The sequence below is a fragment of the Manis pentadactyla genome, chromosome 15 (genome assembly GCF_030020395.1).
Source record: "Manis pentadactyla isolate mManPen7 chromosome 15, mManPen7.hap1, whole genome shotgun sequence".
NCBI lineage: Eukaryota > Metazoa > Chordata > Mammalia > Pholidota > Manidae > Manis > Manis pentadactyla.
The window spans coordinates 29142911-29283884 of NC_080033.1; positions in this window are offsets into that span (position 1 = coordinate 29142911).

The window sequence follows — 140974 nt, forward strand, 5'->3', positions numbered from 1 at the left end:
TGTGAGGGGAGAACGATAATGCTGAGGGTGAGAGTGGAGTAGGTCTCTGGCCAACTGTTCCCATACCAATATTCAAGAGGGTAATGCCGCACTCAGACTGCTGCCATTTGGCATTTTTCGCAGGACCCGAGTTTTCCTAGGATTGTGGCTACAGTAGAGTTCATGAGCATGAGCCGGACGCACCTTCTTCAGAAGGATCTGAACGGCTCTCTCCATCAGCCACGTGGGTCAGGGCAATGTCGCAGAAAAACACACATTGCCTTGGCTCTGGGTGACCTGAACCTTAATGCTGCCAAGGTGGTCAGCTGCCACCTCACCAAAGTCACTCCCAAGGCAGAGGCCTCAAGCCCGGAGCTAGGAAACTGCTCCCCTCATCGAGCACATTCTGTCTCGAGGAAACGGTCGCTGCTGTGATGCCACAGAACCTGCAGGCAACACTGCTGCAGTTGCAGTGTCCTCCACTAGAGGGCCTGAATTGCCCCAGCCTGGAAAGGTCCATCATCTTAGACAGCAAACATTAATTCTTCAGGCACATATACATACATATATGAGGGCGCATATTTATGTGTATAAGAAGAGCTATGGCATGCCAGTTCCAAATGTGAGAAATACCAGTACCGTGTCCACCACACCGGCTGCATTTATTCTACTTCACAGGCCTCTGATGGCCTTAGACATCATAAGGTTTCAAGGCGATATTCCAAGGGGTAGCCCCCAGTGCTGTGTTTGCTCCTAGGTTAATATTATGCATTTGGTCATGTATTTGTGTTGGGGTTCATGTGTGAAGTCCATGCTTGGGTTGCGAGCTGTGGATGGTTATCATCGCAGGGGTTACTATGTTTTGCTTTTCCCACCAAGGCACTGAGTTGCTGTAAGCCACTTTCAGGCTGAGCGAGAGTGTGTTGGCTTAAGGATCACAGTGTACATGGAAAGCAGACCTCTCATATTCAACATAGCTTTGAAAGTTAGGGACAGTGTTACGCATTTGAATTAGCATATAAAGTTGAGGTTCTGTGTGGGTTGATCGTTTCCTTTTACGCTTATGTGTTATGCGTTGTGGCTGTGTTTGGTGTGCAGTGTGCGGTGTGTTGAGTGTGTGTGTTGTGCTGTGTTGTCTATTAAGTTGTGTGGTTGTGTGTTTTGTGTGTGTGGTTTGTGTGGTGTGAATACTCTGCATTGTGCGTTGCGTGGTATTGTGTGTGCTTGTTGCCTGTGTTGTGATGTGCGTGTAATAGGTTGTGTGTAATGTGTGTGCTGTGTTGGGCGAGATGTGTGTCTTGTAAGTGTGTGGTTTTCCTTGGTTGTGTGCGTTGATTGTGTCATTCTGTCTTTAGTTTTGAATGTATTGTGTCTGTTGTGTTGAGTGTGTTGTGTTACTGTGTAGTGTGTTTATGGTGGGTGTATTGTGTTTACCGACTGTTGGGTGCAATTTATATGTGTTCTGTGTGTGCTTGTCATTTGTGTGTTCTGTGTTGTTGTACGCTGTGCTTGTGTTCTCTACATTGATTGCTCTCAGCTGTTCTGAGCGTGTTGTGTAGTATTCTGTGTGTTCTTCTGTGTGTGTTGCATCCTGTGTCCGTGTTCGGGTGGTTTGTGTATTGTGTGTGCGTGTGTGTGTTTGTGTGTGATTGTGTGTGTCTTTCCCTGTGCCATGTGCAGTGTGTGATCTGTGTGTCCACTGTGTTTCGTATTGTTTGATGTACTGTGATCTGTGTTGTGTGTATGGATTTTTGTATGTTTAGTGTGGTGTGTGTTTAGTGTTCGGTGTGTGTTGCGTGCTGTTGTGTTCACTGTGCGTGCTGTGACTGTTATTTTGTGTGTTTTTGTGCTGTATGTCTTTGTGTTGCTTATTTCAAAGTTTGCAGGCTGGCGGTGTGCATATTGTGTGTTGAATGTGCGCTTCTGTGGGTTGGTTAGGAATGTGAAGTGTGTGTTGCAAGTGTCCTGTGTTCTTCGTGTTGTGGGTTATGTACGGCATTTCATGTCCTGTGCTGTGGGTTGTGTGTGCTTTGAAATTGCGATTATCTTTTCTGCATGGTGTTGTTTGAGTGGGTGTGTGTGGGCTTGGATGTGTGAAATCTGTGTGTATGAGACGTGTTGTCTGTGTGATTTTTTGTGTGTGATTCCCTGTGTGTGATATGTGAGGCTGTGATTCATCTGGGTTCGGGTTGCATGTTGTGTGTGGACCGTGTGTGTTGATTCTTGTGTTTCGCTGCCATGGTTGTGCTGTGCGTAAGCTCGTTGATGTGTTGCGTGCGTTGTAGTTTCCCTGTTCCGTTATGTGTGTTTGTTGTGTGGTTTAGTGTGTTTCCTGTGATCCTTGTTTGTGTGCTGTGTTGAGATTTTCTGTGTGTCATGTGCTGGGTCATCAATGAGGTGTGGGTGAGGCATGGAGTGTGAGGGGAGAACGATAATGCTGAGGGTGAGAGTGGAGTAGGTCTCTGGCCAACTGTTCCCATACCAATATTCAAGAGGGTAATGCCGCACTCAGACTGCTGCCATTTGGCATTTTTCGCAGGACCCGAGTTTTCCTAGGATTGTGGCTACAGTAGAGTTCATGAGCATGAGCCGGACGCACCTTCTTCAGAAGGATCTGAACGGCTCTCTCCATCAGCCACGTGGGTCAGGGCAATGTCGCAGAAAAACACACATTGCCTTGGCTCTGGGTGACCTGAACCTTAATGCTGCCAAGGTGGTCAGCTGCCACCTCACCAAAGTCACTCCCAAGGCAGAGGCCTCAAGCCCGGAGCTAGGAAACTGCTCCCCTCATCGAGCACATTCTGTCTCGAGGAAACGGTCGCTGCTGTGATGCCACAGAACCTGCAGGCAACACTGCTGCAGTTGCAGTGTCCTCCACTAGAGGGCCTGAATTGCCCCAGCCTGGAAAGGTCCATCATCTTAGACAGCAAACATTAATTCTTCAGGCACATATACATACATATATGAGGGCGCATATTTATGTGTATAAGAAGAGCTATGGCATGCCAGTTCCAAATGTGAGAAATACCAGTACCGTGTCCACCACACCGGCTGCATTTATTCTACTTCACAGGCCTCTGATGGCCTTAGACATCATAAGGTTTCAAGGCGATATTCCAAGGGGTAGCCCCCAGTGCTGTGTTTGCTCCTAGGTTAATATTATGCATTTGGTCATGTATTTGTGTTGGGGTTCATGTGTGAAGTCCATGCTTGGGTTGCGAGCTGTGGATGGTTATCATCGCAGGGGTTACTATGTTTTGCTTTTCCCACCAAGGCACTGAGTTGCTGTAAGCCACTTTCAGGCTGAGCGAGAGTGTGTTGGCTTAAGGATCACAGTGTACATGGAAAGCAGACCTCTCATATTCAACATAGCTTTGAAAGTTAGGGACAGTGTTACGCATTTGAATTAGCATATAAAGTTGAGGTTCTGTGTGGGTTGATCGTTTCCTTTTACGCTTATGTGTTATGCGTTGTGGCTGTGTTTGGTGTGCAGTGTGCGGTGTGTTGAGTGTGTGTGTTGTGCTGTGTTGTCTATTAAGTTGTGTGGTTGTGTGTTTTGTGTGTGTGGTTTGTGTGGTGTGAATACTCTGCATTGTGCGTTGCGTGGTATTGTGTGTGCTTGTTGCCTGTGTTGTGATGTGCGTGTAATAGGTTGTGTGTAATGTGTGTGCTGTGTTGGGCGAGATGTGTGTCTTGTAAGTGTGTGGTTTTCCTTGGTTGTGTGCGTTGATTGTGTCATTCTGTCTTTAGTTTTGAATGTATTGTGTCTGTTGTGTTGAGTGTGTTGTGTTACTGTGTAGTGTGTTTATGGTGGGTGTATTGTGTTTACCGACTGTTGGGTGCAATTTATATGTGTTCTGTGTGTGCTTGTCATTTGTGTGTTCTGTGTTGTTGTACGCTGTGCTTGTGTTCTCTACATTGATTGCTCTCAGCTGTTCTGAGCGTGTTGTGTAGTATTCTGTGTGTTCTTCTGTGTGTGTTGCATCCTGTGTCCGTGTTCGGGTGGTTTGTGTATTGTGTGTGCGTGTGTGTGTTTGTGTGTGATTGTGTGTGTCTTTCCCTGTGCCATGTGCAGTGTGTGATCTGTGTGTCCACTGTGTTTCGTATTGTTTGATGTACTGTGATCTGTGCTATGTGTATGGATTTTTGTATGTTTAGTGTGGTGTGTGTTTAGTGTTCGGTGTGTGTTGCGTGCTGTTGTGTTCACTGTGCGTGCTGTGACTGTTATTTTGTGTGTTTTTGTGCTGTATGTCTTTGTGTTGCTTATTTCAAAGTTTGCAGGCTGGCGGTGTGCATATTGTGTGTTGAATGTGCGCTTCTGTGGGTTGGTTAGGAATGTGAAGTGTGTGTTGCAAGTGTCCTGTGTTCTTCGTGTTGTGGGTTATGTACGGCATTTCATGTCCTGTGCTGTGGGTTGTGTGTGCTTTGAAATTGCGATTATCTTTTCTGCATGGTGTTGTTTGAGTGGGTGTGTGTGGGCTTGGATGTGTGAAATCTGTGTGTATGAGACGTGTTGTCTGTGTGATTTTTTGTGTGTGATTCCCTGTGTGTGATATGTGAGGCTGTGATTCATCTGGGTTCGGGTTGCATGTTGTGTGTGGACCGTGTGTGTTGATTCTTGTGTTTCGCTGCCATGGTTGTGCTGTGCGTAAGCTCGTTGATGTGTTGCGTGCGTTGTAGTTTCCCTGTTCCGTTATGTGTGTTTGTTGTGTGGTTTAGTGTGTTTCCTGTGATCCTTGTTTGTGTGCTGTGTTGAGATTTTCTGTGTGTCATGTGCTGGGTCATCAATGAGGTGTGGGTGAGGCATGGAGTGTGAGGGGAGAACGATAATGCTGAGGGTGAGAGTGGAGTAGGTCTCTGGCCAACTGTTCCCATACCAATATTCAAGAGGGTAATGCCGCACTCAGACTGCTGCCATTTGGCATTTTTCGCAGGACCCGAGTTTTCCTAGGATTGTGGCTACAGTAGAGTTCATGAGCATGAGCCGGACGCACCTTCTTCAGAAGGATCTGAACGGCTCTCTCCATCAGCCACGTGGGTCAGGGCAATGTCGCAGAAAAACACACATTGCCTTGGCTCTGGGTGACCTGAACCTTAATGCTGCCAAGGTGGTCAGCTGCCACCTCACCAAAGTCACTCCCAAGGCAGAGGCCTCAAGCCCGGAGCTAGGAAACTGCTCCCCTCATCGAGCACATTCTGTCTCGAGGAAACGGTCGCTGCTGTGATGCCACAGAACCTGCAGGCAACACTGCTGCAGTTGCAGTGTCCTCCACTAGAGGGCCTGAATTGCCCCAGCCTGGAAAGGTCCATCATCTTAGACAGCAAACATTAATTCTTCAGGCACATATACATACATATATGAGGGCGCATATTTATGTGTATAAGAAGAGCTATGGCATGCCAGTTCCAAATGTGAGAAATACCAGTACCGTGTCCACCACACCGGCTGCATTTATTCTACTTCACAGGCCTCTGATGGCCTTAGACATCATAAGGTTTCAAGGCGATATTCCAAGGGGTAGCCCCCAGTGCTGTGTTTGCTCCTAGGTTAATATTATGCATTTGGTCATGTATTTGTGTTGGGGTTCATGTGTGAAGTCCATGCTTGGGTTGCGAGCTGTGGATGGTTATCATCGCAGGGGTTACTATGTTTTGCTTTTCCCACCAAGGCACTGAGTTGCTGTAAGCCACTTTCAGGCTGAGCGAGAGTGTGTTGGCTTAAGGATCACAGTGTACATGGAAAGCAGACCTCTCATATTCAACATAGCTTTGAAAGTTAGGGACAGTGTTACGCATTTGAATTAGCATATAAAGTTGAGGTTCTGTGTGGGTTGATCGTTTCCTTTTACGCTTATGTGTTATGCGTTGTGGCTGTGTTTGGTGTGCAGTGTGCGGTGTGTTGAGTGTGTGTGTTGTGCTGTGTTGTCTATTAAGTTGTGTGGTTGTGTGTTTTGTGTGTGTGGTTTGTGTGGTGTGAATACTCTGCATTGTGCGTTGCGTGGTATTGTGTGTGCTTGTTGCCTGTGTTGTGATGTGCGTGTATTAGGTTGTGTGTAATGTGTGTGCTGTGTTGGGCGAGATGTGTGTCTTGTAAGTGTGTGGTTTTCCTTGGTTGTGTGCGTTGATTGTGTCATTCTGTCTTTAGTTTTGAATGTACTGTGTCTGTTGTGTTGAGTGTGTTGTGTTACTGTGTAGTGTGTTTATGGTGGGTGTATTGTGTTTACCGACTGTTGGGTGCAATTTATATGTGTTCTGTGTGTGCTTGTCATTTGTGTGTTCTGTGTTGTTGTACGCTGTGCTTGTGTTCTCTACATTGATTGCTCTCAGCTGTTCTGAGCGTGTTGTGTAGTATTCTGTGTGTTCTTCTGTGTGTGTTGCATCCTGTGTCCGTGTTCGGGTGGTTTGTGTATTGTGTGTGCGTGTGTGTGTTTGTGTGTGATTGTGTGTGTCTTTCCCTGTGCCATGTGCAGTGTGTGATCTGTGTGTCCACTGTGTTTCGTATTGTTTGATGTACTGTGATCTGTGCTATGTGTATGGATTTTTGTATGTTTAGTGTGGTGTGTGTTTAGTGTTCGGTGTGTGTTGCGTGCTGTTGTGTTCACTGTGCGTGCTGTGACTGTTATTTTGTGTGTTTTTGTGCTGTATGTCTTTGTGTTGCTTATTTCAAAGTTTGCAGGCTGGCGGTGTGCATATTGTGTGTTGAATGTGCGCTTCTGTGGGTTGGTTAGGAATGTGAAGTGTGTGTTGCAAGTGTCCTGTGTTCTTCGTGTTGTGGGTTATGTACGGCATTTCATGTCCTGTGCTGTGGGTTGTGTGTGCTTTGAAATTGCGATTATCTTTTCTGCATGGTGTTGTTTGAGTGGGTGTGTGTGGGCTTGGATGTGTGAAATCTGTGTGTATGAGACGTGTTGTCTGTGTGATTTTTTGTGTGTGATTCCCTGTGTGTGATATGTGAGGCTGTGATTCATCTGGGTTCGGGTTGCATGTTGTGTGTGGACCGTGTGTGTTGATTCTTGTGTTTCGCTGCCATGGTTGTGCTGTGCGTAAGCTCGTTGATGTGTTGCGTGCGTTGTAGTTTCCCTGTTCCGTTATGTGTGTTTGTTGTGTGGTTTAGTGTGTTTCCTGTGATCCTTGTTTGTGTGCTGTGTTGAGATTTTCTGTGTGTCATGTGCTGGGTCATCAATGAGGTGTGGGTGAGGCATGGAGTGTGAGGGGAGAACGATAATGCTGAGGGTGAGAGTGGAGTAGGTCTCTGGCCAACTGTTCCCATACCAATATTCAAGAGGGTAATGCCGCACTCAGACTGCTGCCATTTGGCATTTTTCGCAGGACCCGAGTTTTCCTAGGATTGTGGCTACAGTAGAGTTCATGAGCATGAGCCGGACGCACCTTCTTCAGAAGGATCTGAACGGCTCTCTCCATCAGCCACGTGGGTCAGGGCAATGTCGCAGAAAAACACACATTGCCTTGGCTCTGGGTGACCTGAACCTTAATGCTGCCAAGGTGGTCAGCTGCCACCTCACCAAAGTCACTCCCAAGGCAGAGGCCTCAAGCCCGGAGCTAGGAAACTGCTCCCCTCATCGAGCACATTCTGTCTCGAGGAAACGGTCGCTGCTGTGATGCCACAGAACCTGCAGGCAACACTGCTGCAGTTGCAGTGTCCTCCACTAGAGGGCCTGAATTGCCCCAGCCTGGAAAGGTCCATCATCTTAGACAGCAAACATTAATTCTTCAGGCACATATACATACATATATGAGGGCGCATATTTATGTGTATAAGAAGAGCTATGGCATGCCAGTTCCAAATGTGAGAAATACCAGTACCGTGTCCACCACACCGGCTGCATTTATTCTACTTCACAGGCCTCTGATGGCCTTAGACATCATAAGGTTTCAAGGCGATATTCCAAGGGGTAGCCCCCAGTGCTGTGTTTGCTCCTAGGTTAATATTATGCATTTGGTCATGTATTTGTGTTGGGGTTCATGTGTGAAGTCCATGCTTGGGTTGCGAGCTGTGGATGGTTATCATCGCAGGGGTTACTATGTTTTGCTTTTCCCACCAAGGCACTGAGTTGCTGTAAGCCACTTTCAGGCTGAGCGAGAGTGTGTTGGCTTAAGGATCACAGTGTACATGGAAAGCAGACCTCTCATATTCAACATAGCTTTGAAAGTTAGGGACAGTGTTACGCATTTGAATTAGCATATAAAGTTGAGGTTCTGTGTGGGTTGATCGTTTCCTTTTACGCTTATGTGTTATGCGTTGTGGCTGTGTTTGGTGTGCAGTGTGCGGTGTGTTGAGTGTGTGTGTTGTGCTGTGTTGTCTATTAAGTTGTGTGGTTGTGTGTTTTGTGTGTGTGGTTTGTGTGGTGTGAATACTCTGCATTGTGCGTTGCGTGGTATTGTGTGTGCTTGTTGCCTGTGTTGTGATGTGCGTGTATTAGGTTGTGTGTAATGTGTGTGCTGTGTTGGGCGAGATGTGTGTCTTGTAAGTGTGTGGTTTTCCTTGGTTGTGTGCGTTGATTGTGTCATTCTGTCTTTAGTTTTGAATGTATTGTGTCTGTTGTGTTGAGTGTGTTGTGTTACTGTGTAGTGTGTTTATGGTGGGTGTATTGTGTTTACCGACTGTTGGGTGCAATTTATATGTGTTCTGTGTGTGCTTGTCATTTGTGTGTTCTGTGTTGTTGTACGCTGTGCTTGTGTTCTCTACATTGATTGCTCTCAGCTGTTCTGAGCGTGTTGTGTAGTATTCTGTGTGTTCTTCTGTGTGTGTTGCATCCTGTGTCCGTGTTCGGGTGGTTTGTGTATTGTGTGTGCGTGTGTGTGTTTGTGTGTGATTGTGTGTGTCTTTCCCTGTGCCATGTGCAGTGTGTGATCTGTGTGTCCACTGTGTTTCGTATTGTGTGATGTACTGTGATCTGTGTTGTGTGTATGGATTTTTGTATGTTTAGTGTGGTGTGTGTTTAGTGTTCGGTGTGTGTTGCGTGCTGTTGTGTTCACTGTGCGTGCTGTGACTGTTATTTTGTGTGTTTTTGTGCTGTATGTCTTTGTGTTGCTTATTTCAAAGTTTGCAGGCTGGCGGTGTGCATATTGTGTGTTGAATGTGCGCTTCTGTGGGTTGGTTAGGAATGTGAAGTGTGTGTTGCAAGTGTCCTGTGTTCTTCGTGTTGTGGGTTATGTACGGCATTTCATGTCCTGTGCTGTGGGTTGTGTGTGCTTTGAAATTGCGATTATCTTTTCTGCATGGTGTTGTTTGAGTGGGTGTGTGTGGGCTTGGATGTGTGAAATCTGTGTGTATGAGACGTGTTGTCTGTGTGATTTTTTGTGTGTGATTCCCTGTGTGTGATATGTGAGGCTGTGATTCATCTGGGTTCGGGTTGCAAGTTGTGTGTGGACCGTGTGTGTTGATTCTTGTGTTTCGCTGCCATGGTTGTGCTGTGCGTAAGCTCGTTGATGTGTTGCGTGCGTTGTAGTTTCCCTGTTCCGTTATGTGTGTTTGTTGTGTGGTTTAGTGTGTTTCCTGTGATCCTTGTTTGTGTGCTGTGTTGAGATTTTCTGTGTGTCATGTGCTGGGTCATCAATGAGGTGTGGGTGAGGCATGGAGTGTGAGGGGAGAACGATAATGCTGAGGGTGAGAGTGGAGTAGGTCTCTGGCCAACTGTTCCCATACCAATATTCAAGAGGGTAATGCCGCACTCAGACTGCTGCCATTTGGCATTTTTCGCAGGACCCGAGTTTTCCTAGGATTGTGGCTACAGTAGAGTTCATGAGCATGAGCCGGACGCACCTTCTTCAGAAGGATCTGAACGGCTCTCTCCATCAGCCACGTGGGTCAGGGCAATGTCGCAGAAAAACACACATTGCCTTGGCTCTGGGTGACCTGAACCTTAATGCTGCCAAGGTGGTCAGCTGCCACCTCACCAAAGTCACTCCCAAGGCAGAGGCCTCAAGCCCGGAGCTAGGAAACTGCTCCCCTCATCGAGCACATTCTGTCTCGAGGAAACGGTCGCTGCTGTGATGCCACAGAACCTGCAGGCAACACTGCTGCAGTTGCAGTGTCCTCCACTAGAGGGCCTGAATTGCCCCAGCCTGGAAAGGTCCATCATCTTAGACAGCAAACATTAATTCTTCAGGCACATATACATACATATATGAGGGCGCATATTTATGTGTATAAGAAGAGCTATGGCATGCCAGTTCCAAATGTGAGAAATACCAGTACCGTGTCCACCACACCGGCTGCATTTATTCTACTTCACAGGCCTCTGATGGCCTTAGACATCATAAGGTTTCAAGGCGATATTCCAAGGGGTAGCCCCCAGTGCTGTGTTTGCTCCTAGGTTAATATTATGCATTTGGTCATGTATTTGTGTTGGGGTTCATGTGTGAAGTCCATGCTTGGGTTGCGAGCTGTGGATGGTTATCATCGCAGGGGTTACTATGTTTTGCTTTTCCCACCAAGGCACTGAGTTGCTGTAAGCCACTTTCAGGCTGAGCGAGAGTGTGTTGGCTTAAGGATCACAGTGTACATGGAAAGCAGACCTCTCATATTCAACATAGCTTTGAAAGTTAGGGACAGTGTTACGCATTTGAATTAGCATATAAAGTTGAGGTTCTGTGTGGGTTGATCGTTTCCTTTTACGCTTATGTGTTATGCGTTGTGGCTGTGTTTGGTGTGCAGTGTGCGGTGTGTTGAGTGTGTGTGTTGTGCTGTGTTGTCTATTAAGTTGTGTGGTTGTGTGTTTTGTGTGTGTGGTTTGTGTGGTGTGAATACTCTGCATTGTGCGTTGCGTGGTATTGTGTGTGCTTGTTGCCTGTGTTGTGATGTGCGTGTATTAGGTTGTGTGTAATGTGTGTGCTGTGTTGGGCGAGATGTGTGCCTTGTAAGTGTGTGGTTTTCCTTGGTTGTGTGCGTTGATTGTGTCATTCTGTCTTTAGTTTTGAATGTATTGTGTCTGTTGTGTTGAGTGTGTTGTGTTACTGTGTAGTGTGTTTATGGTGGGTGTATTGTGTTTACCGACTGTTGGGTGCAATTTATATGTGTTCTGTGTGTGCTTGTCATTTGTGTGTTCTGTGTTGTTGTACGCTGTGCTTGTGTTCTCTACATTGATTGCTCTCAGCTGTTCTGAGCGTGTTGTGTAGTATTCTGTGTGTTCTTCTGTGTGTGTTGCATCCTGTGTCCGTGTTCGGGTGGTTTGTGTATTGTGTGTGCGTGTGTGTGTTTGTGTGTGATTGTGTGTGTCTTTCCCTGTGCCATGTGCAGTGTGTGATCTGTGTGTCCACTGTGTTTCGTATTGTGTGATGTACTGTGATCTGTGTTGTGTGTATGGATTTTTGTATGTTTAGTGTGGTGTGTGTTTAGTGTTCGGTGTGTGTTGCGTGCTGTTGTGTTCACTGTGCGTGCTGTGACTGTTATTTTGTGTGTTTTTGTGCTGTATGTCTTTGTGTTGCTTATTTCAAAGTTTGCAGGCTGGCGGTGTGCATATTGTGTGTTGAATGTGCGCTTCTGTGGGTTGGTTAGGAATGTGAAGTGTGTGTTGCAAGTGTCCTGTGTTCTTCGTGTTGTGGGTTATGTACGGCATTTCATGTCCTGTGCTGTGGGTTGTGTGTGCTTTGAAATTGCGATTATCTTTTCTGCATGGTGTTGTTTGAGTGGGTGTGTGTGGGCTTGGATGTGTGAAATCTGTGTGTATGAGACGTGTTGTCTGTGTGATTTTTTGTGTGTGATTCCCTGTGTGTGATATGTGAGGCTGTGATTCATCTGGGTTCGGGTTGCATGTTGTGTGTGGACCGTGTGTGTTGATTCTTGTGTTTCGCTGCCATGGTTGTGCTGTGCGTAAGCTCGTTGATGTGTTGCGTGCGTTGTAGTTTCCCTGTTCCGTTATGTGTGTTTGTTGTGTGGTTTAGTGTGTTTCCTGTGATCCTTGTTTGTGTGCTGTGTTGAGATTTTCTGTGTGTCATGTGCTGGGTCATCAATGAGGTGTGGGTGAGGCATGGAGTGTGAGGGGAGAACGATAATGCTGAGGGTGAGAGTGGAGTAGGTCTCTGGCCAACTGTTCCCATACCAATATTCAAGAGGGTAATGCCGCACTCAGACTGCTGCCATTTGGCATTTTTCGCAGGACCCGAGTTTTCCTAGGATTGTGGCTACAGTAGAGTTCATGAGCATGAGCCGGACGCACCTTCTTCAGAAGGATCTGAACGGCTCTCTCCATCAGCCACGTGGGTCAGGGCAATGTCGCAGAAAAACACACATTGCCTTGGCTCTGGGTGACCTGAACCTTAATGCTGCCAAGGTGGTCAGCTGCCACCTCACCAAAGTCACTCCCAAGGCAGAGGCCTCAAGCCCGGAGCTAGGAAACTGCTCCCCTCATCGAGCACATTCTGTCTCGAGGAAACGGTCGCTGCTGTGATGCCACAGAACCTGCAGGCAACACTGCTGCAGTTGCAGTGTCCTCCACTAGAGGGCCTGAATTGCCCCAGCCTGGAAAGGTCCATCATCTTAGACAGCAAACATTAATTCTTCAGGCACATATACATACATATATGAGGGCGCATATTTATGTGTATAAGAAGAGCTATGGCATGCCAGTTCCAAATGTGAGAAATACCAGTACCGTGTCCACCACACCGGCTGCATTTATTCTACTTCACAGGCCTCTGATGGCCTTAGACATCATAAGGTTTCAAGGCGATATTCCAAGGGGTAGCCCCCAGTGCTGTGTTTGCTCCTAGGTTAATATTATGCATTTGGTCATGTATTTGTGTTGGGGTTCATGTGTGAAGTCCATGCTTGGGTTGCGAGCTGTGGATGGTTATCATCGCAGGGGTTACTATGTTTTGCTTTTCCCACCAAGGCACTGAGTTGCTGTAAGCCACTTTCAGGCTGAGCGAGAGTGTGTTGGCTTAAGGATCACAGTGTACATGGAAAGCAGACCTCTCATATTCAACATAGCTTTGAAAGTTAGGGACAGTGTTACGCATTTGAATTAGCATATAAAGTTGAGGTTCTGTGTGGGTTGATCGTTTCCTTTTACGCTTATGTGTTATGCGTTGTGGCTGTGTTTGGTGTGCAGTGTGCGGTGTGTTGAGTGTGTGTGTTGTGCTGTGTTGTCTATTAAGTTGTGTGGTTGTGTGTTTTGTGTGTGTGGTTTGTGTGGTGTGAATACTCTGCATTGTGCGTTGCGTGGTATTGTGTGTGCTTGTTGCCTGTGTTGTGATGTGCGTGTATTAGGTTGTGTGTAATGTGTGTGCTGTGTTGGGCGAGATGTGTGTCTTGTAAGTGTGTGGTTTTCCTTGGTTGTGTGCGTTGATTGTGTCATTCTGTCTTTAGTTTTGAATGTATTGTGTCTGTTGTGTTGAGTGTGTTGTGTTACTGTGTAGTGTGTTTATGGTGGGTGTATTGTGTTTACCGACTGTTGGGTGCAATTTATATGTGTTCTGTGTGTGCTTGTCATTTGTGTGTTCTGTGTTGTTGTACGCTGTGCTTGTGTTCTCTACATTGATTGCTCTCAGCTGTTCTGAGCGTGTTGTGTAGTATTCTGTGTGTTCTTCTGTGTGTGTTGCATCCTGTGTCCGTGTTCGGGTGGTTTGTGTATTGTGTGTGCGTGTGTGTGTTTGTGTGTGATTGTGTGTGTCTTTCCCTGTGCCATGTGCAGTGTGTGATCTGTGTGTCCACTGTGTTTCGTATTGTGTGATGTACTGTGATCTGTGTTGTGTGTATGGATTTTTGTATGTTTAGTGTGGTGTGTGTTTAGTGTTCGGTGTGTGTTGCGTGCTGTTGTGTTCACTGTGCGTGCTGTGACTGTTATTTTGTGTGTTTTTGTGCTGTATGTCTTTGTGTTGCTTATTTCAAAGTTTGCAGGCTGGCGGTGTGCATATTGTGTGTTGAATGTGCGCTTCTGTGGGTTGGTTAGGAATGTGAAGTGTGTGTTGCAAGTGTCCTGTGTTCTTCGTGTTGTGGGTTATGTACGGCATTTCATGTCCTGTGCTGTGGGTTGTGTGTGCTTTGAAATTGCGATTATCTTTTCTGCATGGTGTTGTTTGAGTGGGTGTGTGTGGGCTTGGATGTGTGAAATCTGTGTGTATGAGACGTGTTGTCTGTGTGATTTTTTGTGTGTGATTCCCTGTGTGTGATATGTGAGGCTGTGATTCATCTGGGTTCGGGTTGCAAGTTGTGTGTGGACCGTGTGTGTTGATTCTTGTGTTTCGCTGCCATGGTTGTGCTGTGCGTAAGCTCGTTGATGTGTTGCGTGCGTTGTAGTTTCCCTGTTCCGTTATGTGTGTTTGTTGTGTGGTTTAGTGTGTTTCCTGTGATCCTTGTTTGTGTGCTGTGTTGAGATTTTCTGTGTGTCATGTGCTGGGTCATCAATGAGGTGTGGGTGAGGCATGGAGTGTGAGGGGAGAACGATAATGCTGAGGGTGAGAGTGGAGTAGGTCTCTGGCCAACTGTTCCCATACCAATATTCAAGAGGGTAATGCCGCACTCAGACTGCTGCCATTTGGCATTTTTCGCAGGACCCGAGTTTTCCTAGGATTGTGGCTACAGTAGAGTTCATGAGCATGAGCCGGACGCACCTTCTTCAGAAGGATCTGAACGGCTCTCTCCATCAGCCACGTGGGTCAGGGCAATGTCGCAGAAAAACACACATTGCCTTGGCTCTGGGTGACCTGAACCTTAATGCTGCCAAGGTGGTCAGCTGCCACCTCACCAAAGTCACTCCCAAGGCAGAGGCCTCAAGCCCGGAGCTAGGAAACTGCTCCCCTCATCGAGCACATTCTGTCTCGAGGAAACGGTCGCTGCTGTGATGCCACAGAACCTGCAGGCAACACTGCTGCAGTTGCAGTGTCCTCCACTAGAGGGCCTGAATTGCCCCAGCCTGGAAAGGTCCATCATCTTAGACAGCAAACATTAATTCTTCAGGCACATATACATACATATATGAGGGCGCATATTTATGTGTATAAGAAGAGCTATGGCATGCCAGTTCCAAATGTGAGAAATACCAGTACCGTGTCCACCACACCGGCTGCATTTATTCTACTTCACAGGCCTCTGATGGCCTTAGACATCATAAGGTTTCAAGGCGATATTCCAAGGGGTAGCCCCCAGTGCTGTGTTTGCTCCTAGGTTAATATTATGCATTTGGTCATGTATTTGTGTTGGGGTTCATGTGTGAAGTCCATGCTTGGGTTGCGAGCTGTGGATGGTTATCATCGCAGGGGTTACTATGTTTTGCTTTTCCCACCAAGGCACTGAGTTGCTGTAAGCCACTTTCAGGCTGAGCGAGAGTGTGTTGGCTTAAGGATCACAGTGTACATGGAAAGCAGACCTCTCATATTCAACATAGCTTTGAAAGTTAGGGACAGTGTTACGCATTTGAATTAGCATATAAAGTTGAGGTTCTGTGTGGGTTGATCGTTTCCTTTTACGCTTATGTGTTATGCGTTGTGGCTGTGTTTGGTGTGCAGTGTGCGGTGTGTTGAGTGTGTGTGTTGTGCTGTGTTGTCTATTAAGTTGTGTGGTTGTGTGTTTTGTGTGTGTGGTTTGTGTGGTGTGAATACTCTGCATTGTGCGTTGCGTGGTATTGTGTGTGCTTGTTGCCTGTGTTGTGATGTGCGTGTATTAGGTTGTGTGTAATGTGTGTGCTGTGTTGGGCGAGATGTGTGTCTTGTAAGTGTGTGGTTTTCCTTGGTTGTGTGCGTTGATTGTGTCATTCTGTCTTTAGTTTTGAATGTATTGTGTCTGTTGTGTTGAGTGTGTTGTGTTACTGTGTAGTGTGTTTATGGTGGGTGTATTGTGTTTACCGACTGTTGGGTGCAATTTATATGTGTTCTGTGTGTGCTTGTCATTTGTGTGTTCTGTGTTGTTGTACGCTGTGCTTGTGTTCTCTACATTGATTGCTCTCAGCTGTTCTGAGCGTGTTGTGTAGTATTCTGTGTGTTCTTCTGTGTGTGTTGCATCCTGTGTCCGTGTTCGGGTGGTTTGTGTATTGTGTGTGCGTGTGTGTGTTTGTGTGTGATTGTGTGTGTCTTTCCCTGTGCCATGTGCAGTGTGTGATCTGTGTGTCCACTGTGTTTCGTATTGTGTGATGTACTGTGATCTGTGTTGTGTGTATGGATTTTTGTATGTTTAGTGTGGTGTGTGTTTAGTGTTCGGTGTGTGTTGCGTGCTGTTGTGTTCACTGTGCGTGCTGTGACTGTTATTTTGTGTGTTTTTGTGCTGTATGTCTTTGTGTTGCTTATTTCAAAGTTTGCAGGCTGGCGGTGTGCATATTGTGTGTTGAATGTGCGCTTCTGTGGGTTGGTTAGGAATGTGAAGTGTGTGTTGCAAGTGTCCTGTGTTCTTCGTGTTGTGGGTTATGTACGGCATTTCATGTCCTGTGCTGTGGGTTGTGTGTGCTTTGAAATTGCGATTATCTTTTCTGCATGGTGTTGTTTGAGTGGGTGTGTGTGGGCTTGGATGTGTGAAATCTGTGTGTATGAGACGTGTTGTCTGTGTGATTTTTTGTGTGTGATTCCCTGTGTGTGATATGTGAGGCTGTGATTCATCTGGGTTCGGGTTGCATGTTGTGTGTGGACCGTGTGTGTTGATTCTTGTGTTTCGCTGCCATGGTTGTGCTGTGCGTAAGCTCGTTGATGTGTTGCGTGCGTTGTAGTTTCCCTGTTCCGTTATGTGTGTTTGTTGTGTGGTTTAGTGTGTTTCCTGTGATCCTTGTTTGTGTGCTGTGTTGAGATTTTCTGTGTGTCATGTGCTGGGTCATCAATGAGGTGTGGGTGAGGCATGGAGTGTGAGGGGAGAACGATAATGCTGAGGGTGAGAGTGGAGTAGGTCTCTGGCCAACTGTTCCCATACCAATATTCAAGAGGGTAATGCCGCACTCAGACTGCTGCCATTTGGCATTTTTCGCAGGACCCGAGTTTTCCTAGGATTGTGGCTACAGTAGAGTTCATGAGCATGAGCCGGACGCACCTTCTTCAGAAGGATCTGAACGGCTCTCTCCATCAGCCACGTGGGTCAGGGCAATGTCGCAGAAAAACACACATTGCCTTGGCTCTGGGTGACCTGAACCTTAATGCTGCCAAGGTGGTCAGCTGCCACCTCACCAAAGTCACTCCCAAGGCAGAGGCCTCAAGCCCGGAGCTAGGAAACTGCTCCCCTCATCGAGCACATTCTGTCTCGAGGAAACGGTCGCTGCTGTGATGCCACAGAACCTGCAGGCAACACTGCTGCAGTTGCAGTGTCCTCCACTAGAGGGCCTGAATTGCCCCAGCCTGGAAAGGTCCATCATCTTAGACAGCAAACATTAATTCTTCAGGCACATATACATACATATATGAGGGCGCATATTTATGTGTATAAGAAGAGCTATGGCATGCCAGTTCCAAATGTGAGAAATACCAGTACCGTGTCCACCACACCGGCTGCATTTATTCTACTTCACAGGCCTCTGATGGCCTTAGACATCATAAGGTTTCAAGGCGATATTCCAAGGGGTAGCCCCCAGTGCTGTGTTTGCTCCTAGGTTAATATTATGCATTTGGTCATGTATTTGTGTTGGGGTTCATGTGTGAAGTCCATGCTTGGGTTGCGAGCTGTGGATGGTTATCATCGCAGGGGTTACTATGTTTTGCTTTTCCCACCAAGGCACTGAGTTGCTGTAAGCCACTTTCAGGCTGAGCGAGAGTGTGTTGGCTTAAGGATCACAGTGTACATGGAAAGCAGACCTCTCATATTCAACATAGCTTTGAAAGTTAGGGACAGTGTTACGCATTTGAATTAGCATATAAAGTTGAGGTTCTGTGTGGGTTGATCGTTTCCTTTTACGCTTATGTGTTATGCGTTGTGGCTGTGTTTGGTGTGCAGTGTGCGGTGTGTTGAGTGTGTGTGTTGTGCTGTGTTGTCTATTAAGTTGTGTGGTTGTGTGTTTTGTGTGTGTGGTTTGTGTGGTGTGAATACTCTGCATTGTGCGTTGCGTGGTATTGTGTGTGCTTGTTGCCTGTGTTGTGATGTGCGTGTATTAGGTTGTGTGTAATGTGTGTGCTGTGTTGGGCGAGATGTGTGTCTTGTAAGTGTGTGGTTTTCCTTGGTTGTGTGCGTTGATTGTGTCATTCTGTCTTTAGTTTTGAATGTATTGTGTCTGTTGTGTTGAGTGTGTTGTGTTACTGTGTAGTGTGTTTATGGTGGGTGTATTGTGTTTACCGACTGTTGGGTGCAATTTATATGTGTTCTGTGTGTGCTTGTCATTTGTGTGTTCTGTGTTGTTGTACGCTGTGCTTGTGTTCTCTACATTGATTGCTCTCAGCTGTTCTGAGCGTGTTGTGTAGTATTCTGTGTGTTCTTCTGTGTGTGTTGCATCCTGTGTCCGTGTTCGGGTGGTTTGTGTATTGTGTGTGCGTGTGTGTGTTTGTGTGTGATTGTGTGTGTCTTTCCCTGTGCCATGTGCAGTGTGTGATCTGTGTGTCCACTGTGTTTCGTATTGTGTGATGTACTGTGATCTGTGTTGTGTGTATGGATTTTTGTATGTTTAGTGTGGTGTGTGTTTAGTGTTCGGTGTGTGTTGCGTGCTGTTGTGTTCACTGTGCGTGCTGTGACTGTTATTTTGTGTGTTTTTGTGCTGTATGTCTTTGTGTTGCTTATTTCAAAGTTTGCAGGCTGGCGGTGTGCATATTGTGTGTTGAATGTGCGCTTCTGTGGGTTGGTTAGGAATGTGAAGTGTGTGTTGCAAGTGTCCTGTGTTCTTCGTGTTGTGGGTTATGTACGGCATTTCATGTCCTGTGCTGTGGGTTGTGTGTGCTTTGAAATTGCGATTATCTTTTCTGCATGGTGTTGTTTGAGTGGGTGTGTGTGGGCTTGGATGTGTGAAATCTGTGTGTATGAGACGTGTTGTCTGTGTGATTTTTTGTGTGTGATTCCCTGTGTGTGATATGTGAGGCTGTGATTCATCTGGGTTCGGGTTGCATGTTGTGTGTGGACCGTGTGTGTTGATTCTTGTGTTTCGCTGCCATGGTTGTGCTGTGCGTAAGCTCGTTGATGTGTTGCGTGCGTTGTAGTTTCCCTGTTCCGTTATGTGTGTTTGTTGTGTGGTTTAGTGTGTTTCCTGTGATCCTTGTTTGTGTGCTGTGTTGAGATTTTCTGTGTGTCATGTGCTGGGTCATCAATGAGGTGTGGGTGAGGCATGGAGTGTGAGGGGAGAACGATAATGCTGAGGGTGAGAGTGGAGTAGGTCTCTGGCCAACTGTTCCCATACCAATATTCAAGAGGGTAATGCCGCACTCAGACTGCTGCCATTTGGCATTTTTCGCAGGACCCGAGTTTTCCTAGGATTGTGGCTACAGTAGAGTTCATGAGCATGAGCCGGACGCACCTTCTTCAGAAGGATCTGAACGGCTCTCTCCATCAGCCACGTGGGTCAGGGCAATGTCGCAGAAAAACACACATTGCCTTGGCTCTGGGTGACCTGAACCTTAATGCTGCCAAGGTGGTCAGCTGCCACCTCACCAAAGTCACTCCCAAGGCAGAGGCCTCAAGCCCGGAGCTAGGAAACTGCTCCCCTCATCGAGCACATTCTGTCTCGAGGAAACGGTCGCTGCTGTGATGCCACAGAACCTGCAGGCAACACTGCTGCAGTTGCAGTGTCCTCCACTAGAGGGCCTGAATTGCCCCAGCCTGGAAAGGTCCATCATCTTAGACAGCAAACATTAATTCTTCAGGCACATATACATACATATATGAGGGCGCATATTTATGTGTATAAGAAGAGCTATGGCATGCCAGTTCCAAATGTGAGAAATACCAGTACCGTGTCCACCACACCGGCTGCATTTATTCTACTTCACAGGCCTCTGATGGCCTTAGACATCATAAGGTTTCAAGGCGATATTCCAAGGGGTAGCCCCCAGTGCTGTGTTTGCTCCTAGGTTAATATTATGCATTTGGTCATGTATTTGTGTTGGGGTTCATGTGTGAAGTCCATGCTTGGGTTGCGAGCTGTGGATGGTTATCATCGCAGGGGTTACTATGTTTTGCTTTTCCCACCAAGGCACTGAGTTGCTGTAAGCCACTTTCAGGCTGAGCGAGAGTGTGTTGGCTTAAGGATCACAGTGTACATGGAAAGCAGACCTCTCATATTCAACATAGCTTTGAAAGTTAGGGACAGTGTTACGCATTTGAATTAGCATATAAAGTTGAGGTTCTGTGTGGGTTGATCGTTTCCTTTTACGCTTATGTGTTATGCGTTGTGGCTGTGTTTGGTGTGCAGTGTGCGGTGTGTTGAGTGTGTGTGTTGTGCTGTGTTGTCTATTAAGTTGTGTGGTTGTGTGTTTTGTGTGTGTGGTTTGTGTGGTGTGAATACTCTGCATTGTGCGTTGCGTGGTATTGTGTGTGCTTGTTGCCTGTGTTGTGATGTGCGTGTATTAGGTTGTGTGTAATGTGTGTGCTGTGTTGGGCGAGATGTGTGTCTTGTAAGTGTGTGGTTTTCCTTGGTTGTGTGCGTTGATTGTGTCATTCTGTCTTTAGTTTTGAATGTATTGTGTCTGTTGTGTTGAGTGTGTTGTGTTACTGTGTAGTGTGTTTATGGTGGGTGTATTGTGTTTACCGACTGTTGGGTGCAATTTATATGTGTTCTGTGTGTGCTTGTCATTTGTGTGTTCTGTGTTGTTGTACGCTGTGCTTGTGTTCTCTACATTGATTGCTCTCAGCTGTTCTGAGCGTGTTGTGTAGTATTCTGTGTGTTCTTCTGTGTGTGTTGCATCCTGTGTCCGTGTTCGGGTGGTTTGTGTATTGTGTGTGCGTGTGTGTGTTTGTGTGTGATTGTGTGTGTCTTTCCCTGTGCCATGTGCAGTGTGTGATCTGTGTGTCCACTGTGTTTCGTATTGTGTGATGTACTGTGATCTGTGTTGTGTGTATGGATTTTTGTATGTTTAGTGTGGTGTGTGTTTAGTGTTCGGTGTGTGTTGCGTGCTGTTGTGTTCACTGTGCGTGCTGTGACTGTTATTTTGTGTGTTTTTGTGCTGTATGTCTTTGTGTTGCTTATTTCAAAGTTTGCAGGCTGGCGGTGTGCATATTGTGTGTTGAATGTGCGCTTCTGTGGGTTGGTTAGGAATGTGAAGTGTGTGTTGCAAGTGTCCTGTGTTCTTCGTGTTGTGGGTTATGTACGGCATTTCATGTCCTGTGCTGTGGGTTGTGTGTGCTTTGAAATTGCGATTATCTTTTCTGCATGGTGTTGTTTGAGTGGGTGTGTGTGGGCTTGGATGTGTGAAATCTGTGTGTATGAGACGTGTTGTCTGTGTGATTTTTTGTGTGTGATTCCCTGTGTGTGATATGTGAGGCTGTGATTCATCTGGGTTCGGGTTGCATGTTGTGTGTGGACCGTGTGTGTTGATTCTTGTGTTTCGCTGCCATGGTTGTGCTGTGCGTAAGCTCGTTGATGTGTTGCGTGCGTTGTAGTTTCCCTGTTCCGTTATGTGTGTTTGTTGTGTGGTTTAGTGTGTTTCCTGTGATCCTTGTTTGTGTGCTGTGTTGAGATTTTCTGTGTGTCATGTGCTGGGTCATCAATGAGGTGTGGGTGAGGCATGGAGTGTGAGGGGAGAACGATAATGCTGAGGGTGAGAGTGGAGTAGGTCTCTGGCCAACTGTTCCCATACCAATATTCAAGAGGGTAATGCCGCACTCAGACTGCTGCCATTTGGCATTTTTCGCAGGACCCGAGTTTTCCTAGGATTGTGGCTACAGTAGAGTTCATGAGCATGAGCCGGACGCACCTTCTTCAGAAGGATCTGAACGGCTCTCTCCATCAGCCACGTGGGTCAGGGCAATGTCGCAGAAAAACACACATTGCCTTGGCTCTGGGTGACCTGAACCTTAATGCTGCCAAGGTGGTCAGCTGCCACCTCACCAAAGTCACTCCCAAGGCAGAGGCCTCAAGCCCGGAGCTAGGAAACTGCTCCCCTCATCGAGCACATTCTGTCTCGAGGAAACGGTCGCTGCTGTGATGCCACAGAACCTGCAGGCAACACTGCTGCAGTTGCAGTGTCCTCCACTAGAGGGCCTGAATTGCCCCAGCCTGGAAAGGTCCATCATCTTAGACAGCAAACATTAATTCTTCAGGCACATATACATACATATATGAGGGCGCATATTTATGTGTATAAGAAGAGCTATGGCATGCCAGTTCCAAATGTGAGAAATACCAGTACCGTGTCCACCACACCGGCTGCATTTATTCTACTTCACAGGCCTCTGATGGCCTTAGACATCATAAGGTTTCAAGGCGATATTCCAAGGGGTAGCCCCCAGTGCTGTGTTTGCTCCTAGGTTAATATTATGCATTTGGTCATGTATTTGTGTTGGGGTTCATGTGTGAAGTCCATGCTTGGGTTGCGAGCTGTGGATGGTTATCATCGCAGGGGTTACTATGTTTTGCTTTTCCCACCAAGGCACTGAGTTGCTGTAAGCCACTTTCAGGCTGAGCGAGAGTGTGTTGGCTTAAGGATCACAGTGTACATGGAAAGCAGACCTCTCATATTCAACATAGCTTTGAAAGTTAGGGACAGTGTTACGCATTTGAATTAGCATATAAAGTTGAGGTTCTGTGTGGGTTGATCGTTTCCTTTTACGCTTATGTGTTATGCGTTGTGGCTGTGTTTGGTGTGCAGTGTGCGGTGTGTTGAGTGTGTGTGTTGTGCTGTGTTGTCTATTAAGTTGTGTGGTTGTGTGTTTTGTGTGTGTGGTTTGTGTGGTGTGAATACTCTGCATTGTGCGTTGCGTGGTATTGTGTGTGCTTGTTGCCTGTGTTGTGATGTGCGTGTATTAGGTTGTGTGTAATGTGTGTGCTGTGTTGGGCGAGATGTGTGTCTTGTAAGTGTGTGGTTTTCCTTGGTTGTGTGCGTTGATTGTGTCATTCTGTCTTTAGTTTTGAATGTATTGTGTCTGTTGTGTTGAGTGTGTTGTGTTACTGTGTAGTGTGTTTATGGTGGGTGTATTGTGTTTACCGACTGTTGGGTGCAATTTATATGTGTTCTGTGTGTGCTTGTCATTTGTGTGTTCTGTGTTGTTGTACGCTGTGCTTGTGTTCTCTACATTGATTGCTCTCAGCTGTTCTGAGCGTGTTGTGTAGTATTCTGTGTGTTCTTCTGTGTGTGTTGCATCCTGTGTCCGTGTTCGGGTGGTTTGTGTATTGTGTGTGCGTGTGTGTGTTTGTGTGTGATTGTGTGTGTCTTTCCCTGTGCCATGTGCAGTGTGTGATCTGTGTGTCCACTGTGTTTCGTATTGTGTGATGTACTGTGATCTGTGTTGTGTGTATGGATTTTTGTATGTTTAGTGTGGTGTGTGTTTAGTGTTCGGTGTGTGTTGCGTGCTGTTGTGTTCACTGTGCGTGCTGTGACTGTTATTTTGTGTGTTTTTGTGCTGTATGTCTTTGTGTTGCTTATTTCAAAGTTTGCAGGCTGGCGGTGTGCATATTGTGTGTTGAATGTGCGCTTCTGTGGGTTGGTTAGGAATGTGAAGTGTGTGTTGCAAGTGTCCTGTGTTCTTCGTGTTGTGGGTTATGTACGGCATTTCATGTCCTGTGCTGTGGGTTGTGTGTGCTTTGAAATTGCGATTATCTTTTCTGCATGGTGTTGTTTGAGTGGGTGTGTGTGGGCTTGGATGTGTGAAATCTGTGTGTATGAGACGTGTTGTCTGTGTGATTTTTTGTGTGTGATTCCCTGTGTGTGATATGTGAGGCTGTGATTCATCTGGGTTCGGGTTGCATGTTGTGTGTGGACCGTGTGTGTTGATTCTTGTGTTTCGCTGCCATGGTTGTGCTGTGCGTAAGCTCGTTGATGTGTTGCGTGCGTTGTAGTTTCCCTGTTCCGTTATGTGTGTTTGTTGTGTGGTTTAGTGTGTTTCCTGTGATCCTTGTTTGTGTGCTGTGTTGAGATTTTCTGTGTGTCATGTGCTGGGTCATCAATGAGGTGTGGGTGAGGCATGGAGTGTGAGGGGAGAACGATAATGCTGAGGGTGAGAGTGGAGTAGGTCTCTGGCCAACTGTTCCCATACCAATATTCAAGAGGGTAATGCCGCACTCAGACTGCTGCCATTTGGCATTTTTCGCAGGACCCGAGTTTTCCTAGGATTGTGGCTACAGTAGAGTTCATGAGCATGAGCCGGACGCACCTTCTTCAGAAGGATCTGAACGGCTCTCTCCATCAGCCACGTGGGTCAGGGCAATGTCGCAGAAAAACACACATTGCCTTGGCTCTGGGTGACCTGAACCTTAATGCTGCCAAGGTGGTCAGCTGCCACCTCACCAAAGTCACTCCCAAGGCAGAGGCCTCAAGCCCGGAGCTAGGAAACTGCTCCCCTCATCGAGCACATTCTGTCTCGAGGAAACGGTCGCTGCTGTGATGCCACAGAACCTGCAGGCAACACTGCTGCAGTTGCAGTGTCCTCCACTAGAGGGCCTGAATTGCCCCAGCCTGGAAAGGTCCATCATCTTAGACAGCAAACATTAATTCTTCAGGCACATATACATACATATATGAGGGCGCATATTTATGTGTATAAGAAGAGCTATGGCATGCCAGTTCCAAATGTGAGAAATACCAGTACCGTGTCCACCACACCGGCTGCATTTATTCTACTTCACAGGCCTCTGATGGCCTTAGACATCATAAGGTTTCAAGGCGATATTCCAAGGGGTAGCCCCCAGTGCTGTGTTTGCTCCTAGGTTAATATTATGCATTTGGTCATGTATTTGTGTTGGGGTTCATGTGTGAAGTCCATGCTTGGGTTGCGAGCTGTGGATGGTTATCATCGCAGGGGTTACTATGTTTTGCTTTTCCCACCAAGGCACTGAGTTGCTGTAAGCCACTTTCAGGCTGAGCGAGAGTGTGTTGGCTTAAGGATCACAGTGTACATGGAAAGCAGACCTCTCATATTCAACATAGCTTTGAAAGTTAGGGACAGTGTTACGCATTTGAATTAGCATATAAAGTTGAGGTTCTGTGTGGGTTGATCGTTTCCTTTTACGCTTATGTGTTATGCGTTGTGGCTGTGTTTGGTGTGCAGTGTGCGGTGTGTTGAGTGTGTGTGTTGTGCTGTGTTGTCTATTAAGTTGTGTGGTTGTGTGTTTTGTGTGTGTGGTTTGTGTGGTGTGAATACTCTGCATTGTGCGTTGCGTGGTATTGTGTGTGCTTGTTGCCTGTGTTGTGATGTGCGTGTATTAGGTTGTGTGTAATGTGTGTGCTGTGTTGGGCGAGATGTGTGTCTTGTAAGTGTGTGGTTTTCCTTGGTTGTGTGCGTTGATTGTGTCATTCTGTCTTTAGTTTTGAATGTATTGTGTCTGTTGTGTTGAGTGTGTTGTGTTACTGTGTAGTGTGTTTATGGTGGGTGTATTGTGTTTACCGACTGTTGGGTGCAATTTATATGTGTTCTGTGTGTGCTTGTCATTTGTGTGTTCTGTGTTGTTGTACGCTGTGCTTGTGTTCTCTACATTGATTGCTCTCAGCTGTTCTGAGCGTGTTGTGTAGTATTCTGTGTGTTCTTCTGTGTGTGTTGCATCCTGTGTCCGTGTTCGGGTGGTTTGTGTATTGTGTGTGCGTGTGTGTGTTTGTGTGTGATTGTGTGTGTCTTTCCCTGTGCCATGTGCAGTGTGTGATCTGTGTGTCCACTGTGTTTCGTATTGTGTGATGTACTGTGATCTGTGTTGTGTGTATGGATTTTTGTATGTTTAGTGTGGTGTGTGTTTAGTGTTCGGTGTGTGTTGCGTGCTGTTGTGTTCACTGTGCGTGCTGTGACTGTTATTTTGTGTGTTTTTGTGCTGTATGTCTTTGTGTTGCTTATTTCAAAGTTTGCAGGCTGGCGGTGTGCATATTGTGTGTTGAATGTGCGCTTCTGTGGGTTGGTTAGGAATGTGAAGTGTGTGTTGCAAGTGTCCTGTGTTCTTCGTGTTGTGGGTTATGTACGGCATTTCATGTCCTGTGCTGTGGGTTGTGTGTGCTTTGAAATTGCGATTATCTTTTCTGCATGGTGTTGTTTGAGTGGGTGTGTGTGGGCTTGGATGTGTGAAATCTGTGTGTATGAGACGTGTTGTCTGTGTGATTTTTTGTGTGTGATTCCCTGTGTGTGATATGTGAGGCTGTGATTCATCTGGGTTCGGGTTGCATGTTGTGTGTGGACCGTGTGTGTTGATTCTTGTGTTTCGCTGCCATGGTTGTGCTGTGCGTAAGCTCGTTGATGTGTTGCGTGCGTTGTAGTTTCCCTGTTCCGTTATGTGTGTTTGTTGTGTGGTTTAGTGTGTTTCCTGTGATCCTTGTTTGTGTGCTGTGTTGAGATTTTCTGTGTGTCATGTGCTGGGTCATCAATGAGGTGTGGGTGAGGCATGGAGTGTGAGGGGAGAACGATAATGCTGAGGGTGAGAGTGGAGTAGGTCTCTGGCCAACTGTTCCCATACCAATATTCAAGAGGGTAATGCCGCACTCAGACTGCTGCCATTTGGCATTTTTCGCAGGACCCGAGTTTTCCTAGGATTGTGGCTACAGTAGAGTTCATGAGCATGAGCCGGACGCACCTTCTTCAGAAGGATCTGAACGGCTCTCTCCATCAGCCACGTGGGTCAGGGCAATGTCGCAGAAAAACACACATTGCCTTGGCTCTGGGTGACCTGAACCTTAATGCTGCCAAGGTGGTCAGCTGCCACCTCACCAAAGTCACTCCCAAGGCAGAGGCCTCAAGCCCGGAGCTAGGAAACTGCTCCCCTCATCGAGCACATTCTGTCTCGAGGAAACGGTCGCTGCTGTGATGCCACAGAACCTGCAGGCAACACTGCTGCAGTTGCAGTGTCCTCCACTAGAGGGCCTGAATTGCCCCAGCCTGGAAAGGTCCATCATCTTAGACAGCAAACATTAATTCTTCAGGCACATATACATACATATATGAGGGCGCATATTTATGTGTATAAGAAGAGCTATGGCATGCCAGTTCCAAATGTGAGAAATACCAGTACCGTGTCCACCACACCGGCTGCATTTATTCTACTTCACAGGCCTCTGATGGCCTTAGACATCATAAGGTTTCAAGGCGATATTCCAAGGGGTAGCCCCCAGTGCTGTGTTTGCTCCTAGGTTAATATTATGCATTTGGTCATGTATTTGTGTTGGGGTTCATGTGTGAAGTCCATGCTTGGGTTGCGAGCTGTGGATGGTTATCATCGCAGGGGTTACTATGTTTTGCTTTTCCCACCAAGGCACTGAGTTGCTGTAAGCCACTTTCAGGCTGAGCGAGAGTGTGTTGGCTTAAGGATCACAGTGTACATGGAAAGCAGACCTCTCATATTCAACATAGCTTTGAAAGTTAGGGACAGTGTTACGCATTTGAATTAGCATATAAAGTTGAGGTTCTGTGTGGGTTGATCGTTTCCTTTTACGCTTATGTGTTATGCGTTGTGGCTGTGTTTGGTGTGCAGTGTGCGGTGTGTTGAGTGTGTGTGTTGTGCTGTGTTGTCTATTAAGTTGTGTGGTTGTGTGTTTTGTGTGTGTGGTTTGTGTGGTGTGAATACTCTGCATTGTGCGTTGCGTGGTATTGTGTGTGCTTGTTGCCTGTGTTGTGATGTGCGTGTATTAGGTTGTGTGTAATGTGTGTGCTGTGTTGGGCGAGATGTGTGTCTTGTAAGTGTGTGGTTTTCCTTGGTTGTGTGCGTTGATTGTGTCATTCTGTCTTTAGTTTTGAATGTATTGTGTCTGTTGTGTTGAGTGTGTTGTGTTACTGTGTAGTGTGTTTATGGTGGGTGTATTGTGTTTACCGACTGTTGGGTGCAATTTATATGTGTTCTGTGTGTGCTTGTCATTTGTGTGTTCTGTGTTGTTGTACGCTGTGCTTGTGTTCTCTACATTGATTGCTCTCAGCTGTTCTGAGCGTGTTGTGTAGTATTCTGTGTGTTCTTCTGTGTGTGTTGCATCCTGTGTCCGTGTTCGGGTGGTTTGTGTATTGTGTGTGCGTGTGTGTGTTTGTGTGTGATTGTGTGTGTCTTTCCCTGTGCCATGTGCAGTGTGTGATCTGTGTGTCCACTGTGTTTCGTATTGTGTGATGTACTGTGATCTGTGTTGTGTGTATGGATTTTTGTATGTTTAGTGTGGTGTGTGTTTAGTGTTCGGTGTGTGTTGCGTGCTGTTGTGTTCACTGTGCGTGCTGTGACTGTTATTTTGTGTGTTTTTGTGCTGTATGTCTTTGTGTTGCTTATTTCAAAGTTTGCAGGCTGGCGGTGTGCATATTGTGTGTTGAATGTGCGCTTCTGTGGGTTGGTTAGGAATGTGAAGTGTGTGTTGCAAGTGTCCTGTGTTCTTCGTGTTGTGGGTTATGTACGGCATTTCATGTCCTGTGCTGTGGGTTGTGTGTGCTTTGAAATTGCGATTATCTTTTCTGCATGGTGTTGTTTGAGTGGGTGTGTGTGGGCTTGGATGTGTGAAATCTGTGTGTATGAGACGTGTTGTCTGTGTGATTTTTTGTGTGTGATTCCCTGTGTGTGATATGTGAGGCTGTGATTCATCTGGGTTCGGGTTGCATGTTGTGTGTGGACCGTGTGTGTTGATTCTTGTGTTTCGCTGCCATGGTTGTGCTGTGCGTAAGCTCGTTGATGTGTTGCGTGCGTTGTAGTTTCCCTGTTCCGTTATGTGTGTTTGTTGTGTGGTTTAGTGTGTTTCCTGTGATCCTTGTTTGTGTGCTGTGTTGAGATTTTCTGTGTGTCATGTGCTGGGTCATCAATGAGGTGTGGGTGAGGCATGGAGTGTGAGGGGAGAACGATAATGCTGAGGGTGAGAGTGGAGTAGGTCTCTGGCCAACTGTTCCCATACCAATATTCAAGAGGGTAATGCCGCACTCAGACTGCTGCCATTTGGCATTTTTCGCAGGACCCGAGTTTTCCTAGGATTGTGGCTACAGTAGAGTTCATGAGCATGAGCCGGACGCACCTTCTTCAGAAGGATCTGAACGGCTCTCTCCATCAGCCACGTGGGTCAGGGCAATGTCGCAGAAAAACACACATTGCCTTGGCTCTGGGTGACCTGAACCTTAATGCTGCCAAGGTGGTCAGCTGCCACCTCACCAAAGTCACTCCCAAGGCAGAGGCCTCAAGCCCGGAGCTAGGAAACTGCTCCCCTCATCGAGCACATTCTGTCTCGAGGAAACGGTCGCTGCTGTGATGCCACAGAACCTGCAGGCAACACTGCTGCAGTTGCAGTGTCCTCCACTAGAGGGCCTGAATTGCCCCAGCCTGGAAAGGTCCATCATCTTAGACAGCAAACATTAATTCTTCAGGCACATATACATACATATATGAGGGCGCATATTTATGTGTATAAGAAGAGCTATGGCATGCCAGTTCCAAATGTGAGAAATACCAGTACCGTGTCCACCACACCGGCTGCATTTATTCTACTTCACAGGCCTCTGATGGCCTTAGACATCATAAGGTTTCAAGGCGATATTCCAAGGGGTAGCCCCCAGTGCTGTGTTTGCTCCTAGGTTAATATTATGCATTTGGTCATGTATTTGTGTTGGGGTTCATGTGTGAAGTCCATGCTTGGGTTGCGAGCTGTGGATGGTTATCATCGCAGGGGTTACTATGTTTTGCTTTTCCCACCAAGGCACTGAGTTGCTGTAAGCCACTTTCAGGCTGAGCGAGAGTGTGTTGGCTTAAGGATCACAGTGTACATGGAAAGCAGACCTCTCATATTCAACATAGCTTTGAAAGTTAGGGACAGTGTTACGCATTTGAATTAGCATATAAAGTTGAGGTTCTGTGTGGGTTGATCGTTTCCTTTTACGCTTATGTGTTATGCGTTGTGGCTGTGTTTGGTGTGCAGTGTGCGGTGTGTTGAGTGTGTGTGTTGTGCTGTGTTGTCTATTAAGTTGTGTGGTTGTGTGTTTTGTGTGTGTGGTTTGTGTGGTGTGAATACTCTGCATTGTGCGTTGCGTGGTATTGTGTGTGCTTGTTGCCTGTGTTGTGATGTGCGTGTATTAGGTTGTGTGTAATGTGTGTGCTGTGTTGGGCGAGATGTGTGTCTTGTAAGTGTGTGGTTTTCCTTGGTTGTGTGCGTTGATTGTGTCATTCTGTCTTTAGTTTTGAATGTATTGTGTCTGTTGTGTTGAGTGTGTTGTGTTACTGTGTAGTGTGTTTATGGTGGGTGTATTGTGTTTACCGACTGTTGGGTGCAATTTATATGTGTTCTGTGTGTGCTTGTCATTTGTGTGTTCTGTGTTGTTGTACGCTGTGCTTGTGTTCTCTACATTGATTGCTCTCAGCTGTTCTGAGCGTGTTGTGTAGTATTCTGTGTGTTCTTCTGTGTGTGTTGCATCCTGTGTCCGTGTTCGGGTGGTTTGTGTATTGTGTGTGCGTGTGTGTGTTTGTGTGTGATTGTGTGTGTCTTTCCCTGTGCCATGTGCAGTGTGTGATCTGTGTGTCCACTGTGTTTCGTATTGTGTGATGTACTGTGATCTGTGTTGTGTGTATGGATTTTTGTATGTTTAGTGTGGTGTGTGTTTAGTGTTCGGTGTGTGTTGCGTGCTGTTGTGTTCACTGTGCGTGCTGTGACTGTTATTTTGTGTGTTTTTGTGCTGTATGTCTTTGTGTTGCTTATTTCAAAGTTTGCAGGCTGGCGGTGTGCATATTGTGTGTTGAATGTGCGCTTCTGTGGGTTGGTTAGGAATGTGAAGTGTGTGTTGCAAGTGTCCTGTGTTCTTCGTGTTGTGGGTTATGTACGGCATTTCATGTCCTGTGCTGTGGGTTGTGTGTGCTTTGAAATTGCGATTATCTTTTCTGCATGGTGTTGTTTGAGTGGGTGTGTGTGGGCTTGGATGTGTGAAATCTGTGTGTATGAGACGTGTTGTCTGTGTGATTTTTTGTGTGTGATTCCCTGTGTGTGATATGTGAGGCTGTGATTCATCTGGGTTCGGGTTGCATGTTGTGTGTGGACCGTGTGTGTTGATTCTTGTGTTTCGCTGCCATGGTTGTGCTGTGCGTAAGCTCGTTGATGTGTTGCGTGCGTTGTAGTTTCCCTGTTCCGTTATGTGTGTTTGTTGTGTGGTTTAGTGTGTTTCCTGTGATCCTTGTTTGTGTGCTGTGTTGAGATTTTCTGTGTGTCATGTGCTGGGTCATCAATGAGGTGTGGGTGAGGCATGGAGTGTGAGGGGAGAACGATAATGCTGAGGGTGAGAGTGGAGTAGGTCTCTGGCCAACTGTTCCCATACCAATATTCAAGAGGGTAATGCCGCACTCAGACTGCTGCCATTTGGCATTTTTCGCAGGACCCGAGTTTTCCTAGGATTGTGGCTACAGTAGAGTTCATGAGCATGAGCCGGACGCACCTTCTTCAGAAGGATCTGAACGGCTCTCTCCATCAGCCACGTGGGTCAGGGCAATGTCGCAGAAAAACACACATTGCCTTGGCTCTGGGTGACCTGAACCTTAATGCTGCCAAGGTGGTCAGCTGCCACCTCACCAAAGTCACTCCCAAGGCAGAGGCCTCAAGCCCGGAGCTAGGAAACTGCTCCCCTCATCGAGCACATTCTGTCTCGAGGAAACGGTCGCTGCTGTGATGCCACAGAACCTGCAGGCAACACTGCTGCAGTTGCAGTGTCCTCCACTAGAGGGCCTGAATTGCCCCAGCCTGGAAAGGTCCATCATCTTAGACAGCAAACATTAATTCTTCAGGCACATATACATACATATATGAGGGCGCATATTTATGTGTATAAGAAGAGCTATGGCATGCCAGTTCCAAATGTGAGAAATACCAGTACCGTGTCCACCACACCGGCTGCATTTATTCTACTTCACAGGCCTCTGATGGCCTTAGACATCATAAGGTTTCAAGGCGATATTCCAAGGGGTAGCCCCCAGTGCTGTGTTTGCTCCTAGGTTAATATTATGCATTTGGTCATGTATTTGTGTTGGGGTTCATGTGTGAAGTCCATGCTTGGGTTGCGAGCTGTGGATGGTTATCATCGCAGGGGTTACTATGTTTTGCTTTTCCCACCAAGGCACTGAGTTGCTGTAAGCCACTTTCAGGCTGAGCGAGAGTGTGTTGGCTTAAGGATCACAGTGTACATGGAAAGCAGACCTCTCATATTCAACATAGCTTTGAAAGTTAGGGACAGTGTTACGCATTTGAATTAGCATATAAAGTTGAGGTTCTGTGTGGGTTGATCGTTTCCTTTTACGCTTATGTGTTATGCGTTGTGGCTGTGTTTGGTGTGCAGTGTGCGGTGTGTTGAGTGTGTGTGTTGTGCTGTGTTGTCTATTAAGTTGTGTGGTTGTGTGTTTTGTGTGTGTGGTTTGTGTGGTGTGAATACTCTGCATTGTGCGTTGCGTGGTATTGTGTGTGCTTGTTGCCTGTGTTGTGATGTGCGTGTATTAGGTTGTGTGTAATGTGTGTGCTGTGTTGGGCGAGATGTGTGTCTTGTAAGTGTGTGGTTTTCCTTGGTTGTGTGCGTTGATTGTGTCATTCTGTCTTTAGTTTTGAATGTACTGTGTCTGTTGTGTTGAGTGTGTTGTGTTACTGTGTAGTGGGTTTATGGTGGGTGTATTGTGTTTACCGACTGTTGGGTGCAATTTATATGTGTTCTGTGTGTGCTTGTCATTTGTGTGTTCTGTGTTGTTGTACGCTGTGCTTGTGTTCTCTACATTGATTGCTCTCAGCTGTTCTGAGCGTGTTGTGTAGTATTCTGTGTGTTCTTCTGTGTGTGTTGCATCCTGTGTCCGTGTTCGGGTGGTTTGTGTATTGTGTGTGCGTGTGTGTGTTTGTGTGTGATTGTGTGTGTCTTTCCCTGTGCCATGTGCAGTGTGTGATCTGTGTGTCCACTGTGTTTCGTATTGTGTGATGTACTGTGATCTGTGTTGTGTGTATGGATTTTTGTATGTTTAGTGTGGTGTGTGTTTAGTGTTCGGTGTGTGTTGCGTGCTGTTGTGTTCACTGTGCGTGCTGTGACTGTTATTTTGTGTGTTTTTGTGCTGTATGTCTTTGTGTTGCTTATTTCAAAGTTTGCAGGCTGGCGGTGTGCATATTGTGTGTTGAATGTGCGCTTCTGTGGGTTGGTTAGGAATGTGAAGTGTGTGTTGCAAGTGTCCTGTGTTCTTCGTGTTGTGGGTTATGTACGGCATTTCATGTCCTGTGCTGTGGGTTGTGTGTGCTTTGAAATTGCGATTATCTTTTCTGCATGGTGTTGTTTGAGTGGGTGTGTGTGGGCTTGGATGTGTGAAATCTGTGTGTATGAGACGTGTTGTCTGTGTGATTTTTTGTGTGTGATTCCCTGTGTGTGATATGTGAGGCTGTGATTCATCTGGGTTCGGGTTGCATGTTGTGTGTGGACCGTGTGTGTTGATTCTTGTGTTTCGCTGCCATGGTTGTGCTGTGCGTAAGCTCGTTGATGTGTTGCGTGCGTTGTAGTTTCCCTGTTCCGTTATGTGTGTTTGTTGTGTGGTTTAGTGTGTTTCCTGTGATCCTTGTTTGTGTGCTGTGTTGAGATTTTCTGTGTGTCATGTGCTGGGTCATCAATGAGGTGTGGGTGAGGCATGGAGTGTGAGGGGAGAACGATAATGCTGAGGGTGAGAGTGGAGTAGGTCTCTGGCCAACTGTTCCCATACCAATATTCAAGAGGGTAATGCCGCACTCAGACTGCTGCCATTTGGCATTTTTCGCAGGACCCGAGTTTTCCTAGGATTGTGGCTACAGTAGAGTTCATGAGCATGAGCCGGACGCACCTTCTTCAGAAGGATCTGAACGGCTCTCTCCATCAGCCACGTGGGTCAGGGCAATGTCGCAGAAAAACACACATTGCCTTGGCTCTGGGTGACCTGAACCTTAATGCTGCCAAGGTGGTCAGCTGCCACCTCACCAAAGTCACTCCCAAGGCAGAGGCCTCAAGCCCGGAGCTAGGAAACTGCTCCCCTCATCGAGCACATTCTGTCTCGAGGAAACGGTCGCTGCTGTGATGCCACAGAACCTGCAGGCAACACTGCTGCAGTTGCAGTGTCCTCCACTAGAGGGCCTGAATTGCCCCAGCCTGGAAAGGTCCATCATCTTAGACAGCAAACATTAATTCTTCAGGCACATATACATACATATATGAGGGCGCATATTTATTTGTATAAGAAGAGCTATGGCATGCCAGTTCCAAATGTGAGAAATACCAGTACCGTGTCCACCACACCGGCTGCATTTATTCTACTTCACAGGCCTCTGATGGCCTTAGACATCATAAGGTTTCAAGGCGATATTCCAAGGGGTAGCCCCCAGTGCTGTGTTTGCTCCTAGGTTAATATTATGCATTTGGTCATGTATTTGTGTTGGGGTTCATGTGTGAAGTCCATGCTTGGGTTGCGAGCTGTGGATGGTTATCATCGCAGGGGTTACTATGTTTTGCTTTTCCCACCAAGGCACTGAGTTGCTGTAAGCCACTTTCAGGCTGAGCGAGAGTGTGTTGGCTTAAGGATCACAGTGTACATGGAAAGCAGACCTCTCATATTCAACATAGCTTTGAAAGTTAGGGACAGTGTTACGCATTTGAATTAGCATATAAAGTTGAGGTTCTGTGTGGGTTGATCGTTTCCTTTTACGCTTATGTGTTATGCGTTGTGGCTGTGTTTGGTGTGCAGTGTGCGGTGTGTTGAGTGTGTGTGTTGTGCTGTGTTGTCTATTAAGTTGTGTGGTTGTGTGTTTTGTGGGTGTGGTTTGTGTGGTGTGAATACTCTGCATTGTGCGTTGCGTGGTATTGTGTGTGCTTGTTGCCTGTGTTGTGATGTGCGTGTATTAGGTTGTGTGTAATGTGTGTGCTGTGTTGGGCGAGATGTGTGTCTTGTAAGTGTGTGGTTTTCCTTGGTTGTGTGCGTTGATTGTGTCATTCTGTCTTTAGTTTTGAATGTACTGTGTCTGTTGTGTTGAGTGTGTTGTGTTACTGTGTAGTGTGTTTATGGTGGGTGTATTGTGTTTACCGACTGTTGGGTGCAATTTATATGTGTTCTGTGTGTGCTTGTCATTTGTGTGTTCTGTGTTGTTGTACGCTGTGCTTGTGTTCTCTACATTGATTGCTCTCAGCTGTTCTGAGCGTGTTGTGTAGTATTCTGTGTGTTCTTCTGTGTGTGTTGCATCCTGTGTCCGTGTTCGGGTGGTTTGTGTATTGTGTGTGCGTGTGTGTGTTTGTGTGTGATTGTGTGTGTCTTTCCCTGTGCCATGTGCAGTGTGTGATCTGTGTGTCCACTGTGTTTCGTATTGTGTGATGTACTGTGATCTGTGTTGTGTGTATGGATTTTTGTATGTTTAGTGTGGTGTGTGTTTAGTGTTCGGTGTGTGTTGCGTGCTGTTGTGTTCACTGTGCGTGCTGTGACTGTTATTTTGTGTGTTTTTGTGCTGTATGTCTTTGTGTTGCTTATTTCAAAGTTTGCAGGCTGGCGGTGTGCATATTGTGTGTTGAATGTGCGCTTCTGTGGGTTGGTTAGGAATGTGAAGTGTGTGTTGCAAGTGTCCTGTGTTCTTCGTGTTGTGGGTTATGTACGGCATTTCATGTCCTGTGCTGTGGGTTGTGTGTGCTTTGAAATTGCGATTATCTTTTCTGCATGGTGTTGTTTGAGTGGGTGTGTGTGGGCTTGGATGTGTGAAATCTGTGTGTATGAGACGTGTTGTCTGTGTGATTTTTTGTGTGTGATTCCCTGTGTGTGATATGTGAGGCTGTGATTCATCTGGGTTCGGGTTGCATGTTGTGTGTGGACCGTGTGTGTTGATTCTTGTGTTTCGCTGCCATGGTTGTGCTGTGCGTAAGCTCGTTGATGTGTTGCGTGCGTTGTAGTTTCCCTGTTCCGTTATGTGTGTTTGTTGTGTGGTTTAGTGTGTTTCCTGTGATCCTTGTTTGTGTGCTGTGTTGAGATTTTCTGTGTGTCATGTGCTGGGTCATCAATGAGGTGTGGGTGAGGCATGGAGTGTGAGGGGAGAACGATAATGCTGAGGGTGAGAGTGGAGTAGGTCTCTGGCCAACTGTTCCCATACCAATATTCAAGAGGGTAATGCCGCACTCAGACTGCTGCCATTTGGCATTTTTCGCAGGACCCGAGTTTTCCTAGGATTGTGGCTACAGTAGAGTTCATGAGCATGAGCCGGACGCACCTTCTTCAGAAGGATCTGAACGGCTCTCTCCATCAGCCACGTGGGTCAGGGCAATGTCGCAGAAAAACACACATTGCCTTGGCTCTGGGTGACCTGAACCTTAATGCTGCCAAGGTGGTCAGCTGCCACCTCACCAAAGTCACTCCCAAGGCAGAGGCCTCAAGCCCGGAGCTAGGAAACTGCTCCCCTCATCGAGCACATTCTGTCTCGAGGAAACGGTCGCTGCTGTGATGCCACAGAACCTGCAGGCAACACTGCTGCAGTTGCAGTGTCCTCCACTAGAGGGCCTGAATTGCCCCAGCCTGGAAAGGTCCATCATCTTAGACAGCAAACATTAATTCTTCAGGCACATATACATACATATATGAGGGCGCATATTTATGTGTATAAGAAGAGCTATGGCATGCCAGTTCCAAATGTGAGAAATACCAGTACCGTGTCCACCACACCGGCTGCATTTATTCTACTTCACAGGCCTCTGATGGCCTTAGACATCATAAGGTTTCAAGGCGATATTCCAAGGGGTAGCCCCCAGTGCTGTGTTTGCTCCTAGGTTAATATTATGCATTTGGTCATGTATTTGTGTTGGGGTTCATGTGTGAAGTCCATGCTTGGGTTGCGAGCTGTGGATGGTTATCATCGCAGGGGTTACTATGTTTTGCTTTTCCCACCAAGGCACTGAGTTGCTGTAAGCCACTTTCAGGCTGAGCGAGAGTGTGTTGGCTTAAGGATCACAGTGTACATGGAAAGCAGACCTCTCATATTCAACATAGCTTTGAAAGTTAGGGACAGTGTTACGCATTTGAATTAGCATATAAAGTTGAGGTTCTGTGTGGGTTGATCGTTTCCTTTTACGCTTATGTGTTATGCGTTGTGGCTGTGTTTGGTGTGCAGTGTGCGGTGTGTTGAGTGTGTGTGTTGTGCTGTGTTGTCTATTAAGTTGTGTGGTTGTGTGTTTTGTGGGTGTGGTTTGTGTGGTGTGAATACTCTGCATTGTGCGTTGCGTGGTATTGTGTGTGCTTGTTGCCTGTGTTGTGATGTGCGTGTATTAGGTTGTGTGTAATGTGTGTGCTGTGTTGGGCGAGATGTGTGTCTTGTAAGTGTGTGGTTTTCCTTGGTTGTGTGCGTTGATTGTGTCATTCTGTCTTTAGTTTTGAATGTATTGTGTCTGTTGTGTTGAGTGTGTTGTGTTACTGTGTAGTGTGTTTATGGTGGGTGTATTGTGTTTACCGACTGTTGGGTGCAATTTATATGTGTTCTGTGTGTGCTTGTCATTTGTGTGTTCTGTGTTGTTGTACGCTGTGCTTGTGTTCTCTACATTGATTGCTCTCAGCTGTTCTGAGCGTGTTGTGTAGTATTCTGTGTGTTCTTCTGTGTGTGTTGCATCCTGTGTCCGTGTTCGGGTGGTTTGTGTATTGTGTGTGCGTGTGTGTGTTTGTGTGTGATTGTGTGTGTCTTTCCCTGTGCCATGTGCAGTGTGTGATCTGTGTGTCCACTGTGTTTCGTATTGTGTGATGTACTGTGATCTGTGTTGTGTGTATGGATTTTTGTATGTTTAGTGTGGTGTGTGTTTAGTGTTCGGTGTGTGTTGCGTGCTGTTGTGTTCACTGTGCGTGCTGTGACTGTTATTTTGTGTGTTTTTGTGCTGTATGTCTTTGTGTTGCTTATTTCAAAGTTTGCAGGCTGGCGGTGTGCATATTGTGTGTTGAATGTGCGCTTCTGTGGGTTGGTTAGGAATGTGAAGTGTGTGTTGCAAGTGTCCTGTGTTCTTCGTGTTGTGGGTTATGTACGGCATTTCATGTCCTGTGCTGTGGGTTGTGTGTGCTTTGAAATTGCGATTATCTTTTCTGCATGGTGTTGTTTGAGTGGGTGTGTGTGGGCTTGGATGTGTGAAATCTGTGTGTATGAGACGTGTTGTCTGTGTGATTTTTTGTGTGTGATTCCCTGTGTGTGATATGTGAGGCTGTGATTCATCTGGGTTCGGGTTGCATGTTGTGTGTGGACCGTGTGTGTTGATTCTTGTGTTTCGCTGCCATGGTTGTGCTGTGCGTAAGCTCGTTGATGTGTTGCGTGCGTTGTAGTTTCCCTGTTCCGTTATGTGTGTTTGTTGTGTGGTTTAGTGTGTTTCCTGTGATCCTTGTTTGTGTGCTGTGTTGAGATTTTCTGTGTGTCATGTGCTGGGTCATCAATGAGGTGTGGGTGAGGCATGGAGTGTGAGGGGAGAACGATAATGCTGAGGGTGAGAGTGGAGTAGGTCTCTGGCCAACTGTTCCCATACCAATATTCAAGAGGGTAATGCCGCACTCAGACTGCTGCCATTTGGCATTTTTCGCAGGACCCGAGTTTTCCTAGGATTGTGGCTACAGTAGAGTTCATGAGCATGAGCCGGACGCACCTTCTTCAGAAGGATCTGAACGGCTCTCTCCATCAGCCACGTGGGTCAGGGCAATGTCGCAGAAAAACACACATTGCCTTGGCTCTGGGTGACCTGAACCTTAATGCTGCCAAGGTGGTCAGCTGCCACCTCACCAAAGTCACTCCCAAGGCAGAGGCCTCAAGCCCGGAGCTAGGAAACTGCTCCCCTCATCGAGCACATTCTGTCTCGAGGAAACGGTCGCTGCTGTGATGCCACAGAACCTGCAGGCAACACTGCTGCAGTTGCAGTGTCCTCCACTAGAGGGCCTGAATTGCCCCAGCCTGGAAAGGTCCATCATCTTAGACAGCAAACATTAATTCTTCAGGCACATATACATACATATATGAGGGCGCATATTTATGTGTATAAGAAGAGCTATGGCATGCCAGTTCCAAATGTGAGAAATACCAGTACCGTGTCCACCACACCGGCTGCATTTATTCTACTTCACAGGCCTCTGATGGCCTTAGACATCATAAGGTTTCAAGGCGATATTCCAAGGGGTAGCCCCCAGTGCTGTGTTTGCTCCTAGGTTAATATTATGCATTTGGTCATGTATTTGTGTTGGGGTTCATGTGTGAAGTCCATGCTTGGGTTGCGAGCTGTGGATGGTTATCATCGCAGGGGTTACTATGTTTTGCTTTTCCCACCAAGGCACTGAGTTGCTGTAAGCCACTTTCAGGCTGAGCGAGAGTGTGTTGGCTTAAGGATCACAGTGTACATGGAAAGCAGACCTCTCATATTCAACATAGCTTTGAAAGTTAGGGACAGTGTTACGCATTTGAATTAGCATATAAAGTTGAGGTTCTGTGTGGGTTGATCGTTTCCTTTTACGCTTATGTGTTATGCGTTGTGGCTGTGTTTGGTGTGCAGTGTGCGGTGTGTTGAGTGTGTGTGTTGTGCTGTGTTGTCTATTAAGTTGTGTGGTTGTGTGTTTTGTGGGTGTGGTTTGTGTGGTGTGAATACTCTGCATTGTGCGTTGCGTGGTATTGTGTGTGCTTGTTGCCTGTGTTGTGATGTGCGTGTATTAGGTTGTGTGTAATGTGTGTGCTGTGTTGGGCGAGATGTGTGTCTTGTAAGTGTGTGGTTTTCCTCGGTTGTGTGCGTTGATTGTGTCATTCTGTCTTTAGTTTTGAATGTATTGTGTCTGTTGTGTTGAGTGTGTTGTGTTACTGTGTAGTGTGTTTATGGTGGGTGTATTGTGTTTACCGACTGTTGGGTGCAATTTATATGTGTTCTGTGTGTGCTTGTCATTTGTGTGTTCTGTGTTGTTGTACGCTGTGCTTGTGTTCTCTACATTGATTGCTCTCAGCTGTTCTGAGCGTGTTGTGTAGTATTCTGTGTGTTCTTCTGTGTGTGTTGCATCCTGTGTCCGTGTTCGGGTGGTTTGTGTATTGTGTGTGCGTGTGTGTGTTTGTGTGTGATTGTGTGTGTCTTTCCCTGTGCCATGTGCAGTGTGTGATCTGTGTGTCCACTGTGTTTCGTATTGTGTGATGTACTGTGATCTGTGTTGTGTGTATGGATTTTTGTATGTTTAGTGTGGTGTGTGTTTAGTGTTCGGTGTGTGTTGCGTGCTGTTGTGTTCACTGTGCGTGCTGTGACTGTTATTTTGTGTGTTTTTGTGCTGTATGTCTTTGTGTTGCTTATTTCAAAGTTTGCAGGCTGGCGGTGTGCATATTGTGTGTTGAATGTGCGCTTCTGTGGGTTGGTTAGGAATGTGAAGTGTGTGTTGCAAGTGTCCTGTGTTCTTCGTGTTGTGGGTTATGTACGGCATTTCATGTCCTGTGCTGTGGGTTGTGTGTGCTTTGAAATTGCGATTATCTTTTCTGCATGGTGTTGTTTGAGTGGGTGTGTGTGGGCTTGGATGTGTGAAATCTGTGTGTATGAGACGTGTTGTCTGTGTGATTTTTTGTGTGTGATTCCCTGTGTGTGATATGTGAGGCTGTGATTCATCTGGGTTCGGGTTGCATGTTGTGTGTGGACCGTGTGTGTTGATTCTTGTGTTTCGCTGCCATGGTTGTGCTGTGCGTAAGCTCGTTGATGTGTTGCGTGCGTTGTAGTTTCCCTGTTCCGTTATGTGTGTTTGTTGTGTGGTTTAGTGTGTTTCCTGTGATCCTTGTTTGTGTGCTGTGTTGAGATTTTCTGTGTGTCATGTGCTGGGTCATCAATGAGGTGTGGGTGAGGCATGGAGTGTGAGGGGAGAACGATAATGCTGAGGGTGAGAGTGGAGTAGGTCTCTGGCCAACTGTTCCCATACCAATATTCAAGAGGGTAATGCCGCACTCAGACTGCTGCCATTTGGCATTTTTCGCAGGACCCGAGTTTTCCTAGGATTGTGGCTACAGTAGAGTTCATGAGCATGAGCCGGACGCACCTTCTTCAGAAGGATCTGAACGGCTCTCTCCATCAGCCACGTGGGTCAGGGCAATGTCGCAGAAAAACACACATTGCCTTGGCTCTGGGTGACCTGAACCTTAATGCTGCCAAGGTGGTCAGCTGCCACCTCACCAAAGTCACTCCCAAGGCAGAGGCCTCAAGCCCGGAGCTAGGAAACTGCTCCCCTCATCGAGCACATTCTGTCTCGAGGAAACGGTCGCTGCTGTGATGCCACAGAACCTGCAGGCAACACTGCTGCAGTTGCAGTGTCCTCCACTAGAGGGCCTGAATTGCCCCAGCCTGGAAAGGTCCATCATCTTAGACAGCAAACATTAATTCTTCAGGCACATATACATACATATATGAGGGCGCATATTTATGTGTATAAGAAGAGCTATGGCATGCCAGTTCCAAATGTGAGAAATACCAGTACCGTGTCCACCACACCGGCTGCATTTATTCTACTTCACAGGCCTCTGATGGCCTTAGACATCATAAGGTTTCAAGGCGATATTCCAAGGGGTAGCCCCCAGTGCTGTGTTTGCTCCTAGGTTAATATTATGCATTTGGTCATGTATTTGTGTTGGGGTTCATGTGTGAAGTCCATGCTTGGGTTGCGAGCTGTGGATGGTTATCATCGCAGGGGTTACTATGTTTTGCTTTTCCCACCAAGGCACTGAGTTGCTGTAAGCCACTTTCAGGCTGAGCGAGAGTGTGTTGGCTTAAGGATCACAGTGTACATGGAAAGCAGACCTCTCATATTCAACATAGCTTTGAAAGTTAGGGACAGTGTTACGCATTTGAATTAGCATATAAAGTTGAGGTTCTGTGTGGGTTGATCGTTTCCTTTTACGCTTATGTGTTATGCGTTGTGGCTGTGTTTGGTGTGCAGTGTGCGGTGTGTTGAGTGTGTGTGTTGTGCTGTGTTGTCTATTAAGTTGTGTGGTTGTGTGTTTTGTGGGTGTGGTTTGTGTGGTGTGAATACTCTGCATTGTGCGTTGCGTGGTATTGTGTGTGCTTGTTGCCTGTGTTGTGATGTGCGTGTATTAGGTTGTGTGTAATGTGTGTGCTGTGTTGGGCGAGATGTGTGTCTTGTAAGTGTGTGGTTTTCCTCGGTTGTGTGCGTTGATTGTGTCATTCTGTCTTTAGTTTTGAATGTATTGTGTCTGTTGTGTTGAGTGTGTTGTGTTACTGTGTAGTGTGTTTATGGTGGGTGTATTGTGTTTACCGACTGTTGGGTGCAATTTATATGTGTTCTGTGTGTGCTTGTCATTTGTGTGTTCTGTGTTGTTGTACGCTGTGCTTGTGTTCTCTACATTGATTGCTCTCAGCTGTTCTGAGCGTGTTGTGTAGTATTCTGTGTGTTCTTCTGTGTGTGTTGCATCCTGTGTCCGTGTTCGGGTGGTTTGTGTATTGTGTGTGCGTGTGTGTGTTTGTGTGTGATTGTGTGTGTCTTTCCCTGTGCCATGTGCAGTGTGTGATCTGTGTGTCCACTGTGTTTCGTATTGTGTGATGTACTGTGATCTGTGTTGTGTGTATGGATTTTTGTATGTTTAGTGTGGTGTGTGTTTAGTGTTCGGTGTGTGTTGCGTGCTGTTGTGTTCACTGTGCGTGCTGTGACTGTTATTTTGTGTGTTTTTGTGCTGTATGTCTTTGTGTTGCTTATTTCAAAGTTTGCAGGCTGGCGGTGTGCATATTGTGTGTTGAATGTGCGCTTCTGTGGGTTGGTTAGGAATGTGAAGTGTGTGTTGCAAGTGTCCTGTGTTCTTCGTGTTGTGGGTTATGTACGGCATTTCATGTCCTGTGCTGTGGGTTGTGTGTGCTTTGAAATTGCGATTATCTTTTCTGCATGGTGTTGTTTGAGTGGGTGTGTGTGGGCTTGGATGTGTGAAATCTGTGTGTATGAGACGTGTTGTCTGTGTGATTTTTTGTGTGTGATTCCCTGTGTGTGATATGTGAGGCTGTGATTCATCTGGGTTCGGGTTGCATGTTGTGTGTGGACCGTGTGTGTTGATTCTTGTGTTTCGCTGCCATGGTTGTGCTGTGCGTAAGCTCGTTGATGTGTTGCGTGCGTTGTAGTTTCCCTGTTCCGTTATGTGTGTTTGTTGTGTGGTTTAGTGTGTTTCCTGTGATCCTTGTTTGTGTGCTGTGTTGAGATTTTCTGTGTGTCATGTGCTGGGTCATCAATGAGGTGTGGGTGAGGCATGGAGTGTGAGGGGAGAACGATAATGCTGAGGGTGAGAGTGGAGTAGGTCTCTGGCCAACTGTTCCCATACCAATATTCAAGAGGGTAATGCCGCACTCAGACTGCTGCCATTTGGCATTTTTCGCAGGACCCGAGTTTTCCTAGGATTGTGGCTACAGTAGAGTTCATGAGCATGAGCCGGACGCACCTTCTTCAGAAGGATCTGAACGGCTCTCTCCATCAGCCACGTGGGTCAGGGCAATGTCGCAGAAAAACACACATTGCCTTGGCTCTGGGTGACCTGAACCTTAATGCTGCCAAGGTGGTCAGCTGCCACCTCACCAAAGTCACTCCCAAGGCAGAGGCCTCAAGCCCGGAGCTAGGAAACTGCTCCCCTCATCGAGCACATTCTGTCTCGAGGAAACGGTCGCTGCTGTGATGCCACAGAACCTGCAGGCAACACTGCTGCAGTTGCAGTGTCCTCCACTAGAGGGCCTGAATTGCCCCAGCCTGGAAAGGTCCATCATCTTAGACAGCAAACATTAATTCTTCAGGCACATATACATACATATATGAGGGCGCATATTTATGTGTATAAGAAGAGCTATGGCATGCCAGTTCCAAATGTGAGAAATACCAGTACCGTGTCCACCACACCGGCTGCATTTATTCTACTTCACAGGCCTCTGATGGCCTTAGACATCATAAGGTTTCAAGGCGATATTCCAAGGGGTAGCCCCCAGTGCTGTGTTTGCTCCTAGGTTAATATTATGCATTTGGTCATGTATTTGTGTTGGGGTTCATGTGTGAAGTCCATGCTTGGGTTGCGAGCTGTGGATGGTTATCATCGCAGGGGTTACTATGTTTTGCTTTTCCCACCAAGGCACTGAGTTGCTGTAAGCCACTTTCAGGCTGAGCGAGAGTGTGTTGGCTTAAGGATCACAGTGTACATGGAAAGCAGACCTCTCATATTCAACATAGCTTTGAAAGTTAGGGACAGTGTTACGCATTTGAATTAGCATATAAAGTTGAGGTTCTGTGTGGGTTGATCGTTTCCTTTTACGCTTATGTGTTATGCGTTGTGGCTGTGTTTGGTGTGCAGTGTGCGGTGTGTTGAGTGTGTGTGTTGTGCTGTGTTGTCTATTAAGTTGTGTGGTTGTGTGTTTTGTGGGTGTGGTTTGTGTGGTGTGAATACTCTGCATTGTGCGTTGCGTGGTATTGTGTGTGCTTGTTGCCTGTGTTGTGATGTGCGTGTATTAGGTTGTGTGTAATGTGTGTGCTGTGTTGGGCGAGATGTGTGTCTTGTAAGTGTGTGGTTTTCCTCGGTTGTGTGCGTTGATTGTGTCATTCTGTCTTTAGTTTTGAATGTATTGTGTCTGTTGTGTTGAGTGTGTTGTGTTACTGTGTAGTGTGTTTATGGTGGGTGTATTGTGTTTACCGACTGTTGGGTGCAATTTATATGTGTTCTGTGTGTGCTTGTCATTTGTGTGTTCTGTGTTGTTGTACGCTGTGCTTGTGTTCTCTACATTGATTGCTCTCAGCTGTTCTGAGCGTGTTGTGTAGTATTCTGTGTGTTCTTCTGTGTGTGTTGCATCCTGTGTCCGTGTTCGGGTGGTTTGTGTATTGTGTGTGCGTGTGTGTGTTTGTGTGTGATTGTGTGTGTCTTTCCCTGTGCCATGTGCAGTGTGTGATCTGTGTGTCCACTGTGTTTCGTATTGTGTGATGTACTGTGATCTGTGTTGTGTGTATGGATTTTTGTATGTTTAGTGTGGTGTGTGTTTAGTGTTCGGTGTGTGTTGCGTGCTGTTGTGTTCACTGTGCGTGCTGTGACTGTTATTTTGTGTGTTTTTGTGCTGTATGTCTTTGTGTTGCTTATTTCAAAGTTTGCAGGCTGGCGGTGTGCATATTGTGTGTTGAATGTGCGCTTCTGTGGGTTGGTTAGGAATGTGAAGTGTGTGTTGCAAGTGTCCTGTGTTCTTCGTGTTGTGGGTTATGTACGGCATTTCATGTCCTGTGCTGTGGGTTGTGTGTGCTTTGAAATTGCGATTATCTTTTCTGCATGGTGTTGTTTGAGTGGGTGTGTGTGGGCTTGGATGTGTGAAATCTGTGTGTATGAGACGTGTTGTCTGTGTGATTTTTTGTGTGTGATTCCCTGTGTGTGATATGTGAGGCTGTGATTCATCTGGGTTCGGGTTGCATGTTGTGTGTGGACCGTGTGTGTTGATTCTTGTGTTTCGCTGCCATGGTTGTGCTGTGCGTAAGCTCGTTGATGTGTTGCGTGCGTTGTAGTTTCCCTGTTCCGTTATGTGTGTTTGTTGTGTGGTTTAGTGTGTTTCCTGTGATCCTTGTTTGTGTGCTGTGTTGAGATTTTCTGTGTGTCATGTGCTGGGTCATCAATGAGGTGTGGGTGAGGCATGGAGTGTGAGGGGAGAACGATAATGCTGAGGGTGAGAGTGGAGTAGGTCTCTGGCCAACTGTTCCCATACCAATATTCAAGAGGGTAATGCCGCACTCAGACTGCTGCCATTTGGCATTTTTCGCAGGACCCGAGTTTTCCTAGGATTGTGGCTACAGTAGAGTTCATGAGCATGAGCCGGACGCACCTTCTTCAGAAGGATCTGAACGGCTCTCTCCATCAGCCACGTGGGTCAGGGCAATGTCGCAGAAAAACACACATTGCCTTGGCTCTGGGTGACCTGAACCTTAATGCTGCCAAGGTGGTCAGCTGCCACCTCACCAAAGTCACTCCCAAGGCAGAGGCCTCAAGCCCGGAGCTAGGAAACTGCTCCCCTCATCGAGCACATTCTGTCTCGAGGAAACGGTCGCTGCTGTGATGCCACAGAACCTGCAGGCAACACTGCTGCAGTTGCAGTGTCCTCCACTAGAGGGCCTGAATTGCCCCAGCCTGGAAAGGTCCATCATCTTAGACAGCAAACATTAATTCTTCAGGCACATATACATACATATATGAGGGCGCATATTTATGTGTATAAGAAGAGCTATGGCATGCCAGTTCCAAATGTGAGAAATACCAGTACCGTGTCCACCACACCGGCTGCATTTATTCTACTTCACAGGCCTCTGATGGCCTTAGACATCATAAGGTTTCAAGGCGATATTCCAAGGGGTAGCCCCCAGTGCTGTGTTTGCTCCTAGGTTAATATTATGCATTTGGTCATGTATTTGTGTTGGGGTTCATGTGTGAAGTCCATGCTTGGGTTGCGAGCTGTGGATGGTTATCATCGCAGGGGTTACTATGTTTTGCTTTTCCCACCAAGGCACTGAGTTGCTGTAAGCCACTTTCAGGCTGAGCGAGAGTGTGTTGGCTTAAGGATCACAGTGTACATGGAAAGCAGACCTCTCATATTCAACATAGCTTTGAAAGTTAGGGACAGTGTTACGCATTTGAATTAGCATATAAAGTTGAGGTTCTGTGTGGGTTGATCGTTTCCTTTTACGCTTATGTGTTATGCGTTGTGGCTGTGTTTGGTGTGCAGTGTGCGGTGTGTTGAGTGTGTGTGTTGTGCTGTGTTGTCTATTAAGTTGTGTGGTTGTGTGTTTTGTGGGTGTGGTTTGTGTGGTGTGAATACTCTGCATTGTGCGTTGCGTGGTATTGTGTGTGCTTGTTGCCTGTGTTGTGATGTGCGTGTATTAGGTTGTGTGTAATGTGTGTGCTGTGTTGGGCGAGATGTGTGTCTTGTAAGTGTGTGGTTTTCCTCGGTTGTGTGCGTTGATTGTGTCATTCTGTCTTTAGTTTTGAATGTATTGTGTCTGTTGTGTTGAGTGTGTTGTGTTACTGTGTAGTGTGTTTATGGTGGGTGTATTGTGTTTACCGACTGTTGGGTGCAATTTATATGTGTTCTGTGTGTGCTTGTCATTTGTGTGTTCTGTGTTGTTGTACGCTGTGCTTGTGTTCTCTACATTGATTGCTCTCAGCTGTTCTGAGCGTGTTGTGTAGTATTCTGTGTGTTCTTCTGTGTGTGTTGCATCCTGTGTCCGTGTTCGGGTGGTTTGTGTATTGTGTGTGCGTGTGTGTGTTTGTGTGTGATTGTGTGTGTCTTTCCCTGTGCCATGTGCAGTGTGTGATCTGTGTGTCCACTGTGTTTCGTATTGTGTGATGTACTGTGATCTGTGTTGTGTGTATGGATTTTTGTATGTTTAGTGTGGTGTGTGTTTAGTGTTCGGTGTGTGTTGCGTGCTGTTGTGTTCACTGTGCGTGCTGTGACTGTTATTTTGTGTGTTTTTGTGCTGTATGTCTTTGTGTTGCTTATTTCAAAGTTTGCAGGCTGGCGGTGTGCATATTGTGTGTTGAATGTGCGCTTCTGTGGGTTGGTTAGGAATGTGAAGTGTGTGTTGCAAGTGTCCTGTGTTCTTCGTGTTGTGGGTTATGTACGGCATTTCATGTCCTGTGCTGTGGGTTGTGTGTGCTTTGAAATTGCGATTATCTTTTCTGCATGGTGTTGTTTGAGTGGGTGTGTGTGGGCTTGGATGTGTGAAATCTGTGTGTATGAGACGTGTTGTCTGTGTGATTTTTTGTGTGTGATTCCCTGTGTGTGATATGTGAGGCTGTGATTCATCTGGGTTCGGGTTGCATGTTGTGTGTGGACCGTGTGTGTTGATTCTTGTGTTTCGCTGCCATGGTTGTGCTGTGCGTAAGCTCGTTGATGTGTTGCGTGCGTTGTAGTTTCCCTGTTCCGTTATGTGTGTTTGTTGTGTGGTTTAGTGTGTTTCCTGTGATCCTTGTTTGTGTGCTGTGTTGAGATTTTCTGTGTGTCATGTGCTGGGTCATCAATGAGGTGTGGGTGAGGCATGGAGTGTGAGGGGAGAACGATAATGCTGAGGGTGAGAGTGGAGTAGGTCTCTGGCCAACTGTTCCCATACCAATATTCAAGAGGGTAATGCCGCACTCAGACTGCTGCCATTTGGCATTTTTCGCAGGACCCGAGTTTTCCTAGGATTGTGGCTACAGTAGAGTTCATGAGCATGAGCCGGACGCACCTTCTTCAGAAGGATCTGAACGGCTCTCTCCATCAGCCACGTGGGTCAGGGCAATGTCGCAGAAAAACACACATTGCCTTGGCTCTGGGTGACCTGAACCTTAATGCTGCCAAGGTGGTCAGCTGCCACCTCACCAAAGTCACTCCCAAGGCAGAGGCCTCAAGCCCGGAGCTAGGAAACTGCTCCCCTCATCGAGCACATTCTGTCTCGAGGAAACGGTCGCTGCTGTGATGCCACAGAACCTGCAGGCAACACTGCTGCAGTTGCAGTGTCCTCCACTAGAGGGCCTGAATTGCCCCAGCCTGGAAAGGTCCATCATCTTAGACAGCAAACATTAATTCTTCAGGCACATATACATACATATATGAGGGCGCATATTTATGTGTATAAGAAGAGCTATGGCATGCCAGTTCCAAATGTGAGAAATACCAGTACCGTGTCCACCACACCGGCTGCATTTATTCTACTTCACAGGCCTCTGATGGCCTTAGACATCATAAGGTTTCAAGGCGATATTCCAAGGGGTAGCCCCCAGTGCTGTGTTTGCTCCTAGGTTAATATTATGCATTTGGTCATGTATTTGTGTTGGGGTTCATGTGTGAAGTCCATGCTTGGGTTGCGAGCTGTGGATGGTTATCATCGCAGGGGTTACTATGTTTTGCTTTTCCCACCAAGGCACTGAGTTGCTGTAAGCCACTTTCAGGCTGAGCGAGAGTGTGTTGGCTTAAGGATCACAGTGTACATGGAAAGCAGACCTCTCATATTCAACATAGCTTTGAAAGTTAGGGACAGTGTTACGCATTTGAATTAGCATATAAAGTTGAGGTTCTGTGTGGGTTGATCGTTTCCTTTTACGCTTATGTGTTATGCGTTGTGGCTGTGTTTGGTGTGCAGTGTGCGGTGTGTTGAGTGTGTGTGTTGTGCTGTGTTGTCTATTAAGTTGTGTGGTTGTGTGTTTTGTGGGTGTGGTTTGTGTGGTGTGAATACTCTGCATTGTGCGTTGCGTGGTATTGTGTGTGCTTGTTGCCTGTGTTGTGATGTGCGTGTATTAGGTTGTGTGTAATGTGTGTGCTGTGTTGGGCGAGATGTGTGTCTTGTAAGTGTGTGGTTTTCCTCGGTTGTGTGCGTTGATTGTGTCATTCTGTCTTTAGTTTTGAATGTATTGTGTCTGTTGTGTTGAGTGTGTTGTGTTACTGTGTAGTGTGTTTATGGTGGGTGTATTGTGTTTACCGACTGTTGGGTGCAATTTATATGTGTTCTGTGTGTGCTTGTCATTTGTGTGTTCTGTGTTGTTGTACGCTGTGCTTGTGTTCTCTACATTGATTGCTCTCAGCTGTTCTGAGCGTGTTGTGTAGTATTCTGTGTGTTCTTCTGTGTGTGTTGCATCCTGTGTCCGTGTTCGGGTGGTTTGTGTATTGTGTGTGCGTGTGTGTGTTTGTGTGTGATTGTGTGTGTCTTTCCCTGTGCCATGTGCAGTGTGTGATCTGTGTGTCCACTGTGTTTCGTATTGTGTGATGTACTGTGATCTGTGTTGTGTGTATGGATTTTTGTATGTTTAGTGTGGTGTGTGTTTAGTGTTCGGTGTGTGTTGCGTGCTGTTGTGTTCACTGTGCGTGCTGTGACTGTTATTTTGTGTGTTTTTGTGCTGTATGTCTTTGTGTTGCTTATTTCAAAGTTTGCAGGCTGGCGGTGTGCATATTGTGTGTTGAATGTGCGCTTCTGTGGGTTGGTTAGGAATGTGAAGTGTGTGTTGCAAGTGTCCTGTGTTCTTCGTGTTGTGGGTTATGTACGGCATTTCATGTCCTGTGCTGTGGGTTGTGTGTGCTTTGAAATTGCGATTATCTTTTCTGCATGGTGTTGTTTGAGTGGGTGTGTGTGGGCTTGGATGTGTGAAATCTGTGTGTATGAGACGTGTTGTCTGTGTGATTTTTTGTGTGTGATTCCCTGTGTGTGATATGTGAGGCTGTGATTCATCTGGGTTCGGGTTGCAAGTTGTGTGTGGACCGTGTGTGTTGATTCTTGTGTTTCGCTGCCATGGTTGTGCTGTGCGTAAGCTCGTTGATGTGTTGCGTGCGTTGTAGTTTCCCTGTTCCGTTATGTGTGTTTGTTGTGTGGTTTAGTGTGTTTCCTGTGATCCTTGTTTGTGTGCTGTGTTGAGATTTTCTGTGTGTCATGTGCTGGGTCATCAATGAGGTGTGGGTGAGGCATGGAGTGTGAGGGGAGAACGATAATGCTGAGGGTGAGAGTGGAGTAGGTCTCTGGCCAACTGTTCCCATACCAATATTCAAGAGGGTAATGCCGCACTCAGACTGCTGCCATTTGGCATTTTTCGCAGGACCCGAGTTTTCCTAGGATTGTGGCTACAGTAGAGTTCATGAGCATGAGCCGGACGCACCTTCTTCAGAAGGATCTGAACGGCTCTCTCCATCAGCCACGTGGGTCAGGGCAATGTCGCAGAAAAACACACATTGCCTTGGCTCTGGGTGACCTGAACCTTAATGCTGCCAAGGTGGTCAGCTGCCACCTCACCAAAGTCACTCCCAAGGCAGAGGCCTCAAGCCCGGAGCTAGGAAACTGCTCCCCTCATCGAGCACATTCTGTCTCGAGGAAACGGTCGCTGCTGTGATGCCACAGAACCTGCAGGCAACACTGCTGCAGTTGCAGTGTCCTCCACTAGAGGGCCTGAATTGCCCCAGCCTGGAAAGGTCCATCATCTTAGACAGCAAACATTAATTCTTCAGGCACATATACATACATATATGAGGGCGCATATTTATGTGTATAAGAAGAGCTATGGCATGCCAGTTCCAAATGTGAGAAATACCAGTACCGTGTCCACCACACCGGCTGCATTTATTCTACTTCACAGGCCTCTGATGGCCTTAGACATCATAAGGTTTCAAGGCGATATTCCAAGGGGTAGCCCCCAGTGCTGTGTTTGCTCCTAGGTTAATATTATGCATTTGGTCATGTATTTGTGTTGGGGTTCATGTGTGAAGTCCATGCTTGGGTTGCGAGCTGTGGATGGTTATCATCGCAGGGGTTACTATGTTTTGCTTTTCCCACCAAGGCACTGAGTTGCTGTAAGCCACTTTCAGGCTGAGCGAGAGTGTGTTGGCTTAAGGATCACAGTGTACATGGAAAGCAGACCTCTCATATTCAACATAGCTTTGAAAGTTAGGGACAGTGTTACGCATTTGAATTAGCATATAAAGTTGAGGTTCTGTGTGGGTTGATCGTTTCCTTTTACGCTTATGTGTTATGCGTTGTGGCTGTGTTTGGTGTGCAGTGTGCGGTGTGTTGAGTGTGTGTGTTGTGCTGTGTTGTCTATTAAGTTGTGTGGTTGTGTGTTTTGTGTGTGTGGTTTGTGTGGTGTGAATACTCTGCATTGTGCGTTGCGTGGTATTGTGTGTGCTTGTTGCCTGTGTTGTGATGTGCGTGTATTAGGTTGTGTGTAATGTGTGTGCTGTGTTGGGCGAGATGTGTGTCTTGTAAGTGTGTGGTTTTCCTTGGTTGTGTGCGTTGATTGTGTCATTCTGTCTTTAGTTTTGAATGTATTGTGTCTGTTGTGTTGAGTGTGTTGTGTTACTGTGTAGTGTGTTTATGGTGGGTGTATTGTGTTTACCGACTGTTGGGTGCAATTTATATGTGTTCTGTGTGTGCTTGTCATTTGTGTGTTCTGTGTTGTTGTACGCTGTGCTTGTGTTCTCTACATTGATTGCTCTCAGCTGTTCTGAGCGTGTTGTGTAGTATTCTGTGTGTTCTTCTGTGTGTGTTGCATCCTGTGTCCGTGTTCGGGTGGTTTGTGTATTGTGTGTGCGTGTGTGTGTTTGTGTGTGATTGTGTGTGTCTTTCCCTGTGCCATGTGCAGTGTGTGATCTGTGTGTCCACTGTGTTTCGTATTGTGTGATGTACTGTGATCTGTGTTGTGTGTATGGATTTTTGTATGTTTAGTGTGGTGTGTGTTTAGTGTTCGGTGTGTGTTGCGTGCTGTTGTGTTCACTGTGCGTGCTGTGACTGTTATTTTGTGTGTTTTTGTGCTGTATGTCTTTGTGTTGCTTATTTCAAAGTTTGCAGGCTGGCGGTGTGCATATTGTGTGTTGAATGTGCGCTTCTGTGGGTTGGTTAGGAATGTGAAGTGTGTGTTGCAAGTGTCCTGTGTTCTTCGTGTTGTGGGTTATGTACGGCATTTCATGTCCTGTGCTGTGGGTTGTGTGTGCTTTGAAATTGCGATTATCTTTTCTGCATGGTGTTGTTTGAGTGGGTGTGTGTGGGCTTGGATGTGTGAAATCTGTGTGTATGAGACGTGTTGTCTGTGTGATTTTTTGTGTGTGATTCCCTGTGTGTGATATGTGAGGCTGTGATTCATCTGGGTTCGGGTTGCATGTTGTGTGTGGACCGTGTGTGTTGATTCTTGTGTTTCGCTGCCATGGTTGTGCTGTGCGTAAGCTCGTTGATGTGTTGCGTGCGTTGTAGTTTCCCTGTTCCGTTATGTGTGTTTGTTGTGTGGTTTAGTGTGTTTCCTGTGATCCTTGTTTGTGTGCTGTGTTGAGATTTTCTGTGTGTCATGTGCTGGGTCATCAATGAGGTGTGGGTGAGGCATGGAGTGTGAGGGGAGAACGATAATGCTGAGGGTGAGAGTGGAGTAGGTCTCTGGCCAACTGTTCCCATACCAATATTCAAGAGGGTAATGCCGCACTCAGACTGCTGCCATTTGGCATTTTTCGCAGGACCCGAGTTTTCCTAGGATTGTGGCTACAGTAGAGTTCATGAGCATGAGCCGGACGCACCTTCTTCAGAAGGATCTGAACGGCTCTCTCCATCAGCCACGTGGGTCAGGGCAATGTCGCAGAAAAACACACATTGCCTTGGCTCTGGGTGACCTGAACCTTAATGCTGCCAAGGTGGTCAGCTGCCACCTCACCAAAGTCACTCCCAAGGCAGAGGCCTCAAGCCCGGAGCTAGGAAACTGCTCCCCTCATCGAGCACATTCTGTCTCGAGGAAACGGTCGCTGCTGTGATGCCACAGAACCTGCAGGCAACACTGCTGCAGTTGCAGTGTCCTCCACTAGAGGGCCTGAATTGCCCCAGCCTGGAAAGGTCCATCATCTTAGACAGCAAACATTAATTCTTCAGGCACATATACATACATATATGAGGGCGCATATTTATGTGTATAAGAAGAGCTATGGCATGCCAGTTCCAAATGTGAGAAATACCAGTACCGTGTCCACCACACCGGCTGCATTTATTCTACTTCACAGGCCTCTGATGGCCTTAGACATCATAAGGTTTCAAGGCGATATTCCAAGGGGTAGCCCCCAGTGCTGTGTTTGCTCCTAGGTTAATATTATGCATTTGGTCATGTATTTGTGTTGGGGTTCATGTGTGAAGTCCATGCTTGGGTTGCGAGCTGTGGATGGTTATCATCGCAGGGGTTACTATGTTTTGCTTTTCCCACCAAGGCACTGAGTTGCTGTAAGCCACTTTCAGGCTGAGCGAGAGTGTGTTGGCTTAAGGATCACAGTGTACATGGAAAGCAGACCTCTCATATTCAACATAGCTTTGAAAGTTAGGGACAGTGTTACGCATTTGAATTAGCATATAAAGTTGAGGTTCTGTGTGGGTTGATCGTTTCCTTTTACGCTTATGTGTTATGCGTTGTGGCTGTGTTTGGTGTGCAGTGTGCGGTGTGTTGAGTGTGTGTGTTGTGCTGTGTTGTCTATTAAGTTGTGTGGTTGTGTGTTTTGTGTGTGTGGTTTGTGTGGTGTGAATACTCTGCATTGTGCGTTGCGTGGTATTGTGTGTGCTTGTTGCCTGTGTTGTGATGTGCGTGTATTAGGTTGTGTGTAATGTGTGTGCTGTGTTGGGCGAGATGTGTGTCTTGTAAGTGTGTGGTTTTCCTTGGTTGTGTGCGTTGATTGTGTCATTCTGTCTTTAGTTTTGAATGTATTGTGTCTGTTGTGTTGAGTGTGTTGTGTTACTGTGTAGTGTGTTTATGGTGGGTGTATTGTGTTTACCGACTGTTGGGTGCAATTTATATGTGTTCTGTGTGTGCTTGTCATTTGTGTGTTCTGTGTTGTTGTACGCTGTGCTTGTGTTCTCTACATTGATTGCTCTCAGCTGTTCTGAGCGTGTTGTGTAGTATTCTGTGTGTTCTTCTGTGTGTGTTGCATCCTGTGTCCGTGTTCGGGTGGTTTGTGTATTGTGTGTGCGTGTGTGTGTTTGTGTGTGATTGTGTGTGTCTTTCCCTGTGCCATGTGCAGTGTGTGATCTGTGTGTCCACTGTGTTTCGTATTGTGTGATGTACTGTGATCTGTGTTGTGTGTATGGATTTTTGTATGTTTAGTGTGGTGTGTGTTTAGTGTTCGGTGTGTGTTGCGTGCTGTTGTGTTCACTGTGCGTGCTGTGACTGTTATTTTGTGTGTTTTTGTGCTGTATGTCTTTGTGTTGCTTATTTCAAAGTTTGCAGGCTGGCGGTGTGCATATTGTGTGTTGAATGTGCGCTTCTGTGGGTTGGTTAGGAATGTGAAGTGTGTGTTGCAAGTGTCCTGTGTTCTTCGTGTTGTGGGTTATGTACGGCATTTCATGTCCTGTGCTGTGGGTTGTGTGTGCTTTGAAATTGCGATTATCTTTTCTGCATGGTGTTGTTTGAGTGGGTGTGTGTGGGCTTGGATGTGTGAAATCTGTGTGTATGAGACGTGTTGTCTGTGTGATTTTTTGTGTGTGATTCCCTGTGTGTGATATGTGAGGCTGTGATTCATCTGGGTTCGGGTTGCATGTTGTGTGTGGACCGTGTGTGTTGATTCTTGTGTTTCGCTGCCATGGTTGTGCTGTGCGTAAGCTCGTTGATGTGTTGCGTGCGTTGTAGTTTCCCTGTTCCGTTATGTGTGTTTGTTGTGTGGTTTAGTGTGTTTCCTGTGATCCTTGTTTGTGTGCTGTGTTGAGATTTTCTGTGTGTCATGTGCTGGGTCATCAATGAGGTGTGGGTGAGGCATGGAGTGTGAGGGGAGAACGATAATGCTGAGGGTGAGAGTGGAGTAGGTCTCTGGCCAACTGTTCCCATACCAATATTCAAGAGGGTAATGCCGCACTCAGACTGCTGCCATTTGGCATTTTTCGCAGGACCCGAGTTTTCCTAGGATTGTGGCTACAGTAGAGTTCATGAGCATGAGCCGGACGCACCTTCTTCAGAAGGATCTGAACGGCTCTCTCCATCAGCCACGTGGGTCAGGGCAATGTCGCAGAAAAACACACATTGCCTTGGCTCTGGGTGACCTGAACCTTAATGCTGCCAAGGTGGTCAGCTGCCACCTCACCAAAGTCACTCCCAAGGCAGAGGCCTCAAGCCCGGAGCTAGGAAACTGCTCCCCTCATCGAGCACATTCTGTCTCGAGGAAACGGTCGCTGCTGTGATGCCACAGAACCTGCAGGCAACACTGCTGCAGTTGCAGTGTCCTCCACTAGAGGGCCTGAATTGCCCCAGCCTGGAAAGGTCCATCATCTTAGACAGCAAACATTAATTCTTCAGGCACATATACATACATATATGAGGGCGCATATTTATGTGTATAAGAAGAGCTATGGCATGCCAGTTCCAAATGTGAGAAATACCAGTACCGTGTCCACCACACCGGCTGCATTTATTCTACTTCACAGGCCTCTGATGGCCTTAGACATCATAAGGTTTCAAGGCGATATTCCAAGGGGTAGCCCCCAGTGCTGTGTTTGCTCCTAGGTTAATATTATGCATTTGGTCATGTATTTGTGTTGGGGTTCATGTGTGAAGTCCATGCTTGGGTTGCGAGCTGTGGATGGTTATCATCGCAGGGGTTACTATGTTTTGCTTTTCCCACCAAGGCACTGAGTTGCTGTAAGCCACTTTCAGGCTGAGCGAGAGTGTGTTGGCTTAAGGATCACAGTGTACATGGAAAGCAGACCTCTCATATTCAACATAGCTTTGAAAGTTAGGGACAGTGTTACGCATTTGAATTAGCATATAAAGTTGAGGTTCTGTGTGGGTTGATCGTTTCCTTTTACGCTTATGTGTTATGCGTTGTGGCTGTGTTTGGTGTGCAGTGTGCGGTGTGTTGAGTGTGTGTGTTGTGCTGTGTTGTCTATTAAGTTGTGTGGTTGTGTGTTTTGTGGGTGTGGTTTGTGTGGTGTGAATACTCTGCATTGTGCGTTGCGTGGTATTGTGTGTGCTTGTTGCCTGTGTTGTGATGTGCGTGTATTAGGTTGTGTGTAATGTGTGTGCTGTGTTGGGCGAGATGTGTGTCTTGTAAGTGTGTGGTTTTCCTTGGTTGTGTGCGTTGATTGTGTCATTCTGTCTTTAGTTTTGAATGTATTGTGTCTGTTGTGTTGAGTGTGTTGTGTTACTGTGTAGTGTGTTTATGGTGGGTGTATTGTGTTTACCGACTGTTGGGTGCAATTTATATGTGTTCTGTGTGTGCTTGTCATTTGTGTGTTCTGTGTTGTTGTACGCTGTGCTTGTGTTCTCTACATTGATTGCTCTCAGCTGTTCTGAGCGTGTTGTGTAGTATTCTGTGTGTTCTTCTGTGTGTGTTGCATCCTGTGTCCGTGTTCGGGTGGTTTGTGTATTGTGTGTGCGTGTGTGTGTTTGTGTGTGATTGTGTGTGTCTTTCCCTGTGCCATGTGCAGTGTGTGATCTGTGTGTCCACTGTGTTTCGTATTGTGTGATGTACTGTGATCTGTGTTGTGTGTATGGATTTTTGTATGTTTAGTGTGGTGTGTGTTTAGTGTTCGGTGTGTGTTGCGTGCTGTTGTGTTCACTGTGCGTGCTGTGACTGTTATTTTGTGTGTTTTTGTGCTGTATGTCTTTGTGTTGCTTATTTCAAAGTTTGCAGGCTGGCGGTGTGCATATTGTGTGTTGAATGTGCGCTTCTGTGGGTTGGTTAGGAATGTGAAGTGTGTGTTGCAAGTGTCCTGTGTTCTTCGTGTTGTGGGTTATGTACGGCATTTCATGTCCTGTGCTGTGGGTTGTGTGTGCTTTGAAATTGCGATTATCTTTTCTGCATGGTGTTGTTTGAGTGGGTGTGTGTGGGCTTGGATGTGTGAAATCTGTGTGTATGAGACGTGTTGTCTGTGTGATTTTTTGTGTGTGATTCCCTGTGTGTGATATGTGAGGCTGTGATTCATCTGGGTTCGGGTTGCATGTTGTGTGTGGACCGTGTGTGTTGATTCTTGTGTTTCGCTGCCATGGTTGTGCTGTGCGTAAGCTCGTTGATGTGTTGCGTGCGTTGTAGTTTCCCTGTTCCGTTATGTGTGTTTGTTGTGTGGTTTAGTGTGTTTCCTGTGATCCTTGTTTGTGTGCTGTGTTGAGATTTTCTGTGTGTCATGTGCTGGGTCATCAATGAGGTGTGGGTGAGGCATGGAGTGTGAGGGGAGAACGATAATGCTGAGGGTGAGAGTGGAGTAGGTCTCTGGCCAACTGTTCCCATACCAATATTCAAGAGGGTAATGCCGCACTCAGACTGCTGCCATTTGGCATTTTTCGCAGGACCCGAGTTTTCCTAGGATTGTGGCTACAGTAGAGTTCATGAGCATGAGCCGGACGCACCTTCTTCAGAAGGATCTGAACGGCTCTCTCCATCAGCCACGTGGGTCAGGGCAATGTCGCAGAAAAACACACATTGCCTTGGCTCTGGGTGACCTGAACCTTAATGCTGCCAAGGTGGTCAGCTGCCACCTCACCAAAGTCACTCCCAAGGCAGAGGCCTCAAGCCCGGAGCTAGGAAACTGCTCCCCTCATCGAGCACATTCTGTCTCGAGGAAACGGTCGCTGCTGTGATGCCACAGAACCTGCAGGCAACACTGCTGCAGTTGCAGTGTCCTCCACTAGAGGGCCTGAATTGCCCCAGCCTGGAAAGGTCCATCATCTTAGACAGCAAACATTAATTCTTCAGGCACATATACATACATATATGAGGGCGCATATTTATGTGTATAAGAAGAGCTATGGCATGCCAGTTCCAAATGTGAGAAATACCAGTACCGTGTCCACCACACCGGCTGCATTTATTCTACTTCACAGGCCTCTGATGGCCTTAGACATCATAAGGTTTCAAGGCGATATTCCAAGGGGTAGCCCCCAGTGCTGTGTTTGCTCCTAGGTTAATATTATGCATTTGGTCATGTATTTGTGTTGGGGTTCATGTGTGAAGTCCATGCTTGGGTTGCGAGCTGTGGATGGTTATCATCGCAGGGGTTACTATGTTTTGCTTTTCCCACCAAGGCACTGAGTTGCTGTAAGCCACTTTCAGGCTGAGCGAGAGTGTGTTGGCTTAAGGATCACAGTGTACATGGAAAGCAGACCTCTCATATTCAACATAGCTTTGAAAGTTAGGGACAGTGTTACGCATTTGAATTAGCATATAAAGTTGAGGTTCTGTGTGGGTTGATCGTTTCCTTTTACGCTTATGTGTTATGCGTTGTGGCTGTGTTTGGTGTGCAGTGTGCGGTGTGTTGAGTGTGTGTGTTGTGCTGTGTTGTCTATTAAGTTGTGTGGTTGTGTGTTTTGTGGGTGTGGTTTGTGTGGTGTGAATACTCTGCATTGTGCGTTGCGTGGTATTGTGTGTGCTTGTTGCCTGTGTTGTGATGTGCGTGTATTAGGTTGTGTGTAATGTGTGTGCTGTGTTGGGCGAGATGTGTGTCTTGTAAGTGTGTGGTTTTCCTTGGTTGTGTGCGTTGATTGTGTCATTCTGTCTTTAGTTTTGAATGTATTGTGTCTGTTGTGTTGAGTGTGTTGTGTTACTGTGTAGTGTGTTTATGGTGGGTGTATTGTGTTTACCGACTGTTGGGTGCAATTTATATGTGTTCTGTGTGTGCTTGTCATTTGTGTGTTCTGTGTTGTTGTACGCTGTGCTTGTGTTCTCTACATTGATTGCTCTCAGCTGTTCTGAGCGTGTTGTGTAGTATTCTGTGTGTTCTTCTGTGTGTGTTGCATCCTGTGTCCGTGTTCGGGTGGTTTGTGTATTGTGTGTGCGTGTGTGTGTTTGTGTGTGATTGTGTGTGTCTTTCCCTGTGCCATGTGCAGTGTGTGATCTGTGTGTCCACTGTGTTTCGTATTGTGTGATGTACTGTGATCTGTGTTGTGTGTATGGATTTTTGTATGTTTAGTGTGGTGTGTGTTTAGTGTTCGGTGTGTGTTGCGTGCTGTTGTGTTCACTGTGCGTGCTGTGACTGTTATTTTGTGTGTTTTTGTGCTGTATGTCTTTGTGTTGCTTATTTCAAAGTTTGCAGGCTGGCGGTGTGCATATTGTGTGTTGAATGTGCGCTTCTGTGGGTTGGTTAGGAATGTGAAGTGTGTGTTGCAAGTGTCCTGTGTTCTTCGTGTTGTGGGTTATGTACGGCATTTCATGTCCTGTGCTGTGGGTTGTGTGTGCTTTGAAATTGCGATTATCTTTTCTGCATGGTGTTGTTTGAGTGGGTGTGTGTGGGCTTGGATGTGTGAAATCTGTGTGTATGAGACGTGTTGTCTGTGTGATTTTTTGTGTGTGATTCCCTGTGTGTGATATGTGAGGCTGTGATTCATCTGGGTTCGGGTTGCATGTTGTGTGTGGACCGTGTGTGTTGATTCTTGTGTTTCGCTGCCATGGTTGTGCTGTGCGTAAGCTCGTTGATGTGTTGCGTGCGTTGTAGTTTCCCTGTTCCGTTATGTGTGTTTGTTGTGTGGTTTAGTGTGTTTCCTGTGATCCTTGTTTGTGTGCTGTGTTGAGATTTTCTGTGTGTCATGTGCTGGGTCATCAATGAGGTGTGGGTGAGGCATGGAGTGTGAGGGGAGAACGATAATGCTGAGGGTGAGAGTGGAGTAGGTCTCTGGCCAACTGTTCCCATACCAATATTCAAGAGGGTAATGCCGCACTCAGACTGCTGCCATTTGGCATTTTTCGCAGGACCCGAGTTTTCCTAGGATTGTGGCTACAGTAGAGTTCATGAGCATGAGCCGGACGCACCTTCTTCAGAAGGATCTGAACGGCTCTCTCCATCAGCCACGTGGGTCAGGGCAATGTCGCAGAAAAACACACATTGCCTTGGCTCTGGGTGACCTGAACCTTAATGCTGCCAAGGTGGTCAGCTGCCACCTCACCAAAGTCACTCCCAAGGCAGAGGCCTCAAGCCCGGAGCTAGGAAACTGCTCCCCTCATCGAGCACATTCTGTCTCGAGGAAACGGTCGCTGCTGTGATGCCACAGAACCTGCAGGCAACACTGCTGCAGTTGCAGTGTCCTCCACTAGAGGGCCTGAATTGCCCCAGCCTGGAAAGGTCCATCATCTTAGACAGCAAACATTAATTCTTCAGGCACATATACATACATATATGAGGGCGCATATTTATGTGTATAAGAAGAGCTATGGCATGCCAGTTCCAAATGTGAGAAATACCAGTACCGTGTCCACCACACCGGCTGCATTTATTCTACTTCACAGGCCTCTGATGACCTTAGACATCATAAGGTTTCAAGGCGATATTCCAAGGGGTAGCCCCCAGTGCTGTGTTTGCTCCTAGGTTAATATTATGCATTTGGTCATGTATTTGTGTTGGGGTTCATGTGTGAAGTCCATGCTTGGGTTGCGAGCTGTGGATGGTTATCATCGCAGGGGTTACTATGTTTTGCTTTTCCCACCAAGGCACTGAGTTGCTGTAAGCCACTTTCAGGCTGAGCGAGAGTGTGTTGGCTTAAGGATCACAGTGTACATGGAAAGCAGACCTCTCATATTCAACATAGCTTTGAAAGTTAGGGACAGTGTTACGCATTTGAATTAGCATATAAAGTTGAGGTTCTGTGTGGGTTGATCGTTTCCTTTTACGCTTATGTGTTATGCGTTGTGGCTGTGTTTGGTGTGCAGTGTGCGGTGTGTTGAGTGTGTGTGTTGTGCTGTGTTGTCTATTAAGTTGTGTGGTTGTGTGTTTTGTGTGTGTGGTTTGTGTGGTGTGAATACTCTGCATTGTGCGTTGCGTGGTATTGTGTGTGCTTGTTGCCTGTGTTGTGATGTGCGTGTATTAGGTTGTGTGTAATGTGTGTGCTGTGTTGGGCGAGATGTGTGTCTTGTAAGTGTGTGGTTTTCCTTGGTTGTGTGCGTTGATTGTGTCATTCTGTCTTTAGTTTTGAATGTATTGTGTCTGTTGTGTTGAGTGTGTTGTGTTACTGTGTAGTGTGTTTATGGTGGGTGTATTGTGTTTACCGACTGTTGGGTGCAATTTATATGTGTTCTGTGTGTGCTTGTCATTTGTGTGTTCTGTGTTGTTGTACGCTGTGCTTGTGTTCTCTACATTGATTGCTCTCAGCTGTTCTGAGCGTGTTGTGTAGTATTCTGTGTGTTCTTCTGTGTGTGTTGCATCCTGTGTCCGTGTTCGGGTGGTTTGTGTATTGTGTGTGCGTGTGTGTGTTTGTGTGTGATTGTGTGTGTCTTTCCCTGTGCCATGTGCAGTGTGTGATCTGTGTGTCCACTGTGTTTCGTATTGTGTGATGTACTGTGATCTGTGTTGTGTGTATGGATTTTTGTATGTTTAGTGTGGTGTGTGTTTAGTGTTCGGTGTGTGTTGCGTGCTGTTGTGTTCACTGTGCGTGCTGTGACTGTTATTTTGTGTGTTTTTGTGCTGTATGTCTTTGTGTTGCTTATTTCAAAGTTTGCAGGCTGGCGGTGTGCATATTGTGTGTTGAATGTGCGCTTCTGTGGGTTGGTTAGGAATGTGAAGTGTGTGTTGCAAGTGTCCTGTGTTCTTCGTGTTGTGGGTTATGTACGGCATTTCATGTCCTGTGCTGTGGGTTGTGTGTGCTTTGAAATTGCGATTATCTTTTCTGCATGGTGTTGTTTGAGTGGGTGTGTGTGGGCTTGGATGTGTGAAATCTGTGTGTATGAGACGTGTTGTCTGTGTGATTTTTTGTGTGTGATTCCCTGTGTGTGATATGTGAGGCTGTGATTCATCTGGGTTCGGGTTGCATGTTGTGTGTGGACCGTGTGTGTTGATTCTTGTGTTTCGCTGCCATGGTTGTGCTGTGCGTAAGCTCGTTGATGTGTTGCGTGCGTTGTAGTTTCCCTGTTCCGTTATGTGTGTTTGTTGTGTGGTTTAGTGTGTTTCCTGTGATCCTTGTTTGTGTGCTGTGTTGAGATTTTCTGTGTGTCATGTGCTGGGTCATCAATGAGGTGTGGGTGAGGCATGGAGTGTGAGGGGAGAACGATAATGCTGAGGGTGAGAGTGGAGTAGGTCTCTGGCCAACTGTTCCCATACCAATATTCAAGAGGGTAATGCCGCACTCAGACTGCTGCCATTTGGCATTTTTCGCAGGACCCGAGTTTTCCTAGGATTGTGGCTACAGTAGAGTTCATGAGCATGAGCCGGACGCACCTTCTTCAGAAGGATCTGAACGGCTCTCTCCATCAGCCACGTGGGTCAGGGCAATGTCGCAGAAAAACACACATTGCCTTGGCTCTGGGTGACCTGAACCTTAATGCTGCCAAGGTGGTCAGCTGCCACCTCACCAAAGTCACTCCCAAGGCAGAGGCCTCAAGCCCGGAGCTAGGAAACTGCTCCCCTCATCGAGCACATTCTGTCTCGAGGAAACGGTCGCTGCTGTGATGCCACAGAACCTGCAGGCAACACTGCTGCAGTTGCAGTGTCCTCCACTAGAGGGCCTGAATTGCCCCAGCCTGGAAAGGTCCATCATCTTAGACAGCAAACATTAATTCTTCAGGCACATATACATACATATATGAGGGCGCATATTTATGTGTATAAGAAGAGCTATGGCATGCCAGTTCCAAATGTGAGAAATACCAGTACCGTGTCCACCACACCGGCTGCATTTATTCTACTTCACAGGCCTCTGATGGCCTTAGACATCATAAGGTTTCAAGGCGATATTCCAAGGGGTAGCCCCCAGTGCTGTGTTTGCTCCTAGGTTAATATTATGCATTTGGTCATGTATTTGTGTTGGGGTTCATGTGTGAAGTCCATGCTTGGGTTGCGAGCTGTGGATGGTTATCATCGCAGGGGTTACTATGTTTTGCTTTTCCCACCAAGGCACTGAGTTGCTGTAAGCCACTTTCAGGCTGAGCGAGAGTGTGTTGGCTTAAGGATCACAGTGTACATGGAAAGCAGACCTCTCATATTCAACATAGCTTTGAAAGTTAGGGACAGTGTTACGCATTTGAATTAGCATATAAAGTTGAGGTTCTGTGTGGGTTGATCGTTTCCTTTTACGCTTATGTGTTATGCGTTGTGGCTGTGTTTGGTGTGCAGTGTGCGGTGTGTTGAGTGTGTGTGTTGTGCTGTGTTGTCTATTAAGTTGTGTGGTTGTGTGTTTTGTGGGTGTGGTTTGTGTGGTGTGAATACTCTGCATTGTGCGTTGCGTGGTATTGTGTGTGCTTGTTGCCTGTGTTGTGATGTGCGTGTATTAGGTTGTGTGTAATGTGTGTGCTGTGTTGGGCGAGATGTGTGTCTTGTAAGTGTGTGGTTTTCCTTGGTTGTGTGCGTTGATTGTGTCATTCTGTCTTTAGTTTTGAATGTATTGTGTCTGTTGTGTTGAGTGTGTTGTGTTACTGTGTAGTGTGTTTATGGTGGGTGTATTGTGTTTACCGACTGTTGGGTGCAATTTATATGTGTTCTGTGTGTGCTTGTCATTTGTGTGTTCTGTGTTGTTGTACGCTGTGCTTGTGTTCTCTACATTGATTGCTCTCAGCTGTTCTGAGCGTGTTGTGTAGTATTCTGTGTGTTCTTCTGTGTGTGTTGCATCCTGTGTCCGTGTTCGGGTGGTTTGTGTATTGTGTGTGCGTGTGTGTGTTTGTGTGTGATTGTGTGTGTCTTTCCCTGTGCCATGTGCAGTGTGTGATCTGTGTGTCCACTGTGTTTCGTATTGTGTGATGTACTGTGATCTGTGTTGTGTGTATGGATTTTTGTATGTTTAGTGTGGTGTGTGTTTAGTGTTCGGTGTGTGTTGCGTGCTGTTGTGTTCACTGTGCGTGCTGTGACTGTTATTTTGTGTGTTTTTGTGCTGTATGTCTTTGTGTTGCTTATTTCAAAGTTTGCAGGCTGGCGGTGTGCATATTGTGTGTTGAATGTGCGCTTCTGTGGGTTGGTTAGGAATGTGAAGTGTGTGTTGCAAGTGTCCTGTGTTCTTCGTGTTGTGGGTTATGTACGGCATTTCATGTCCTGTGCTGTGGGTTGTGTGTGCTTTGAAATTGCGATTATCTTTTCTGCATGGTGTTGTTTGAGTGGGTGTGTGTGGGCTTGGATGTGTGAAATCTGTGTGTATGAGACGTGTTGTCTGTGTGATTTTTTGTGTGTGATTCCCTGTGTGTGATATGTGAGGCTGTGATTCATCTGGGTTCGGGTTGCATGTTGTGTGTGGACCGTGTGTGTTGATTCTTGTGTTTCGCTGCCATGGTTGTGCTGTGCGTAAGCTCGTTGATGTGTTGCGTGCGTTGTAGTTTCCCTGTTCCGTTATGTGTGTTTGTTGTGTGGTTTAGTGTGTTTCCTGTGATCCTTGTTTGTGTGCTGTGTTGAGATTTTCTGTGTGTCATGTGCTGGGTCATCAATGAGGTGTGGGTGAGGCATGGAGTGTGAGGGGAGAACGATAATGCTGAGGGTGAGAGTGGAGTAGGTCTCTGGCCAACTGTTCCCATACCAATATTCAAGAGGGTAATGCCGCACTCAGACTGCTGCCATTTGGCATTTTTCGCAGGACCCGAGTTTTCCTAGGATTGTGGCTACAGTAGAGTTCATGAGCATGAGCCGGACGCACCTTCTTCAGAAGGATCTGAACGGCTCTCTCCATCAGCCACGTGGGTCAGGGCAATGTCGCAGAAAAACACACATTGCCTTGGCTCTGGGTGACCTGAACCTTAATGCTGCCAAGGTGGTCAGCTGCCACCTCACCAAAGTCACTCCCAAGGCAGAGGCCTCAAGCCCGGAGCTAGGAAACTGCTCCCCTCATCGAGCACATTCTGTCTCGAGGAAACGGTCGCTGCTGTGATGCCACAGAACCTGCAGGCAACACTGCTGCAGTTGCAGTGTCCTCCACTAGAGGGCCTGAATTGCCCCAGCCTGGAAAGGTCCATCATCTTAGACAGCAAACATTAATTCTTCAGGCACATATACATACATATATGAGGGCGCATATTTATGTGTATAAGAAGAGCTATGGCATGCCAGTTCCAAATGTGAGAAATACCAGTACCGTGTCCACCACACCGGCTGCATTTATTCTACTTCACAGGCCTCTGATGGCCTTAGACATCATAAGGTTTCAAGGCGATATTCCAAGGGGTAGCCCCCAGTGCTGTGTTTGCTCCTAGGTTAATATTATGCATTTGGTCATGTATTTGTGTTGGGGTTCATGTGTGAAGTCCATGCTTGGGTTGCGAGCTGTGGATGGTTATCATCGCAGGGGTTACTATGTTTTGCTTTTCCCACCAAGGCACTGAGTTGCTGTAAGCCACTTTCAGGCTGAGCGAGAGTGTGTTGGCTTAAGGATCACAGTGTACATGGAAAGCAGACCTCTCATATTCAACATAGCTTTGAAAGTTAGGGACAGTGTTACGCATTTGAATTAGCATATAAAGTTGAGGTTCTGTGTGGGTTGATCGTTTCCTTTTACGCTTATGTGTTATGCGTTGTGGCTGTGTTTGGTGTGCAGTGTGCGGTGTGTTGAGTGTGTGTGTTGTGCTGTGTTGTCTATTAAGTTGTGTGGTTGTGTGTTTTGTGGGTGTGGTTTGTGTGGTGTGAATACTCTGCATTGTGCGTTGCGTGGTATTGTGTGTGCTTGTTGCCTGTGTTGTGATGTGCGTGTATTAGGTTGTGTGTAATGTGTGTGCTGTGTTGGGCGAGATGTGTGTCTTGTAAGTGTGTGGTTTTCCTTGGTTGTGTGCGTTGATTGTGTCATTCTGTCTTTAGTTTTGAATGTATTGTGTCTGTTGTGTTGAGTGTGTTGTGTTACTGTGTAGTGTGTTTATGGTGGGTGTATTGTGTTTACCGACTGTTGGGTGCAATTTATATGTGTTCTGTGTGTGCTTGTCATTTGTGTGTTCTGTGTTGTTGTACGCTGTGCTTGTGTTCTCTACATTGATTGCTCTCAGCTGTTCTGAGCGTGTTGTGTAGTATTCTGTGTGTTCTTCTGTGTGTGTTGCATCCTGTGTCCGTGTTCGGGTGGTTTGTGTATTGTGTGTGCGTGTGTGTGTTTGTGTGTGATTGTGTGTGTCTTTCCCTGTGCCATGTGCAGTGTGTGATCTGTGTGTCCACTGTGTTTCGTATTGTGTGATGTACTGTGATCTGTGTTGTGTGTATGGATTTTTGTATGTTTAGTGTGGTGTGTGTTTAGTGTTCGGTGTGTGTTGCGTGCTGTTGTGTTCACTGTGCGTGCTGTGACTGTTATTTTGTGTGTTTTTGTGCTGTATGTCTTTGTGTTGCTTATTTCAAAGTTTGCAGGCTGGCGGTGTGCATATTGTGTGTTGAATGTGCGCTTCTGTGGGTTGGTTAGGAATGTGAAGTGTGTGTTGCAAGTGTCCTGTGTTCTTCGTGTTGTGGGTTATGTACGGCATTTCATGTCCTGTGCTGTGGGTTGTGTGTGCTTTGAAATTGCGATTATCTTTTCTGCATGGTGTTGTTTGAGTGGGTGTGTGTGGGCTTGGATGTGTGAAATCTGTGTGTATGAGACGTGTTGTCTGTGTGATTTTTTGTGTGTGATTCCCTGTGTGTGATATGTGAGGCTGTGATTCATCTGGGTTCGGGTTGCATGTTGTGTGTGGACCGTGTGTGTTGATTCTTGTGTTTCGCTGCCATGGTTGTGCTGTGCGTAAGCTCGTTGATGTGTTGCGTGCGTTGTAGTTTCCCTGTTCCGTTATGTGTGTTTGTTGTGTGGTTTAGTGTGTTTCCTGTGATCCTTGTTTGTGTGCTGTGTTGAGATTTTCTGTGTGTCATGTGCTGGGTCATCAATGAGGTGTGGGTGAGGCATGGAGTGTGAGGGGAGAACGATAATGCTGAGGGTGAGAGTGGAGTAGGTCTCTGGCCAACTGTTCCCATACCAATATTCAAGAGGGTAATGCCGCACTCAGACTGCTGCCATTTGGCATTTTTCGCAGGACCCGAGTTTTCCTAGGATTGTGGCTACAGTAGAGTTCATGAGCATGAGCCGGACGCACCTTCTTCAGAAGGATCTGAACGGCTCTCTCCATCAGCCACGTGGGTCAGGGCAATGTCGCAGAAAAACACACATTGCCTTGGCTCTGGGTGACCTGAACCTTAATGCTGCCAAGGTGGTCAGCTGCCACCTCACCAAAGTCACTCCCAAGGCAGAGGCCTCAAGCCCGGAGCTAGGAAACTGCTCCCCTCATCGAGCACATTCTGTCTCGAGGAAACGGTCGCTGCTGTGATGCCACAGAACCTGCAGGCAACACTGCTGCAGTTGCAGTGTCCTCCACTAGAGGGCCTGAATTGCCCCAGCCTGGAAAGGTCCATCATCTTAGACAGCAAACATTAATTCTTCAGGCACATATACATACATATATGAGGGCGCATATTTATGTGTATAAGAAGAGCTATGGCATGCCAGTTCCAAATGTGAGAAATACCAGTACCGTGTCCACCACACCGGCTGCATTTATTCTACTTCACAGGCCTCTGATGGCCTTAGACATCATAAGGTTTCAAGGCGATATTCCAAGGGGTAGCCCCCAGTGCTGTGTTTGCTCCTAGGTTAATATTATGCATTTGGTCATGTATTTGTGTTGGGGTTCATGTGTGAAGTCCATGCTTGGGTTGCGAGCTGTGGATGGTTATCATCGCAGGGGTTACTATGTTTTGCTTTTCCCACCAAGGCACTGAGTTGCTGTAAGCCACTTTCAGGCTGAGCGAGAGTGTGTTGGCTTAAGGATCACAGTGTACATGGAAAGCAGACCTCTCATATTCAACATAGCTTTGAAAGTTAGGGACAGTGTTACGCATTTGAATTAGCATATAAAGTTGAGGTTCTGTGTGGGTTGATCGTTTCCTTTTACGCTTATGTGTTATGCGTTGTGGCTGTGTTTGGTGTGCAGTGTGCGGTGTGTTGAGTGTGTGTGTTGTGCTGTGTTGTCTATTAAGTTGTGTGGTTGTGTGTTTTGTGTGTGTGGTTTGTGTGGTGTGAATACTCTGCATTGTGCGTTGCGTGGTATTGTGTGTGCTTGTTGCCTGTGTTGTGATGTGCGTGTATTAGGTTGTGTGTAATGTGTGTGCTGTGTTGGGCGAGATGTGTGTCTTGTAAGTGTGTGGTTTTCCTTGGTTGTGTGCGTTGATTGTGTCATTCTGTCTTTAGTTTTGAATGTATTGTGTCTGTTGTGTTGAGTGTGTTGTGTTACTGTGTAGTGTGTTTATGGTGGGTGTATTGTGTTTACCGACTGTTGGGTGCAATTTATATGTGTTCTGTGTGTGCTTGTCATTTGTGTGTTCTGTGTTGTTGTACGCTGTGCTTGTGTTCTCTACATTGATTGCTCTCAGCTGTTCTGAGCGTGTTGTGTAGTATTCTGTGTGTTCTTCTGTGTGTGTTGCATCCTGTGTCCGTGTTCGGGTGGTTTGTGTATTGTGTGTGCGTGTGTGTGTTTGTGTGTGATTGTGTGTGTCTTTCCCTGTGCCATGTGCAGTGTGTGATCTGTGTGTCCACTGTGTTTCGTATTGTGTGATGTACTGTGATCTGTGTTGTGTGTATGGATTTTTGTATGTTTAGTGTGGTGTGTGTTTAGTGTTCGGTGTGTGTTGCGTGCTGTTGTGTTCACTGTGCGTGCTGTGACTGTTATTTTGTGTGTTTTTGTGCTGTATGTCTTTGTGTTGCTTATTTCAAAGTTTGCAGGCTGGCGGTGTGCATATTGTGTGTTGAATGTGCGCTTCTGTGGGTTGGTTAGGAATGTGAAGTGTGTGTTGCAAGTGTCCTGTGTTCTTCGTGTTGTGGGTTATGTACGGCATTTCATGTCCTGTGCTGTGGGTTGTGTGTGCTTTGAAATTGCGATTATCTTTTCTGCATGGTGTTGTTTGAGTGGGTGTGTGTGGGCTTGGATGTGTGAAATCTGTGTGTATGAGACGTGTTGTCTGTGTGATTTTTTGTGTGTGATTCCCTGTGTGTGATATGTGAGGCTGTGATTCATCTGGGTTCGGGTTGCATGTTGTGTGTGGACCGTGTGTGTTGATTCTTGTGTTTCGCTGCCATGGTTGTGCTGTGCGTAAGCTCGTTGATGTGTTGCGTGCGTTGTAGTTTCCCTGTTCCGTTATGTGTGTTTGTTGTGTGGTTTAGTGTGTTTCCTGTGATCCTTGTTTGTGTGCTGTGTTGAGATTTTCTGTGTGTCATGTGCTGGGTCATCAATGAGGTGTGGGTGAGGCATGGAGTGTGAGGGGAGAACGATAATGCTGAGGGTGAGAGTGGAGTAGGTCTCTGGCCAACTGTTCCCATACCAATATTCAAGAGGGTAATGCCGCACTCAGACTGCTGCCATTTGGCATTTTTCGCAGGACCCGAGTTTTCCTAGGATTGTGGCTACAGTAGAGTTCATGAGCATGAGCCGGACGCACCTTCTTCAGAAGGATCTGAACGGCTCTCTCCATCAGCCACGTGGGTCAGGGCAATGTCGCAGAAAAACACACATTGCCTTGGCTCTGGGTGACCTGAACCTTAATGCTGCCAAGGTGGTCAGCTGCCACCTCACCAAAGTCACTCCCAAGGCAGAGGCCTCAAGCCCGGAGCTAGGAAACTGCTCCCCTCATCGAGCACATTCTGTCTCGAGGAAACGGTCGCTGCTGTGATGCCACAGAACCTGCAGGCAACACTGCTGCAGTTGCAGTGTCCTCCACTAGAGGGCCTGAATTGCCCCAGCCTGGAAAGGTCCATCATCTTAGACAGCAAACATTAATTCTTCAGGCACATATACATACATATATGAGGGCGCATATTTATGTGTATAAGAAGAGCTATGGCATGCCAGTTCCAAATGTGAGAAATACCAGTACCGTGTCCACCACACCGGCTGCATTTATTCTACTTCACAGGCCTCTGATGGCCTTAGACATCATAAGGTTTCAAGGCGATATTCCAAGGGGTAGCCCCCAGTGCTGTGTTTGCTCCTAGGTTAATATTATGCATTTGGTCATGTATTTGTGTTGGGGTTCATGTGTGAAGTCCATGCTTGGGTTGCGAGCTGTGGATGGTTATCATCGCAGGGGTTACTATGTTTTGCTTTTCCCACCAAGGCACTGAGTTGCTGTAAGCCACTTTCAGGCTGAGCGAGAGTGTGTTGGCTTAAGGATCACAGTGTACATGGAAAGCAGACCTCTCATATTCAACATAGCTTTGAAAGTTAGGGACAGTGTTACGCATTTGAATTAGCATATAAAGTTGAGGTTCTGTGTGGGTTGATCGTTTCCTTTTACGCTTATGTGTTATGCGTTGTGGCTGTGTTTGGTGTGCAGTGTGCGGTGTGTTGAGTGTGTGTGTTGTGCTGTGTTGTCTATTAAGTTGTGTGGTTGTGTGTTTTGTGTGTGTGGTTTGTGTGGTGTGAATACTCTGCATTGTGCGTTGCGTGGTATTGTGTGTGCTTGTTGCCTGTGTTGTGATGTGCGTGTATTAGGTTGTGTGTAATGTGTGTGCTGTGTTGGGCGAGATGTGTGTCTTGTAAGTGTGTGGTTTTCCTTGGTTGTGTGCGTTGATTGTGTCATTCTGTCTTTAGTTTTGAATGTATTGTGTCTGTTGTGTTGAGTGTGTTGTGTTACTGTGTAGTGTGTTTATGGTGGGTGTATTGTGTTTACCGACTGTTGGGTGCAATTTATATGTGTTCTGTGTGTGCTTGTCATTTGTGTGTTCTGTGTTGTTGTACGCTGTGCTTGTGTTCTCTACATTGATTGCTCTCAGCTGTTCTGAGCGTGTTGTGTAGTATTCTGTGTGTTCTTCTGTGTGTGTTGCATCCTGTGTCCGTGTTCGGGTGGTTTGTGTATTGTGTGTGCGTGTGTGTGTTTGTGTGTGATTGTGTGTGTCTTTCCCTGTGCCATGTGCAGTGTGTGATCTGTGTGTCCACTGTGTTTCGTATTGTGTGATGTACTGTGATCTGTGTTGTGTGTATGGATTTTTGTATGTTTAGTGTGGTGTGTGTTTAGTGTTCGGTGTGTGTTGCGTGCTGTTGTGTTCACTGTGCGTGCTGTGACTGTTATTTTGTGTGTTTTTGTGCTGTATGTCTTTGTGTTGCTTATTTCAAAGTTTGCAGGCTGGCGGTGTGCATATTGTGTGTTGAATGTGCGCTTCTGTGGGTTGGTTAGGAATGTGAAGTGTGTGTTGCAAGTGTCCTGTGTTCTTCGTGTTGTGGGTTATGTACGGCATTTCATGTCCTGTGCTGTGGGTTGTGTGTGCTTTGAAATTGCGATTATCTTTTCTGCATGGTGTTGTTTGAGTGGGTGTGTGTGGGCTTGGATGTGTGAAATCTGTGTGTATGAGACGTGTTGTCTGTGTGATTTTTTGTGTGTGATTCCCTGTGTGTGATATGTGAGGCTGTGATTCATCTGGGTTCGGGTTGCATGTTGTGTGTGGACCGTGTGTGTTGATTCTTGTGTTTCGCTGCCATGGTTGTGCTGTGCGTAAGCTCGTTGATGTGTTGCGTGCGTTGTAGTTTCCCTGTTCCGTTATGTGTGTTTGTTGTGTGGTTTAGTGTGTTTCCTGTGATCCTTGTTTGTGTGCTGTGTTGAGATTTTCTGTGTGTCATGTGCTGGGTCATCAATGAGGTGTGGGTGAGGCATGGAGTGTGAGGGGAGAACGATAATGCTGAGGGTGAGAGTGGAGTAGGTCTCTGGCCAACTGTTCCCATACCAATATTCAAGAGGGTAATGCCGCACTCAGACTGCTGCCATTTGGCATTTTTCGCAGGACCCGAGTTTTCCTAGGATTGTGGCTACAGTAGAGTTCATGAGCATGAGCCGGACGCACCTTCTTCAGAAGGATCTGAACGGCTCTCTCCATCAGCCACGTGGGTCAGGGCAATGTCGCAGAAAAACACACATTGCCTTGGCTCTGGGTGACCTGAACCTTAATGCTGCCAAGGTGGTCAGCTGCCACCTCACCAAAGTCACTCCCAAGGCAGAGGCCTCAAGCCCGGAGCTAGGAAACTGCTCCCCTCATCGAGCACATTCTGTCTCGAGGAAACGGTCGCTGCTGTGATGCCACAGAACCTGCAGGCAACACTGCTGCAGTTGCAGTGTCCTCCACTAGAGGGCCTGAATTGCCCCAGCCTGGAAAGGTCCATCATCTTAGACAGCAAACATTAATTCTTCAGGCACATATACATACATATATGAGGGCGCATATTTATGTGTATAAGAAGAGCTATGGCATGCCAGTTCCAAATGTGAGAAATACCAGTACCGTGTCCACCACACCGGCTGCATTTATTCTACTTCACAGGCCTCTGATGGCCTTAGACATCATAAGGTTTCAAGGCGATATTCCAAGGGGTAGCCCCCAGTGCTGTGTTTGCTCCTAGGTTAATATTATGCATTTGGTCATGTATTTGTGTTGGGGTTCATGTGTGAAGTCCATGCTTGGGTTGCGAGCTGTGGATGGTTATCATCGCAGGGGTTACTATGTTTTGCTTTTCCCACCAAGGCACTGAGTTGCTGTAAGCCACTTTCAGGCTGAGCGAGAGTGTGTTGGCTTAAGGATCACAGTGTACATGGAAAGCAGACCTCTCATATTCAACATAGCTTTGAAAGTTAGGGACAGTGTTACGCATTTGAATTAGCATATAAAGTTGAGGTTCTGTGTGGGTTGATCGTTTCCTTTTACGCTTATGTGTTATGCGTTGTGGCTGTGTTTGGTGTGCAGTGTGCGGTGTGTTGAGTGTGTGTGTTGTGCTGTGTTGTCTATTAAGTTGTGTGGTTGTGTGTTTTGTGGGTGTGGTTTGTGTGGTGTGAATACTCTGCATTGTGCGTTGCGTGGTATTGTGTGTGCTTGTTGCCTGTGTTGTGATGTGCGTGTATTAGGTTGTGTGTAATGTGTGTGCTGTGTTGGGCGAGATGTGTGTCTTGTAAGTGTGTGGTTTTCCTTGGTTGTGTGCGTTGATTGTGTCATTCTGTCTTTAGTTTTGAATGTATTGTGTCTGTTGTGTTGAGTGTGTTGTGTTACTGTGTAGTGTGTTTATGGTGGGTGTATTGTGTTTACCGACTGTTGGGTGCAATTTATATGTGTTCTGTGTGTGCTTGTCATTTGTGTGTTCTGTGTTGTTGTACGCTGTGCTTGTGTTCTCTACATTGATTGCTCTCAGCTGTTCTGAGCGTGTTGTGTAGTATTCTGTGTGTTCTTCTGTGTGTGTTGCATCCTGTGTCCGTGTTCGGGTGGTTTGTGTATTGTGTGTGCGTGTGTGTGTTTGTGTGTGATTGTGTGTGTCTTTCCCTGTGCCATGTGCAGTGTGTGATCTGTGTGTCCACTGTGTTTCGTATTGTGTGATGTACTGTGATCTGTGTTGTGTGTATGGATTTTTGTATGTTTAGTGTGGTGTGTGTTTAGTGTTCGGTGTGTGTTGCGTGCTGTTGTGTTCACTGTGCGTGCTGTGACTGTTATTTTGTGTGTTTTTGTGCTGTATGTCTTTGTGTTGCTTATTTCAAAGTTTGCAGGCTGGCGGTGTGCATATTGTGTGTTGAATGTGCGCTTCTGTGGGTTGGTTAGGAATGTGAAGTGTGTGTTGCAAGTGTCCTGTGTTCTTCGTGTTGTGGGTTATGTACGGCATTTCATGTCCTGTGCTGTGGGTTGTGTGTGCTTTGAAATTGCGATTATCTTTTCTGCATGGTGTTGTTTGAGTGGGTGTGTGTGGGCTTGGATGTGTGAAATCTGTGTGTATGAGACGTGTTGTCTGTGTGATTTTTTGTGTGTGATTCCCTGTGTGTGATATGTGAGGCTGTGATTCATCTGGGTTCGGGTTGCATGTTGTGTGTGGACCGTGTGTGTTGATTCTTGTGTTTCGCTGCCATGGTTGTGCTGTGCGTAAGCTCGTTGATGTGTTGCGTGCGTTGTAGTTTCCCTGTTCCGTTATGTGTGTTTGTTGTGTGGTTTAGTGTGTTTCCTGTGATCCTTGTTTGTGTGCTGTGTTGAGATTTTCTGTGTGTCATGTGCTGGGTCATCAATGAGGTGTGGGTGAGGCATGGAGTGTGAGGGGAGAACGATAATGCTGAGGGTGAGAGTGGAGTAGGTCTCTGGCCAACTGTTCCCATACCAATATTCAAGAGGGTAATGCCGCACTCAGACTGCTGCCATTTGGCATTTTTCGCAGGACCCGAGTTTTCCTAGGATTGTGGCTACAGTAGAGTTCATGAGCATGAGCCGGACGCACCTTCTTCAGAAGGATCTGAACGGCTCTCTCCATCAGCCACGTGGGTCAGGGCAATGTCGCAGAAAAACACACATTGCCTTGGCTCTGGGTGACCTGAACCTTAATGCTGCCAAGGTGGTCAGCTGCCACCTCACCAAAGTCACTCCCAAGGCAGAGGCCTCAAGCCCGGAGCTAGGAAACTGCTCCCCTCATCGAGCACATTCTGTCTCGAGGAAACGGTCGCTGCTGTGATGCCACAGAACCTGCAGGCAACACTGCTGCAGTTGCAGTGTCCTCCACTAGAGGGCCTGAATTGCCCCAGCCTGGAAAGGTCCATCATCTTAGACAGCAAACATTAATTCTTCAGGCACATATACATACATATATGAGGGCGCATATTTATGTGTATAAGAAGAGCTATGGCATGCCAGTTCCAAATGTGAGAAATACCAGTACCGTGTCCACCACACCGGCTGCATTTATTCTACTTCACAGGCCTCTGATGGCCTTAGACATCATAAGGTTTCAAGGCGATATTCCAAGGGGTAGCCCCCAGTGCTGTGTTTGCTCCTAGGTTAATATTATGCATTTGGTCATGTATTTGTGTTGGGGTTCATGTGTGAAGTCCATGCTTGGGTTGCGAGCTGTGGATGGTTATCATCGCAGGGGTTACTATGTTTTGCTTTTCCCACCAAGGCACTGAGTTGCTGTAAGCCACTTTCAGGCTGAGCGAGAGTGTGTTGGCTTAAGGATCACAGTGTACATGGAAAGCAGACCTCTCATATTCAACATAGCTTTGAAAGTTAGGGACAGTGTTACGCATTTGAATTAGCATATAAAGTTGAGGTTCTGTGTGGGTTGATCGTTTCCTTTTACGCTTATGTGTTATGCGTTGTGGCTGTGTTTGGTGTGCAGTGTGCGGTGTGTTGAGTGTGTGTGTTGTGCTGTGTTGTCTATTAAGTTGTGTGGTTGTGTGTTTTGTGTGTGTGGTTTGTGTGGTGTGAATACTCTGCATTGTGCGTTGCGTGGTATTGTGTGTGCTTGTTGCCTGTGTTGTGATGTGCGTGTATTAGGTTGTGTGTAATGTGTGTGCTGTGTTGGGCGAGATGTGTGTCTTGTAAGTGTGTGGTTTTCCTTGGTTGTGTGCGTTGATTGTGTCATTCTGTCTTTAGTTTTGAATGTATTGTGTCTGTTGTGTTGAGTGTGTTGTGTTACTGTGTAGTGTGTTTATGGTGGGTGTATTGTGTTTACCGACTGTTGGGTGCAATTTATATGTGTTCTGTGTGTGCTTGTCATTTGTGTGTTCTGTGTTGTTGTACGCTGTGCTTGTGTTCTCTACATTGATTGCTCTCAGCTGTTCTGAGCGTGTTGTGTAGTATTCTGTGTGTTCTTCTGTGTGTGTTGCATCCTGTGTCCGTGTTCGGGTGGTTTGTGTATTGTGTGTGCGTGTGTGTGTTTGTGTGTGATTGTGTGTGTCTTTCCCTGTGCCATGTGCAGTGTGTGATCTGTGTGTCCACTGTGTTTCGTATTGTGTGATGTACTGTGATCTGTGTTGTGTGTATGGATTTTTGTATGTTTAGTGTGGTGTGTGTTTAGTGTTCGGTGTGTGTTGCGTGCTGTTGTGTTCACTGTGCGTGCTGTGACTGTTATTTTGTGTGTTTTTGTGCTGTATGTCTTTGTGTTGCTTATTTCAAAGTTTGCAGGCTGGCGGTGTGCATATTGTGTGTTGAATGTGCGCTTCTGTGGGTTGGTTAGGAATGTGAAGTGTGTGTTGCAAGTGTCCTGTGTTCTTCGTGTTGTGGGTTATGTACGGCATTTCATGTCCTGTGCTGTGGGTTGTGTGTGCTTTGAAATTGCGATTATCTTTTCTGCATGGTGTTGTTTGAGTGGGTGTGTGTGGGCTTGGATGTGTGAAATCTGTGTGTATGAGACGTGTTGTCTGTGTGATTTTTTGTGTGTGATTCCCTGTGTGTGATATGTGAGGCTGTGATTCATCTGGGTTCGGGTTGCATGTTGTGTGTGGACCGTGTGTGTTGATTCTTGTGTTTCGCTGCCATGGTTGTGCTGTGCGTAAGCTCGTTGATGTGTTGCGTGCGTTGTAGTTTCCCTGTTCCGTTATGTGTGTTTGTTGTGTGGTTTAGTGTGTTTCCTGTGATCCTTGTTTGTGTGCTGTGTTGAGATTTTCTGTGTGTCATGTGCTGGGTCATCAATGAGGTGTGGGTGAGGCATGGAGTGTGAGGGGAGAACGATAATGCTGAGGGTGAGAGTGGAGTAGGTCTCTGGCCAACTGTTCCCATACCAATATTCAAGAGGGTAATGCCGCACTCAGACTGCTGCCATTTGGCATTTTTCGCAGGACCCGAGTTTTCCTAGGATTGTGGCTACAGTAGAGTTCATGAGCATGAGCCGGACGCACCTTCTTCAGAAAGATCTGAACGGCTCTCTCCATCAGCCACGTGGGTCAGGGCAATGTCGCAGAAAAACACACATTGCCTTGGCTCTGGGTGACCTGAACCTTAATGCTGCCAAGGTGGTCAGCTGCCACCTCACCAAAGTCACTCCCAAGGCAGAGGCCTCAAGCCCGGAGCTAGGAAACTGCTCCCCTCATCGAGCACATTCTGTCTCGAGGAAACGGTCGCTGCTGTGATGCCACAGAACCTGCAGGCAACACTGCTGCAGTTGCAGTGTCCTCCACTAGAGGGCCTGAATTGCCCCAGCCTGGAAAGGTCCATCATCTTAGACAGCAAACATTAATTCTTCAGGCACATATACATACATATATGAGGGCGCATATTTATGTGTATAAGAAGAGCTATGGCATGCCAGTTCCAAATGTGAGAAATACCAGTACCGTGTCCACCACACCGGCTGCATTTATTCTACTTCACAGGCCTCTGATGGCCTTAGACATCATAAGGTTTCAAGGCGATATTCCAAGGGGTAGCCCCCAGTGCTGTGTTTGCTCCTAGGTTAATATTATGCATTTGGTCATGTATTTGTGTTGGGGTTCATGTGTGAAGTCCATGCTTGGGTTGCGAGCTGTGGATGGTTATCATCGCAGGGGTTACTATGTTTTGCTTTTCCCACCAAGGCACTGAGTTGCTGTAAGCCACTTTCAGGCTGAGCGAGAGTGTGTTGGCTTAAGGATCACAGTGTACATGGAAAGCAGACCTCTCATATTCAACATAGCTTTGAAAGTTAGGGACAGTGTTACGCATTTGAATTAGCATATAAAGTTGAGGTTCTGTGTGGGTTGATCGTTTCCTTTTACGCTTATGTGTTATGCGTTGTGGCTGTGTTTGGTGTGCAGTGTGCGGTGTGTTGAGTGTGTGTGTTGTGCTGTGTTGTCTATTAAGTTGTGTGGTTGTGTGTTTTGTGTGTGTGGTTTGTGTGGTGTGAATACTCTGCATTGTGCGTTGCGTGGTATTGTGTGTGCTTGTTGCCTGTGTTGTGATGTGCGTGTATTAGGTTGTGTGTAATGTGTGTGCTGTGTTGGGCGAGATGTGTGTCTTGTAAGTGTGTGGTTTTCCTTGGTTGTGTGCGTTGATTGTGTCATTCTGTCTTTAGTTTTGAATGTATTGTGTCTGTTGTGTTGAGTGTGTTGTGTTACTGTGTAGTGTGTTTATGGTGGGTGTATTGTGTTTACCGACTGTTGGGTGCAATTTATATGTGTTCTGTGTGTGCTTGTCATTTGTGTGTTCTGTGTTGTTGTACGCTGTGCTTGTGTTCTCTACATTGATTGCTCTCAGCTGTTCTGAGCGTGTTGTGTAGTATTCTGTGTGTTCTTCTGTGTGTGTTGCATCCTGTGTCCGTGTTCGGGTGGTTTGTGTATTGTGTGTGCGTGTGTGTGTTTGTGTGTGATTGTGTGTGTCTTTCCCTGTGCCATGTGCAGTGTGTGATCTGTGTGTCCACTGTGTTTCGTATTGTGTGATGTACTGTGATCTGTGTTGTGTGTATGGATTTTTGTATGTTTAGTGTGGTGTGTGTTTAGTGTTCGGTGTGTGTTGCGTGCTGTTGTGTTCACTGTGCGTGCTGTGACTGTTATTTTGTGTGTTTTTGTGCTGTATGTCTTTGTGTTGCTTATTTCAAAGTTTGCAGGCTGGCGGTGTGCATATTGTGTGTTGAATGTGCGCTTCTGTGGGTTGGTTAGGAATGTGAAGTGTGTGTTGCAAGTGTCCTGTGTTCTTCGTGTTGTGGATTATGTACGGCATTTCATGTCCTGTGCTGTGGGTTGTGTGTGCTTTGAAATTGCGATTATCTTTTCTGCATGGTGTTGTTTGAGTGGGTGTGTGTGGGCTTGGATGTGTGAAATCTGTGTGTATGAGACGTGTTGTCTGTGTGATTTTTTGTGTGTGATTCCCTGTGTGTGATATGTGAGGCTGTGATTCATCTGGGTTCGGGTTGCATGTTGTGTGTGGACCGTGTGTGTTGATTCTTGTGTTTCGCTGCCATGGTTGTGCTGTGCGTAAGCTCGTTGATGTGTTGCGTGCGTTGTAGTTTCCCTGTTCCGTTATGTGTGTTTGTTGTGTGGTTTAGTGTGTTTCCTGTGATCCTTGTTTGTGTGCTGTGTTGAGATTTTCTGTGTGTCATGTGCTGGGTCATCAATGAGGTGTGGGTGAGGCATGGAGTGTGAGGGGAGAACGATAATGCTGAGGGTGAGAGTGGAGTAGGTCTCTGGCCAACTGTTCCCATACCAATATTCAAGAGGGTAATGCCGCACTCAGACTGCTGCCATTTGGCATTTTTCGCAGGACCCGAGTTTTCCTAGGATTGTGGCTACAGTAGAGTTCATGAGCATGAGCCGGACGCACCTTCTTCAGAAGGATCTGAACGGCTCTCTCCATCAGCCACGTGGGTCAGGGCAATGTCGCAGAAAAACACACATTGCCTTGGCTCTGGGTGACCTGAACCTTAATGCTGCCAAGGTGGTCAGCTGCCACCTCACCAAAGTCACTCCCAAGGCAGAGGCCTCAAGCCCGGAGCTAGGAAACTGCTCCCCTCATCGAGCACATTCTGTCTCGAGGAAACGGTCGCTGCTGTGATGCCACAGAACCTGCAGGCAACACTGCTGCAGTTGCAGTGTCCTCCACTAGAGGGCCTGAATTGCCCCAGCCTGGAAAGGTCCATCATCTTAGACAGCAAACATTAATTCTTCAGGCACATATACATACATATATGAGGGCGCATATTTATGTGTATAAGAAGAGCTATGGCATGCCAGTTCCAAATGTGAGAAATACCAGTACCGTGTCCACCACACCGGCTGCATTTATTCTACTTCACAGGCCTCTGATGGCCTTAGACATCATAAGGTTTCAAGGCGATATTCCAAGGGGTAGCCCCCAGTGCTGTGTTTGCTCCTAGGTTAATATTATGCATTTGGTCATGTATTTGTGTTGGGGTTCATGTGTGAAGTCCATGCTTGGGTTGCGAGCTGTGGATGGTTATCATCGCAGGGGTTACTATGTTTTGCTTTTCCCACCAAGGCACTGAGTTGCTGTAAGCCACTTTCAGGCTGAGCGAGAGTGTGTTGGCTTAAGGATCACAGTGTACATGGAAAGCAGACCTCTCATATTCAACATAGCTTTGAAAGTTAGGGACAGTGTTACGCATTTGAATTAGCATATAAAGTTGAGGTTCTGTGTGGGTTGATCGTTTCCTTTTACGCTTATGTGTTATGCGTTGTGGCTGTGTTTGGTGTGCAGTGTGCGGTGTGTTGAGTGTGTGTGTTGTGCTGTGTTGTCTATTAAGTTGTGTGGTTGTGTGTTTTGTGTGTGTGGTTTGTGTGGTGTGAATACTCTGCATTGTGCGTTGCGTGGTATTGTGTGTGCTTGTTGCCTGTGTTGTGATGTGCGTGTATTAGGTTGTGTGTAATGTGTGTGCTGTGTTGGGCGAGATGTGTGTCTTGTAAGTGTGTGGTTTTCCTTGGTTGTGTGCGTTGATTGTGTCATTCTGTCTTTAGTTTTGAATGTATTGTGTCTGTTGTGTTGAGTGTGTTGTGTTACTGTGTAGTGTGTTTATGGTGGGTGTATTGTGTTTACCGACTGTTGGGTGCAATTTATATGTGTTCTGTGTGTGCTTGTCATTTGTGTGTTCTGTGTTGTTGTACGCTGTGCTTGTGTTCTCTACATTGATTGCTCTCAGCTGTTCTGAGCGTGTTGTGTAGTATTCTGTGTGTTCTTCTGTGTGTGTTGCATCCTGTGTCCGTGTTCGGGTGGTTTGTGTATTGTGTGTGCGTGTGTGTGTTTGTGTGTGATTGTGTGTGTCTTTCCCTGTGCCATGTGCAGTGTGTGATCTGTGTGTCCACTGTGTTTCGTATTGTGTGATGTACTGTGATCTGTGTTGTGTGTATGGATTTTTGTATGTTTAGTGTGGTGTGTGTTTAGTGTTCGGTGTGTGTTGCGTGCTGTTGTGTTCACTGTGCGTGCTGTGACTGTTATTTTGTGTGTTTTTGTGCTGTATGTCTTTGTGTTGCTTATTTCAAAGTTTGCAGGCTGGCGGTGTGCATATTGTGTGTTGAATGTGCGCTTCTGTGGGTTGGTTAGGAATGTGAAGTGTGTGTTGCAAGTGTCCTGTGTTCTTCGTGTTGTGGGTTATGTACGGCATTTCATGTCCTGTGCTGTGGGTTGTGTGTGCTTTGAAATTGCGATTATCTTTTCTGCATGGTGTTGTTTGAGTGGGTGTGTGTGGGCTTGGATGTGTGAAATCTGTGTGTATGAGACGTGTTGTCTGTGTGATTTTTTGTGTGTGATTCCCTGTGTGTGATATGTGAGGCTGTGATTCATCTGGGTTCGGGTTGCATGTTGTGTGTGGACCGTGTGTGTTGATTCTTGTGTTTCGCTGCCATGGTTGTGCTGTGCGTAAGCTCGTTGATGTGTTGCGTGCGTTGTAGTTTCCCTGTTCCGTTATGTGTGTTTGTTGTGTGGTTTAGTGTGTTTCCTGTGATCCTTGTTTGTGTGCTGTGTTGAGATTTTCTGTGTGTCATGTGCTGGGTCATCAATGAGGTGTGGGTGAGGCATGGAGTGTGAGGGGAGAACGATAATGCTGAGGGTGAGAGTGGAGTAGGTCTCTGGCCAACTGTTCCCATACCAATATTCAAGAGGGTAATGCCGCACTCAGACTGCTGCCATTTGGCATTTTTCGCAGGACCCGAGTTTTCCTAGGATTGTGGCTACAGTAGAGTTCATGAGCATGAGCCGGACGCACCTTCTTCAGAAGGATCTGAACGGCTCTCTCCATCAGCCACGTGGGTCAGGGCAATGTCGCAGAAAAACACACATTGCCTTGGCTCTGGGTGACCTGAACCTTAATGCTGCCAAGGTGGTCAGCTGCCACCTCACCAAAGTCACTCCCAAGGCAGAGGCCTCAAGCCCGGAGCTAGGAAACTGCTCCCCTCATCGAGCACATTCTGTCTCGAGGAAACGGTCGCTGCTGTGATGCCACAGAACCTGCAGGCAACACTGCTGCAGTTGCAGTGTCCTCCACTAGAGGGCCTGAATTGCCCCAGCCTGGAAAGGTCCATCATCTTAGACAGCAAACATTAATTCTTCAGGCACATATACATACATATATGAGGGCGCATATTTATGTGTATAAGAAGAGCTATGGCATGCCAGTTCCAAATGTGAGAAATACCAGTACCGTGTCCACCACACCGGCTGCATTTATTCTACTTCACAGGCCTCTGATGGCCTTAGACATCATAAGGTTTCAAGGCGATATTCCAAGGGGTAGCCCCCAGTGCTGTGTTTGCTCCTAGGTTAATATTATGCATTTGGTCATGTATTTGTGTTGGGGTTCATGTGTGAAGTCCATGCTTGGGTTGCGAGCTGTGGATGGTTATCATCGCAGGGGTTACTATGTTTTGCTTTTCCCACCAAGGCACTGAGTTGCTGTAAGCCACTTTCAGGCTGAGCGAGAGTGTGTTGGCTTAAGGATCACAGTGTACATGGAAAGCAGACCTCTCATATTCAACATAGCTTTGAAAGTTAGGGACAGTGTTACGCATTTGAATTAGCATATAAAGTTGAGGTTCTGTGTGGGTTGATCGTTTCCTTTTACGCTTATGTGTTATGCGTTGTGGCTGTGTTTGGTGTGCAGTGTGCGGTGTGTTGAGTGTGTGTGTTGTGCTGTGTTGTCTATTAAGTTGTGTGGTTGTGTGTTTTGTGTGTGTGGTTTGTGTGGTGTGAATACTCTGCATTGTGCGTTGCGTGGTATTGTGTGTGCTTGTTGCCTGTGTTGTGATGTGCGTGTATTAGGTTGTGTGTAATGTGTGTGCTGTGTTGGGCGAGATGTGTGTCTTGTAAGTGTGTGGTTTTCCTTGGTTGTGTGCGTTGATTGTGTCATTCTGTCTTTAGTTTTGAATGTATTGTGTCTGTTGTGTTGAGTGTGTTGTGTTACTGTGTAGTGTGTTTATGGTGGGTGTATTGTGTTTACCGACTGTTGGGTGCAATTTATATGTGTTCTGTGTGTGCTTGTCATTTGTGTGTTCTGTGTTGTTGTACGCTGTGCTTGTGTTCTCTACATTGATTGCTCTCAGCTGTTCTGAGCGTGTTGTGTAGTATTCTGTGTGTTCTTCTGTGTGTGTTGCATCCTGTGTCCGTGTTCGGGTGGTTTGTGTATTGTGTGTGCGTGTGTGTGTTTGTGTGTGATTGTGTGTGTCTTTCCCTGTGCCATGTGCAGTGTGTGATCTGTGTGTCCACTGTGTTTCGTATTGTGTGATGTACTGTGATCTGTGTTGTGTGTATGGATTTTTGTATGTTTAGTGTGGTGTGTGTTTAGTGTTCGGTGTGTGTTGCGTGCTGTTGTGTTCACTGTGCGTGCTGTGACTGTTATTTTGTGTGTTTTTGTGCTGTATGTCTTTGTGTTGCTTATTTCAAAGTTTGCAGGCTGGCGGTGTGCATATTGTGTGTTGAATGTGCGCTTCTGTGGGTTGGTTAGGAATGTGAAGTGTGTGTTGCAAGTGTCCTGTGTTCTTCGTGTTGTGGGTTATGTACGGCATTTCATGTCCTGTGCTGTGGGTTGTGTGTGCTTTGAAATTGCGATTATCTTTTCTGCATGGTGTTGTTTGAGTGGGTGTGTGTGGGCTTGGATGTGTGAAATCTGTGTGTATGAGACGTGTTGTCTGTGTGATTTTTTGTGTGTGATTCCCTGTGTGTGATATGTGAGGCTGTGATTCATCTGGGTTCGGGTTGCATGTTGTGTGTGGACCGTGTGTGTTGATTCTTGTGTTTCGCTGCCATGGTTGTGCTGTGCGTAAGCTCGTTGATGTGTTGCGTGCGTTGTAGTTTCCCTGTTCCGTTATGTGTGTTTGTTGTGTGGTTTAGTGTGTTTCCTGTGATCCTTGTTTGTGTGCTGTGTTGAGATTTTCTGTGTGTCATGTGCTGGGTCATCAATGAGGTGTGGGTGAGGCATGGAGTGTGAGGGGAGAACGATAATGCTGAGGGTGAGAGTGGAGTAGGTCTCTGGCCAACTGTTCCCATACCAATATTCAAGAGGGTAATGCCGCACTCAGACTGCTGCCATTTGGCATTTTTCGCAGGACCCGAGTTTTCCTAGGATTGTGGCTACAGTAGAGTTCATGAGCATGAGCCGGACGCACCTTCTTCAGAAGGATCTGAACGGCTCTCTCCATCAGCCACGTGGGTCAGGGCAATGTCGCAGAAAAACACACATTGCCTTGGCTCTGGGTGACCTGAACCTTAATGCTGCCAAGGTGGTCAGCTGCCACCTCACCAAAGTCACTCCCAAGGCAGAGGCCTCAAGCCCGGAGCTAGGAAACTGCTCCCCTCATCGAGCACATTCTGTCTCGAGGAAACGGTCGCTGCTGTGATGCCACAGAACCTGCAGGCAACACTGCTGCAGTTGCAGTGTCCTCCACTAGAGGGCCTGAATTGCCCCAGCCTGGAAAGGTCCATCATCTTAGACAGCAAACATTAATTCTTCAGGCACATATACATACATATATGAGGGCGCATATTTATGTGTATAAGAAGAGCTATGGCATGCCAGTTCCAAATGTGAGAAATACCAGTACCGTGTCCACCACACCGGCTGCATTTATTCTACTTCACAGGCCTCTGATGGCCTTAGACATCATAAGGTTTCAAGGCGATATTCCAAGGGGTAGCCCCCAGTGCTGTGTTTGCTCCTAGGTTAATATTATGCATTTGGTCATGTATTTGTGTTGGGGTTCATGTGTGAAGTCCATGCTTGGGTTGCGAGCTGTGGATGGTTATCATCGCAGGGGTTACTATGTTTTGCTTTTCCCACCAAGGCACTGAGTTGCTGTAAGCCACTTTCAGGCTGAGCGAGAGTGTGTTGGCTTAAGGATCACAGTGTACATGGAAAGCAGACCTCTCATATTCAACATAGCTTTGAAAGTTAGGGACAGTGTTACGCATTTGAATTAGCATATAAAGTTGAGGTTCTGTGTGGGTTGATCGTTTCCTTTTACGCTTATGTGTTATGCGTTGTGGCTGTGTTTGGTGTGCAGTGTGCGGTGTGTTGAGTGTGTGTGTTGTGCTGTGTTGTCTATTAAGTTGTGTGGTTGTGTGTTTTGTGGGTGTGGTTTGTGTGGTGTGAATACTCTGCATTGTGCGTTGCGTGGTATTGTGTGTGCTTGTTGCCTGTGTTGTGATGTGCGTGTATTAGGTTGTGTGTAATGTGTGTGCTGTGTTGGGCGAGATGTGTGTCTTGTAAGTGTGTGGTTTTCCTTGGTTGTGTGCGTTGATTGTGTCATTCTGTCTTTAGTTTTGAATGTATTGTGTCTGTTGTGTTGAGTGTGTTGTGTTACTGTGTAGTGTGTTTATGGTGGGTGTATTGTGTTTACCGACTGTTGGGTGCAATTTATATGTGTTCTGTGTGTGCTTGTCATTTGTGTGTTCTGTGTTGTTGTACGCTGTGCTTGTGTTCTCTACATTGATTGCTCTCAGCTGTTCTGAGCGTGTTGTGTAGTATTCTGTGTGTTCTTCTGTGTGTGTTGCATCCTGTGTCCGTGTTCGGGTGGTTTGTGTATTGTGTGTGCGTGTGTGTGTTTGTGTGTGATTGTGTGTGTCTTTCCCTGTGCCATGTGCAGTGTGTGATCTGTGTGTCCACTGTGTTTCGTATTGTGTGATGTACTGTGATCTGTGTTGTGTGTATGGATTTTTGTATGTTTAGTGTGGTGTGTGTTTAGTGTTCGGTGTGTGTTGCGTGCTGTTGTGTTCACTGTGCGTGCTGTGACTGTTATTTTGTGTGTTTTTGTGCTGTATGTCTTTGTGTTGCTTATTTCAAAGTTTGCAGGCTGGCGGTGTGCATATTGTGTGTTGAATGTGCGCTTCTGTGGGTTGGTTAGGAATGTGAAGTGTGTGTTGCAAGTGTCCTGTGTTCTTCGTGTTGTGGGTTATGTACGGCATTTCATGTCCTGTGCTGTGGGTTGTGTGTGCTTTGAAATTGCGATTATCTTTTCTGCATGGTGTTGTTTGAGTGGGTGTGTGTGGGCTTGGATGTGTGAAATCTGTGTGTATGAGACGTGTTGTCTGTGTGATTTTTTGTGTGTGATTCCCTGTGTGTGATATGTGAGGCTGTGATTCATCTGGGTTCGGGTTGCATGTTGTGTGTGGACCGTGTGTGTTGATTCTTGTGTTTCGCTGCCATGGTTGTGCTGTGCGTAAGCTCGTTGATGTGTTGCGTGCGTTGTAGTTTCCCTGTTCCGTTATGTGTGTTTGTTGTGTGGTTTAGTGTGTTTCCTGTGATCCTTGTTTGTGTGCTGTGTTGAGATTTTCTGTGTGTCATGTGCTGGGTCATCAATGAGGTGTGGGTGAGGCATGGAGTGTGAGGGGAGAACGATAATGCTGAGGGTGAGAGTGGAGTAGGTCTCTGGCCAACTGTTCCCATACCAATATTCAAGAGGGTAATGCCGCACTCAGACTGCTGCCATTTGGCATTTTTCGCAGGACCCGAGTTTTCCTAGGATTGTGGCTACAGTAGAGTTCATGAGCATGAGCCGGACGCACCTTCTTCAGAAGGATCTGAACGGCTCTCTCCATCAGCCACGTGGGTCAGGGCAATGTCGCAGAAAAACACACATTGCCTTGGCTCTGGGTGACCTGAACCTTAATGCTGCCAAGGTGGTCAGCTGCCACCTCACCAAAGTCACTCCCAAGGCAGAGGCCTCAAGCCCGGAGCTAGGAAACTGCTCCCCTCATCGAGCACATTCTGTCTCGAGGAAACGGTCGCTGCTGTGATGCCACAGAACCTGCAGGCAACACTGCTGCAGTTGCAGTGTCCTCCACTAGAGGGCCTGAATTGCCCCAGCCTGGAAAGGTCCATCATCTTAGACAGCAAACATTAATTCTTCAGGCACATATACATACATATATGAGGGCGCATATTTATGTGTATAAGAAGAGCTATGGCATGCCAGTTCCAAATGTGAGAAATACCAGTACCGTGTCCACCACACCGGCTGCATTTATTCTACTTCACAGGCCTCTGATGGCCTTAGACATCATAAGGTTTCAAGGCGATATTCCAAGGGGTAGCCCCCAGTGCTGTGTTTGCTCCTAGGTTAATATTATGCATTTGGTCATGTATTTGTGTTGGGGTTCATGTGTGAAGTCCATGCTTGGGTTGCGAGCTGTGGATGGTTATCATCGCAGGGGTTACTATGTTTTGCTTTTCCCACCAAGGCACTGAGTTGCTGTAAGCCACTTTCAGGCTGAGCGAGAGTGTGTTGGCTTAAGGATCACAGTGTACATGGAAAGCAGACCTCTCATATTCAACATAGCTTTGAAAGTTAGGGACAGTGTTACGCATTTGAATTAGCATATAAAGTTGAGGTTCTGTGTGGGTTGATCGTTTCCTTTTACGCTTATGTGTTATGCGTTGTGGCTGTGTTTGGTGTGCAGTGTGCGGTGTGTTGAGTGTGTGTGTTGTGCTGTGTTGTCTATTAAGTTGTGTGGTTGTGTGTTTTGTGTGTGTGGTTTGTGTGGTGTGAATACTCTGCATTGTGCGTTGCGTGGTATTGTGTGTGCTTGTTGCCTGTGTTGTGATGTGCGTGTATTAGGTTGTGTGTAATGTGTGTGCTGTGTTGGGCGAGATGTGTGTCTTGTAAGTGTGTGGTTTTCCTTGGTTGTGTGCGTTGATTGTGTCATTCTGTCTTTAGTTTTGAATGTATTGTGTCTGTTGTGTTGAGTGTGTTGTGTTACTGTGTAGTGTGTTTATGGTGGGTGTATTGTGTTTACCGACTGTTGGGTGCAATTTATATGTGTTCTGTGTGTGCTTGTCATTTGTGTGTTCTGTGTTGTTGTACGCTGTGCTTGTGTTCTCTACATTGATTGCTCTCAGCTGTTCTGAGCGTGTTGTGTAGTATTCTGTGTGTTCTTCTGTGTGTGTTGCATCCTGTGTCCGTGTTCGGGTGGTTTGTGTATTGTGTGTGCGTGTGTGTGTTTGTGTGTGATTGTGTGTGTCTTTCCCTGTGCCATGTGCAGTGTGTGATCTGTGTGTCCACTGTGTTTCGTATTGTGTGATGTACTGTGATCTGTGTTGTGTGTATGGATTTTTGTATGTTTAGTGTGGTGTGTGTTTAGTGTTCGGTGTGTGTTGCGTGCTGTTGTGTTCACTGTGCGTGCTGTGACTGTTATTTTGTGTGTTTTTGTGCTGTATGTCTTTGTGTTGCTTATTTCAAAGTTTGCAGGCTGGCGGTGTGCATATTGTGTGTTGAATGTGCGCTTCTGTGGGTTGGTTAGGAATGTGAAGTGTGTGTTGCAAGTGTCCTGTGTTCTTCGTGTTGTGGGTTATGTACGGCATTTCATGTCCTGTGCTGTGGGTTGTGTGTGCTTTGAAATTGCGATTATCTTTTCTGCATGGTGTTGTTTGAGTGGGTGTGTGTGGGCTTGGATGTGTGAAATCTGTGTGTATGAGACGTGTTGTCTGTGTGATTTTTTGTGTGTGATTCCCTGTGTGTGATATGTGAGGCTGTGATTCATCTGGGTTCGGGTTGCATGTTGTGTGTGGACCGTGTGTGTTGATTCTTGTGTTTCGCTGCCATGGTTGTGCTGTGCGTAAGCTCGTTGATGTGTTGCGTGCGTTGTAGTTTCCCTGTTCCGTTATGTGTGTTTGTTGTGTGGTTTAGTGTGTTTCCTGTGATCCTTGTTTGTGTGCTGTGTTGAGATTTTCTGTGTGTCATGTGCTGGGTCATCAATGAGGTGTGGGTGAGGCATGGAGTGTGAGGGGAGAACGATAATGCTGAGGGTGAGAGTGGAGTAGGTCTCTGGCCAACTGTTCCCATACCAATATTCAAGAGGGTAATGCCGCACTCAGACTGCTGCCATTTGGCATTTTTCGCAGGACCCGAGTTTTCCTAGGATTGTGGCTACAGTAGAGTTCATGAGCATGAGCCGGACGCACCTTCTTCAGAAGGATCTGAACGGCTCTCTCCATCAGCCACGTGGGTCAGGGCAATGTCGCAGAAAAACACACATTGCCTTGGCTCTGGGTGACCTGAACCTTAATGCTGCCAAGGTGGTCAGCTGCCACCTCACCAAAGTCACTCCCAAGGCAGAGGCCTCAAGCCCGGAGCTAGGAAACTGCTCCCCTCATCGAGCACATTCTGTCTCGAGGAAACGGTCGCTGCTGTGATGCCACAGAACCTGCAGGCAACACTGCTGCAGTTGCAGTGTCCTCCACTAGAGGGCCTGAATTGCCCCAGCCTGGAAAGGTCCATCATCTTAGACAGCAAACATTAATTCTTCAGGCACATATACATACATATATGAGGGCGCATATTTATGTGTATAAGAAGAGCTATGGCATGCCAGTTCCAAATGTGAGAAATACCAGTACCGTGTCCACCACACCGGCTGCATTTATTCTACTTCACAGGCCTCTGATGGCCTTAGACATCATAAGGTTTCAAGGCGATATTCCAAGGGGTAGCCCCCAGTGCTGTGTTTGCTCCTAGGTTAATATTATGCATTTGGTCATGTATTTGTGTTGGGGTTCATGTGTGAAGTCCATGCTTGGGTTGCGAGCTGTGGATGGTTATCATCGCAGGGGTTACTATGTTTTGCTTTTCCCACCAAGGCACTGAGTTGCTGTAAGCCACTTTCAGGCTGAGCGAGAGTGTGTTGGCTTAAGGATCACAGTGTACATGGAAAGCAGACCTCTCATATTCAACATAGCTTTGAAAGTTAGGGACAGTGTTACGCATTTGAATTAGCATATAAAGTTGAGGTTCTGTGTGGGTTGATCGTTTCCTTTTACGCTTATGTGTTATGCGTTGTGGCTGTGTTTGGTGTGCAGTGTGCGGTGTGTTGAGTGTGTGTGTTGTGCTGTGTTGTCTATTAAGTTGTGTGGTTGTGTGTTTTGTGGGTGTGGTTTGTGTGGTGTGAATACTCTGCATTGTGCGTTGCGTGGTATTGTGTGTGCTTGTTGCCTGTGTTGTGATGTGCGTGTATTAGGTTGTGTGTAATGTGTGTGCTGTGTTGGGCGAGATGTGTGTCTTGTAAGTGTGTGGTTTTCCTTGGTTGTGTGCGTTGATTGTGTCATTCTGTCTTTAGTTTTGAATGTATTGTGTCTGTTGTGTTGAGTGTGTTGTGTTACTGTGTAGTGTGTTTATGGTGGGTGTATTGTGTTTACCGACTGTTGGGTGCAATTTATATGTGTTCTGTGTGTGCTTGTCATTTGTGTGTTCTGTGTTGTTGTACGCTGTGCTTGTGTTCTCTACATTGATTGCTCTCAGCTGTTCTGAGCGTGTTGTGTAGTATTCTGTGTGTTCTTCTGTGTGTGTTGCATCCTGTGTCCGTGTTCGGGTGGTTTGTGTATTGTGTGTGCGTGTGTGTGTTTGTGTGTGATTGTGTGTGTCTTTCCCTGTGCCATGTGCAGTGTGTGATCTGTGTGTCCACTGTGTTTCGTATTGTGTGATGTACTGTGATCTGTGTTGTGTGTATGGATTTTTGTATGTTTAGTGTGGTGTGTGTTTAGTGTTCGGTGTGTGTTGCGTGCTGTTGTGTTCACTGTGCGTGCTGTGACTGTTATTTTGTGTGTTTTTGTGCTGTATGTCTTTGTGTTGCTTATTTCAAAGTTTGCAGGCTGGCGGTGTGCATATTGTGTGTTGAATGTGCGCTTCTGTGGGTTGGTTAGGAATGTGAAGTGTGTGTTGCAAGTGTCCTGTGTTCTTCGTGTTGTGGGTTATGTACGGCATTTCATGTCCTGTGCTGTGGGTTGTGTGTGCTTTGAAATTGCGATTATCTTTTCTGCATGGTGTTGTTTGAGTGGGTGTGTGTGGGCTTGGATGTGTGAAATCTGTGTGTATGAGACGTGTTGTCTGTGTGATTTTTTGTGTGTGATTCCCTGTGTGTGATATGTGAGGCTGTGATTCATCTGGGTTCGGGTTGCATGTTGTGTGTGGACCGTGTGTGTTGATTCTTGTGTTTCGCTGCCATGGTTGTGCTGTGCGTAAGCTCGTTGATGTGTTGCGTGCGTTGTAGTTTCCCTGTTCCGTTATGTGTGTTTGTTGTGTGGTTTAGTGTGTTTCCTGTGATCCTTGTTTGTGTGCTGTGTTGAGATTTTCTGTGTGTCATGTGCTGGGTCATCAATGAGGTGTGGGTGAGGCATGGAGTGTGAGGGGAGAACGATAATGCTGAGGGTGAGAGTGGAGTAGGTCTCTGGCCAACTGTTCCCATACCAATATTCAAGAGGGTAATGCCGCACTCAGACTGCTGCCATTTGGCATTTTTCGCAGGACCCGAGTTTTCCTAGGATTGTGGCTACAGTAGAGTTCATGAGCATGAGCCGGACGCACCTTCTTCAGAAGGATCTGAACGGCTCTCTCCATCAGCCACGTGGGTCAGGGCAATGTCGCAGAAAAACACACATTGCCTTGGCTCTGGGTGACCTGAACCTTAATGCTGCCAAGGTGGTCAGCTGCCACCTCACCAAAGTCACTCCCAAGGCAGAGGCCTCAAGCCCGGAGCTAGGAAACTGCTCCCCTCATCGAGCACATTCTGTCTCGAGGAAACGGTCGCTGCTGTGATGCCACAGAACCTGCAGGCAACACTGCTGCAGTTGCAGTGTCCTCCACTAGAGGGCCTGAATTGCCCCAGCCTGGAAAGGTCCATCATCTTAGACAGCAAACATTAATTCTTCAGGCACATATACATACATATATGAGGGCGCATATTTATGTGTATAAGAAGAGCTATGGCATGCCAGTTCCAAATGTGAGAAATACCAGTACCGTGTCCACCACACCGGCTGCATTTATTCTACTTCACAGGCCTCTGATGGCCTTAGACATCATAAGGTTTCAAGGCGATATTCCAAGGGGTAGCCCCCAGTGCTGTGTTTGCTCCTAGGTTAATATTATGCATTTGGTCATGTATTTGTGTTGGGGTTCATGTGTGAAGTCCATGCTTGGGTTGCGAGCTGTGGATGGTTATCATCGCAGGGGTTACTATGTTTTGCTTTTCCCACCAAGGCACTGAGTTGCTGTAAGCCACTTTCAGGCTGAGCGAGAGTGTGTTGGCTTAAGGATCACAGTGTACATGGAAAGCAGACCTCTCATATTCAACATAGCTTTGAAAGTTAGGGACAGTGTTACGCATTTGAATTAGCATATAAAGTTGAGGTTCTGTGTGGGTTGATCGTTTCCTTTTACGCTTATGTGTTATGCGTTGTGGCTGTGTTTGGTGTGCAGTGTGCGGTGTGTTGAGTGTGTGTGTTGTGCTGTGTTGTCTATTAAGTTGTGTGGTTGTGTGTTTTGTGGGTGTGGTTTGTGTGGTGTGAATACTCTGCATTGTGCGTTGCGTGGTATTGTGTGTGCTTGTTGCCTGTGTTGTGATGTGCGTGTATTAGGTTGTGTGTAATGTGTGTGCTGTGTTGGGCGAGATGTGTGTCTTGTAAGTGTGTGGTTTTCCTTGGTTGTGTGCGTTGATTGTGTCATTCTGTCTTTAGTTTTGAATGTATTGTGTCTGTTGTGTTGAGTGTGTTGTGTTACTGTGTAGTGTGTTTATGGTGGGTGTATTGTGTTTACCGACTGTTGGGTGCAATTTATATGTGTTCTGTGTGTGCTTGTCATTTGTGTGTTCTGTGTTGTTGTACGCTGTGCTTGTGTTCTCTACATTGATTGCTCTCAGCTGTTCTGAGCGTGTTGTGTAGTATTCTGTGTGTTCTTCTGTGTGTGTTGCATCCTGTGTCCGTGTTCGGGTGGTTTGTGTATTGTGTGTGCGTGTGTGTGTTTGTGTGTGATTGTGTGTGTCTTTCCCTGTGCCATGTGCAGTGTGTGATCTGTGTGTCCACTGTGTTTCGTATTGTGTGATGTACTGTGATCTGTGTTGTGTGTATGGATTTTTGTATGTTTAGTGTGGTGTGTGTTTAGTGTTCGGTGTGTGTTGCGTGCTGTTGTGTTCACTGTGCGTGCTGTGACTGTTATTTTGTGTGTTTTTGTGCTGTATGTCTTTGTGTTGCTTATTTCAAAGTTTGCAGGCTGGCGGTGTGCATATTGTGTGTTGAATGTGCGCTTCTGTGGGTTGGTTAGGAATGTGAAGTGTGTGTTGCAAGTGTCCTGTGTTCTTCGTGTTGTGGGTTATGTACGGCATTTCATGTCCTGTGCTGTGGGTTGTGTGTGCTTTGAAATTGCGATTATCTTTTCTGCATGGTGTTGTTTGAGTGGGTGTGTGTGGGCTTGGATGTGTGAAATCTGTGTGTATGAGACGTGTTGTCTGTGTGATTTTTTGTGTGTGATTCCCTGTGTGTGATATGTGAGGCTGTGATTCATCTGGGTTCGGGTTGCATGTTGTGTGTGGACCGTGTGTGTTGATTCTTGTGTTTCGCTGCCATGGTTGTGCTGTGCGTAAGCTCGTTGATGTGTTGCGTGCGTTGTAGTTTCCCTGTTCCGTTATGTGTGTTTGTTGTGTGGTTTAGTGTGTTTCCTGTGATCCTTGTTTGTGTGCTGTGTTGAGATTTTCTGTGTGTCATGTGCTGGGTCATCAATGAGGTGTGGGTGAGGCATGGAGTGTGAGGGGAGAACGATAATGCTGAGGGTGAGAGTGGAGTAGGTCTCTGGCCAACTGTTCCCATACCAATATTCAAGAGGGTAATGCCGCACTCAGACTGCTGCCATTTGGCATTTTTCGCAGGACCCGAGTTTTCCTAGGATTGTGGCTACAGTAGAGTTCATGAGCATGAGCCGGACGCACCTTCTTCAGAAGGATCTGAACGGCTCTCTCCATCAGCCACGTGGGTCAGGGCAATGTCGCAGAAAAACACACATTGCCTTGGCTCTGGGTGACCTGAACCTTAATGCTGCCAAGGTGGTCAGCTGCCACCTCACCAAAGTCACTCCCAAGGCAGAGGCCTCAAGCCCGGAGCTAGGAAACTGCTCCCCTCATCGAGCACATTCTGTCTCGAGGAAACGGTCGCTGCTGTGATGCCACAGAACCTGCAGGCAACACTGCTGCAGTTGCAGTGTCCTCCACTAGAGGGCCTGAATTGCCCCAGCCTGGAAAGGTCCATCATCTTAGACAGCAAACATTAATTCTTCAGGCACATATACATACATATATGAGGGCGCATATTTATGTGTATAAGAAGAGCTATGGCATGCCAGTTCCAAATGTGAGAAATACCAGTACCGTGTCCACCACACCGGCTGCATTTATTCTACTTCACAGGCCTCTGATGGCCTTAGACATCATAAGGTTTCAAGGCGATATTCCAAGGGGTAGCCCCCAGTGCTGTGTTTGCTCCTAGGTTAATATTATGCATTTGGTCATGTATTTGTGTTGGGGTTCATGTGTGAAGTCCATGCTTGGGTTGCGAGCTGTGGATGGTTATCATCGCAGGGGTTACTATGTTTTGCTTTTCCCACCAAGGCACTGAGTTGCTGTAAGCCACTTTCAGGCTGAGCGAGAGTGTGTTGGCTTAAGGATCACAGTGTACATGGAAAGCAGACCTCTCATATTCAACATAGCTTTGAAAGTTAGGGACAGTGTTACGCATTTGAATTAGCATATAAAGTTGAGGTTCTGTGTGGGTTGATCGTTTCCTTTTACGCTTATGTGTTATGCGTTGTGGCTGTGTTTGGTGTGCAGTGTGCGGTGTGTTGAGTGTGTGTGTTGTGCTGTGTTGTCTATTAAGTTGTGTGGTTGTGTGTTTTGTGGGTGTGGTTTGTGTGGTGTGAATACTCTGCATTGTGCGTTGCGTGGTATTGTGTGTGCTTGTTGCCTGTGTTGTGATGTGCGTGTATTAGGTTGTGTGTAATGTGTGTGCTGTGTTGGGCGAGATGTGTGTCTTGTAAGTGTGTGGTTTTCCTTGGTTGTGTGCGTTGATTGTGTCATTCTGTCTTTAGTTTTGAATGTATTGTGTCTGTTGTGTTGAGTGTGTTGTGTTACTGTGTAGTGTGTTTATGGTGGGTGTATTGTGTTTACCGACTGTTGGGTGCAATTTATATGTGTTCTGTGTGTGCTTGTCATTTGTGTGTTCTGTGTTGTTGTACGCTGTGCTTGTGTTCTCTACATTGATTGCTCTCAGCTGTTCTGAGCGTGTTGTGTAGTATTCTGTGTGTTCTTCTGTGTGTGTTGCATCCTGTGTCCGTGTTCGGGTGGTTTGTGTATTGTGTGTGCGTGTGTGTGTTTGTGTGTGATTGTGTGTGTCTTTCCCTGTGCCATGTGCAGTGTGTGATCTGTGTGTCCACTGTGTTTCGTATTGTGTGATGTACTGTGATCTGTGTTGTGTGTATGGATTTTTGTATGTTTAGTGTGGTGTGTGTTTAGTGTTCGGTGTGTGTTGCGTGCTGTTGTGTTCACTGTGCGTGCTGTGACTGTTATTTTGTGTGTTTTTGTGCTGTATGTCTTTGTGTTGCTTATTTCAAAGTTTGCAGGCTGGCGGTGTGCATATTGTGTGTTGAATGTGCGCTTCTGTGGGTTGGTTAGGAATGTGAAGTGTGTGTTGCAAGTGTCCTGTGTTCTTCGTGTTGTGGGTTATGTACGGCATTTCATGTCCTGTGCTGTGGGTTGTGTGTGCTTTGAAATTGCGATTATCTTTTCTGCATGGTGTTGTTTGAGTGGGTGTGTGTGGGCTTGGATGTGTGAAATCTGTGTGTATGAGACGTGTTGTCTGTGTGATTTTTTGTGTGTGATTCCCTGTGTGTGATATGTGAGGCTGTGATTCATCTGGGTTCGGGTTGCATGTTGTGTGTGGACCGTGTGTGTTGATTCTTGTGTTTCGCTGCCATGGTTGTGCTGTGCGTAAGCTCGTTGATGTGTTGCGTGCGTTGTAGTTTCCCTGTTCCGTTATGTGTGTTTGTTGTGTGGTTTAGTGTGTTTCCTGTGATCCTTGTTTGTGTGCTGTGTTGAGATTTTCTGTGTGTCATGTGCTGGGTCATCAATGAGGTGTGGGTGAGGCATGGAGTGTGAGGGGAGAACGATAATGCTGAGGGTGAGAGTGGAGTAGGTCTCTGGCCAACTGTTCCCATACCAATATTCAAGAGGGTAATGCCGCACTCAGACTGCTGCCATTTGGCATTTTTCGCAGGACCCGAGTTTTCCTAGGATTGTGGCTACAGTAGAGTTCATGAGCATGAGCCGGACGCACCTTCTTCAGAAGGATCTGAACGGCTCTCTCCATCAGCCACGTGGGTCAGGGCAATGTCGCAGAAAAACACACATTGCCTTGGCTCTGGGTGACCTGAACCTTAATGCTGCCAAGGTGGTCAGCTGCCACCTCACCAAAGTCACTCCCAAGGCAGAGGCCTCAAGCCCGGAGCTAGGAAACTGCTCCCCTCATCGAGCACATTCTGTCTCGAGGAAACGGTCGCTGCTGTGATGCCACAGAACCTGCAGGCAACACTGCTGCAGTTGCAGTGTCCTCCACTAGAGGGCCTGAATTGCCCCAGCCTGGAAAGGTCCATCATCTTAGACAGCAAACATTAATTCTTCAGGCACATATACATACATATATGAGGGCGCATATTTATGTGTATAAGAAGAGCTATGGCATGCCAGTTCCAAATGTGAGAAATACCAGTACCGTGTCCACCACACCGGCTGCATTTATTCTACTTCACAGGCCTCTGATGGCCTTAGACATCATAAGGTTTCAAGGCGATATTCCAAGGGGTAGCCCCCAGTGCTGTGTTTGCTCCTAGGTTAATATTATGCATTTGGTCATGTATTTGTGTTGGGGTTCATGTGTGAAGTCCATGCTTGGGTTGCGAGCTGTGGATGGTTATCATCGCAGGGGTTACTATGTTTTGCTTTTCCCACCAAGGCACTGAGTTGCTGTAAGCCACTTTCAGGCTGAGCGAGAGTGTGTTGGCTTAAGGATCACAGTGTACATGGAAAGCAGACCTCTCATATTCAACATAGCTTTGAAAGTTAGGGACAGTGTTACGCATTTGAATTAGCATATAAAGTTGAGGTTCTGTGTGGGTTGATCGTTTCCTTTTACGCTTATGTGTTATGCGTTGTGGCTGTGTTTGGTGTGCAGTGTGCGGTGTGTTGAGTGTGTGTGTTGTGCTGTGTTGTCTATTAAGTTGTGTGGTTGTGTGTTTTGTGTGTGTGGTTTGTGTGGTGTGAATACTCTGCATTGTGCGTTGCGTGGTATTGTGTGTGCTTGTTGCCTGTGTTGTGATGTGCGTGTATTAGGTTGTGTGTAATGTGTGTGCTGTGTTGGGCGAGATGTGTGTCTTGTAAGTGTGTGGTTTTCCTTGGTTGTGTGCGTTGATTGTGTCATTCTGTCTTTAGTTTTGAATGTATTGTGTCTGTTGTGTTGAGTGTGTTGTGTTACTGTGTAGTGTGTTTATGGTGGGTGTATTGTGTTTACCGACTGTTGGGTGCAATTTATATGTGTTCTGTGTGTGCTTGTCATTTGTGTGTTCTGTGTTGTTGTACGCTGTGCTTGTGTTCTCTACATTGATTGCTCTCAGCTGTTCTGAGCGTGTTGTGTAGTATTCTGTGTGTTCTTCTGTGTGTGTTGCATCCTGTGTCCGTGTTCGGGTGGTTTGTGTATTGTGTGTGCGTGTGTGTGTTTGTGTGTGATTGTGTGTGTCTTTCCCTGTGCCATGTGCAGTGTGTGATCTGTGTGTCCACTGTGTTTCGTATTGTGTGATGTACTGTGATCTGTGTTGTGTGTATGGATTTTTGTATGTTTAGTGTGGTGTGTGTTTAGTGTTCGGTGTGTGTTGCGTGCTGTTGTGTTCACTGTGCGTGCTGTGACTGTTATTTTGTGTGTTTTTGTGCTGTATGTCTTTGTGTTGCTTATTTCAAAGTTTGCAGGCTGGCGGTGTGCATATTGTGTGTTGAATGTGCGCTTCTGTGGGTTGGTTAGGAATGTGAAGTGTGTGTTGCAAGTGTCCTGTGTTCTTCGTGTTGTGGGTTATGTACGGCATTTCATGTCCTGTGCTGTGGGTTGTGTGTGCTTTGAAATTGCGATTATCTTTTCTGCATGGTGTTGTTTGAGTGGGTGTGTGTGGGCTTGGATGTGTGAAATCTGTGTGTATGAGACGTGTTGTCTGTGTGATTTTTTGTGTGTGATTCCCTGTGTGTGATATGTGAGGCTGTGATTCATCTGGGTTCGGGTTGCATGTTGTGTGTGGACCGTGTGTGTTGATTCTTGTGTTTCGCTGCCATGGTTGTGCTGTGCGTAAGCTCGTTGATGTGTTGCGTGCGTTGTAGTTTCCCTGTTCCGTTATGTGTGTTTGTTGTGTGGTTTAGTGTGTTTCCTGTGATCCTTGTTTGTGTGCTGTGTTGAGATTTTCTGTGTGTCATGTGCTGGGTCATCAATGAGGTGTGGGTGAGGCATGGAGTGTGAGGGGAGAACGATAATGCTGAGGGTGAGAGTGGAGTAGGTCTCTGGCCAACTGTTCCCATACCAATATTCAAGAGGGTAATGCCGCACTCAGACTGCTGCCATTTGGCATTTTTCGCAGGACCCGAGTTTTCCTAGGATTGTGGCTACAGTAGAGTTCATGAGCATGAGCCGGACGCACCTTCTTCAGAAGGATCTGAACGGCTCTCTCCATCAGCCACGTGGGTCAGGGCAATGTCGCAGAAAAACACACATTGCCTTGGCTCTGGGTGACCTGAACCTTAATGCTGCCAAGGTGGTCAGCTGCCACCTCACCAAAGTCACTCCCAAGGCAGAGGCCTCAAGCCCGGAGCTAGGAAACTGCTCCCCTCATCGAGCACATTCTGTCTCGAGGAAACGGTCGCTGCTGTGATGCCACAGAACCTGCAGGCAACACTGCTGCAGTTGCAGTGTCCTCCACTAGAGGGCCTGAATTGCCCCAGCCTGGAAAGGTCCATCATCTTAGACAGCAAACATTAATTCTTCAGGCACATATACATACATATATGAGGGCGCATATTTATGTGTATAAGAAGAGCTATGGCATGCCAGTTCCAAATGTGAGAAATACCAGTACCGTGTCCACCACACCGGCTGCATTTATTCTACTTCACAGGCCTCTGATGGCCTTAGACATCATAAGGTTTCAAGGCGATATTCCAAGGGGTAGCCCCCAGTGCTGTGTTTGCTCCTAGGTTAATATTATGCATTTGGTCATGTATTTGTGTTGGGGTTCATGTGTGAAGTCCATGCTTGGGTTGCGAGCTGTGGATGGTTATCATCGCAGGGGTTACTATGTTTTGCTTTTCCCACCAAGGCACTGAGTTGCTGTAAGCCACTTTCAGGCTGAGCGAGAGTGTGTTGGCTTAAGGATCACAGTGTACATGGAAAGCAGACCTCTCATATTCAACATAGCTTTGAAAGTTAGGGACAGTGTTACGCATTTGAATTAGCATATAAAGTTGAGGTTCTGTGTGGGTTGATCGTTTCCTTTTACGCTTATGTGTTATGCGTTGTGGCTGTGTTTGGTGTGCAGTGTGCGGTGTGTTGAGTGTGTGTGTTGTGCTGTGTTGTCTATTAAGTTGTGTGGTTGTGTGTTTTGTGTGTGTGGTTTGTGTGGTGTGAATACTCTGCATTGTGCGTTGCGTGGTATTGTGTGTGCTTGTTGCCTGTGTTGTGATGTGCGTGTATTAGGTTGTGTGTAATGTGTGTGCTGTGTTGGGCGAGATGTGTGTCTTGTAAGTGTGTGGTTTTCCTTGGTTGTGTGCGTTGATTGTGTCATTCTGTCTTTAGTTTTGAATGTATTGTGTCTGTTGTGTTGAGTGTGTTGTGTTACTGTGTAGTGTGTTTATGGTGGGTGTATTGTGTTTACCGACTGTTGGGTGCAATTTATATGTGTTCTGTGTGTGCTTGTCATTTGTGTGTTCTGTGTTGTTGTACGCTGTGCTTGTGTTCTCTACATTGATTGCTCTCAGCTGTTCTGAGCGTGTTGTGTAGTATTCTGTGTGTTCTTCTGTGTGTGTTGCATCCTGTGTCCGTGTTCGGGTGGTTTGTGTATTGTGTGTGCGTGTGTGTGTTTGTGTGTGATTGTGTGTGTCTTTCCCTGTGCCATGTGCAGTGTGTGATCTGTGTGTCCACTGTGTTTCGTATTGTGTGATGTACTGTGATCTGTGTTGTGTGTATGGATTTTTGTATGTTTAGTGTGGTGTGTGTTTAGTGTTCGGTGTGTGTTGCGTGCTGTTGTGTTCACTGTGCGTGCTGTGACTGTTATTTTGTGTGTTTTTGTGCTGTATGTCTTTGTGTTGCTTATTTCAAAGTTTGCAGGCTGGCGGTGTGCATATTGTGTGTTGAATGTGCGCTTCTGTGGGTTGGTTAGGAATGTGAAGTGTGTGTTGCAAGTGTCCTGTGTTCTTCGTGTTGTGGGTTATGTACGGCATTTCATGTCCTGTGCTGTGGGTTGTGTGTGCTTTGAAATTGCGATTATCTTTTCTGCATGGTGTTGTTTGAGTGGGTGTGTGTGGGCTTGGATGTGTGAAATCTGTGTGTATGAGACGTGTTGTCTGTGTGATTTTTTGTGTGTGATTCCCTGTGTGTGATATGTGAGGCTGTGATTCATCTGGGTTCGGGTTGCATGTTGTGTGTGGACCGTGTGTGTTGATTCTTGTGTTTCGCTGCCATGGTTGTGCTGTGCGTAAGCTCGTTGATGTGTTGCGTGCGTTGTAGTTTCCCTGTTCCGTTATGTGTGTTTGTTGTGTGGTTTAGTGTGTTTCCTGTGATCCTTGTTTGTGTGCTGTGTTGAGATTTTCTGTGTGTCATGTGCTGGGTCATCAATGAGGTGTGGGTGAGGCATGGAGTGTGAGGGGAGAACGATAATGCTGAGGGTGAGAGTGGAGTAGGTCTCTGGCCAACTGTTCCCATACCAATATTCAAGAGGGTAATGCCGCACTCAGACTGCTGCCATTTGGCATTTTTCGCAGGACCCGAGTTTTCCTAGGATTGTGGCTACAGTAGAGTTCATGAGCATGAGCCGGACGCACCTTCTTCAGAAGGATCTGAACGGCTCTCTCCATCAGCCACGTGGGTCAGGGCAATGTCGCAGAAAAACACACATTGCCTTGGCTCTGGGTGACCTGAACCTTAATGCTGCCAAGGTGGTCAGCTGCCACCTCACCAAAGTCACTCCCAAGGCAGAGGCCTCAAGCCCGGAGCTAGGAAACTGCTCCCCTCATCGAGCACATTCTGTCTCGAGGAAACGGTCGCTGCTGTGATGCCACAGAACCTGCAGGCAACACTGCTGCAGTTGCAGTGTCCTCCACTAGAGGGCCTGAATTGCCCCAGCCTGGAAAGGTCCATCATCTTAGACAGCAAACATTAATTCTTCAGGCACATATACATACATATATGAGGGCGCATATTTATGTGTATAAGAAGAGCTATGGCATGCCAGTTCCAAATGTGAGAAATACCAGTACCGTGTCCACCACACCGGCTGCATTTATTCTACTTCACAGGCCTCTGATGGCCTTAGACATCATAAGGTTTCAAGGCGATATTCCAAGGGGTAGCCCCCAGTGCTGTGTTTGCTCCTAGGTTAATATTATGCATTTGGTCATGTATTTGTGTTGGGGTTCATGTGTGAAGTCCATGCTTGGGTTGCGAGCTGTGGATGGTTATCATCGCAGGGGTTACTATGTTTTGCTTTTCCCACCAAGGCACTGAGTTGCTGTAAGCCACTTTCAGGCTGAGCGAGAGTGTGTTGGCTTAAGGATCACAGTGTACATGGAAAGCAGACCTCTCATATTCAACATAGCTTTGAAAGTTAGGGACAGTGTTACGCATTTGAATTAGCATATAAAGTTGAGGTTCTGTGTGGGTTGATCGTTTCCTTTTACGCTTATGTGTTATGCGTTGTGGCTGTGTTTGGTGTGCAGTGTGCGGTGTGTTGAGTGTGTGTGTTGTGCTGTGTTGTCTATTAAGTTGTGTGGTTGTGTGTTTTGTGTGTGTGGTTTGTGTGGTGTGAATACTCTGCATTGTGCGTTGCGTGGTATTGTGTGTGCTTGTTGCCTGTGTTGTGATGTGCGTGTATTAGGTTGTGTGTAATGTGTGTGCTGTGTTGGGCGAGATGTGTGTCTTGTAAGTGTGTGGTTTTCCTTGGTTGTGTGCGTTGATTGTGTCATTCTGTCTTTAGTTTTGAATGTATTGTGTCTGTTGTGTTGAGTGTGTTGTGTTACTGTGTAGTGTGTTTATGGTGGGTGTATTGTGTTTACCGACTGTTGGGTGCAATTTATATGTGTTCTGTGTGTGCTTGTCATTTGTGCGTTCTGTGTTGTTGTACGCTGTGCTTGTGTTCTCTACATTGATTGCTCTCAGCTGTTCTGAGCGTGTTGTGTAGTATTCTGTGTGTTCTTCTGTGTGTGTTGCATCCTGTGTCCGTGTTCGGGTGGTTTGTGTATTGTGTGTGCGTGTGTGTGTTTGTGTGTGATTGTGTGTGTCTTTCCCTGTGCCATGTGCAGTGTGTGATCTGTGTGTCCACTGTGTTTCGTATTGTGTGATGTACTGTGATCTGTGTTGTGTGTATGGATTTTTGTATGTTTAGTGTGGTGTGTGTTTAGTGTTCGGTGTGTGTTGCGTGCTGTTGTGTTCACTGTGCGTGCTGTGACTGTTATTTTGTGTGTTTTTGTGCTGTATGTCTTTGTGTTGCTTATTTCAAAGTTTGCAGGCTGGCGGTGTGCATATTGTGTGTTGAATGTGCGCTTCTGTGGGTTGGTTAGGAATGTGAAGTGTGTGTTGCAAGTGTCCTGTGTTCTTCGTGTTGTGGGTTATGTACGGCATTTCATGTCCTGTGCTGTGGGTTGTGTGTGCTTTGAAATTGCGATTATCTTTTCTGCATGGTGTTGTTTGAGTGGGTGTGTGTGGGCTTGGATGTGTGAAATCTGTGTGTATGAGACGTGTTGTCTGTGTGATTTTTTGTGTGTGATTCCCTGTGTGTGATATGTGAGGCTGTGATTCATCTGGGTTCGGGTTGCATGTTGTGTGTGGACCGTGTGTGTTGATTCTTGTGTTTCGCTGCCATGGTTGTGCTGTGCGTAAGCTCGTTGATGTGTTGCGTGCGTTGTAGTTTCCCTGTTCCGTTATGTGTGTTTGTTGTGTGGTTTAGTGTGTTTCCTGTGATCCTTGTTTGTGTGCTGTGTTGAGATTTTCTGTGTGTCATGTGCTGGGTCATCAATGAGGTGTGGGTGAGGCATGGAGTGTGAGGGGAGAACGATAATGCTGAGGGTGAGAGTGGAGTAGGTCTCTGGCCAACTGTTCCCATACCAATATTCAAGAGGGTAATGCCGCACTCAGACTGCTGCCATTTGGCATTTTTCGCAGGACCCGAGTTTTCCTAGGATTGTGGCTACAGTAGAGTTCATGAGCATGAGCCGGACGCACCTTCTTCAGAAGGATCTGAACGGCTCTCTCCATCAGCCACGTGGGTCAGGGCAATGTCGCAGAAAAACACACATTGCCTTGGCTCTGGGTGACCTGAACCTTAATGCTGCCAAGGTGGTCAGCTGCCACCTCACCAAAGTCACTCCCAAGGCAGAGGCCTCAAGCCCGGAGCTAGGAAACTGCTCCCCTCATCGAGCACATTCTGTCTCGAGGAAACGGTCGCTGCTGTGATGCCACAGAACCTGCAGGCAACACTGCTGCAGTTGCAGTGTCCTCCACTAGAGGGCCTGAATTGCCCCAGCCTGGAAAGGTCCATCATCTTAGACAGCAAACATTAATTCTTCAGGCACATATACATACATATATGAGGGCGCATATTTATGTGTATAAGAAGAGCTATGGCATGCCAGTTCCAAATGTGAGAAATACCAGTACCGTGTCCACCACACCGGCTGCATTTATTCTACTTCACAGGCCTCTGATGGCCTTAGACATCATAAGGTTTCAAGGCGATATTCCAAGGGGTAGCCCCCAGTGCTGTGTTTGCTCCTAGGTTAATATTATGCATTTGGTCATGTATTTGTGTTGGGGTTCATGTGTGAAGTCCATGCTTGGGTTGCGAGCTGTGGATGGTTATCATCGCAGGGGTTACTATGTTTTGCTTTTCCCACCAAGGCACTGAGTTGCTGTAAGCCACTTTCAGGCTGAGCGAGAGTGTGTTGGCTTAAGGATCACAGTGTACATGGAAAGCAGACCTCTCATATTCAACATAGCTTTGAAAGTTAGGGACAGTGTTACGCATTTGAATTAGCATATAAAGTTGAGGTTCTGTGTGGGTTGATCGTTTCCTTTTACGCTTATGTGTTATGCGTTGTGGCTGTGTTTGGTGTGCAGTGTGCGGTGTGTTGAGTGTGTGTGTTGTGCTGTGTTGTCTATTAAGTTGTGTGGTTGTGTGTTTTGTGTGTGTGGTTTGTGTGGTGTGAATACTCTGCATTGTGCGTTGCGTGGTATTGTGTGTGCTTGTTGCCTGTGTTGTGATGTGCGTGTATTAGGTTGTGTGTAATGTGTGTGCTGTGTTGGGCGAGATGTGTGTCTTGTAAGTGTGTGGTTTTCCTTGGTTGTGTGCGTTGATTGTGTCATTCTGTCTTTAGTTTTGAATGTATTGTGTCTGTTGTGTTGAGTGTGTTGTGTTACTGTGTAGTGTGTTTATGGTGGGTGTATTGTGTTTACCGACTGTTGGGTGCAATTTATATGTGTTCTGTGTGTGCTTGTCATTTGTGCGTTCTGTGTTGTTGTACGCTGTGCTTGTGTTCTCTACATTGATTGCTCTCAGCTGATCTGAGCGTGTTGTGTAGTATTCTGTGTGTTCTTCTGTGTGTGTTGCATCCTGTGTCCGTGTTCGGGTGGTTTGTGTATTGTGTGTGCGTGTGTGTGTTTGTGTGTGATTGTGTGTGTCTTTCCCTGTGCCATGTGCAGTGTGTGATCTGTGTGTCCACTGTGTTTCGTATTGTTTGATGTACTGTGATCTGTGTTGTGTGTATGGATTTTTGTATGTTTAGTGTGGTGTGTGTTTAGTGTTCGGTGTGTGTTGCGTGCTGTTGTGTTCACTGTGCGTGCTGTGACTGTTATTTTGTGTGTTTTTGTGCTGTATGTCTTTGTGTTGCTTATTTCAAAGTTTGCAGGCTGGCGGTGTGCATATTGTGTGTTGAATGTGCGCTTCTGTGGGTTGGTTAGGAATGTGAAGTGTGTGTTGCAAGTGTCCTGTGTTCTTCGTGTTGTGGGTTATGTACGGCATTTCATGTCCTGTGCTGTGGGTTGTGTGTGCTTTGAAATTGCGATTATCTTTTCTGCATGGTGTTGTTTGAGTGGGTGTGTGTGGGCTTGGATGTGTGAAATCTGTGTGTATGAGACGTGTTGTCTGTGTGATTTTTTGTGTGTGATTCCCTGTGTGTGATATGTGAGGCTGTGATTCATCTGGGTTCGGGTTGCATGTTGTGTGTGGACCGTGTGTGTTGATTCTTGTGTTTCGCTGCCATGGTTGTGCTGTGCGTAAGCTCGTTGATGTGTTGCGTGCGTTGTAGTTTCCCTGTTCCGTTATGTGTGTTTGTTGTGTGGTTTAGTGTGTTTCCTGTGATCCTTGTTTGTGTGCTGTGTTGAGATTTTCTGTGTGTCATGTGCTGGGTCATCAATGAGGTGTGGGTGAGGCATGGAGTGTGAGGGGAGAACGATAATGCTGAGGGTGAGAGTGGAGTAGGTCTCTGGCCAACTGTTCCCATACCAATATTCAAGAGGGTAATGCCGCACTCAGACTGCTGCCATTTGGCATTTTTCGCAGGACCCGAGTTTTCCTAGGATTGTGGCTACAGTAGAGTTCATGAGCATGAGCCGGACGCACCTTCTTCAGAAGGATCTGAACGGCTCTCTCCATCAGCCACGTGGGTCAGGGCAATGTCGCAGAAAAACACACATTGCCTTGGCTCTGGGTGACCTGAACCTTAATGCTGCCAAGGTGGTCAGCTGCCACCTCACCAAAGTCACTCCCAAGGCAGAGGCCTCAAGCCCGGAGCTAGGAAACTGCTCCCCTCATCGAGCACATTCTGTCTCGAGGAAACGGTCGCTGCTGTGATGCCACAGAACCTGCAGGCAACACTGCTGCAGTTGCAGTGTCCTCCACTAGAGGGCCTGAATTGCCCCAGCCTGGAAAGGTCCATCATCTTAGACAGCAAACATTAATTCTTCAGGCACATGTACATACATATATGAGGGCGCATATTTATGTGTATAAGAAGAGCTATGGCATGCCAGTTCCAAATGTGAGAAATACCAGTACCGTGTCCACCACACCGGCTGCATTTATTCTACTTCACAGGCCTCTGATGGCCTTAGACATCATAAGGTTTCAAGGCGATATTCCAAGGGGTAGCCCCCAGTGCTGTGTTTGCTCCTAGGTTAATATTATGCATTTGGTCATGTATTTGTGTTGGGGTTCATGTGTGAAGTCCATGCTTGGGTTGCGAGCTGTGGATGGTTATCATCGCAGGGGTTACTATGTTTTGCTTTTCCCACCAAGGCACTGAGTTGCTGTAAGCCACTTTCAGGCTGAGCGAGAGTGTGTTGGCTTAAGGATCACAGTGTACATGGAAAGCAGACCTCTCATATTCAACATAGCTTTGAAAGTTAGGGACAGTGTTACGCATTTGAATTAGCATATAAAGTTGAGGTTCTGTGTGGGTTGATCGTTTCCTTTTACGCTTATGTGTTATGCGTTGTGGCTGTGTTTGGTGTGCAGTGTGCGGTGTGTTGAGTGTGTGTGTTGTGCTGTGTTGTCTATTAAGTTGTGTGGTTGTGTGTTTTGTGTGTGTGGTTTGTGTGGTGTGAATACTCTGCATTGTGCGTTGCGTGGTATTGTGTGTGCTTGTTGCCTGTGTTGTGATGTGCGTGTATTAGGTTGTGTGTAATGTGTGTGCTGTGTTGGGCGAGATGTGTGTCTTGTAAGTGTGTGGTTTTCCTTGGTTGTGTGCGTTGATTGTGTCATTCTGTCTTTAGTTTTGAATGTATTGTGTCTGTTGTGTTGAGTGTGTTGTGTTACTGTGTAGTGTGTTTATGGTGGGTGTATTGTGTTTACCGACTGTTGGGTGCAATTTATATGTGTTCTGTGTGTGCTTGTCATTTGTGTGTTCTGTGTTGTTGTACGCTGTGCTTGTGTTCTCTACATTGATTGCTCTCAGCTGTTCTGAGCGTGTTGTGTAGTATTCTGTGTGTTCTTCTGTGTGTGTTGCATCCTGTGTCCGTGTTCGGGTGGTTTGTGTATTGTGTGTGCGTGTGTGTGTTTGTGTGTGATTGTGTGTGTCTTTCCCTGTGCCATGTGCAGTGTGTGATCTGTGTGTCCACTGTGTTTCGTATTGTGTGATGTACTGTGATCTGTGCTGTGTGTATGGATTTTTGTATGTTTAGTGTGGTGTGTGTTTAGTGTTCGGTGTGTGTTGCGTGCTGTTGTGTTCACTGTGCGTGCTGTGACTGTTATTTTGTGTGTTTTTGTGCTGTATGTCTTTGTGTTGCTTATTTCAAAGTTTGCAGGCTGGCGGTGTGCATATTGTGTGTTGAATGTGCGCTTCTGTGGGTTGGTTAGGAATGTGAAGTGTGTGTTGCAAGTGTCCTGTGTTCTTCGTGTTGTGGGTTATGTACGGCATTTCATGTCCTGTGCTGTGGGTTGTGTGTGCTTTGAAATTGCGATTATCTTTTCTGCATGGTGTTGTTTGAGTGGGTGTGTGTGGGCTTGGATGTGTGAAATCTGTGTGTATGAGACGTGTTGTCTGTGTGATTTTTTGTGTGTGATTCCCTGTGTGTGATATGTGAGGCTGTGATTCATCTGGGTTCGGGTTGCATGTTGTGTGTGGACCGTGTGTGTTGATTCTTGTGTTTCGCTGCCATGGTTGTGCTGTGCGTAAGCTCGTTGATGTGTTGCGTGCGTTGTAGTTTCCCTGTTCCGTTATGTGTGTTTGTTGTGTGGTTTAGTGTGTTTCCTGTGATCCTTGTTTGTGTGCTGTGTTGAGATTTTCTGTGTGTCATGTGCTGGGTCATCAATGAGGTGTGGGTGAGGCATGGAGTGTGAGGGGAGAACGATAATGCTGAGGGTGAGAGTGGAGTAGGTCTCTGGCCAACTGTTCCCATACCAATATTCAAGAGGGTAATGCCGCACTCAGACTGCTGCCATTTGGCATTTTTCGCAGGACCCGAGTTTTCCTAGGATTGTGGCTACAGTAGAGTTCATGAGCATGAGCCGGACGCACCTTCTTCAGAAGGATCTGAACGGCTCTCTCCATCAGCCACGTGGGTCAGGGCAATGTCGCAGAAAAACACACATTGCCTTGGCTCTGGGTGACCTGAACCTTAATGCTGCCAAGGTGGTCAGCTGCCACCTCACCAAAGTCACTCCCAAGGCAGAGGCCTCAAGCCCGGAGCTAGGAAACTGCTCCCCTCATCGAGCACATTCTGTCTCGAGGAAACGGTCGCTGCTGTGATGCCACAGAACCTGCAGGCAACACTGCTGCAGTTGCAGTGTCCTCCACTAGAGGGCCTGAATTGCCCCAGCCTGGAAAGGTCCATCATCTTAGACAGCAAACATTAATTCTTCAGGCACATGTACATACATATATGAGGGCGCATATTTATGTGTATAAGAAGAGCTATGGCATGCCAGTTCCAAATGTGAGAAATACCAGTACCGTGTCCACCACACCGGCTGCATTTATTCTACTTCACAGGCCTCTGATGGCCTTAGACATCATAAGGTTTCAAGGCGATATTCCAAGGGGTAGCCCCCAGTGCTGTGTTTGCTCCTAGGTTAATATTATGCATTTGGTCATGTATTTGTGTTGGGGTTCATGTGTGAAGTCCATGCTTGGGTTGCGAGCTGTGGATGGTTATCATCGCAGGGGTTACTATGTTTTGCTTTTCCCACCAAGGCACTGAGTTGCTGTAAGCCACTTTCAGGCTGAGCGAGAGTGTGTTGGCTTAAGGATCACAGTGTACATGGAAAGCAGACCTCTCATATTCAACATAGCTTTGAAAGTTAGGGACAGTGTTACGCATTTGAATTAGCATATAAAGTTGAGGTTCTGTGTGGGTTGATCGTTTCCTTTTACGCTTATGTGTTATGCGTTGTGGCTGTGTTTGGTGTGCAGTGTGCGGTGTGTTGAGTGTGTGTGTTGTGCTGTGTTGTCTATTAAGTTGTGTGGTTGTGTGTTTTGTGTGTGTGGTTTGTGTGGTGTGAATACTCTGCATTGTGCGTTGCGTGGTATTGTGTGTGCTTGTTGCCTGTGTTGTGATGTGCGTGTATTAGGTTGTGTGTAATGTGTGTGCTGTGTTGGGCGAGATGTGTGTCTTGTAAGTGTGTGGTTTTCCTTGGTTGTGTGCGTTGATTGTGTCATTCTGTCTTTAGTTTTGAATGTATTGTGTCTGTTGTGTTGAGTGTGTTGTGTTACTGTGTAGTGTGTTTATGGTGGGTGTATTGTGTTTACCGACTGTTGGGTGCAATTTATATGTGTTCTGTGTGTGCTTGTCATTTGTGCGTTCTGTGTTGTTGTACGCTGTGCTTGTGTTCTCTACATTGATTGCTCTCAGCTGATCTGAGCGTGTTGTGTAGTATTCTGTGTGTTCTTCTGTGTGTGTTGCATCCTGTGTCCGTGTTCGGGTGGTTTGTGTATTGTGTGTGCGTGTGTGTGTTTGTGTGTGATTGTGTGTGTCTTTCCCTGTGCCATGTGCAGTGTGTGATCTGTGTGTCCACTGTGTTTCGTATTGTTTGATGTACTGTGATCTGTGTTGTGTGTATGGATTTTTGTATGTTTAGTGTGGTGTGTGTTTAGTGTTCGGTGTGTGTTGCGTGCTGTTGTGTTCACTGTGCGTGCTGTGACTGTTATTTTGTGTGTTTTTGTGCTGTATGTCTTTGTGTTGCTTATTTCAAAGTTTGCAGGCTGGCGGTGTGCATATTGTGTGTTGAATGTGCGCTTCTGTGGGTTGGTTAGGAATGTGAAGTGTGTGTTGCAAGTGTCCTGTGTTCTTCGTGTTGTGGGTTATGTACGGCATTTCATGTCCTGTGCTGTGGGTTGTGTGTGCTTTGAAATTGCGATTATCTTTTCTGCATGGTGTTGTTTGAGTGGGTGTGTGTGGGCTTGGATGTGTGAAATCTGTGTGTATGAGACGTGTTGTCTGTGTGATTTTTTGTGTGTGATTCCCTGTGTGTGATATGTGAGGCTGTGATTCATCTGGGTTCGGGTTGCATGTTGTGTGTGGACCGTGTGTGTTGATTCTTGTGTTTCGCTGCCATGGTTGTGCTGTGCGTAAGCTCGTTGATGTGTTGCGTGCGTTGTAGTTTCCCTGTTCCGTTATGTGTGTTTGTTGTGTGGTTTAGTGTGTTTCCTGTGATCCTTGTTTGTGTGCTGTGTTGAGATTTTCTGTGTGTCATGTGCTGGGTCATCAATGAGGTGTGGGTGAGGCATGGAGTGTGAGGGGAGAACGATAATGCTGAGGGTGAGAGTGGAGTAGGTCTCTGGCCAACTGTTCCCATACCAATATTCAAGAGGGTAATGCCGCACTCAGACTGCTGCCATTTGGCATTTTTCGCAGGACCCGAGTTTTCCTAGGATTGTGGCTACAGTAGAGTTCATGAGCATGAGCCGGACGCACCTTCTTCAGAAGGATCTGAACGGCTCTCTCCATCAGCCACGTGGGTCAGGGCAATGTCGCAGAAAAACACACATTGCCTTGGCTCTGGGTGACCTGAACCTTAATGCTGCCAAGGTGGTCAGCTGCCACCTCACCAAAGTCACTCCCAAGGCAGAGGCCTCAAGCCCGGAGCTAGGAAACTGCTCCCCTCATCGAGCACATTCTGTCTCGAGGAAACGGTCGCTGCTGTGATGCCACAGAACCTGCAGGCAACACTGCTGCAGTTGCAGTGTCCTCCACTAGAGGGCCTGAATTGCCCCAGCCTGGAAAGGTCCATCATCTTAGACAGCAAACATTAATTCTTCAGGCACATGTACATACATATATGAGGGCGCATATTTATGTGTATAAGAAGAGCTATGGCATGCCAGTTCCAAATGTGAGAAATACCAGTACCGTGTCCACCACACCGGCTGCATTTATTCTACTTCACAGGCCTCTGATGGCCTTAGACATCATAAGGTTTCAAGGCGATATTCCAAGGGGTAGCCCCCAGTGCTGTGTTTGCTCCTAGGTTAATATTATGCATTTGGTCATGTATTTGTGTTGGGGTTCATGTGTGAAGTCCATGCTTGGGTTGCGAGCTGTGGATGGTTATCATCGCAGGGGTTACTATGTTTTGCTTTTCCCACCAAGGCACTGAGTTGCTGTAAGCCACTTTCAGGCTGAGCGAGAGTGTGTTGGCTTAAGGATCACAGTGTACATGGAAAGCAGACCTCTCATATTCAACATAGCTTTGAAAGTTAGGGACAGTGTTACGCATTTGAATTAGCATATAAAGTTGAGGTTCTGTGTGGGTTGATCGTTTCCTTTTACGCTTATGTGTTATGCGTTGTGGCTGTGTTTGGTGTGCAGTGTGCGGTGTGTTGAGTGTGTGTGTTGTGCTGTGTTGTCTATTAAGTTGTGTGGTTGTGTGTTTTGTGTGTGTGGTTTGTGTGGTGTGAATACTCTGCATTGTGCGTTGCGTGGTATTGTGTGTGCTTGTTGCCTGTGTTGTGATGTGCGTGTATTAGGTTGTGTGTAATGTGTGTGCTGTGTTGGGCGAGATGTGTGTCTTGTAAGTGTGTGGTTTTCCTTGGTTGTGTGCGTTGATTGTGTCATTCTGTCTTTAGTTTTGAATGTATTGTGTCTGTTGTGTTGAGTGTGTTGTGTTACTGTGTAGTGTGTTTATGGTGGGTGTATTGTGTTTACCGACTGTTGGGTGCAATTTATATGTGTTCTGTGTGTGCTTGTCATTTGTGTGTTCTGTGTTGTTGTACGCTGTGCTTGTGTTCTCTACATTGATTGCTCTCAGCTGTTCTGAGCGTGTTGTGTAGTATTCTGTGTGTTCTTCTGTGTGTGTTGCATCCTGTGTCCGTGTTCGGGTGGTTTGTGTATTGTGTGTGCGTGTGTGTGTTTGTGTGTGATTGTGTGTGTCTTTCCCTGTGCCATGTGCAGTGTGTGATCTGTGTGTCCACTGTGTTTCGTATTGTTTGATGTACTGTGATCTGTGTTGTGTGTATGGATTTTTGTATGTTTAGTGTGGTGTGTGTTTAGTGTTCGGTGTGTGTTGCGTGCTGTTGTGTTCACTGTGCGTGCTGTGACTGTTATTTTGTGTGTTTTTGTGCTGTATGTCTTTGTGTTGCTTATTTCAAAGTTTGCAGGCTGGCGGTGTGCATATTGTGTGTTGAATGTGCGCTTCTGTGGGTTGGTTAGGAATGTGAAGTGTGTGTTGCAAGTGTCCTGTGTTCTTCGTGTTGTGGGTTATGTACGGCATTTCATGTCCTGTGCTGTGGGTTGTGTGTGCTTTGAAATTGCGATTATCTTTTCTGCATGGTGTTGTTTGAGTGGGTGTGTGTGGGCTTGGATGTGTGAAATCTGTGTGTATGAGACGTGTTGTCTGTGTGATTTTTTGTGTGTGATTCCCTGTGTGTGATATGTGAGGCTGTGATTCATCTGGGTTCGGGTTGCATGTTGTGTGTGGACCGTGTGTGTTGATTCTTGTGTTTCGCTGCCATGGTTGTGCTGTGCGTAAGCTCGTTGATGTGTTGCGTGCGTTGTAGTTTCCCTGTTCCGTTATGTGTGTTTGTTGTGTGGTTTAGTGTGTTTCCTGTGATCCTTGTTTGTGTGCTGTGTTGAGATTTTCTGTGTGTCATGTGCTGGGTCATCAATGAGGTGTGGGTGAGGCATGGAGTGTGAGGGGAGAACGATAATGCTGAGGGTGAGAGTGGAGTAGGTCTCTGGCCAACTGTTCCCATACCAATATTCAAGAGGGTAATGCCGCACTCAGACTGCTGCCATTTGGCATTTTTCGCAGGACCCGAGTTTTCCTAGGATTGTGGCTACAGTAGAGTTCATGAGCATGAGCCGGACGCACCTTCTTCAGAAGGATCTGAACGGCTCTCTCCATCAGCCACGTGGGTCAGGGCAATGTCGCAGAAAAACACACATTGCCTTGGCTCTGGGTGACCTGAACCTTAATGCTGCCAAGGTGGTCAGCTGCCACCTCACCAAAGTCACTCCCAAGGCAGAGGCCTCAAGCCCGGAGCTAGGAAACTGCTCCCCTCATCGAGCACATTCTGTCTCGAGGAAACGGTCGCTGCTGTGATGCCACAGAACCTGCAGGCAACACTGCTGCAGTTGCAGTGTCCTCCACTAGAGGGCCTGAATTGCCCCAGCCTGGAAAGGTCCATCATCTTAGACAGCAAACATTAATTCTTCAGGCACATGTACATACATATATGAGGGCGCATATTTATGTGTATAAGAAGAGCTATGGCATGCCAGTTCCAAATGTGAGAAATACCAGTACCGTGTCCACCACACCGGCTGCATTTATTCTACTTCACAGGCCTCTGATGGCCTTAGACATCATAAGGTTTCAAGGCGATATTCCAAGGGGTAGCCCCCAGTGCTGTGTTTGCTCCTAGGTTAATATTATGCATTTGGTCATGTATTTGTGTTGGGGTTCATGTGTGAAGTCCATGCTTGGGTTGCGAGCTGTGGATGGTTATCATCGCAGGGGTTACTATGTTTTGCTTTTCCCACCAAGGCACTGAGTTGCTGTAAGCCACTTTCAGGCTGAGCGAGAGTGTGTTGGCTTAAGGATCACAGTGTACATGGAAAGCAGACCTCTCATATTCAACATAGCTTTGAAAGTTAGGGACAGTGTTACGCATTTGAATTAGCATATAAAGTTGAGGTTCTGTGTGGGTTGATCGTTTCCTTTTACGCTTATGTGTTATGCGTTGTGGCTGTGTTTGGTGTGCAGTGTGCGGTGTGTTGAGTGTGTGTGTTGTGCTGTGTTGTCTATTAAGTTGTGTGGTTGTGTGTTTTGTGTGTGTGGTTTGTGTGGTGTGAATACTCTGCATTGTGCGTTGCGTGGTATTGTGTGTGCTTGTTGCCTGTGTTGTGATGTGCGTGTATTAGGTTGTGTGTAATGTGTGTGCTGTGTTGGGCGAGATGTGTGTCTTGTAAGTGTGTGGTTTTCCTTGGTTGTGTGCGTTGATTGTGTCATTCTGTCTTTAGTTTTGAATGTATTGTGTCTGTTGTGTTGAGTGTGTTGTGTTACTGTGTAGTGTGTTTATGGTGGGTGTATTGTGTTTACCGACTGTTGGGTGCAATTTATATGTGTTCTGTGTGTGCTTGTCATTTGTGTGTTCTGTGTTGTTGTACGCTGTGCTTGTGTTCTCTACATTGATTGCTCTCAGCTGTTCTGAGCGTGTTGTGTAGTATTCTGTGTGTTCTTCTGTGTGTGTTGCATCCTGTGTCCGTGTTCGGGTGGTTTGTGTATTGTGTGTGCGTGTGTGTGTTTGTGTGTGATTGTGTGTGTCTTTCCCTGTGCCATGTGCAGTGTGTGATCTGTGTGTCCACTGTGTTTCGTATTGTGTGATGTACTGTGATCTGTGTTGTGTGTATGGATTTTTGTATGTTTAGTGTGGTGTGTGTTTAGTGTTCGGTGTGTGTTGCGTGCTGTTGTGTTCACTGTGCGTGCTGTGACTGTTATTTTGTGTGTTTTTGTGCTGTATGTCTTTGTGTTGCTTATTTCAAAGTTTGCAGGCTGGCGGTGTGCATATTGTGTGTTGAATGTGCGCTTCTGTGGGTTGGTTAGGAATGTGAAGTGTGTGTTGCAAGTGTCCTGTGTTCTTCGTGTTGTGGGTTATGTACGGCATTTCATGTCCTGTGCTGTGGGTTGTGTGTGCTTTGAAATTGCGATTATCTTTTCTGCATGGTGTTGTTTGAGTGGGTGTGTGTGGGCTTGGATGTGTGAAATCTGTGTGTATGAGACGTGTTGTCTGTGTGATTTTTTGTGTGTGATTCCCTGTGTGTGATATGTGAGGCTGTGATTCATCTGGGTTCGGGTTGCATGTTGTGTGTGGACCGTGTGTGTTGATTCTTGTGTTTCGCTGCCATGGTTGTGCTGTGCGTAAGCTCGTTGATGTGTTGCGTGCGTTGTAGTTTCCCTGTTCCGTTATGTGTGTTTGTTGTGTGGTTTAGTGTGTTTCCTGTGATCCTTGTTTGTGTGCTGTGTTGAGATTTTCTGTGTGTCATGTGCTGGGTCATCAATGAGGTGTGGGTGAGGCATGGAGTGTGAGGGGAGAACGATAATGCTGAGGGTGAGAGTGGAGTAGGTCTCTGGCCAACTGTTCCCATACCAATATTCAAGAGGGTAATGCCGCACTCAGACTGCTGCCATTTGGCATTTTTCGCAGGACCCGAGTTTTCCTAGGATTGTGGCTACAGTAGAGTTCATGAGCATGAGCCGGACGCACCTTCTTCAGAAGGATCTGAACGGCTCTCTCCATCAGCCACGTGGGTCAGGGCAATGTCGCAGAAAAACACACATTGCCTTGGCTCTGGGTGACCTGAACCTTAATGCTGCCAAGGTGGTCAGCTGCCACCTCACCAAAGTCACTCCCAAGGCAGAGGCCTCAAGCCCGGAGCTAGGAAACTGCTCCCCTCATCGAGCACATTCTGTCTCGAGGAAACGGTCGCTGCTGTGATGCCACAGAACCTGCAGGCAACACTGCTGCAGTTGCAGTGTCCTCCACTAGAGGGCCTGAATTGCCCCAGCCTGGAAAGGTCCATCATCTTAGACAGCAAACATTAATTCTTCAGGCACATATACATACATATATGAGGGCGCATATTTATGTGTATAAGAAGAGCTATGGCATGCCAGTTCCAAATGTGAGAAATACCAGTACCGTGTCCACCACACCGGCTGCATTTATTCTACTTCACAGGCCTCTGATGGCCTTAGACATCATAAGGTTTCAAGGCGATATTCCAAGGGGTAGCCCCCAGTGCTGTGTTTGCTCCTAGGTTAATATTATGCATTTGGTCATGTATTTGTGTTGGGGTTCATGTGTGAAGTCCATGCTTGGGTTGCGAGCTGTGGATGGTTATCATCGCAGGGGTTACTATGTTTTGCTTTTCCCACCAAGGCACTGAGTTGCTGTAAGCCACTTTCAGGCTGAGCGAGAGTGTGTTGGCTTAAGGATCACAGTGTACATGGAAAGCAGACCTCTCATATTCAACATAGCTTTGAAAGTTAGGGACAGTGTTACGCATTTGAATTAGCATATAAAGTTGAGGTTCTGTGTGGGTTGATCGTTTCCTTTTACGCTTATGTGTTATGCGTTGTGGCTGTGTTTGGTGTGCAGTGTGCGGTGTGTTGAGTGTGTGTGTTGTGCTGTGTTGTCTATTAAGTTGTGTGGTTGTGTGTTTTGTGTGTGTGGTTTGTGTGGTGTGAATACTCTGCATTGTGCGTTGCGTGGTATTGTGTGTGCTTGTTGCCTGTGTTGTGATGTGCGTGTATTAGGTTGTGTGTAATGTGTGTGCTGTGTTGGGCGAGATGTGTGTCTTGTAAGTGTGTGGTTTTCCTTGGTTGTGTGCGTTGATTGTGTCATTCTGGCTTTAGTTTAGAATGTACTGTGTCTGTTGTGTTGAGTGTGTTGTGTTACTGTGTAGTGTGTTTATGGTGGGTGTATTGTGTTTACCGACTGTTGGGTGCAATTTATATGTGTTCTGTGTGTGCTTGTCATTTGTGTGTTCTGTGTTGTTGTACGCTGTGCTTGTGTTCTCTACATTGATTGCTCTCAGCTGTTCTGAGCGTGTTGTGTAGTATTCTGTGTGTTCTTCTGTGTGTGTTGCATCCTGTGTCCGTGTTCGGGTGGTTTGTGTATTGTGTGTGCGTGTGTGTGTTTGTGTGTGATTGTGTGTGTCTTTCCCTGTGCCATGTGCAGTGTGTGATCTGTGTGTCCACTGTGTTTCGTATTGTGTGATGTACTGTGATCTGTGTTGTGTGTATGGATTTTTGTATGTTTAGTGTGGTGTGTGTTTAGTGTTCGGTGTGTGTTGCGTGCTGTTGTGTTCACTGTGCGTGCTGTGACTGTTATTTTGTGTGTTTTTGTGCTGTATGTCTTTGTGTTGCTTATTTCAAAGTTTGCAGGCTGGCGGTGTGCATATTGTGTGTTGAATGTGCGCTTCTGTGGGTTGGTTAGGAATGTGAAGTGTGTGTTGCAAGTGTCCTGTGTTCTTCGTGTTGTGGGTTATGTACGGCATTTCATGTCCTGTGCTGTGGGTTGTGTGTGCTTTGAAATTGCGATTATCTTTTCTGCATGGTGTTGTTTGAGTGGGTGTGTGTGGGCTTGGATGTGTGAAATCTGTGTGTATGAGACGTGTTGTCTGTGTGATTTTTTGTGTGTGATTCCCTGTGTGTGATATGTGAGGCTGTGATTCATCTGGGTTCGGGTTGCATGTTGTGTGTGGACCGTGTGTGTTGATTCTTGTGTTTCGCTGCCATGGTTGTGCTGTGCGTAAGCTCGTTGATGTGTTGCGTGCGTTGTAGTTTCCCTGTTCCGTTATGTGTGTTTGTTGTGTGGTTTAGTGTGTTTCCTGTGATCCTTGTTTGTGTGCTGTGTTGAGATTTTCTGTGTGTCATGTGCTGGGTCATCAATGAGGTGTGGGTGAGGCATGGAGTGTGAGGGGAGAACGATAATGCTGAGGGTGAGAGTGGAGTAGGTCTCTGGCCAACTGTTCCCATACCAATATTCAAGAGGGTAATGCCGCACTCAGACTGCTGCCATTTGGCATTTTTCGCAGGACCCGAGTTTTCCTAGGATTGTGGCTACAGTAGAGTTCATGAGCATGAGCCGGACGCACCTTCTTCAGAAGGATCTGAACGGCTCTCTCCATCAGCCACGTGGGTCAGGGCAATGTCGCAGAAAAACACACATTGCCTTGGCTCTGGGTGACCTGAACCTTAATGCTGCCAAGGTGGTCAGCTGCCACCTCACCAAAGTCACTCCCAAGGCAGAGGCCTCAAGCCCGGAGCTAGGAAACTGCTCCCCTCATCGAGCACATTCTGTCTCGAGGAAACGGTCGCTGCTGTGATGCCACAGAACCTGCAGGCAACACTGCTGCAGTTGCAGTGTCCTCCACTAGAGGGCCTGAATTGCCCCAGCCTGGAAAGGTCCATCATCTTAGACAGCAAACATTAATTCTTCAGGCACATATACATACATATATGAGGGCGCATATTTATGTGTATAAGAAGAGCTATGGCATGCCAGTTCCAAATGTGAGAAATACCAGTACCGTGTCCACCACACCGGCTGCATTTATTCTACTTCACAGGCCTCTGATGGCCTTAGACATCATAAGGTTTCAAGGCGATATTCCAAGGGGTAGCCCCCAGTGCTGTGTTTGCTCCTAGGTTAATATTATGCATTTGGTCATGTATTTGTGTTGGGGTTCATGTGTGAAGTCCATGCTTGGGTTGCGAGCTGTGGATGGTTATCATCGCAGGGGTTACTATGTTTTGCTTTTCCCACCAAGGCACTGAGTTGCTGTAAGCCACTTTCAGGCTGAGCGAGAGTGTGTTGGCTTAAGGATCACAGTGTACATGGAAAGCAGACCTCTCATATTCAACATAGCTTTGAAAGTTAGGGACAGTGTTACGCATTTGAATTAGCATATAAAGTTGAGGTTCTGTGTGGGTTGATCGTTTCCTTTTACGCTTATGTGTTATGCGTTGTGGCTGTGTTTGGTGTGCAGTGTGCGGTGTGTTGAGTGTGTGTGTTGTGCTGTGTTGTCTATTAAGTTGTGTGGTTGTGTGTTTTGTGTGTGTGGTTTGTGTGGTGTGAATACTCTGCATTGTGCGTTGCGTGGTATTGTGTGTGCTTGTTGCCTGTGTTGTGATGTGCGTGTATTAGGTTGTGTGTAATGTGTGTGCTGTGTTGGGCGAGATGTGTGTCTTGTAAGTGTGTGGTTTTCCTTGGTTGTGTGCGTTGATTGTGTCATTCTGGCTTTAGTTTAGAATGTACTGTGTCTGTTGTGTTGAGTGTGTTGTGTTACTGTGTAGTGGGTTTATGGTGGGTGTATTGTGTTTACCGACTGTTGGGTGCAATTTATATGTGTTCTGTGTGTGCTTGTCATTTGTGTGTTCTGTGTTGTTGTACGCTGTGCTTGTGTTCTCTACATTGATTGCTCTCAGCTGTTCTGAGCGTGTTGTGTAGTATTCTGTGTGTTCTTCTGTGTGTGTTGCATCCTGTGTCCGTGTTCGGGTGGTTTGTGTATTGTGTGTGCGTGTGTGTGTTTGTGTGTGATTGTGTGTGTCTTTCCCTGTGCCATGTGCAGTGTGTGATCTGTGTGTCCACTGTGTTTCGTATTGTGTGATGTACTGTGATCTGTGTTGTGTGTATGGATTTTTGTATGTTTAGTGTGGTGTGTGTTTAGTGTTCGGTGTGTGTTGCGTGCTGTTGTGTTCACTGTGCGTGCTGTGACTGTTATTTTGTGTGTTTTTGTGCTGTATGTCTTTGTGTTGCTTATTTCAAAGTTTGCAGGCTGGCGGTGTGCATATTGTGTGTTGAATGTGCGCTTCTGTGGGTTGGTTAGGAATGTGAAGTGTGTGTTGCAAGTGTCCTGTGTTCTTCGTGTTGTGGGTTATGTACGGCATTTCATGTCCTGTGCTGTGGGTTGTGTGTGCTTTGAAATTGCGATTATCTTTTCTGCATGGTGTTGTTTGAGTGGGTGTGTGTGGGCTTGGATGTGTGAAATCTGTGTGTATGAGACGTGTTGTCTGTGTGATTTTTTGTGTGTGATTCCCTGTGTGTGATATGTGAGGCTGTGATTCATCTGGGTTCGGGTTGCATGTTGTGTGTGGACCGTGTGTGTTGATTCTTGTGTTTCGCTGCCATGGTTGTGCTGTGCGTAAGCTCGTTGATGTGTTGCGTGCGTTGTAGTTTCCCTGTTCCGTTATGTGTGTTTGTTGTGTGGTTTAGTGTGTTTCCTGTGATCCTTGTTTGTGTGCTGTGTTGAGATTTTCTGTGTGTCATGTGCTGGGTCATCAATGAGGTGTGGGTGAGGCATGGAGTGTGAGGGGAGAACGATAATGCTGAGGGTGAGAGTGGAGTAGGTCTCTGGCCAACTGTTCCCATACCAATATTCAAGAGGGTAATGCCGCACTCAGACTGCTGCCATTTGGCATTTTTCGCAGGACCCGAGTTTTCCTAGGATTGTGGCTACAGTAGAGTTCATGAGCATGAGCCGGACGCACCTTCTTCAGAAGGATCTGAACGGCTCTCTCCATCAGCCACGTGGGTCAGGGCAATGTCGCAGAAAAACACACATTGCCTTGGCTCTGGGTGACCTGAACCTTAATGCTGCCAAGGTGGTCAGCTGCCACCTCACCAAAGTCACTCCCAAGGCAGAGGCCTCAAGCCCGGAGCTAGGAAACTGCTCCCCTCATCGAGCACATTCTGTCTCGAGGAAACGGTCGCTGCTGTGATGCCACAGAACCTGCAGGCAACACTGCTGCAGTTGCAGTGTCCTCCACTAGAGGGCCTGAATTGCCCCAGCCTGGAAAGGTCCATCATCTTAGACAGCAAACATTAATTCTTCAGGCACATATACATACATATATGAGGGCGCATATTTATGTGTATAAGAAGAGCTATGGCATGCCAGTTCCAAATGTGAGAAATACCAGTACCGTGTCCACCACACCGGCTGCATTTATTCTACTTCACAGGCCTCTGATGGCCTTAGACATCATAAGGTTTCAAGGCGATATTCCAAGGGGTAGCCCCCAGTGCTGTGTTTGCTCCTAGGTTAATATTATGCATTTGGTCATGTATTTGTGTTGGGGTTCATGTGTGAAGTCCATGCTTGGGTTGCGAGCTGTGGATGGTTATCATCGCAGGGGTTACTATGTTTTGCTTTTCCCACCAAGGCACTGAGTTGCTGTAAGCCACTTTCAGGCTGAGCGAGAGTGTGTTGGCTTAAGGATCACAGTGTACATGGAAAGCAGACCTCTCATATTCAACATAGCTTTGAAAGTTAGGGACAGTGTTACGCATTTGAATTAGCATATAAAGTTGAGGTTCTGTGTGGGTTGATCGTTTCCTTTTACGCTTATGTGTTATGCGTTGTGGCTGTGTTTGGTGTGCAGTGTGCGGTGTGTTGAGTGTGTGTGTTGTGCTGTGTTGTCTATTAAGTTGTGTGGTTGTGTGTTTTGTGTGTGTGGTTTGTGTGGTGTGAATACTCTGCATTGTGCGTTGCGTGGTATTGTGTGTGCTTGTTGCCTGTGTTGTGATGTGCGTGTATTAGGTTGTGTGTAATGTGTGTGCTGTGTTGGGCGAGATGTGTGTCTTGTAAGTGTGTTGTTTTCCTTGGTTGTGTGCGTTGATTGTGTCATTCTGGCTTTAGTTTTGAATGTACTGTGTCTGTTGTGTTGAGTGTGTTGTGTTACTGTGTAGTGGGTTTATGGTGGGTGTATTGTGTTTACCGACTGTTGGGTGCAATTTATATGTGTTCTGTGTGTGCTTGTCATTTGTGTGTTCTGTGTTGTTGTACGCTGTGCTTGTGTTCTCTACATTGATTGCTCTCAGCTGTTCTGAGCGTGTTGTGTAGTATTCTGTGTGTTCTTCTGTGTGTGTTGCATCCTGTGTCCGTGTTCGGGTGGTTTGTGTATTGTGTGTGCGTGTGTGTGTTTGTGTGTGATTGTGTGTGTCTTTCCCTGTGCCATGTGCAGTGTGTGATCTGTGTGTCCACTGTGTTTCGTATTGTGTGATGTACTGTGATCTGTGTTGTGTGTATGGATTTTTGTATGTTTAGTGTGGTGTGTGTTTAGTGTTCGGTGTGTGTTGCGTGCTGTTGTGTTCACTGTGCGTGCTGTGACTGTTATTTTGTGTGTTTTTGTGCTGTATGTCTTTGTGTTGCTTATTTCAAAGTTTGCAGGCTGGCGGTGTGCATATTGTGTGTTGAATGTGCGCTTCTGTGGGTTGGTTAGGAATGTGAAGTGTGTGTTGCAAGTGTCCTGTGTTCTTCGTGTTGTGGGTTATGTACGGCATTTCATGTCCTGTGCTGTGGGTTGTGTGTGCTTTGAAATTGCGATTATCTTTTCTGCATGGTGTTGTTTGAGTGGGTGTGTGTGGGCTTGGATGTGTGAAATCTGTGTGTATGAGACGTGTTGTCTGTGTGATTTTTTGTGTGTGATTCCCTGTGTGTGATATGTGAGGCTGTGATTCATCTGGGTTCGGGTTGCATGTTGTGTGTGGACCGTGTGTGTTGATTCTTGTGTTTCGCTGCCATGGTTGTGCTGTGCGTAAGCTCGTTGATGTGTTGCGTGCGTTGTAGTTTCCCTGTTCCGTTATGTGTGTTTGTTGTGTGGTTTAGTGTGTTTCCTGTGATCCTTGTTTGTGTGCTGTGTTGAGATTTTCTGTGTGTCATGTGCTGGGTCATCAATGAGGTGTGGGTGAGGCATGGAGTGTGAGGGGAGAACGATAATGCTGAGGGTGAGAGTGGAGTAGGTCTCTGGCCAACTGTTCCCATACCAATATTCAAGAGGGTAATGCCGCACTCAGACTGCTGCCATTTGGCATTTTTCGCAGGACCCGAGTTTTCCTAGGATTGTGGCTACAGTAGAGTTCATGAGCATGAGCCGGACGCACCTTCTTCAGAAGGATCTGAACGGCTCTCTCCATCAGCCACGTGGGTCAGGGCAATGTCGCAGAAAAACACACATTGCCTTGGCTCTGGGTGACCTGAACCTTAATGCTGCCAAGGTGGTCAGCTGCCACCTCACCAAAGTCACTCCCAAGGCAGAGGCCTCAAGCCCGGAGCTAGGAAACTGCTCCCCTCATCGAGCACATTCTGTCTCGAGGAAACGGTCGCTGCTGTGATGCCACAGAACCTGCAGGCAACACTGCTGCAGTTGCAGTGTCCTCCACTAGAGGGCCTGAATTGCCCCAGCCTGGAAAGGTCCATCATCTTAGACAGCAAACATTAATTCTTCAGGCACATATACATACATATATGAGGGCGCATATTTATGTGTATAAGAAGAGCTATGGCATGCCAGTTCCAAATGTGAGAAATACCAGTACCGTGTCCACCACACCGGCTGCATTTATTCTACTTCACAGGCCTCTGATGGCCTTAGACATCATAAGGTTTCAAGGCGATATTCCAAGGGGTAGCCCCCAGTGCTGTGTTTGCTCCTAGGTTAATATTATGCATTTGGTCATGTATTTGTGTTGGGGTTCATGTGTGAAGTCCATGCTTGGGTTGCGAGCTGTGGATGGTTATCATCGCAGGGGTTACTATGTTTTGCTTTTCCCACCAAGGCACTGAGTTGCTGTAAGCCACTTTCAGGCTGAGCGAGAGTGTGTTGGCTTAAGGATCACAGTGTACATGGAAAGCAGACCTCTCATATTCAACATAGCTTTGAAAGTTAGGGACAGTGTTACGCATTTGAATTAGCATATAAAGTTGAGGTTCTGTGTGGGTTGATCGTTTCCTTTTACGCTTATGTGTTATGCGTTGTGGCTGTGTTTGGTGTGCAGTGTGCGGTGTGTTGAGTGTGTGTGTTGTGCTGTGTTGTCTATTAAGTTGTGTGGTTGTGTGTTTTGTGTGTGTGGTTTGTGTGGTGTGAATACTCTGCATTGTGCGTTGCGTGGTATTGTGTGTGCTTGTTGCCTGTGTTGTGATGTGCGTGTATTAGGTTGTGTGTAATGTGTGTGCTGTGTTGGGCGAGATGTGTGTCTTGTAAGTGTGTGGTTTTCCTTGGTTGTGTGCGTTGATTGTGTCATTCTGTCTTTAGTTTTGAATGTACTGTGTCTGTTGTGTTGAGTGTGTTGTGTTACTGTGTAGTGGGTTTATGGTGGGTGTATTGTGTTTACCGACTGTTGGGTGCAATTTATATGTGTTCTGTGTGTGCTTGTCATTTGTGTGTTCTGTGTTGTTGTACGCTGTGCTTGTGTTCTCTACATTGATTGCTCTCAGCTGTTCTGAGCGTGTTGTGTAGTATTCTGTGTGTTCTTCTGTGTGTGTTGCATCCTGTGTCCGTGTTCGGGTGGTTTGTGTATTGTGTGTGCGTGTGTGTGTTTGTGTGTGATTGTGTGTGTCTTTCCCTGTGCCATGTGCAGTGTGTGATCTGTGTGTCCACTGTGTTTCGTATTGTGTGATGTACTGTGATCTGTGTTGTGTGTATGGATTTTTGTATGTTTAGTGTGGTGTGTGTTTAGTGTTCGGTGTGTGTTGCGTGCTGTTGTGTTCACTGTGCGTGCTGTGACTGTTATTTTGTGTGTTTTTGTGCTGTATGTCTTTGTGTTGCTTATTTCAAAGTTTGCAGGCTGGCGGTGTGCATATTGTGTGTTGAATGTGCGCTTCTGTGGGTTGGTTAGGAATGTGAAGTGTGTGTTGCAAGTGTCCTGTGTTCTTCGTGTTGTGGGTTATGTACGGCATTTCATGTCCTGTGCTGTGGGTTGTGTGTGCTTTGAAATTGCGATTATCTTTTCTGCATGGTGTTGTTTGAGTGGGTGTGTGTGGGCTTGGATGTGTGAAATCTGTGTGTATGAGACGTGTTGTCTGTGTGATTTTTTGTGTGTGATTCCCTGTGTGTGATATGTGAGGCTGTGATTCATCTGGGTTCGGGTTGCATGTTGTGTGTGGACCGTGTGTGTTGATTCTTGTGTTTCGCTGCCATGGTTGTGCTGTGCGTAAGCTCGTTGATGTGTTGCGTGCGTTGTAGTTTCCCTGTTCCGTTATGTGTGTTTGTTGTGTGGTTTAGTGTGTTTCCTGTGATCCTTGTTTGTGTGCTGTGTTGAGATTTTCTGTGTGTCATGTGCTGGGTCATCAATGAGGTGTGGGTGAGGCATGGAGTGTGAGGGGAGAACGATAATGCTGAGGGTGAGAGTGGAGTAGGTCTCTGGCCAACTGTTCCCATACCAATATTCAAGAGGGTAATGCCGCACTCAGACTGCTGCCATTTGGCATTTTTCGCAGGACCCGAGTTTTCCTAGGATTGTGGCTACAGTAGAGTTCATGAGCATGAGCCGGACGCACCTTCTTCAGAAGGATCTGAACGGCTCTCTCCATCAGCCACGTGGGTCAGGGCAATGTCGCAGAAAAACACACATTGCCTTGGCTCTGGGTGACCTGAACCTTAATGCTGCCAAGGTGGTCAGCTGCCACCTCACCAAAGTCACTCCCAAGGCAGAGGCCTCAAGCCCGGAGCTAGGAAACTGCTCCCCTCATCGAGCACATTCTGTCTCGAGGAAACGGTCGCTGCTGTGATGCCACAGAACCTGCAGGCAACACTGCTGCAGTTGCAGTGTCCTCCACTAGAGGGCCTGAATTGCCCCAGCCTGGAAAGGTCCATCATCTTAGACAGCAAACATTAATTCTTCAGGCACATATACATACATATATGAGGGCGCATATTTATGTGTATAAGAAGAGCTATGGCATGCCAGTTCCAAATGTGAGAAATACCAGTACCGTGTCCACCACACCGGCTGCATTTATTCTACTTCACAGGCCTCTGATGGCCTTAGACATCATAAGGTTTCAAGGCGATATTCCAAGGGGTAGCCCCCAGTGCTGTGTTTGCTCCTAGGTTAATATTATGCATTTGGTCATGTATTTGTGTTGGGGTTCATGTGTGAAGTCCATGCTTGGGTTGCGAGCTGTGGATGGTTATCATCGCAGGGGTTACTATGTTTTGCTTTTCCCACCAAGGCACTGAGTTGCTGTAAGCCACTTTCAGGCTGAGCGAGAGTGTGTTGGCTTAAGGATCACAGTGTACATGGAAAGCAGACCTCTCATATTCAACATAGCTTTGAAAGTTAGGGACAGTGTTACGCATTTGAATTAGCATATAAAGTTGAGGTTCTGTGTGGGTTGATCGTTTCCTTTTACGCTTATGTGTTATGCGTTGTGGCTGTGTTTGGTGTGCAGTGTGCGGTGTGTTGAGTGTGTGTGTTGTGCTGTGTTGTCTATTAAGTTGTGTGGTTGTGTGTTTTGTGTGTGTGGTTTGTGTGGTGTGAATACTCTGCATTGTGCGTTGCGTGGTATTGTGTGTGCTTGTTGCCTGTGTTGTGATGTGCGTGTATTAGGTTGTGTGTAATGTGTGTGCTGTGTTGGGCGAGATGTGTGTCTTGTAAGTGTGTGGTTTTCCTTGGTTGTGTGCGTTGATTGTGTCATTCTGGCTTTAGTTTTGAATGTACTGTGTCTGTTGTGTTGAGTGTGTTGTGTTACTGTGTAGTGGGTTTATGGTGGGTGTATTGTGTTTACCGACTGTTGGGTGCAATTTATATGTGTTCTGTGTGTGCTTGTCATTTGTGTGTTCTGTGTTGTTGTACGCTGTGCTTGTGTTCTCTACATTGATTGCTCTCAGCTGTTCTGAGCGTGTTGTGTAGTATTCTGTGTGTTCTTCTGTGTGTGTTGCATCCTGTGTCCGTGTTCGGGTGGTTTGTGTATTGTGTGTGCGTGTGTGTGTTTGTGTGTGATTGTGTGTGTCTTTCCCTGTGCCATGTGCAGTGTGTGATCTGTGTGTCCACTGTGTTTCGTATTGTGTGATGTACTGTGATCTGTGTTGTGTGTATGGATTTTTGTATGTTTAGTGTGGTGTGTGTTTAGTGTTCGGTGTGTGTTGCGTGCTGTTGTGTTCACTGTGCGTGCTGTGACTGTTATTTTGTGTGTTTTTGTGCTGTATGTCTTTGTGTTGCTTATTTCAAAGTTTGCAGGCTGGCGGTGTGCATATTGTGTGTTGAATGTGCGCTTCTGTGGGTTGGTTAGGAATGTGAAGTGTGTGTTGCAAGTGTCCTGTGTTCTTCGTGTTGTGGGTTATGTACGGCATTTCATGTCCTGTGCTGTGGGTTGTGTGTGCTTTGAAATTGCGATTATCTTTTCTGCATGGTGTTGTTTGAGTGGGTGTGTGTGGGCTTGGATGTGTGAAATCTGTGTGTATGAGACGTGTTGTCTGTGTGATTTTTTGTGTGTGATTCCCTGTGTGTGATATGTGAGGCTGTGATTCATCTGGGTTCGGGTTGCATGTTGTGTGTGGACCGTGTGTGTTGATTCTTGTGTTTCGCTGCCATGGTTGTGCTGTGCGTAAGCTCGTTGATGTGTTGCGTGCGTTGTAGTTTCCCTGTTCCGTTATGTGTGTTTGTTGTGTGGTTTAGTGTGTTTCCTGTGATCCTTGTTTGTGTGCTGTGTTGAGATTTTCTGTGTGTCATGTGCTGGGTCATCAATGAGGTGTGGGTGAGGCATGGAGTGTGAGGGGAGAACGATAATGCTGAGGGTGAGAGTGGAGTAGGTCTCTGGCCAACTGTTCCCATACCAATATTCAAGAGGGTAATGCCGCACTCAGACTGCTGCCATTTGGCATTTTTCGCAGGACCCGAGTTTTCCTAGGATTGTGGCTACAGTAGAGTTCATGAGCATGAGCCGGACGCACCTTCTTCAGAAGGATCTGAACGGCTCTCTCCATCAGCCACGTGGGTCAGGGCAATGTCGCAGAAAAACACACATTGCCTTGGCTCTGGGTGACCTGAACCTTAATGCTGCCAAGGTGGTCAGCTGCCACCTCACCAAAGTCACTCCCAAGGCAGAGGCCTCAAGCCCGGAGCTAGGAAACTGCTCCCCTCATCGAGCACATTCTGTCTCGAGGAAACGGTCGCTGCTGTGATGCCACAGAACCTGCAGGCAACACTGCTGCAGTTGCAGTGTCCTCCACTAGAGGGCCTGAATTGCCCCAGCCTGGAAAGGTCCATCATCTTAGACAGCAAACATTAATTCTTCAGGCACATATACATACATATATGAGGGCGCATATTTATGTGTATAAGAAGAGCTATGGCATGCCAGTTCCAAATGTGAGAAATACCAGTACCGTGTCCACCACACCGGCTGCATTTATTCTACTTCACAGGCCTCTGATGGCCTTAGACATCATAAGGTTTCAAGGCGATATTCCAAGGGGTAGCCCCCAGTGCTGTGTTTGCTCCTAGGTTAATATTATGCATTTGGTCATGTATTTGTGTTGGGGTTCATGTGTGAAGTCCATGCTTGGGTTGCGAGCTGTGGATGGTTATCATCGCAGGGGTTACTATGTTTTGCTTTTCCCACCAAGGCACTGAGTTGCTGTAAGCCACTTTCAGGCTGAGCGAGAGTGTGTTGGCTTAAGGATCACAGTGTACATGGAAAGCAGACCTCTCATATTCAACATAGCTTTGAAAGTTAGGGACAGTGTTACGCATTTGAATTAGCATATAAAGTTGAGGTTCTGTGTGGGTTGATCGTTTCCTTTTACGCTTATGTGTTATGCGTTGTGGCTGTGTTTGGTGTGCAGTGTGCGGTGTGTTGAGTGTGTGTGTTGTGCTGTGTTGTCTATTAAGTTGTGTGGTTGTGTGTTTTGTGTGTGTGGTTTGTGTGGTGTGAATACTCTGCATTGTGCGTTGCGTGGTATTGTGTGTGCTTGTTGCCTGTGTTGTGATGTGCGTGTATTAGGTTGTGTGTAATGTGTGTGCTGTGTTGGGCGAGATGTGTGTCTTGTAAGTGTGTGGTTTTCCTTGGTTGTGTGCGTTGATTGTGTCATTCTGGCTTTAGTTTTGAATGTACTGTGTCTGTTGTGTTGAGTGTGTTGTGTTACTGTGTAGTGGGTTTATGGTGGGTGTATTGTGTTTACCGACTGTTGGGTGCAATTTATATGTGTTCTGTGTGTGCTTGTCATTTGTGTGTTCTGTGTTGTTGTACGCTGTGCTTGTGTTCTCTACATTGATTGCTCTCAGCTGTTCTGAGCGTGTTGTGTAGTATTCTGTGTGTTCTTCTGTGTGTGTTGCATCCTGTGTCCGTGTTCGGGTGGTTTGTGTATTGTGTGTGCGTGTGTGTGTTTGTGTGTGATTGTGTGTGTCTTTCCCTGTGCCATGTGCAGTGTGTGATCTGTGTGTCCACTGTGTTTCGTATTGTGTGATGTACTGTGATCTGTGTTGTGTGTATGGATTTTTGTATGTTTAGTGTGGTGTGTGTTTAGTGTTCGGTGTGTGTTGCGTGCTGTTGTGTTCACTGTGCGTGCTGTGACTGTTATTTTGTGTGTTTTTGTGCTGTATGTCTTTGTGTTGCTTATTTCAAAGTTTGCAGGCTGGCGGTGTGCATATTGTGTGTTGAATGTGCGCTTCTGTGGGTTGGTTAGGAATGTGAAGTGTGTGTTGCAAGTGTCCTGTGTTCTTCGTGTTGTGGGTTATGTACGGCATTTCATGTCCTGTGCTGTGGGTTGTGTGTGCTTTGAAATTGCGATTATCTTTTCTGCATGGTGTTGTTTGAGTGGGTGTGTGTGGGCTTGGATGTGTGAAATCTGTGTGTATGAGACGTGTTGTCTGTGTGATTTTTTGTGTGTGATTCCCTGTGTGTGATATGTGAGGCTGTGATTCATCTGGGTTCGGGTTGCATGTTGTGTGTGGACCGTGTGTGTTGATTCTTGTGTTTCGCTGCCATGGTTGTGCTGTGCGTAAGCTCGTTGATGTGTTGCGTGCGTTGTAGTTTCCCTGTTCCGTTATGTGTGTTTGTTGTGTGGTTTAGTGTGTTTCCTGTGATCCTTGTTTGTGTGCTGTGTTGAGATTTTCTGTGTGTCATGTGCTGGGTCATCAATGAGGTGTGGGTGAGGCATGGAGTGTGAGGGGAGAACGATAATGCTGAGGGTGAGAGTGGAGTAGGTCTCTGGCCAACTGTTCCCATACCAATATTCAAGAGGGTAATGCCGCACTCAGACTGCTGCCATTTGGCATTTTTCGCAGGACCCGAGTTTTCCTAGGATTGTGGCTACAGTAGAGTTCATGAGCATGAGCCGGACGCACCTTCTTCAGAAGGATCTGAACGGCTCTCTCCATCAGCCACGTGGGTCAGGGCAATGTCGCAGAAAAACACACATTGCCTTGGCTCTGGGTGACCTGAACCTTAATGCTGCCAAGGTGGTCAGCTGCCACCTCACCAAAGTCACTCCCAAGGCAGAGGCCTCAAGCCCGGAGCTAGGAAACTGCTCCCCTCATCGAGCACATTCTGTCTCGAGGAAACGGTCGCTGCTGTGATGCCACAGAACCTGCAGGCAACACTGCTGCAGTTGCAGTGTCCTCCACTAGAGGGCCTGAATTGCCCCAGCCTGGAAAGGTCCATCATCTTAGACAGCAAACATTAATTCTTCAGGCACATATACATACATATATGAGGGCGCATATTTATGTGTATAAGAAGAGCTATGGCATGCCAGTTCCAAATGTGAGAAATACCAGTACCGTGTCCACCACACCGGCTGCATTTATTCTACTTCACAGGCCTCTGATGGCCTTAGACATCATAAGGTTTCAAGGCGATATTCCAAGGGGTAGCCCCCAGTGCTGTGTTTGCTCCTAGGTTAATATTATGCATTTGGTCATGTATTTGTGTTGGGGTTCATGTGTGAAGTCCATGCTTGGGTTGCGAGCTGTGGATGGTTATCATCGCAGGGGTTACTATGTTTTGCTTTTCCCACCAAGGCACTGAGTTGCTGTAAGCCACTTTCAGGCTGAGCGAGAGTGTGTTGGCTTAAGGATCACAGTGTACATGGAAAGCAGACCTCTCATATTCAACATAGCTTTGAAAGTTAGGGACAGTGTTACGCATTTGAATTAGCATATAAAGTTGAGGTTCTGTGTGGGTTGATCGTTTCCTTTTACGCTTATGTGTTATGCGTTGTGGCTGTGTTTGGTGTGCAGTGTGCGGTGTGTTGAGTGTGTGTGTTGTGCTGTGTTGTCTATTAAGTTGTGTGGTTGTGTGTTTTGTGTGTGTGGTTTGTGTGGTGTGAATACTCTGCATTGTGCGTTGCGTGGTACTGTGTGTGCTTGTTGCCTGTGTTGTGATGTGCGTGTATTAGGTTGTGTGTAATGTGTGTGCTGTGTTGGGCGAGATGTGTGTCTTGTAAGTGTGTTGTTTTCCTTGGTTGTGTGCGTTGATTGTGTCATTCTGGCTTTAGTTTTGAATGTACTGTGTCTGTTGTGTTGAGTGTGTTGTGTTACTGTGTAGTGGGTTTATGGTGGGTGTATTGTGTTTACCGACTGTTGGGTGCAATTTATATGTGTTCTGTGTGTGCTTGTCATTTGTGTGTTCTGTGTTGTTGTACGCTGTGCTTGTGTTCTCTACATTGATTGCTCTCAGCTGTTCTGAGCGTGTTGTGTAGTATTCTGTGTGTTCTTCTGTGTGTGTTGCATCCTGTGTCCGTGTTCGGGTGGTTTGTGTATTGTGTGTGCGTGTGTGTGTTTGTGTGTGATTGTGTGTGTCTTTCCCTGTGCCATGTGCAGTGTGTGATCTGTGTGTCCACTGTGTTTCGTATTGTGTGATGTACTGTGATCTGTGTTGTGTGTATGGATTTTTGTATGTTTAGTGTGGTGTGTGTTTAGTGTTCGGTGTGTGTTGCGTGCTGTTGTGTTCACTGTGCGTGCTGTGACTGTTATTTTGTGTGTTTTTGTGCTGTATGTCTTTGTGTTGCTTATTTCAAAGTTTGCAGGCTGGCGGTGTGCATATTGTGTGTTGAATGTGCGCTTCTGTGGGTTGGTTAGGAATGTGAAGTGTGTGTTGCAAGTGTCCTGTGTTCTTCGTGTTGTGGGTTATGTACGGCATTTCATGTCCTGTGCTGTGGGTTGTGTGTGCTTTGAAGTTGCGATTATCTTTTCTGCATGGTGTTGTTTGAGTGGGTGTGTGTGGGCTTGGATGTGTGAAATCTGTGTGTATGAGACGTGTTGTCTGTGTGATTTTTTGTGTGTGATTCCCTGTGTGTGATATGTGAGGCTGTGATTCATCTGGGTTCGGGTTGCATGTTGTGTGTGGACCGTGTGTGTTGATTCTTGTGTTTCGCTGCCATGGTTGTGCTGTGCGTAAGCTCGTTGATGTGTTGCGTGCGTTGTAGTTTCCCTGTTCCGTTATGTGTGTTTGTTGTGTGGTTTAGTGTGTTTCCTGTGATCCTTGTTTGTGTGCTGTGTTGAGATTTTCTGTGTGTCATGTGCTGGGTCATCAATGAGGTGTGGGTGAGGCATGGAGTGTGAGGGGAGAACGATAATGCTGAGGGTGAGAGTGGAGTAGGTCTCTGGCCAACTGTTCCCATACCAATATTCAAGAGGGTAATGCCGCACTCAGACTGCTGCCATTTGGCATTTTTCGCAGGACCCGAGTTTTCCTAGGATTGTGGCTACAGTAGAGTTCATGAGCATGAGCCGGACGCACCTTCTTCAGAAGGATCTGAACGGCTCTCTCCATCAGCCACGTGGGTCAGGGCAATGTCGCAGAAAAACACACATTGCCTTGGCTCTGGGTGACCTGAACCTTAATGCTGCCAAGGTGGTCAGCTGCCACCTCACCAAAGTCACTCCCAAGGCAGAGGCCTCAAGCCCGGAGCTAGGAAACTGCTCCCCTCATCGAGCACATTCTGTCTCGAGGAAACGGTCGCTGCTGTGATGCCACAGAACCTGCAGGCAACACTGCTGCAGTTGCAGTGTCCTCCACTAGAGGGCCTGAATTGCCCCAGCCTGGAAAGGTCCATCATCTTAGACAGCAAACATTAATTCTTCAGGCACATATACATACATATATGAGGGCGCATATTTATGTGTATAAGAAGAGCTATGGCATGCCAGTTCCAAATGTGAGAAATACCAGTACCGTGTCCACCACACCGGCTGCATTTATTCTACTTCACAGGCCTCTGATGGCCTTAGACATCATAAGGTTTCAAGGCGATATTCCAAGGGGTAGCCCCCAGTGCTGTGTTTGCTCCTAGGTTAATATTATGCATTTGGTCATGTATTTGTGTTGGGGTTCATGTGTGAAGTCCATGCTTGGGTTGCGAGCTGTGGATGGTTATCATCGCAGGGGTTACTATGTTTTGCTTTTCCCACCAAGGCACTGAGTTGCTGTAAGCCACTTTCAGGCTGAGCGAGAGTGTGTTGGCTTAAGGATCACAGTGTACATGGAAAGCAGACCTCTCATATTCAACATAGCTTTGAAAGTTAGGGACAGTGTTACGCATTTGAATTAGCATATAAAGTTGAGGTTCTGTGTGGGTTGATCGTTTCCTTTTACGCTTATGTGTTATGCGTTGTGGCTGTGTTTGGTGTGCAGTGTGCGGTGTGTTGAGTGTGTGTGTTGTGCTGTGTTGTCTATTAAGTTGTGTGGTTGTGTGTTTTGTGTGTGTGGTTTGTGTGGTGTGAATACTCTGCATTGTGCGTTGCGTGGTACTGTGTGTGCTTGTTGCCTGTGTTGTGATGTGCGTGTATTAGGTTGTGTGTAATGTGTGTGCTGTGTTGGGCGAGATGTGTGTCTTGTAAGTGTGTTGTTTTCCTTGGTTGTGTGCGTTGATTGTGTCATTCTGGCTTTAGTTTTGAATGTACTGTGTCTGTTGTGTTGAGTGTGTTGTGTTACTGTGTAGTGGGTTTATGGTGGGTGTATTGTGTTTACCGACTGTTGGGTGCAATTTATGTGTGTTCTGTGTGTGCTTGTCATTTGTGTGTTCTGTGTTGTTGTACGCTGTGCTTGTGTTCTCTACATTGATTGCTCTCAGCTGTTCTGAGCGTGTTGTGTAGTATTCTGTGTGTTCTTCTGTGTGTGTTGCATCCTGTGTCCGTGTTCGGGTGGTTTGTGTATTGTGTGTGCGTGTGTGTGTTTGTGTGTGATTGTGTGTGTCTTTCCCTGTGCCATGTGCAGTGTGTGATCTGTGTGTCCACTGTGTTTCGTATTGTGTGATGTACTGTGATCTGTGTTGTGTGTATGGATTTTTGTATGTTTAGTGTGGTGTGTGTTTAGTGTTCGGTGTGTGTTGCGTGCTGTTGTGTTCACTGTGCGTGCTGTGACTGTTATTTTGTGTGTTTTTGTGCTGTATGTCTTTGTGTTGCTTATTTCAAAGTTTGCAGGCTGGCGGTGTGCATATTGTGTGTTGAATGTGCGCTTCTGTGGGTTGGTTAGGAATGTGAAGTGTGTGTTGCAAGTGTCCTGTGTTCTTCGTGTTGTGGGTTATGTACGGCATTTCATGTCCTGTGCTGTGGGTTGTGTGTGCTTTGAAGTTGCGATTATCTTTTCTGCATGGTGTTGTTTGAGTGGGTGTGTGTGGGCTTGGATGTGTGAAATCTGTGTGTATGAGACGTGTTGTCTGTGTGATTTTTTGTGTGTGATTCCCTGTGTGTGATATGTGAGGCTGTGCTTCATCTGGGTTCGGGTTGCATGTTGTGTGTGGACCGTGTGTGTTGATTCTTGTGTTTCGCTGCCATGGTTGTGCTGTGCGTAAGCTCGTTGATGTGTTGCGTGCGTTGTAGTTTCCCTGTTCCGTTATGTGTGTTTGTTGTGTGGTTTAGTGTGTTTCCTGTGATCCTTGTTTGTGTGCTGTGTTGAGATTTTCTGTGTGTCATGTGCTGGGTCATCAATGAGGTGTGGGTGAGGCATGGAGTGTGAGGGGAGAACGATAATGCTGAGGGTGAGAGTGGAGTAGGTCTCTGGCCAACTGTTCCCATACCAATATTCAAGAGGGTAATGCCGCACTCAGACTGCTGCCATTTGGCATTTTTCGCAGGACCCGAGTTTTCCTAGGATTGTGGCTACAGTAGAGTTCATGAGCATGAGCCGGACGCACCTTCTTCAGAAGGATCTGAACGGCTCTCTCCATCAGCCACGTGGGTCAGGGCAATGTCGCAGAAAAACACACATTGCCTTGGCTCTGGGTGACCTGAACCTTAATGCTGCCAAGGTGGTCAGCTGCCACCTCACCAAAGTCACTCCCAAGGCAGAGGCCTCAAGCCCGGAGCTAGGAAACTGCTCCCCTCATCGAGCACATTCTGTCTCGAGGAAACGGTCGCTGCTGTGATGCCACAGAACCTGCAGGCAACACTGCTGCAGTTGCAGTGTCCTCCACTAGAGGGCCTGAATTGCCCCAGCCTGGAAAGGTCCATCATCTTAGACAGCAAACATTAATTCTTCAGGCACATATACATACATATATGAGGGCGCATATTTATGTGTATAAGAAGAGCTATGGCATGCCAGTTCCAAATGTGAGAAATACCAGTACCGTGTCCACCACACCGGCTGCATTTATTCTACTTCACAGGCCTCTGATGGCCTTAGACATCATAAGGTTTCAAGGCGATATTCCAAGGGGTAGCCCCCAGTGCTGTGTTTGCTCCTAGGTTAATATTATGCATTTGGTCATGTATTTGTGTTGGGGTTCATGTGTGAAGTCCATGCTTGGGTTGCGAGCTGTGGATGGTTATCATCGCAGGGGTTACTATGTTTTGCTTTTCCCACCAAGGCACTGAGTTGCTGTAAGCCACTTTCAGGCTGAGCGAGAGTGTGTTGGCTTAAGGATCACAGTGTACATGGAAAGCAGACCTCTCATATTCAACATAGCTTTGAAAGTTAGGGACAGTGTTACGCATTTGAATTAGCATATAAAGTTGAGGTTCTGTGTGGGTTGATCGTTTCCTTTTACGCTTATGTGTTATGCGTTGTGGCTGTGTTTGGTGTGCAGTGTGCGGTGTGTTGAGTGTGTGTGTTGTGCTGTGTTGTCTATTAAGTTGTGTGGTTGTGTGTTTTGTGTGTGTGGTTTGTGTGGTGTGAATACTCTGCATTGTGCGTTGCGTGGTACTGTGTGTGCTTGTTGCCTGTGTTGTGATGTGCGTGTATTAGGTTGTGTGTAATGTGTGTGCTGTGTTGGGCGAGATGTGTGTCTTGTAAGTGTGTTGTTTTCCTTGGTTGTGTGCGTTGATTGTGTCATTCTGTCTTTAGTTTTGAATGTACTGTGTCTGTTGTGTTGAGTGTGTTGTGTTACTGTGTAGTGTGTTTATGGTGGGTGTATTGTGTTTACCGACTGTTGGGTGCAATTTATGTGTGTTCTGTGTGTGCTTGTCATTTGTGTGTTCTGTGTTGTTGTACGCTGTGCTTGTGTTCTCTACATTGATTGCTCTCAGCTGTTCTGAGCGTGTTGTGTAGTATTCTGTGTGTTCTTCTGTGTGTGTTGCATCCTGTGTCCGTGTTCGGGTGGTTTGTGTATTGTGTGTGCGTGTGTGTGTTTGTGTGTGATTGTGTGTGTCTTTCCCTGTGCCATGTGCAGTGTGTGATCTGTGTGTCCACTGTGTTTCGTATTGTGTGATGTACTGTGATCTGTGTTGTGTGTATGGATTTTTGTATGTTTAGTGTGGTGTGTGTTTAGTGTTCGGTGTGTGTTGCGTGCTGTTGTGTTCACTGTGCGTGCTGTGACTGTTATTTTGTGTGTTTTTGTGCTGTATGTCTTTGTGTTGCTTATTTCAAAGTTTGCAGGCTGGCGGTGTGCATATTGTGTGTTGAATGTGCGCTTCTGTGGGTTGGTTAGGAATGTGAAGTGTGTGTTGCAAGTGTCCTGTGTTCTTCGTGTTGTGGGTTATGTACGGCATTTCATGTCCTGTGCTGTGGGTTGTGTGTGCTTTGAAGTTGCGATTATCTTTTCTGCATGGTGTTGTTTGAGTGGGTGTGTGTGGGCTTGGATGTGTGAAATCTGTGTGTATGAGACGTGTTGTCTGTGTGATTTTTTGTGTGTGATTCCCTGTGTGTGATATGTGAGGCTGTGCTTCATCTGGGTTCGGGTTGCATGTTGTGTGTGGACCGTGTGTGTTGATTCTTGTGTTTCGCTGCCATGGTTGTGCTGTGCGTAAGCTCGTTGATGTGTTGCGTGCGTTGTAGTTTCCCTGTTCCGTTATGTGTGTTTGTTGTGTGGTTTAGTGTGTTTCCTGTGATCCTTGTTTGTGTGCTGTGTTGAGATTTTCTGTGTGTCATGTGCTGGGTCATCAATGAGGTGTGGGTGAGGCATGGAGTGTGAGGGGAGAACGATAATGCTGAGGGTGAGAGTGGAGTAGGTCTCTGGCCAACTGTTCCCATACCAATATTCAAGAGGGTAATGCCGCACTCAGACTGCTGCCATTTGGCATTTTTCGCAGGACCCGAGTTTTCCTAGGATCGTGGCTACAGTAGAGTTCATGAGCATGAGCCGGACGCACCTTCTTCAGAAGGATCTGAACGGCTCTCTCCATCAGCCACGTGGGTCAGGGCAATGTCGCAGAAAAACACACATTGCCTTGGCTCTGGGTGACCTGAACCTTAATGCTGCCAAGGTGGTCAGCTGCCACCTCACCAAAGTCACTCCCAAGGCAGAGGCCTCAAGCCCGGAGCTAGGAAACTGCTCCCCTCATCGAGCACATTCTGTCTCGAGGAAACGGTCGCTGCTGTGATGCCACAGAACCTGCAGGCAACACTGCTGCAGTTGCAGTGTCCTCCACTAGAGGGCCTGAATTGCCCCAGCCTGGAAAGGTCCATCATCTTAGACAGCAAACATTAATTCTTCAGGCACATATACATACATATATGAGGGCGCATATTTATGTGTATAAGAAGAGCTATGGCATGCCAGTTCCAAATGTGAGAAATACCAGTACCGTGTCCACCACACCGGCTGCATTTATTCTACTTCACAGGCCTCTGATGGCCTTAGACATCATAAGGTTTCAAGGCGATATTCCAAGGGGTAGCCCCCAGTGCTGTGTTTGCTCCTAGGTTAATATTATGCATTTGGTCATGTATTTGTGTTGGGGTTCATGTGTGAAGTCCATGCTTGGGTTGCGAGCTGTGGATGGTTATCATCGCAGGGGTTACTATGTTTTGCTTTTCCCACCAAGGCACTGAGTTGCTGTAAGCCACTTTCAGGCTGAGCGAGAGTGTGTTGGCTTAAGGATCACAGTGTACATGGAAAGCAGACCTCTCATATTCAACATAGCTTTGAAAGTTAGGGACAGTGTTACGCATTTGAATTAGCATATAAAGTTGAGGTTCTGTGTGGGTTGATCGTTTCCTTTTACGCTTATGTGTTATGCGTTGTGGCTGTGTTTGGTGTGCAGTGTGCGGTGTGTTGAGTGTGTGTGTTGTGCTGTGTTGTCTATTAAGTTGTGTGGTTGTGTGTTTTGTGTGTGTGGTTTGTGTGGTGTGAATACTCTGCATTGTGCGTTGCGTGGTATTGTGTGTGCTTGTTGCCTGTGTTGTGATGTGCGTGTATTAGGTTGTGTGTAATGTGTGTGCTGTGTTGGGCGAGATGTGTGTCTTGTAAGTGTGTGGTTTTCCTTGGTTGTGTGCGTTGATTGTGTCATTCTGTCTTTAGTTTTGAATGTACTGTGTCTGTTGTGTTGAGTGTGTTGTGTTACTGTGTAGTGTGTTTATGGTGGGTGTATTGTGTTTACCGACTGTTGGGTGCAATTTATGTGTGTTCTGTGTGTGCTTGTCATTTGTGTGTTCTGTGTTGTTGTACGCTGTGCTTGTGTTCTCTACATTGATTGCTCTCAGCTGTTCTGAGCGTGTTGTGTAGTATTCTGTGTGTTCTTCTGTGTGTGTTGCATCCTGTGTCCGTGTTCGGGTGGTTTGTGTATTGTGTGTGCGTGTGTGTGTTTGTGTGTGATTGTGTGTGTCTTTCCCTGTGCCATGTGCAGTGTGTGATCTGTGTGTCCACTGTGTTTCGTATTGTGTGATGTACTGTGATCTGTGTTGTGTGTATGGATTTTTGTATGTTTAGTGTGGTGTGTGTTTAGTGTTCGGTGTGTGTTGCGTGCTGTTGTGTTCACTGTGCGTGCTGTGACTGTTATTTTGTGTGTTTTTGTGCTGTATGTCTTTGTGTTGCTTATTTCAAAGTTTGCAGGCTGGCGGTGTGCATATTGTGTGTTGAATGTGCGCTTCTGTGGGTTGGTTAGGAATGTGAAGTGTGTGTTGCAAGTGTCCTGTGTTCTTCGTGTTGTGGGTTATGTACGGCATTTCATGTCCTGTGCTGTGGGTTGTGTGTGCTTTGAAGTTGCGATTATCTTTTCTGCATGGTGTTGTTTGAGTGGGTGTGTGTGGGCTTGGATGTGTGAAATCTGTGTGTATGAGACGTGTTGTCTGTGTGATTTTTTGTGTGTGATTCCCTGTGTGTGATATGTGAGGCTGTGATTCATCTGGGTTCGGGTTGCATGTTGTGTGTGGACCGTGTGTGTTGATTCTTGTGTTTCGCTGCCATGGTTGTGCTGTGCGTAAGCTCGTTGATGTGTTGCGTGCGTTGTAGTTTCCCTGTTCCGTTATGTGTGTTTGTTGTGTGGTTTAGTGTGTTTCCTGTGATCCTTGTTTGTGTGCTGTGTTGAGATTTTCTGTGTGTCATGTGCTGGGTCATCAATGAGGTGTGGGTGAGGCATGGAGTGTGAGGGGAGAACGATAATGCTGAGGGTGAGAGTGGAGTAGGTCTCTGGCCAACTGTTCCCATACCAATATTCAAGAGGGTAATGCCGCACTCAGACTGCTGCCATTTGGCATTTTTCGCAGGACCCGAGTTTTCCTAGGATCGTGGCTACAGTAGAGTTCATGAGCATGAGCCGGACGCACCTTCTTCAGAAGGATCTGAACGGCTCTCTCCATCAGCCACGTGGGTCAGGGCAATGTCGCAGAAAAACACACATTGCCTTGGCTCTGGGTGACCTGAACCTTAATGCTGCCAAGGTGGTCAGCTGCCACCTCACCAAAGTCACTCCCAAGGCAGAGGCCTCAAGCCCGGAGCTAGGAAACTGCTCCCCTCATCGAGCACATTCTGTCTCGAGGAAACGGTCGCTGCTGTGATGCCACAGAACCTGCAGGCAACACTGCTGCAGTTGCAGTGTCCTCCACTAGAGGGCCTGAATTGCCCCAGCCTGGAAAGGTCCATCATCTTAGACAGCAAACATTAATTCTTCAGGCACATATACATACATATATGAGGGCGCATATTTATGTGTATAAGAAGAGCTATGGCATGCCAGTTCCAAATGTGAGAAATACCAGTACCGTGTCCACCACACCGGCTGCATTTATTCTACTTCACAGGCCTCTGATGGCCTTAGACATCATAAGGTTTCAAGGCGATATTCCAAGGGGTAGCCCCCAGTGCTGTGTTTGCTCCTAGGTTAATATTATGCATTTGGTCATGTATTTGTGTTGGGGTTCATGTGTGAAGTCCATGCTTGGGTTGCGAGCTGTGGATGGTTATCATCGCAGGGGTTACTATGTTTTGCTTTTCCCACCAAGGCACTGAGTTGCTGTAAGCCACTTTCAGGCTGAGCGAGAGTGTGTTGGCTTAAGGATCACAGTGTACATGGAAAGCAGACCTCTCATATTCAACATAGCTTTGAAAGTTAGGGACAGTGTTACGCATTTGAATTAGCATATAAAGTTGAGGTTCTGTGTGGGTTGATCGTTTCCTTTTACGCTTATGTGTTATGCGTTGTGGCTGTGTTTGGTGTGCAGTGTGCGGTGTGTTGAGTGTGTGTGTTGTGCTGTGTTGTCTATTAAGTTGTGTGGTTGTGTGTTTTGTGTGTGTGGTTTGTGTGGTGTGAATACTCTGCATTGTGCGTTGCGTGGTATTGTGTGTGCTTGTTGCCTGTGTTGTGATGTGCGTGTATTAGGTTGTGTGTAATGTGTGTGCTGTGTTGGGCGAGATGTGTGTCTTGTAAGTGTGTGGTTTTCCTTGGTTGTGTGCGTTGATTGTGTCATTCTGTCTTTAGTTTTGAATGTACTGTGTCTGTTGTGTTGAGTGTGTTGTGTTACTGTGTAGTGTGTTTATGGTGGGTGTATTGTGTTTACCGACTGTTGGGTGCAATTTATGTGTGTTCTGTGTGTGCTTGTCATTTGTGTGTTCTGTGTTGTTGTACGCTGTGCTTGTGTTCTCTACATTGATTGCTCTCAGCTGTTCTGAGCGTGTTGTGTAGTATTCTGTGTGTTCTTCTGTGTGTGTTGCATCCTGTGTCCGTGTTCGGGTGGTTTGTGTATTGTGTGTGCGTGTGTGTGTTTGTGTGTGATTGTGTGTGTCTTTCCCTGTGCCATGTGCAGTGTGTGATCTGTGTGTCCACTGTGTTTCGTATTGTGTGATGTACTGTGATCTGTGTTGTGTGTATGGATTTTTGTATGTTTAGTGTGGTGTGTGTTTAGTGTTCGGTGTGTGTTGCGTGCTGTTGTGTTCACTGTGCGTGCTGTGACTGTTATTTTGTGTGTTTTTGTGCTGTATGTCTTTGTGTTGCTTATTTCAAAGTTTGCAGGCTGGCGGTGTGCATATTGTGTGTTGAATGTGCGCTTCTGTGGGTTGGTTAGGAATGTGAAGTGTGTGTTGCAAGTGTCCTGTGTTCTTCGTGTTGTGGGTTATGTACGGCATTTCATGTCCTGTGCTGTGGGTTGTGTGTGCTTTGAAGTTGCGATTATCTTTTCTGCATGGTGTTGTTTGAGTGGGTGTGTGTGGGC